Source organism: Mercenaria mercenaria, chromosome 12 (assembly GCF_021730395.1).
Source record: "Mercenaria mercenaria strain notata chromosome 12, MADL_Memer_1, whole genome shotgun sequence".
Classification (NCBI taxonomy): Eukaryota; Metazoa; Mollusca; class Bivalvia; order Venerida; family Veneridae; genus Mercenaria; species Mercenaria mercenaria.
Window position 1 is genome coordinate 54,282,572 of NC_069372.1, and position 113,364 is coordinate 54,395,935.

General features: G+C 36.1%; 3 protein-coding genes across 6 annotated transcripts; 2 read left to right on the forward strand and 1 right to left on the reverse strand.

Moving 5' to 3' along the window:
• Positions 1-3,676: 3,676 nt before the first annotated feature.
• Positions 3,677-12,656, reverse strand: LOC123533367 (coiled-coil domain-containing protein 86-like). The gene is made up of 4 exons (XM_053520098.1): positions 12,486-12,656; positions 6,419-6,548; positions 6,047-6,121; positions 3,677-4,674 (listed from the first exon to the last, which is right to left on the reverse strand). The coding sequence occupies exons 1-4, from the start codon at positions 12,554-12,556 to the stop codon at positions 4,609-4,611; spliced, it is 342 nt and encodes a 113-aa protein (XP_053376073.1). The 5' UTR covers positions 12,557-12,656; the 3' UTR covers positions 3,677-4,608.
• On the forward strand, positions 12,651-40,406 carry LOC123534183 (INO80 complex subunit E-like). 3 transcript variants are annotated; one of them, XM_045316301.2, is made up of 8 exons: positions 12,651-12,750; positions 15,962-16,035; positions 16,426-16,496; positions 18,258-18,380; positions 20,580-20,655; positions 27,683-27,728; positions 28,887-29,034; positions 39,249-40,406. In XM_045316301.2, exons 2-8 carry the CDS (start codon positions 15,967-15,969, stop codon positions 39,310-39,312), a joined length of 597 nt encoding a protein of 198 aa, XP_045172236.1. In that variant the 5' UTR covers positions 12,651-12,750; positions 15,962-15,966; the 3' UTR covers positions 39,313-40,406. The 3 variants fall into 3 exon arrangements, with proteins under 3 accessions (XP_045172236.1, XP_045172235.1, XP_045172237.1); XM_045316300.2 differs by having other exon boundaries at positions 12,664-12,829; XM_045316302.2 differs by having other exon boundaries at positions 12,664-12,829; positions 28,887-29,009.
• An 8,404-nt stretch (positions 40,407-48,810) lies between these two features.
• Positions 48,811-107,034, forward strand: LOC123534181 (uncharacterized). Of its 2 annotated transcripts, XM_045316293.2 has the most exons (12): positions 48,811-48,970; positions 57,487-57,653; positions 65,038-65,136; positions 72,402-72,509; positions 73,219-73,368; positions 79,841-80,164; positions 92,540-92,732; positions 93,509-93,699; positions 94,528-94,633; positions 98,921-99,090; positions 101,783-101,926; positions 106,341-107,034. In XM_045316293.2, exons 1-12 carry the CDS (start codon positions 48,850-48,852, stop codon positions 106,935-106,937), a joined length of 2,370 nt encoding a protein of 789 aa, XP_045172228.2. In that variant the 5' UTR covers positions 48,811-48,849; the 3' UTR covers positions 106,938-107,034. The 2 variants fall into 2 exon arrangements, with proteins under 2 accessions (XP_045172228.2, XP_045172229.2); XM_045316294.2 differs by lacking the exon at positions 65,038-65,136.
• The last annotated feature ends 6,330 nt before the right edge of the window (positions 107,035-113,364 follow it).

A 113,364-nucleotide genomic window follows, 5' to 3' on the forward strand; every position in this document is an offset into this window, starting at 1 on the left:
AATAAATATCACTGTGGCGTTCATCAAACTATTTTTTGAGCATCATCAGACTGTTGCAATCCCCTTAAAAGCTTGTTGAAATACTGGTATTGGCAGCTACAGTTCCAACACCTGAGCCTACGGTTAAAAAAGTTTAGTTTGCAGACCAGTCTAAAACCTTCAGCATCTGATTGGCTGTGAGCTCAGCAGTCTTGAAATTGACCAATGGCATGCTGGTATTTTGAGACTGGTCTCCAACATACTTTAAAAGACTTAAATACAGGCATTTTGAGCTTTTGTTTGGATAAACAAACTTACTGCTCCATTTGATTTTTCTGTACTTTTTATTATCTGATATCATCAGAGTGTTGACTTTTATATCATTTTTATACATTCCTGTTTTCTTTTGACTTTTATATGATATTTATACAACATATTTAAGACTTTAAACTTGTAGAATACGTCATACTATTTTAAATATGTGGGAAAAAAAAGTTTATTTCTATCTGATACACAGTAGATTTTCCTAAAAGTACTTTATGACAAATTTGTGTAATGCAAAATGAGGCAATAAAAATTATATAAACAAATAAAAATGAGATTGCAAAAATCATACAACTCTAACTTATGACAGTTGAGTAACAAAAAAAAACAAAAAACTATTCAGATAAAGAGATGTAACATCTTACCTGTAATACCATTAAAATAGACATATGTGACAATAATCTGTTAAGTTGTTGAAACATTTTCATACCTTATTGTAATTACTGAAGCAAACAGAATCACTATCTACTAAACTTTTTTTTTTCAAATATAAATTAATTTCATTTCTAGCAGCAAGGACTGAAATGGACTTAATTAAACATATTATTTCAGTGCATGTCAATAGAAACGTGTTTTTGGCATCAATACCAAAAGAAAAACAAATGTTCACACCAGCTAACATTCTGCTAATATCTAATTTAAAATAGAAGTATTTTGATGAATCTAGAAAATAAAGTTTAACATGAAATATTTTCTCCCTTTCTGTGTGAATTGTCAAGGAAATGTATGACTGGAACAGTTTTTCTACATTTCACAGCTTGTAAAAACCCAACATCAGAAGAATTTCCGGAAAATTTATAAATTTTCAAATGCAACATGTCAAAACTGTAAATAACTCGGTTTGTCATAGGCAATAAAATTCCCACTGTTGTCACTCATAAAATATCAAAACTAGATATTGTATAAAGTGAAATATTAAATGTATTTATATCTTAGGGTGAAAATGTCTTTGCAAAGTAGCAACAGATATGAAAAGATGTGAGGGATTTTTTGTCCTAATGCAAAAATGAGAGGATGTTGCATTAAATGTTTACATTTGATCCCTAACGATCCTGTTTTATGCAAATATCAAATGTTGCCGACTGGGATGAGTTACCGTGTTTAATTACCACATTACCTTGCCTCCATCTACTTACCCTACAATAGGTTTAAACACCTCTGAACTTACTACAACATAAATTACTGCATTTTTCAATTTGTAATGATAAAGTACAACATAAATATTACAACAGTCAATTGTGGTTTTGATCCGCTCTTCCTTACATTTCACAGCCGTTCATCATCTTAATGGTGGTATATTAAAGGCTGGCGTAGGGTTACAGAATAACTCATAACAATAGGTAACCATCTCCACGGGTACGTGAATAAATATCATAAATTAAAACAAATATCTATATCATATCCACCTGTATGAACCTTTTGAGTGTTATATGCTTGTTAGACCAATACTAAATGGACCAATATTTACTATGTACCACTATAAAGAGGCTGACTTCACATAAATAATATATGACGTTTAATCATACGTTATTTGCAAAATGTAACAAGCTACTAAATTAGGTCAGGAACTGATTTCAAAAGCATCTTTCAAGGCTGAGAAAGACAATTGTCAGCACATCATTATAAAGGATATAGAAGGGGAAACAACTGCTGTAATAAAATCTGAAGTAAAGTCAGAAATACTAAATGCACACTGATATATTTCAGTAATAATTTATTGCAAAACCGTGTTTTAACTCTTATTTATTTATACATAATGGGTGGTTATATGTTGGGCATAATAATTTCACCAGTGCACAGCCTGAGTCAAATTATTTTGAATGACGTATAACTGCCCGAGTGCATAAATAGTGTTCAAATGCAGTTTTGCTATAAAATATCGTTGTGATGTTTTAAGCATTGACTTTTATTATACCTCACATAAATGCCCAATGCAAATTTACCATTATATAGTTAAACTTGAATAATATATCACATTCCCCAGTGATTTAATATCATGTCATAAGCATTAGCACTATTTTAGTTTTTTTGCGCATGTGATATTGTTTATCATATCTCCTCTTTGGTGATATGATATGTTTGCAATGATAAGAAGTTTTGATGAGGCGCTTATAGGATTAAATCAATTTTCTAGTGTTTTCTAGTGTTTATGCATGTGTAAACCCTGTCGATTTTTGTCTTTTTGATTTTTTCATCAAATTTTAAATCAAAGCAGTTTCTATGATCATCTGACAGGAAATAGTCCAACTAAGAAAATGAGAGGTTGCACTTATAGGATTCTTTTAGAAATAAGAAAGTTATCGCTGTTTTACGAATGTTACTGCTGTCTGTTTCAGCATATATCTAACACTGAAATATGTGCATGAATATAGGGGTTTACAATATGTAAACGTCTCTGCTAAACCAGTCACATCGCTTGTAAAAAAGTGTTACAGCAAATTAACCACAATTTTGGAGTGCTCTCTAGTAAAAACTCCTACTGTCTTTACTTTATCGGCTGTTAATAATCTACTTTTTAATGATTATTTCAATAAAACATTTAAATCATTATGTTGATTTTCCATTAAAAGTTTTGACCATTATATACTTTTGGTGTAATTAAATAACTATTGCATTTCCCGAGGTGATACCAAAAATGTTCACCCCAAGAAATACGAATAAAGACCTCAGCTGATGCCTTGGTCAATATTCATTTATCTTGTAGTGACCATTTTTCATATCATACTCTCAGGAATGCAATATGTATGTATTACACATGGTGTGCTTTGATGCCAGTGAAGCAAAGAAGGAGGTCAAGCTATGATTATTCTGCACTAAAAAACAGGTGACGCTCAGAACAGTAAGACAGCATTATGATGTCAATTATGTTGTCAAATTGCCGCATGACGTTCAGGGTATTTTTACTTACACAAATGAAGTCCAGCATAATTTTCTATATAAATATTTCAATAAGCATGCAAGAATGAATCAAGACTTCTTGTGTTTTATTGCCTAATTCATCACAGTTCTTCATTCAAATGTTTGGATATTTTCCCATTCAGGCTAATGCCTTCAATGTTTCAATTCTTGTGCATCTAAACTTGGAATCATGACAAATCACACATAGCCCATAGCCCCCCCCCCCCCCCCCCGCCTCACCCATTGTTACGTAAGCTGTGATTAACAGCTGAATAATTCCAAAATAACATGCCATAACATACCAGAAAACAACATCCCACAGAAATTTCCGATTGTCATAACAGATCCATTACCTTTATAATGCAACATTCAGGCAGCCTCTCCAGAGTCTTAAATCTCTAAAAACACTTCTCAGAAATGCTCAGCTAAATCAGTCCAACAGTAATTGCAATAAGTTTGGATAAAAAACCTAAAATTATTCGTTTTAACAGTTTTTATATAGCAGTAACATTGTAAACATTTTGGAACAAAACATATATTAAACATGATAAAACCGGCAATGAATTGATGTGCAGAAAAAACTAGTCTGACACGTTATTCATAATCATAATTATTTGGGTTTTTGAACAGAAAGATAAAAATAAAGCATTAATTTTCTGGCTATATATCTTACGTAACTTTCAGCTGGGTACATAAATCTTGACAGATTTGCAAGTTCTACTGTTCTTAGACCCTGATTAAGCTGTGTTTACTAAATTCCTCTTGATTTCTAGCTTCGACAATACCGGTATTTAATATTAATTTGAATATCTGTCCAGCAGGTTGCACTTTTATTCTGACCTCACGTACGGCTTTTGTTACTTATCTGGAACATTTTTGTAAACTATTATATAAAGTGACCCAGTAACATTCAAAATGTAATCTTCACATGACTATATTCAGCATGTTTCAAAAGCAAAATAAAGAACAATGTGAGACGTGAACACTTTCTAACTTCCCATTGCCGTTAAGTCCTGAAGCTAGACCTTAACCACTTCTGTCAAATATCACATGATGATGATAGTCCCATGATTGCAAAGAAATTCAAATATTATTTTCATTTCACTTTTCAGCCTATATCCTACTTCAGCCTTATTTCTATAGCAAATTTACAAAACAATTTCAAAATCTAAAATCAAACAATGAAAGTACTGATTCCTTAAAATTCTTCTAAATTGTTCATGACAGCAGAGGTCTCATACTGTAGTGTACAGAGTAGCTAGGAGACTGCTATCAACCAACTTGAATAGCTGTGATTAGTTCATTTTAACTCTGTTAAGAGCATATTGCTGTGTTGAATCCTTTTCCCTCAAATGAATGTTTTTAATTCCTCCCTATTTAACAAAAAATATATCACAAGTCTTTTCATCATCTCTTCTGAACTTGTCTCAGCTGCTTCTTTTTCATTCTCTTTATTTTTGCTGTATTCTTGATCTGTAAAAGAAAAATTATACACTATAAATGCCAGTAAGCGCAAATTTTCAACTATAAACTCAACAATTATGAATTCTAGGATAGTCTTAGTGAAAAACAAGAGCTGTCTCCATAGGATGACACATGCCCCTGATGGCACTTTAAATGAATAGTTATGGCCGATGTTCGAGTTTAGGACCTTTGACCTACGGAGCTGGGTCTTGCGCACGACACGTCGTCTTACTGTGTCACACATTTATGCGTAGTTATTTTAAAATCCATGCATGAATGACAAAGATATGGACCGGACACGCCCATCAATGCACTATCATGAAAAAAGACCTTTAACATCTAAGTGTGACCTTGACCTTTGAGCTACTGACCTGAGTCTTGCGCATGACACGTCGTCTTACTGTGGTACACATTCATGCCAAGTTATTTGAAAATCCATCCATCGATGACAAAGATATGGACCGGACACGCCCATCAATGCACTATCCCTTAATGTCTAAGTGTGACCTTGACCTTTGAGGTACGGATCTGGGTCTTGCGCGTGACACGTCGTCTTACTGTGGTACACATTCATGCCAAGTTATTTGAAAATCCATCCATAGATGACAAAGATATGGACCGGACACGCCCATCAATGCAATAACCTTTAATGTCTAAGTGTGACCTTGACCTTTGAGCTACGGACCTGGGTCTTGCGCGCGACACGTCGTCTTACTGTGGTACACATTCATGCCAAGTTATTTGAAAATCCATCTATCGATGACAAAGATATGGACCGGACACGAAAAATGCGGACAGACCGACAGTTCAAAAACTATATGCCTCCCTTCGGCGGCATAAAAACAGATCAGACTCAGTATGTTGTCTTTAAATCAGCTCCTAACTGTAGGTTATATAGCAGTCATTCGGTAAAAAAATATGCTTTTGCAGTGTAGTAAATAAAAAAGTGCTTCATTTTTCCAGTTTCAGTGAATTTACATAAACCACGGACCAAAAGAGCATTATTTCACCCATAGAATGTATTTTACATAAAGTAAGACTATTCATATTTTTGAGACATTTACTTGAAAACGAATGCAACATGAGTGTACCTGACAATTTGCATTTTACTGCATACTATCAAAACCTTTTTTTCTTTTCTTGTTTGTAAGTCGTAAGGGAAATAGGTCTATGACTGCAAGAAAATCTAGAAACCATATTAAAATGGATTTGAACTGATTGGATGTTATATCAAACAATGAGCAATTTCCTTAACTCGTATATAACCTAAATTTTCTGCTTACATGTATCTCTTCTTATATCATTATAGACAGCTATTTAAAAAGTAATGAAATATAATTTTAAGGTTTTCAAAGAGGAATGGATTGTAAGAAGTACTTACTGGCTGCACAACTTCATTTTTCCGTTCATTTTCTAACCGTCTCTTCTTGTTTTCTTCTTGCCTCTTGCGCTTCTCCTGAGAAAAAACAACAGGACTAATAAATCATTGTTTTCTAAAAGCTCATGCACTTGTAGCTTCTGGATTCCAAACAACTTGTTCTTCGTCAGCTTTTTTATTACTTTATCAATAAAATTTTACTCAAAACCTTTAGCCTGCTGGCGGCAACTGATTGTCAGTAAATTTTCAGTGAACACCCCTTTGATAAACAAGTGGTACTGCTCAAATTGAATGATGGACCATTCCATTTTAGAAATTTAGCAGGGTAAAGATTAAAAAGAAGCCATAAAGCAATAACAAAATGTAAAGTCAAACCTCTAACTGCCTATTTCTGTCTTCTTTAAGTTGCTTTTCAAATGATTTGATTGACTTCTTCTCGGCCTTTAACTGCATTTTCTTGGCCCAACTGGTTTTTAGTGTCTTGTCTAACCGCTTCTCTGAGAACCTTGAAAATAATGTAAAATGCAGCGTACATTTATTCTGATCTAAGAAGATAAAGATCTTCAACAGGTTATTTTTTTGTATTTACATTTAAACATCATAACATTGGATTAAAAACATATAGAAGCAAAAGGTTAGTGTAGCATTGGACTTAAATCATGGTGTAACAGCCTTCTGGCATGATTCTTGGATAGATTTCAATACAGGGTTTGTTTCAGCTCAGAGGTCAATAACAGTATAGAAACCTCTCTGAAACTGATTCTTCTAGCCGTGTCTTTCATGTCTGTACTCTAAACTAAAAAGAAAACTGCACTTATTTAACCCTTACCATGCTAAATTTCTATAATGAACTTGTCCATCTTTCAATTTGGACAGCACCATTAACTGTTAAAAGGGGTGATTAACAAAAATATACTGACTGAATAGCGAAAAGTGCAGATCATGATCAGCCTGCACATCCGTACACTGGTCGCAAAGGCAGAATCAATCGTGTCCAGCATGATAAGGGTTAAGAATGAAAGGTGGAAACTCAAAGTAAAATGAGCCGTGCCATGAGAAAACCAACATAGTGGGTATGCGACCAGCATGGATCCAGACCAGCCTGCGCATCCGCGCAGTCTGGTCAGGCTCCATGCTGTTCGCTTTTAAAGCCTATTGGAATTGGAGAAACTGTTAGCGAACAGCATGGATCCTGACCAGACTGCGCAGATGCGCAGGCTGGTCTGGATCCATGCTGGTCGCATACCCACTATGTTGGTTTTCCCATGGCATGGCTCAAATACTCTTTAGATACCCGTGACACAAACTTTTAGGACACTTAACATACATTTTCTGACTAAGTCAAGGGCCACAACTCTGGTCCAGAAGAGTGGAAACAAAATGCCATGTTCACTAACTAACATCCTATAATATTTTATGACTTTTAGTGATACCTGATTATCTATAAGACGGAAATATTTAAAACATTACATGTACCGCTATTTCTAAGTATGTTAAGGACCATAAGTGGCATAACTCTGGTCTAGCTTAGTGAAATCTGCAAAAGAACACCTGAGGTACACAACTTCACATGCTTTCAGGGCTTTAGTTCAAATAAGTCTTGAAGTAGGTGCAACACAAAAGTTTGGACCTTTCATGCATATTTTTGACTAAGTCAAGGGCCATAACTCTAGGATGGCTAAACAGAAATTCCAGACAGACAACCAGGTGCAAGACTTCAAATACTGATTTATATTCCTATAAGGTTTAATGACACCAGGTCAAATACTTTTTGATCAAGACGCAAAATCTTAGTACACTTTATGCATGATTTTGACTAGATTTAAACAGCCAAAAATAACTCTGATTGGAATAACTCCAAACAAGACTCGATGTGCATAACTTCACACACTGAATAGTGTTCCTATAATTTTGGAAGTGGCTACGTTTTTTCGTAAATACATGTATGTTATTTAAGAAATAATATATCCCAAACAGTGATTTGTCATTGAATAAAATCATTGTTTGGAGTTTAGATGCCAAGGAATTATATCAAGAGGGCGCAGCCCGAGTGATATAATACTACGCATCTAAATGACAAACAATGATTTTATTCATGAGCAAATCACTGTTTGAGATATATTATTTCGATTCCAACACATTATCAAGGGTCATTATGTACGTCCTTGACAATATCCATCAAATATTCTTTTCCAGCACGCCGCTATGCCGTCTAATGCCATGACGTAATAATTGTGACGTCAGAAAAATGAATTGTTGAATAATAACACACAGTTTTCAGCCTTGTTTGTTTAATACGAAAACAAATCGGGTCCTGTTAGAATTATAATTAGCTCTCACTCCGGTTCGAGTCATATTGAATATGAAATTCTAACAGCGATTTCCAGTAAGAGGGTCATGCAAAACAGTTCTGTCATTGGGTTCGGATTTCTTAAGTGCTATTTTTTATCAAAACTGCCTAATTTTTCTCTTTTTCAGGTAACATGCTAAAAAAATTATTTTTGTGTCAAAAAATGAATACAAATAAGGGGGATATGCCTTTAGGGCATCAGTAAGTTGATTTCTAACAACAATGACCATGTTTAAAGCATGAAAAGTGCAGTTTTGCAACTTTTTGTTAAAAAGTTGAAAAAATATTCTCCAAGGCATTAATTTTAGGGTCGGGCCAAAAATTTAGAGTAGGTCGGGATACCAGAAATATTTTTTTTTACACCTAACCTTTTTACCCTATCACGAAAAGCAGATAAATAGTCTTCTTTTGGGACACTGATAAATGGCACTGCCAAGAGAACTTCTGGACTTATATTTCTTTCCAGAAAGCATTTTCTTAAGCCATGGAAATAAATAAAAGACACAGGGACTCAGGTCAGGTATATAAGGTGGATGATTTACAACTTCCACCTTTTCAAAAGCCAAAAAAGACGTAACAACATCGTACTTGTGAGAAGAGGCATTGTCGTACACGTATAAGATGGACTCCTGACCATCCTTTGCTTGAACGTTTCTTATTGTAAAGCTTTTTCATTTTCTTCAGTACAGAGTTCTTGTAGAATTGTCTGGTGACTGTATGACTAGACTGATAAGGCACATGGAAGACTGTCCCACTAGAACTGAAGAAAATTGCGCACAACATCTTTTTCGAACTTATGGTTCTCTTGGCAATACAGGTGCGTTTTTGATCTTTCCGCTTCCATTGCTTTATAATCACGCAGCCCTTCTCTGTGGCTCATACATGTGCACCCAGGTTTCGTCACCTGTTAGCAAATGAGAAATAACCTCACTATCACAGCCTTTGCATGTTTTCAAAAGTTCCCGGGCATTGAGGCGTTGTTTCTTTTGCTCCTCAGTGAGCAAAATGAGGTACCCACCTAGCGCAAATCTTTCTCAGGTCCAAATGCTTTTTTCAGAATTGTTTGCACACTGCCTTCTGATATGCCAGTACAACTGGCTATATCTTTCACCGGCAATCACACATCCTGTTCGACCACAGCTTTTACAGCAGCGATGTCTGCTTTGGCAACAGAGGTTTTAGGCCTACCAGAATGGGTATCATCTTCAGCAAATAATTTCCCAGCTTTAAAAGCTTTATGGCCTTAGGTCCATCTATACCACACAATTCATCAAATATCTGCTTTGAATCTATATCAAGTCTAATACTGCATTTAATACAGCTATGAATTTCAGTCTTTTTGTCCATTTTACAATGTGACAAGTAAAGTGGTCAATGTAATAAGACTGCATGTATACTGTATTTCAATTTGAAAGTAAGTAGCTTGACTGACAACAGACAAAGGCTGATCATGTAAGGTATAGACAGTATTTACTGGTTTTCTGGATCTAGAAAAGTACATAATATGACATTTGCTCACGTTTAAATTAAGGTCTAAACAGTACAGCAAATAAAACCCTGCAAAAATAACATTCTGTTGTATTTTGGTGAGAAAATCATCTATCCAGTGTAGGACTCGAACCTACAACCCCCTGCTTGCAAGTCTGGTGCTCTACCAACTGAGCTAACCGGGCTCCTGATTAACCAGAAGCCTCGAATCTCTACACTCCTCCTCACTTTAATGCTTAAACCTTATTGTGGAACCTCAGAGCGAGGCATCAACTGTTTAGCTTCCAACAGAGTATAGCCTCTGCAAATACCGCATGCTCTATATAACTGGCCATGTAGCCTTCCTTTACAGTGGAATTGCAGAGCAGGACATCAACTGTTCAACTTCACACAGAGTATAGCTCCTGCAAACCGCATGCTCTACATAAACTGGCTATTGTAGCCTGCACTTTCCAACTTACCTCGTCGCCAATGTTGTATTTTGGTGAGAAAATCATCTATCCAGTGTAGGACTCGAACCTATGACCTTCTGCTTGCAAGTCAGATGCTCTACCAACTGAGCTAATCGGACAACCGATATCATAGACAAATTATATACATTATATAAACATTGCTACATTCCTCCCTCCTTTTTTTCAAAGACAAACTCAGATTCTTTTGACTAACCCAGCCATTGTTTCACCCTAGCTCTAGGATTCCAAGGCTAGTCACCACACTCACGGCACCAGTGTAATAGGAGCGGAAAAATGTGCAGCCCGATACAGGACTCGAACCTACGAACCCTGCTTGCAAGTCAGGTGCTCTACCAACTGAGCTAACCGGGCTCCTGATTAACCAGAAGCCTCGAATCACTACAATCCTATCAGGTATGACCACTACCTACATTTTGTCTACCTTTTGTCTTCTGGGGACACTCCATAGCCCTTTAGCTAAAATAAGTCCCCTTGAAATATGTCATAAAAACTGTTCTCTGCCTCCGGTCTAGACTAAACCTAATATACTTGAGAAACATCATATTGTTTAGATATCCAGTATTTGTCCAGTTTTGATTTGAATGAAGTTACAGTGTCACTGTTGACTAATTCCTCTGGTAAGTTATTCTATACTGTTAAAGTGCGATGTCCAAAGGAGTTTAACCGTAATGATTTTTTGGCTTTTGGTTCGTAGAGTTTCAAATTATGACCTCTTGTACCGCTATTTCAAGCAAAACTGAAGAAAGTGTTCATGTTTACATCATCTATCTTGTTTATTATTTTAAATACCTGGATCATATCAAATGTATTTCTACGATAGTCTAAAGAAGGAAGATTTAATTCCTTTAACCTCTCACAATAAGAAAGATGTCGAATTTCAGGAACTAGTGCTGTTGCCCGTCTTTGTAGATATTCAACCAGCTGTTAACATTTTTTCGTAACTGGATAATACACTTAGTTACCATGATCAATATGGGAGTGAACTAATGCCTTATACAATGTCAAAAACAATGATTTATCCATGTACGTAAATTTCCTTTTCATAAGAGTCAGACCAAGTATTTTATTCCCTTTATTCACTAAACTGCTTATATGTTGCTCAAAGTTCAGTTTACTAGTAAACAATACTCCGAAATCCTTCTCAGAGTTATCTCTTGTCAGTTTATGCTCTGCTCCAGTTGCATCAGGCATAGTATAGTCATTTTCGGATTTTTACATTTCCGTATGAAACAACTTTACATTTTTGTATATTGAACTTTAACAACCAGTCCTTACTCCAGTCACATAAATGTGCAAAATCATCTTGCAGGTCTAGCTGATCTTGCCTTGATGTGATGTTACGATATAATTTACAGTCATCAGCATCTTGCATGCATAATCCAATAGTTGAACTACATCTGGCAGATCATTCACAAAAATAATAAACAAAATTGGCCCTAATATGGATCCCTGAGGAATACCAGATACTGAGTTCCAATTTGATTTATGTCCATTTAATACTACTCGTTGTCTTCAACCATTTAAAAAACTTTTAAGCCTGTTCAAAATGTTACCAGTTATACCATAAGCTTCCACCTTTTTAAGTAAACGATGATGGGGAACACTAGCTGTCAAAAGCCTTTCAAACTTTTTGATTTTTGCACGACACAAATTCAGATGGACAGACGGACGGGATTATCTATTTACGATGTAAATCAATGAGAAAATCAATACCGGTATCCAGTCGACAAGAGTGTCTGGCCAGTCAATCTTGTATCGCGGAAACGAATGTCAGATGGTTTGACCCCTTGACCCCTTAAAATTTTCCACCAAAGATGACACCTTGACCCCTTAGTGACACTTTGACCCCTATTTTCAGTGACAACTTGACCCCAAATTTTTTTAATATGACACTTTGACCCCTTAGATTTTTTTGTGGTTAGGGGCATATTTTTCTGCAGATTTCACATCGAAATTTTTCACTAAAACCAAGCAAATGAAAAAATATATATTAGGGGTCAAAGTGTCACTATGAAAAAAATGAAAATAGGGGACAAGGTGTCAAGGGGTCATTTTATTTTGGTAGGGGTAAAGGTGTCAAGGGGTTAAACCGTCTTGCTACCGCGGAAACACATTACAATATCAGACTTACCTGCTTTTCTCAGATTTCCAAACCCGACCAGATTTCGGTTTCCCTTTAGGTATGTTTTTTAAAAGTTCCATTGCCCTGTATTTTGTTTTGAACCTGCAAAGTCTCCGGGATTCGCTTATTTCACTAAAACGTGCGTGTTTACAAATTACCGGAAATACGGCCTCTGCTAATCGCCGTGCCATTTACCGTACTATTCCCTGCGCTGAGAAAAGAACAAAAAATGCGTTAGATCTATCAATTTTATTGATTTAATTGATTGCAGTTGGTAAATACTTCTTATATTTAACTTGAATTCACCATCATGACTTGCTAGAACTGATTACCAACCACGAAAATCATTACAGGTGACAATAAATCGAAGAAATAAGCAATATTGTGTTAGAGTATTCGGATAAGTCAATTTGGATATATGTTTAACAGGCTGGTAACATTGCCCGATCGGGCTTATGACACAAAAAGTAATATTTCTTGACAAATAATGAAGATATTTCTTTCAAACTTGGTCCATTTATTAAGCATTACATATAATGCTTATCAAGATAGAAATAACTTTGTTGGTTAGAATTACTTCCCTTTTTCAGATTTTTATGATGCATAATTTTTGAAGTCCAAAAATATTATGTTTTAATGCAATGTTTAAAACAGAAAAGGGTTCAATGGCTTTCTAGTGCTCCAAACTTGTGCGCCAATACCTTTATTCTATATATTTAGGGTAAATACTTTGTTTCTAGTGCAGATTTATGAGCAATTTGTTTAGGACTAACATTTCTCTATAATGTTGTAAGTGAAAGCAGAGTAAAATGCTTACATTCATGTACTAGCGCAATAATTTAGAGCATTAGAAAGCCATTTAACCCTTTTTTGTTTTAAACTTAGCATTAGAACATTGTTTTTTTGGACTTCAAAGATTATGCGTCATAAAAATCTGAAAAGGGGAAATAATTCTACCAAAACTGAAGGCAACAAAGTTATTTTAATTCTAATTTGTATCATTTGTTATGCTTAACAAATGGACCAAGTTTGGAAGAAATATCTTCATTATTTTTCAAGAAATATTACTTTTTGTGTCATAAGCCCGATCGGGCAATGTTACCAGCCTGTTTAAATCATTGTTTAACATTCAGTAGATAGAATTTCGTTAGAGTACTTAGATAAGTGTGTGAATGCAAATATGTATGATAACATTAGACATACCTCATAAAGTCGTAAATATATTTTTAAAGTAAATTTGAAGTATAACTTCCTGTATAGGAGAGATCATGTATACAAATCTGTTGTATTTTCTATTTTTACAACAGATAAGACAGCGATCGGTTGGGCAGATGCCTAACGTCCATGTTTTTTGTAAACAGTGATGTTTTTCTAACGGTCTAAACTTTCTTAAAACGCAAATTATATCAATAATTTTTTGATCAGTGGAAAGTTTATAAAACATGCAATTTATTGATTACTTTTAATTATTATTTCGAAATAAAATGGATTAATTATGAACGCTCAACTTACAGTGTTTTTCTAAAAGTTTTGAACATCATTATGCTGCTATTAAAATTATGTGTCATTTAAAATGGTTATTCATTTAGAAAATGTATTTGAATACGAAAATATGAAAATTGTAAGTGTTTCATAACTTTTTGAATTTTGAAAATCCATAAATGAGCGAAAAAGTTATTAAGAATTAAAAGTTCTGATCCCATACACAAACAATGTAAAAACATTTGTTTTGCCCACCACCAGATAAACAGATGTAAATGCGTGACATCATGGCGATCTCTCCAATAATTTTCTATTTGTTCTTGGTAAATCTTCACTGACATAGAGACTTATACGTAAATTTATATTATAAAATAATCTGAATCATTGTATAAACAATTGTTTGGGAAACTAATATTTGTCTTTTTGACATGCTGGTATGTAGCTATATGTCGGTCAATAGCTATATATAGCTATACATAGGTAAAGTTGTCTGTAACACCGACTTTAAATAGAATTTATATATATAATGTATCTTAATAATTCAGTTTTTTTCCCACTATTTTGGGAACTGGGTCAGGGCCTTTACAGTTTTGGGGAAATGTATCGTAAAACACCAAAATTGGAATTTTTTATTTCAGGATTAATGAACTAACAATATTTTTTAAGCAAGCTTTATCATGTTTATGGTAAAAGATAGTACATTTGTATCAATATTTATTGATTAGAAACAAAAATTTTATTATACAAGCAGACATGTATCCCTGAGAGGGTCCCATAGAAGATTAGCTTAGCTAAATTATGGGTTACCCTCTATAAATAAAGAATTTACTTACTGACTCAGACAGAGCTTGCAATACATAAACATTATCACTAAGATCGTTGTTTGAATCTGTCATGCAGATTTATAATCAATTATTTTCAGTTGGATGATTAATCATATTTAGATCGTTTTGGCTAAAGTAATCATAATCACATGAGGATTACAGTCAGTTACTCACTTTTAATCAATTGAAATCTTCTGCGAAATTTCCTCTATACATAGCATTATGTTCGTTCACAAATACAAAATAATATACTAGTTTCATCAAACTAACACAATTGCACAGTTTACTTTTACATCTATGATAACTCAATTGTTTTTTGCTCGACTATTCGAAGAATAAGTAGAGCTAGCCTATCCTACTCACCACGGAGTCGGTGTCAGTGTCGGCGTCACACATTGGTTAAGTTTTTCGTACCGGTCCATATTTTGACAAAGTCTTTTGAGATAACGCTTTGAAACTTTCAACACTTGTTTACCATCACCATGACCAGTTATAGGCAAGAGCACATAACTCCATCTAGGATTTTGGCTGAATTATGGCCCCTTTTGACTTAAAAATCATGGTTAAGTTTTTCGTACCAGTTCATATTTTGACAAAGTCTTTTGAGATAAAGCTTTGAAACTTCCAACACTTGTTTACCATCACCATGACCAGTTATAGGCAAAAGTACATAACTCCATCATGGATTTTGGCTGAATTATAGCCCCTTTCGACTTAAATAAATAAAAAAGGGAAGTGCTGGACATTTGCTCCCCCACTGCCAGGGTATTTGCCCCCCCCTCTCCACAATAAAAAAGAGAAGTGCTGGATATTTGTGCCCCCCAGGGCATTCCCCCTCCCCCACCCCCAAATAAAAAAGGAAAGTGATGGATATTTTCACCCCTTTCAAATGGTTGATAGGACATTTGCCCCCTCAGTGCTATTTCTGAAATGGACATTTGCCTGTTATATTTTTGTTCCCAAATGCTTGTTTAAGAATTGTATCATACTGCAGATATTTTGTTCCCAAATGCTTGTTTAAGAATTGTATCATACTGCAGATAAGAATATCACTCATGGAAATATTGCATCTCACCAGGCATTCACATGTGAAAGATATTTCAATCTTACACTTAAACAAATTTCCTCTATATTCATTTTATCTGTTGCTAGTTTGATTGCATACTTGTTTGTTTTCAGAAATAATGGATAGCCAAATAGACTACAAACAGAAGTATAAAGTTTTAAAGAAGAAACTGAAGTTTCTTGTTTATGTAAGTTATGTTCTGCTTAACACTGTCTTGTATGATTGACTGATTCAGTACGCACGAAGTGGCCATTTTGGGTGACTGGGTGAACGTAGATATCCCTGTAAAAATTACACTGTGAAATCTTATTCACCAGTCAGTTTACACATTTTCTTTAATTTAATTTATAATCTTTCTGACATCAGTTGAAGACAAAAGTTTCACAACATACCATACATGTTAACTATACTTATTGACTGCTCCTGTAACTGCTGACCAGTATACCAACCTTAAACCTTTACCCTGCTAAATTTCTATAAAGAACTTGTCCATCTTTCAATTTGGACAGTACCATTAACTGTTGAAAGGGGTGCTCACCAAAAAGATACTGACTGATACTGCTGTTGTTTTCTGTAGGAACAAGAATGTTTTCTAGAGGAGTTGAGAAAAGCTCAGAGAAGATTGTTAAAAGTTTCCAGAGATAGAAGGTATTTGTTAATTAATTTTGATGTGATACTCACTGTACTCTGTTTGAGAAGAACATCCTTGTTACACCATTTGTAAACAATAGTGAAAATTTCAACAGTTTAGTTTACACTAGCTAGCTAGCTAATTTATTTCTACTTCAATTTTGAAGAAAGCTTGCAGTTTATTTGAATCATTCTCAAGCTTGCTTCCTGTGACAAGCAAGTATTGATGTCTTGAGGTAGAGGTATGACCCGAAAAGGGATAGAACTGATGACCTAAAGATTTATAAGCTCACAGCTATGAGGTCTGATATGATATGATAATCTGTCAGTTTCTAGCTCACCTGAGCAAGGAATGCTTATGGTTAGCTATAAGTATCGTTAGATGTCCGTTGTCCTTCTGTGGTACATCCGTCATCCATCACTCGCTTTCAATCAAAGTTCATAGGAATGCTCCTTTGGTGATTCCCATTTCATATTCTTTCAAATCTAGGTCAAATTCTTGCAGAAGTCTGGATGCCATGGCAACCAAAAGGAAAACCTTTCAAAATCTTTTCCTAAGAAAGTGCTGACCAGATTTGAAAAATGTTCCTTTGGTGATCCTCTGTGGGGCGGTGCTAGTTTCCATAATTACATGATTGTTCGAAAATTTTGAAAATCTTTTCCTCTGTAACTTCTTAACTAATTTCAAAATAATTCCACAGCAATGTTCTATGGTGACCCTGTAATAAATTGCTTCAAGTCTTTCTGTTTTGTTAAAAATATGACTGCAAGGGGCAGGGCTAGTTTCTGCTATATAATAACTCTTTGAAAATCTACCTCTCTGAAATTTCAAAATAATTTCACAGCAGTCTTTCATGAATAATATTCTGCCAAATTCTTTCAGATCATTTTGTTTCGTTTAAAAGCAAGGCCTCCAGGGGCCAGTGTAGTTTTCCCTTTATGCTTTTGTAGAAAAGTTTTAAAATCTCCTCCTATCAAACCACTTGCCCAATTGTAAAAAAAAGTTTCACAGTAGTGTTCCTGAAGTGACCCATTACCAAATTCCAACAAACCATTCTATTTGGTTAAAAATCTTGCCTGCCATTGGATGCGTCTAGTTTTCTCCATATTTCTACATAAAAATCTTTAAAAATCCACTTCTCTTAAACCACTGGTCCAGTTTCTAAATAATTTGACTGCAATGTTCCTTGGATGACCCTCTACCAAATTCCTGCAAATTGTTTTGTTTTATTCAGTATCATGGCTACCTTGGGACTGGGCTAGTTTTCTCTCATTAATAAGTGTCTACATGGAAAGCATTAAAAATCTCCTCTGATGGTCTGAAGTTAAATAATTTCAAATAGATCTTCCTTGGTTACCCCACTAACAACATTCTAACTTCCCTCAAGCTGCTGCCACATGATCACCAATTCCCTCTTGCCTTGGACTCTTGTGTTTCTCAATATTGTCAGTTAGTATAACGTTATCCCAACTGCCTGGATTATCAACTCCTCCTTCCCTCCGCAACACATGTTACCCACATGTATCTGTTTAGTAAAAACATCAAAAATCATTTTGTCAGAAAACACTTACATTGACCTTATTTCAAAACAATTTCACAGGTATTTTCCATGTAAGCCCCTCTACCAGAACTATTCAAGCAAGCTCTAAAACACAGGTGAGCAGTCTAGGGGTATCATGGTCCTCTTGTTACAAGGTAGTACAATTTGAATAGTGTTTTGAAGATAAAAATTCATACTAAAGTTGGAGTTAAATGTAGTTATTAATTTTTTTCATTAGTTTTCTGCTGGATCGTTTATTACAATATGAAAAGCTAGAGGAATCGTCTGGTGACTCAGATCTTACAGCTTCTAGTGACAGTGAGCCAGAGAGTCTTCGACCGGAAGGCACCTCTGTTAAAAGGTACACTTTGATTTATTCAACTTTTATAACATACCTTACTTTATTTACAGTTTATGGCATGTCTTGTAGTGAATTATTGAAATGTTAGAGTGAAATACATCTGGTGATTTCACAGTGAAAAAATACTTGTCACTGTGTGATAAGGAGCTTTTAAATGGATAGATTTGAGAAAGCGTGAAATAAAAAGTTTGTTTTTGCATGTTAGATCGAAATATTATTTTCTTATGAACACTTACAATTTCACTTATGAAAATACTACATGTGAAGTTCTTTTGGTACATTAAGTTAATCCTGGACAGGAACAAACAATTTGCGAAGCATAAACTTTTCAAAATTTCTTTTATTCATTTTAGTTACATATGAGATAGAAAAGGTACAAAGAGCTGCAGCCAGATATGTTATGAATAACTACTCATACCAAAGCAGCATAACATCAATGCTTGAAATTCTTAAATGGCAGACATTAGAACAAAGAAGAATACATGCATCTTTAATAATGTTGTATAAAATATCACACAACCTCGTCTCGGTAGATCATAATCACCTGACAACCTCTAGAAATTTAAACTTTATCATTCCATCTTCAAGAACACATTTTCCCCGCACAATCAGATACTGGAACGCCTTACCTTATAACATCAAGGACAGTGTGAACCTCCAGTGCTTCACATCTGACCTAGATTCGTATATGTACTAATGTCATCATCCTGTTTTTATTTTTAACAAGCTGTATATATAATACTGCTCTTAATCTCTTAACAACATGAATATCATGTATCATGTAACATAGCAACATGCTTTTAACAACTGCCCCGACCTCCCAGTTATGATCAGAAATTGATTGTTGTGAGTATCTCCGTAGATGTAGACATTTGTATTTACAAATCTATCATTTCCAAACAATAACTTAGTGGCTTTAAAAAGCAGTTGCAAAAAATCTTTTGCATGCTTACAATGTTATTTATTGAATCTAAAATTTATGTCCAGTTTTTACTTTTTGAAAGAAAAATGTTTCCTTTTTCATAAACCGAAATTTAATTTTTAGCTCACCAGAGCCAAAGGCTCTGGGTGAGCTATTCTGATCACTCACCGTCCGGCGTCAGTTGTCCATCGTCCGTTGTCTGTTGTCCGTTCGTAAACTTTTACTTTAAACAACATCTCCTCATAAACCGCTAGGCCAGTTTCATCCAAACTTCACAGGAATGTTCCTTGGATGAAGCTCTACAAAAATTGTTCAAAGAATTGAATTCTATGCAGAACTCTGGTTGCCATGGCAACCGAAAGGAAAAACTTAAAAAATCTTCTTCTCAAAAACCAGAAGCCCTAGAGCTTAGATATTTGGTGTAAAGCATTGCCTAGTGGACCTCTACCAGTTTTGTTCAAATCATGACCCTGGGGTCAAAATTGACCAGCCCCAGGGGTCACTTGATTTTACATAGGAAAATCTTAAAAATCTTCTCAAAAACCAGAAGCTCTAGAGCTTAGATATTTGACATGTAGCATTGCCTAGTGGACCTCTACTTAAATTGTTCAAATCATGACCCCGGGACTAAAATTGACCCCGCCCCAGGGGTCACTTGATTTTACATAGGAAAATCTTCAAAAATTTTCTAAAAATAAACCAGAAGGCTTAGAGCTTAGATATTTCACATGTAGCATTGCCGAGTAGACCTCTACAAAATTTGTTCAAATCATGACCCCCGGGGTCAAAATCGACCCCGCCCGAGGGGTCACTTGATTTTACATAGGAAAATCTTCAAAAATTTTCTAAAAATAAACCAGAAGGCATAGAGCTTAGATATTTGACATGTAGCATTGCCTTAGTGGACCTCTACAAAATTTGTTCAAATCTTGACCGCCCAAGGGGTTACTTGATTGTACATAGGGAAATCTTCGTAAATTTGCTAAAAATAAATCAGAAGGCCTAAATCTTAGATATTTGATATGTAACATTGCCTAGTAAACTTCTACAAACTGTGTTTAAATCATGACCCCCAAGATAAAATTGGCCCAGCCCCAGGGGTTACTTGATTGTACATCGGAAAATCTTCCAAAAATTTTTAAAATCATCAGTTTCACATTTGAAACATGTAGCTCATATTACTCATGTGAGCGATCCAGGGTCATCATGACCCTCTTGTTATGTAATTAACATTTCTTTACCAACCCATGTATTAAGTTCATTGTTAATGTTTAAAGGAAGAAAGGGGCCCTTCCTGCAGGTTTTGACCCTTCAGCAGTACTAGGAGGAATGGGGTTCACAGCAATTTCACAGGTAATACAGTTACCTTTTGTTTCTCCTTTTGTCATTATCAGTGTGCCCATACCACGTGACTTTGACGTCATTTTATGGCTAAGACGGCAAGCCAAATTCCGTCGATTCGATTCTTCAAAGAGGCGTAAGTTCTTTATTTTTTTATCAAATATGACCAAATAAAGCGCAGGCTAAGGAAAAAAGTGAGTACTTCACTCACAAGTAAACGGTTTTATCAACAGATGAACAGTTTTGGCCTGAAAACGGGAAAACTGTTTTGTTTAGAGAAAATGAGCATGGTAAGACGGCAAGCAAGAGCCCTTTTTGACAGAAAAACAGATGATTGTACACATCAGAGATGTCGCACGTATTACCGATTCACAGGTATTTAATGTCGGCTCTGTGGGAGGCCTTAATTGACAAAAATGTAGCATAATTATTTAAAAACTTTTAAAAAATCCAAAATATGCTAAGACGGCAAGTCCGCTAAGCCGGCAAGTCATTTTTAGCCCACCATCATCAGATGGTGGGCTATTCAAATCACTCTGCGTCCGTGGTCCGGCGTCCTTACGTCCGTCCGTCCGTCCTTCCATTAACAATTTCTCGTTATCGCATCTCCTCAGAAACTACCAGGGGGATTTTGACCAAACTTTGTCAGAATGATGTATTGGTACCCTAGTTGTGTCCCCCTGAAAATCAGAATGGTTCAACAAATTTTTAGTAAGTTATGGCCCTTTGTTTATTTCTATAATTTACATAGATTTATATAGGGAAAAACTTTGAAAACTTTCTTGGCCAAAACCACAGAGCCTAGGGCTTTGATATTTGGTATGAAGCATCATCTAGTGGTCCTCTACCAAGATGATTGAAATTATTTCCCTGGGGTCTAATATGGCCCCACCCGGGGGTCACATGGTTTATATAGACTTATATAGGGAAAAACTTTGAAAAACCTCTTGTCCAAAACCACAGGGCCTAGGGCTTTGATATTTTGTATGTGACATCATCTAGTGGTCTTCTACTAAGATTGTTCAAATTATCCCCCTAGGGTCAAATATGGCCCCGCCCCGAGGGTCACATGGTTTACATAGACTTATATAGGGAAAAACTTTGAAAATCTTCTTGTCCAAACCACAAAGCCTAGGGCTTTGATATTGTAATGTAGCATCGCCTGGTGGTTCTCTACCAAGTTTGTTAAAATTATCCCCCTAGGGTCAAATATGGCCCCGCCCTGGGGTCACATGGTTCATATAGACTTATATAGGGAAAAGCTTTTAAAAACTTCTTGTCAATAACCTACAACATTCAAATTTGGACCACATGTATGGTTTTGAGTGGCAAGATGAACCTTGACATGAGTTGACCTTGATTTTGACCTTGTGACCTACTTTCACATTTCTGTAGCTACAACCTTCAAATTTGGACCACATGCATAGTTTTGTGCACTGATATAAACTTTGACTTTGACATTGACCTAGTGACCTACTTTCACATTTTTGAAGGTACAGGCTTCAAATTTGGACCACATGCATAATTTCGTGTTCCGAAATGAAATTTGACATTGATTTTGACCCAGTGACCTACTTTCACATTTCTCAAGCTACAGCCTTCAAATTTGGACCACATGCATGGTTTTATGTACCGAAACAAACTTTAACCTTTACATTGACCTAGTGACCTACTTTCACATTTTTGAAGGTACAGGCTTCAAATTTGGACCACATGCATAGTTCTGTATTCCAAAATAAAATTTGACCTTGATTTTGACCTAGTGACCTACTTTCACATTTCTCAAGCTACAGCCTTCAAATTTGGACCACTTGCATAGTTTTGTGTACCGAAATGAACTTTGACCTTAAGATTGACCTAGTGACCTACTTTCACATTTCTGTAGCTACAGGCTTCAAATTTAGACCACATGCATGGTTTTGTGTACCGAAACAAACTTTGACCTTTACATTGACCTAGTGACCTACTTTCACATTTCTCAAGCTACAGGCTTCAAATTTGGACCACTTGCGTAGTTTTGTGTACCGAAATGAACTTTGACCTTAAGATTGACCTAGTGACCTACTTTCACATTTCTGTAGCTACAGGCTTCAAATTTAGACCACATGAATAGGATTGTGTACCAAAACAAACTTTGACCTTAAGATTGACCTAGTGACCTACTTTCACATTTTTGAAGGTACAGGCTTCAATTTTGGACTACATGCATAGATTTGTTTCTGAAGTGAAATTTGACCTTGATTTTGACTTACTGACCTACTTTCACATTTCTCAAGCTACAGCCTTCAAATTTGGACCACTTGCATAGTTTTGTGTACCGAATTAAACTTTGACCTTAAGATTGATCTAGTGACCTACTTTCACATTTCTCAAGCTACAGCTTTCGAATTTGGACCACATGCACAGTGTTGTGTACGGAAATGAAATTTGACCTTGAGCTAGTCAGTAAGTCTTGAAATTTGGAACACTCAAAAATGGCACATTGGTGGGCGCCAAGATCACTCTGTGATCTCTTGTTATTAGATATATCTGGTTGCACCAACTTACGTAATTCAACACGTCCGTGGTTACAGGCTATCCATCCTTCTATCGATCCGTCCGTCAGTAACATTTTTACTATGTTTCATCAATGCTTGTGAAATAAAATAGAGAAAAGTGGAAACTTTACAGATCACCCAACACGACAAAAACAAAAATGTTGCAGGCTCGGTTTGATTAAGCCTATTCATGGACGGTAGTGGAAATGCATGCTACCGCCCACGCCCTCTAGCCCCAGGTTGAGCAGAACTCAACATCTACACATGCTAAAAGTACAATAGGCAATTTAGAGACATCCACAGGTGTATTCAAACGTCAATGAACATGGAACCTTCAATAAACACTTACATAAAAGTTCAGTGACATTCATTGACCATCTTTCATTTTCTCCTTGAATCACTAGTGCTGGGCAAAAGAGATATGAACGGTTTATCCTCACTGTTTTCTCATTAAGTCAAAACAATTATTTTAACTTTGGACCATACACCGTTTTTGGTGGAATTACACATTATCATTGAAGCTACCGTATGCATCGCCGAATGAATACATCATCAGATCTTGCTAAATTGATTTTTAGGTTGAAACCACGAAGTGGTTGAGACTAACAATTACCGTATTCCAGAGCATGCAAAAATATCAGACTAACCATTTTCACTGAAAAACAGATTAATCCGCTGTAAGGTTTTTGCCCGTTTTTTTTTTTCTCGGGCTAATCGACAGATATTCTTATTGATGTTTTCTGAACATTGTTCTACAGTCGGTTGATATTTTCGTACATATGTAAATACAATAAGGTTAAAGAATGCGTCATTTCGTATTAAAATTATGTTTTCAAGTCTGTTGATCCATCGAGCATGACTAAGTTGAAAAGCGAACGTGTATTTCTTTAAAACAATTCAGAAAATCGAAGCGCATGAAAATATGCCGTGAAAAAAAATAGTTCAAAACGTATAAGGAAGACTTCCCTAGTTTAGCCTTAAATTAATACATAATGCACCCGACACTAAACAAAAAGCATATGATCTGAATCATGTTTTCTAGTTGTATAGGATATAGATATGCATGCGATTCTTTCTACCTGTCCTGATTCGAATGACAAGGGAGATCACTCTATAGGAGTAAGCTAAATGATAAACTGCGTTATTTAATTTAAAAACAGATTTTTTTTTGTACAGCTTTTATAACGACCGATTCATATTATTTATTATTTAACATTTTACTTTATCGTTTTAATATCTCTGTAAGGCTGATACAAAACTGAATCAAAATATTTGTTTAAGATTTCCTTTTTATAAATAATTATATCTGTAGTATATTAATTGCCACAGTGCTCCACTGTAACATAGGAAGCTACACGTTACAGGTTAAAGCCCTGCATCGCGGCTATTAAAATTCTTTTGTGTGTATGCAACTCATGATTACAATAGGTAACAGTTAACGGCCATGTGCCAACCTTTAGCACGCAAAACCACAGGTATTTCATATAGAATTTCATATACAATAGACTCTATTTTGACAGATGTCACTGTTCATAGTCAAGATTTTCATGCTTTTTCAGTGACAATCCAAGCTTTAAGGAAAATGGGCGTGCTGCAAGTACACGTCTAGTTAACTTAACTATTTGTTTCGATATTAAATGAAATAACCTATATTAATACTTACAAGATAAATAATTGACATTCCTTGCAAATCCTGAATACATTTATATGTTAGGGATACTTTACTATGATTTTTAACAACATTACATCAGTTCCGGATTATGATAATTGTTATTGAATTGAAAAATTTACATGAAAGTTGTCATTTTGATAAACGTTAATAAAACAGAGTAAAAGCTACAGAGTTTTTTTTTAATAGATTATGAAGCAAAATAGAATCAAAACAGTACATAACGAGAATTTATAGTCGGTTAAAAATCTCATCAGAGCTAATGTTACTTGTAATTTGACTTTCCGACTCAATTAATAAATCTTATCTTAGTATATCAAATGTTGGTGTTTGCCTGATGTGAAGTTTCTATGTATGTGTGCCCGATAAATGAAACTGTTTGATTTCTTTTAAGCAAAATTGAATCAAAGCATATCAACGGAGCATTTGCGTCTTCTCCCGATGGTTTTCATGTGTATGGTTCTTTTTGTTATCTCAAAACTGCACGGAAGTCGAAACAGCAGGATCTTGTGGTAGATACAGGTCTAGTTTCCAGTTTGGCGGACCCCACTGACATCTAATGTTGTTGTAGCATTTAATGTTTTGGTGTCACGATTACTTAAGTCGTGACATCAGTTCATTTTATTTCTAGGCTCGGCTAAACAAGAAGTTGATTTTGCAGAAATGTGTAGAATTATACAACCCTTTCTCCAAGAATTGTGAAAGTTGGTGTATTTGTGGATGGTTCCAATACTCCCGCTTTCATAGCCTTGGGTATTGTTTAATTACCCCTTGGATATGGTGCCTGCTTTTTAATTTTGTCTTTTGACTGTTCTTGTGATACACAAGCTCCATAACCTCAGATCCCCTTCCTAAATTCCAGTTTGTTTAGTTCTGCCCATTGTTTTCTCATTTGGGGCAAACCCTTTATTTTATCTGGGGACCAAAGGCTGCTCTTCATGGAATTACACACCTCAACTCGTGTATCATAGAAGGTTCCATGTTCATCATCGTTTGAATACATCTGCGGATGTCTCTAAATTGCTTTTTGTACTTTAGCATGTGTAAATGTTGAGTTCTGCTCAACCCGGGGCTAGAGGGCGTGGACGGTAACATGCATTTCCACTACCATCCATGAACAGGCTCAATCAAACCGAGCCTGCAACATTTTCGTTTTTGTTTTGTTGAGCGACCTTTGGAGTTTCCTCTATTTCTAATTTAATATGTGATATCGTGTTAAATTTTGGGGAAAAATAAGATGTTTCTATTCTACTCAATACTTTGAACACAGCTACAAAGAAATACTTTTTAAAGCATGTCTTCTAGCTTATAGACTGAGTTAAGAAAATGATTCTTATTTGTCAAAACATTATTCTATATATCTGAAAATTGTGTTTTTGATTTGTGGAAGTCGACAAAATGGCTCTTCTTAATAAGTAGCGTTATTTTTAATACATAACGATTTGTCAAGAAAACATTCACTCAAACATTATATGTACAACAGAGTTGTGAACATATAAAATAGTACTGATTAGGTCAAAAATGTGTATTATTTGTTGTTGCCTGCTGCCAACTGTATATTTGTTCTTCAGAATTCGAAACGCTATAACATACTTTAATCCAAAGACCGACACGCAGAGGTACATCCAAGATGGTATACATTCTTAATCTTTCTAGAACAGTGCTCACTTATATGCCAATCCTGCTAGAGCAAATCATAATTCTCATTTAATTTATCTATTAAGCCTCACAATTTAGCAACTGTACCAAAAACAAAAGCATATAAGGTAGTTCAAAACATCATATGACTTCACATATATAACGGTTCTATGATGTTTTCCTATAGTTTTGACAAGAAGTAGAATAATCTACTATTGGTAAACACCCAATGACTGCTTGTAGAGAAGTGCGACTCCATAGACGATATTACTATAAAAAATGACTTGCCGTCTTAGCGGACTTGCCGTCTTAGCGTATTTTGGATTTTTAAAAAGTGTTTAAATAATTCTGCTATATTTTTGTAAATTAAGGCCTCACAAAGAGCCGGCATTAAATTCCTGTGAATCGGTAATACGTGCGACACCTCTAATGTGTACAATCATCCGTTTTTCTGTCAAAAAGGGCTCTTGCTTGCCGTCTTACCATGCTCATTTTCTCTAAACAAAACAGTTTTCCCGTTTTCAGGCCAAAACTGTTCATCTGTTGATAAAACCGTTTACTTGTGAGTGAAGTACTCACTTTTTTCCTTAGCCTGCACTTTATTTGGTCATATTTGATAAAAAAATAAAGAACTTACGCCACTTTGAAGAATTGAATCGACGGAATTTGGCTTGCCGTCTTAGCAATAAAATGACATCAAAGTCACGTGGTATGGGCACACTGATTATGTCATTGTTTTATCAATTAGTTTTGCATGAGTTAAATTTGGAAGGGTGACTTCTAATAGCTTTTAAAGAAATTGGAAGCTTGAAGTCATTGATTATTCCTTGACAGACATTCTGTAGTTTTGAAGAATTTATGGTTTAAATTGCAAGTATAAGAAAGCCTAATATAACATACGTTTCTTGAAAAGGCAAATTTCTTTGAAAATCATCCTCTTGGCACTGTTTAGTCTTAAAGTGGCGCTTTTTCTAAAAAACTAAGCTAAGTTATGAATGAAGCCTTTAATTTCAATATTTTTCCATACTGGCAGTTACATTTCGTATCACTTCTGTGCTACATTTTTGAGATCATTTTATGTGTGACATGTTAAAAAAATTGATTAACAGCCTTCAGTTTTAAATTCAAAGGTTTAGATTGATTATGCAGGTAAATTGTTACAGATATTTGCAGATGCATTTTTGTTTTGCTTCAGGGACCACCTAAGAAGAAAGCCAAAACAAATGTAAAGAAGAAAGCTGGTAAGCCTTCATTAAAGTTAACTTTATTAAAATTGTTATAGTACAGATGTAAAGTCATCAATTTAAACAGTGTAAATTTTAGTATTTCTTGAAGCCATAAAGATTTTGTATTATTTAACCCTTATAATGCTGGGTTGTTAGATTCTGCCTTTGCAGCCAGTGAAGATCATGACCAGCCTGCACATCTGTGTAGTCTGATCATGATCTGCACTGTTTGCCATTCAGTTAGTATTGTTTTGGTAAATGCCCCTTTTAGCAGTTGTGTAGTCCAAATTGAAAGATAGACCAGTCCATTTTAGAAATTTAGCAGGGTAAAGGTTGAACTGTTTTCGTGTAAATCAGCTTTATATCTGACAACAGACAGCGATTCTACTGAATTATGTTGGAATGGCCTGTACCATAGCTGCAAATGAGTCTCTATGTTTGTAAATTTTACCTTATATTCTTGATTAAAGACCTCTTGTTCAGACTTTGTCAGTGAAATTGTTCTAAACAATGTTCTAAAAACTGTGCGTGTTGTTTGTTGCACTTCTAAAAGGTAGACTTTGTATAATTATCTTTTATAACTATTGCCCTTAAAAATGTATAATGAACCAAATGACAAAACATGTATTATTTTGAGACTAACATTCTTTTTAGCTCATCTGATTTTTGGAGAAAAAAATGATAAGTTATTGTCATCACTTGATTGGCGTCAGCGTTGCCTGGTTAAGTTTTATGTTTAGGTCAGTTTTTCTCCTAAACTATCAAAGTTATTGCTTTAAAACTTGCAACTCTTGTTCACCATCATAAGCTGACACTGTACAGCAAGAAACATAACTCCATCCTGCTTTTTGCAAGATTCATGGCCCCTTTTGGACTTAGAAAATATCAGATTTCTTGGTAAAGTTTTATGTTTAGGTCAACTTTTTCTCTTAAACTATCAAAGCTATTGCTTTAAAACTTGCAACAGTTTTTCAGCATCATTAGCAGATGCTGTACATCAAGAAACGTAACTCTATCCTGCCTTTTGCAAGAATGATGGCTCTTTTTAGACTTAGAAAATCATGGGTAAGACAATATTTCTATTATAAAAAATTAATCAGATCAGCGTCAGCACCCGCAAAGCGGTGCTCTTGTTTGAAATTTCATTGCACTTACTTTTCATTTGCTTTTCAGTTACAAAGAAACAAACTCCAACAAATCCCATGTCAAGGGCGGAACTGGAACGCCATCTGGAATCAAAACAAGAAATATTTGGAATAGAAAAGACACCAGCTTTTCTTCCATCAGAAATTTTTAGTAATGATAATTCTAATTTAGACAGGTAAATTGTGACTCATAGAAGTATGTTATGCTGTTGCCATTTACTTCATAGCAGAATACCAGGCCTAGTAATGTCAGGAAGTCAGTTGCATCTGCATGGTGCATCTGTTATCAATACTTTCCTTGGAGACACATCACCTCTGAAATCATTTGGTGGATTTTGGAGAAACTTACCTTGCACATTTCTTTGAGGTGCACTGTCTTGTTTGTTTAAATACATGTATTTCCAGTTATTCTCAGAGCTTAAAATAGAAAACTCTGTTCAAACACAGTTCTTCCTGAAATAATGGTCCATTTTTTAAGTACCGTGAAACTATAAATATTCATAGAGGACTTATTTTCTTGGATTTCATGATCAAGTCGATATAAGAAATTTACTCCCAATAAACAAGTAAAATTCCCATTCATTTTCTGTTCAAAACATTCCTCTCAAAATACAGTTTTGGCCAAAACTACAAAATTTCTTGCATACAAGGTTAAATGATTCCATACTGATTTGAAATAAAATATCTTTATAAATAGGACTGCTAGATGAGAATCCATTTTTTCCCCAAATATAGCTTTAGGGAAAACCTTTAGTACAGCAGGCCAGTTTTTAAAGTAATTTGGCAGAAACTTTTCTTGACATATAATTATACCCCCACCAAACATGTTTGAGGGGGGTATATAGGAGTCAGTTTTGTCGCGTCCCGTCGCGTCTCGTCCCGTCCCGTCGCGTCCCGAAATCTATTATCTCAGTTATTACCAAATGGATTTGATTCAAACTTAAAATACATGTTCCACCTTATCACCCACATCATGTGACACAAGGTGCATAACTCTTGACACCAAGTTTTCATGAATTATGTCCCCTTTTACTTAGAATTTAAGGTTAATTTTGCTGTATTTTCACTCTGTCTCAGTTATTACTAAATGGATTTGATTCAAACTTAAAATAGATGTTCCACCTCATCACCCACATCATGTGACATAAGGTGCATAACTCTGACACCAATTTTTTTTATGAATTATGCCCCTTTTTACTTAGAATTTAAGGTTGATTTTGATGTATTTTCACTATATCTCAGTTACTACTGAATGGATTTGATTCAAACTTAAAATAGATGTTCCACCTCATCACCCACATCATGTGCCCACATCATGTGACACAAGGTGCATAACTCTGACACCAAGTTTTCATGAATTATGTCCCCTTTTACTTAGAATTTAAGGTTAACTTTGTTGTATTTTCACTATATCTCAGTTATTACTAAATGGATTTGATTCAAACTTAAAATAGTTGTTCCACCACACCACCTACATCATGTGACATAAGGTGCTTAACTCTGACATAAATTTTTTATGAATTATGTCCCCTTTTACTTTAAATTTAAGGTTGATTTTAATGTATTTTCACTATATCTCAGTTATTACAAAATGGATTTGATTCAAACTTAAAATAGATGTTCCACCTCATCACCCACATCATGTGACACAAGGTGCATAACTCTGACACCAATTTTTCATGAATTATGCCCCTTTTTACTTAGAATTTAAGGTTAATTTTTATGTATTTTCACTATATCTCAGTTACTACTGAATGGATTTGATTCAGACTTAAAATAGATGTTCCACCTCATCACCCACATCATGTGACACAAGGTGCATAACTCTGACACTAATTTTTCTTGAATTGTGTCCCCTTTTACCTAGAATTTAAGGTTAATTTTGATGTATTTTCACTATATCTCATTCTGATTGGCTTAGAGTCAGTTTTGTCGCGTCCCGTCGCGTCCCGTCCCGTCGCGTCCCGAAATCTATTATCTCAGTTATTACTAAATGGATTTGATTCAAACTTAAAATACATGTTCCACCTTATCACCCACTCATGTGACACAAGGTGCATAATCTTGAACCAAGTTTTCATGAATTATGTCCCCTTTTACTTAGAATTTAAGGTTAATTTTGCTGTATTTTCACTCTATCTCAGTTATTAAATAAATGGATTTGATTCAAACTTAAAATAGATAATCCACCTCATCACCCACATCATGTGACATAAGGTGCATAACTCTGACACCAATTTTTTTTATGAATTATGCCCCTTTTTACTTAGAATTTAAGGTTGATTTGATGTATTTTCACTATATCTCAGTTACTACTGAATGGATTTGATTCAAACTTAAAATAGATGTTCCACCTCATCACCCACATCATGTGACACAAGGTGCATAACTCTGACACCAAGTTTTCATGAATTATGTCCCTTTTACTTAGAATTTAAGGTTAATTTGTTGTATTTTCACTATATCTCAGTTATTACTAAATGGATTTGATTCAAACTTAAAATAGTTGTTCCACCACACCACCTACATCATGTGACATAAGGTGCTTAACTCTGACATAAATTTTTTATGAATTATGTCCCCTTTTACTTTAAATTTAAGGTTGATTTTATGTATTTTCTCTATATCTCAGTTATTACAAAATGGATTTGATTCAAACTTAAAATAGATGTTCCACCTCATCACCCACATCATGTGACACAAGGTGCATAACTCTGACACCAATTTTTCATGAATTATGCCCCTTTTTACTTAGAATTTAAGGTTAATTTTTATGTATTTTCACTATATCTCAGTTACTAATGAATGGATTTGATTCAGACTTAAAATAGATGTTCCACCTCATCACCCACATCATGTGACACAAGGTGCATAACTCTGACACTAATTTTTCTTGAATTGTGTCCCCTTTTACCTAGAATTTGAGGTTAATTTTGATGTATTTTCACTATATCTCATTCTGATTGGCTTAGAGCCAAAGGGAAATAACCTTTTTTAACTTTTGTATGGAGTTTCTTTCACCTTAAATTCCAGGAATTAGTCTTTTTTAGAAATCCTATTTTTAGATTTTCAATATTTTAGGTATTTTTCTAACTTTTTTATTATAAGTCCTATGTAAAAAGTAAATACATTTTTCTGTGGTAACATGGGTCGGTAAGACACTTTTTTGTATTCACTTTTAGTGTATCTCTAATATTAGATATTTAATATATTTACTAGTATTACTATACTAGTATTATACTAGTATTACTTACATGTGGAAGCCCAGGATGATGTACTCCAAAAACTAAGTATTTTTAAGATTTCTTATGGTTGCCATTCTTCTGTGACAAGACCGTATGGTGGGGGTATGAGTCACTCCTGTGACAGTTCTAGTTATGTTTGAGCTGTGAATCTCTGATGAGTGATATAAAGTCAGTATGACCAGCTTTGTTTTTAAAAAGTGTGAATTTGGCAATTTTTGCTCTAAGCGATAATAAAATGAAATTGTCCAGACATTTTTGTATAAACTGACATGTATATCACTTGCATGCTCCATAAATAGATGGTGTGTGATGTGTTGAAACATCCGCATTTTAGCTGCCTGAAAAAGACTTCAAATTGAACTCTGTTCCACTGTTGAAGATGCACTCACCTTCACCCAGAGGCGAGGCTACTGCTTGTACAGCCTGGTTTCCACCCAAAACATTTGATACTTTTATATTAAAATAAGGATTTACTATTTTTGTCGTGAGAAATACGCACAAGGTTTGCAGCACAAAAATTACTCAAATTCAGATCACTCTGCATCTGTGGTCCATCGTCCTTCCGTCAGTTAACAATTCCTTGTTTTCTCATCTACTCAGAATCTACTAGGGGGATTTTGACTAAACTTTGTCAGAATGATGTATTGGTGCCCTAGTTGTGTCCCTCTGAAAATCAGACTGGTTCAACAATTTTTGAGTGAGTTATGGCCCTTTGTTTTTATCATTTACATAGATTTATATAGGGAAAAACTTTGAAAGTCTTCTTGTCCAAAACCACAGGGCCTAGGACTTCGATATTCGGTATGTAGCATCATCTTGTGGTCCTCTACAAAAAATTTTCAAACTATTTCCCTAGGGTCAAATTTGGCCCATCCCTGGTTTACATAGACTTATATTGGGAAAAACTTTGAAAACCTTCTTGTCCAAAACCACAAAGCATAGGGCTTTTATTATCCCCCGCCGATGAAATCTGGAGGTGGGTATTGAAATGGCGTTGTCCGTCCGTCTGTCTGCAGCCATTTCTCAGTAACTACTTTGTAGAATTTCATGAAACTTGAAATAAACATGAACCAACATACTGCGATGATGCCCGTCCACTTTTTTTTTTTTTATTGGTCAATTTCCCTAAGAGTTATTGCCCTTGATTTAATGAAAAATGTCCCTCCACAGCCATTTCTCAGTAACTAGCATGTAGAATTTCATCAAACTTGAAATAGACATGAACCAAGATACTGTGATGATGCCGTTCAAGTTTTTTTTTTTTCGATTAGTCAATTTCCCTTAGAGTTATTTCCCTTGATTTAATGAAAATGCACAAAAATGTCTGTCCGCAGCCATTTCTCAGTAACTAGCAGGTAGAATTTCATCAAACTTTAAATAAACATGAGTCAGCATACTGCAATGATGCCCGTCAAGTTTTTTTGTTTTTGATTGGTCAATTTCCCATAGAGTTATTGCCCTTGATTTAATAAAAAATACATGTCTGCAGCCATTTCTCAGTAACAAGTTTGTAGAATTTCATGAAACTTGAAATAGATATGAACCAACATACTTTGGTGATGCCCGTCATTTTTAGCTCACCTGTCACGAAGTGACAAGGTGAGCTATTGTGACCACTTGATGTCCGTCGTCAGTCGTGCATCGTCTGTCGTGTGTCGTGCGTCAACAATTTGTAAAAAAATCTTCTTCTGGAAAACCACTGGGTAGAATTACACCAAACTTCACAGGAATGGTCCGTGGGTAGCCCCCTTTCAAATTTGTTCAAAGAATTGAATTCCATGCAGAACTCTGGTTGCCATGGCAGCCTAAAGGAAAAACATTAAAAATCTTCTTCTCAAAAACCAGAAGCCCTAGAGCTTAGATATTTGGTGTGTAGCATTACCTAGTGGACTTCTACCAAGTTTGTTCAAATCATGACCCGGGGTCAAAATTGACCCCGCCCCAGGGGTCACTTGATTTTACATAGGAAAATCCTAAAAAATCTTCTTCTCAAAAACCAGAAGCCCTAAAGCTTAGGTAGTCGACATGTAGCATTGCCTAGTGGACCTCTACTAAAGTTGTTCAAATCATGACCCCGGGGTCAAAATTGGCCCTGCCCTAGGGGTCACTTAATTTTACATAAGAAAATCTTCAAAAGTTTTCTAAAAATAAACCAGAAGGCCTAGAGCTTAGATATTTGACATGTAGCATTGCCTAGTGGACCTCTACAACATTTGTTCAAATCATGACCCAAAGAGGTCAAAATTGACCCTGCCCCAGTGGTCACTGGATTTTACATAAGAAAATCTTCAGAAAATTTCTAAAAATAAAGCAGAAGGCCTAGAGCTTAGATATTTCACTTGTAACATTGCCTAGTGGACCTTTACAAAATTTGTTCAAATCATGTCCCCCAGGGTCAAAATAGACGCTGCCCTAGGGGTCACTTGATTTTGCATAGGAAAATCTTCAACAATTTTCTAAAATAAACCAGAAGGCATAGATCTTAGATATTTGACATGTAGCATTGCCTAGTAAACTTTTACAAAATTTGTTCAAATCATGACCCCCGGGGTCAAATTGACCCCGCCCCATGGGGTTACTTGATTGTACATAGAAAAATCTTCAAAATTTTCTAAAAATAAACCAGAAGGCCTAGATCTTAGATATTTGACATGTAGCATTGCCTAGTGGACCTCTACAAAATGTATTCAAATCTTAAACCCCTCCCCCCCCCCCCCCCCCCCCCCCAGGGTCAAATTGACCCAGCCCCAGGGGTCACTTGATTGTACATCGGAAAATCTTTCAAAAATTTCTAAAAATCATCAGTTTGACATTTGAAACATGTAGCTCATATTACTCAGGTGAGAGATCCAGGGTCATCATGACCCTCTTGTGACATATCTGTGAATTAAAGAAAATTTCAGCTATATTTTCTCATGATTCTTTGGATGATTTTTTAGCTCATCTGATTTTTTGAAAAAAAAATGATGAGTTATTGTCATCACTTGAGCCGGTCAGCATCGGCGTCGGCGTTGCCTGGTTAAGTTTTATGTTTAGGTCAGCTTTTCTCCTAAACTATCAAAGCTATTGCTTTGAAACTTGGAATACTTGTTCACCATCATAAGCTGACCCTGTATAGCAAGAAACATAACTCCATCTTGCTTTTTGCAAGATTTATGGCCCCTTTTGTACTTAGAAAATATCAGATTTCTTGGTTAAGTTTTATGTTTAGGTCAGCTTTTCTCCTAAACTATCAAAGCTATTGCTTCGAAACTTGGAATACTTGTTCACCATCATAAGCAGACCCTGTACATCAAGAAACATAACTAGAGTCTTGCTTTTTGCAAGATTTATTGCCCCTTTTGGACTTAGAAAATCAGTTTTCTTGGTTAAGTTTTATGTTTAGGTCAGCTTTTATCCTAAACTATCAAAGCTATTGCTTTAAAACTTGCAACACTTGTTCACCATCATAAGCTGACCCTGTACAGCAAGAAACATAACTCCATCCTGCTTTTTGCAAGATTTATGGCCCCTTTTGGACTTAGAAAATATCAGATTTCTTGGTTAAGTTTTATGTTTAGGTCAACTTTTTCTCTTAAACTATCAAAGCTATTGCTTTGAAACTTGCAACACTTGTTCACCATCATAAGCTGACCCTGTACAGCAAGCAACATGACTCCATCCTACTTTTTGCAATAATTATTGCCCCTTTTGGACTTAGAAAATCATTTTCTTGGTTGAGTATTATGTTTAAGTCAACTTTTCTCATAAACTATCAAAGCCATTGCTTTAAAACTTGCAACAGTTTTTCACCATCATAAGTGGACACAGTACATCAAAAACATAACTCTATCCTGCTTTTTGCAAGAATGATGGCCCTTTTTAGACTAAGAAAATCATGGGTAGGACAATATTTCTATTACACAAAAAAAATCAGATGAGCGTCAGCACCCGCACGGCGGTGCTCTTGTTTACCATCTTGTCCTTAAGTGCAGTGATAACAGGTGAGCGATATAGGGCCATTATGGCCCTCTTGTCTTTTTTTATTGGTCAATTTTCCATACAGTTATTGCCCTTTAATTGTTTAAAAATCCACAGATTTATACATACATACACCTGGGGTCGCCACCTTGCCCCCCCCCCCCCCCCCCCCCCCCCCCCCCCCCCCCCCCCCCCCCCCCCCGGAAAAAAAGGCATTCATTTTCTGTTAATTTGATTTTGACTAATGAAATTATTTGCTTCTTTGTAACATTCTTTTTGCTGGTGTTTTTTTTTGCCGTTCTTCACCACAGACCCTTTTGGCGGGGGATACCAATTCATCGAATTTGCTTGTATTTGTAATGTAGCATCATCTAATGGTTCTCTACTAAGTTTATTCAAATTATCCCCCTTTGGTCAAATATGGCCCTGCCCCAGGGGGTCACATGGTTTATATAGACTCATATAGGGAAAAGTTTAAAAACTTCCTGTCCATTCAAATTCTTTGGACCACATGTATAGTTTTGAGTGGCTAGATGAACCTTGACATGAGTTGACCTTGATCTTGACCTAGTGACCTACTTTCGCATTTCTGTAGCTACGGCCTTCAAATTTGGACCTCATGCATAGGTTTGTGTACCGAAATAAACTTTGACCTTGGCACTGACCAGGTGACCTATTTTCACACTTCTGAAGGTACAGGCTTCAAATTTGGACCATATGTATAGTTTTGTGTTCCGAAATGAAATTTGACTTGATTTTGTCCTAGTGACCTACTACCACATTTCTCAAGCTACAGCCTTCATATTTGGACCACATGCATAGTTTTGTGTTCTGAATTGAAATTTGACCTTGATTTTTACCAAGTACCTACTTTCTCATTTCTCAAGCTACAGCCTTCAAATTTAAAGCACATGCATAGTTTTGTTTGCAGAAATGAACTTTGACCTTGAAATTGATCAAGTGACCTACTTTCACATTTCTCAAGCTACAACTTCAAAATCTGGACCACATGCATGCGCCACATGCACAGTTTTGTGTACCGAAATGAATTTTGACCTCGATTTTGAACTTGAGCTAGTCTTTAAATTTGGAACATTCAGAAATGGCTCAAACTGGGCACCAAGATCACCCTGTGATCTCTTGTTCCTATATAGAGCAGTTGCATATTTCTTGATGTAAAGCTGATAATCTTTTTCTTGCCATCATTGGTCTCACACCTGATATGAAATTTGCATGTCAGTAGGGAAAATTATTACAGACTCATTTAACCCATACCCTGATAAATTTCTGAAATAGACTGGTCCATCATTCAATTTGGGCAGTACCATTCATTATTCCAAGGGGTGTTTACTGAAAATTTACTGACTGAATAGTGAGCAGTGCAGACCATGATCAGACTGCACGGATGTGCAGGCTGATCTTGGTCTGCACTGGTCACAAAGGCAAAATCATTTGCCGGCAGCAGGCTAAAGGTTAATAACTCTGTAAAGTTTCAATTGAATCTGAAATGTCAATGTTTTTCCATATTGACATTCAAATTTCATATCAGGTGTGCTACATCACTTGTGATGTCAGTTTCATGTATGTTATCACATTTGAAAGTTTTTATGCCCTCGAAGGGAGGCATATAGTTTTTGAACCGTCTGTCCGTCCGTCGGTCTGTCGGTCTGTCAGTCTGTCAGTCTGTCCGCAATTTTCGTGTCCGGTCCATATCTTTGTCATCGATGGATGGATTTTCAAATAACTTGGCATGAATGTGTACCACAGTAAGATGACGTGTCGCGCGCAAGACCCAGGTCCGTAGCTCAAAGGTCAAGGTCACACTTAGACATTAAAGGATAGTGCATTGATGGGCGTGTCCGGTCCATATCTTTGTCATCGAAGGATGGATTTTCAAATAACTTGGCATGAATGTGTACCACAGTAAGACGACGTGTTGCGCGCAAGACCCAGGTCCGTAGCTCAAAGGTCAAGGTCACACTTAGACATTAAAGGATAGTGCATTGATGGGCGTGTCCGGTCCATATCTTTGTCATCGATGGATGGATTTTCAAATAACTTGGCATGAATGTGTACCACAGTAAGACGACGTGTCGCGCGCAAGACCCAGGTCCGTAGCTCAAAGGTCAAGGTCACACTTAGACATTAAATGATAGTGCATTGATAGGCGTGTCCGGTCCATATCTTTGTCATCGATGGATGGATTTTCAAATAACTTGGCATGAATGTGTACCACAGTAAGACGACGTGTCGTGCGCAAGACCCAGGTCCGTAGCTCGAAGGTCAAGGTCACACTTAGACGTTAAAGGTCATTTTTCATAATAGTGCATTGATGGGCGTGTCCGGTCCATATCTTTGTCATTCATGCATGGATTTTAAAATAACTACGCATGAATGTGTAACACAGTAAGTCGATGTGTCGCGCGCAAGACCCAGGTCCGTAGCTCAAAGGTCAAGGTCACACTTAGACATTAAAGGATAGTGCATTGATGGGCGTGTCCGGTCCATATCTTTGTCATCGATGGATGGATTTTCAAATAACTTGGCATGAATGTGTACCACAGTAAGACGACCTGTCGCGCGCAAGACCCAGGTCCGTAGCTCAAAGGTCAAGGTCACACTTAGACATTAAAGGATAGTGCATTGATGGGCGTGTCTGGTCCATATCTTTGTCATCGATGGATGGATTTTCAAATAACTTGGCATGAATGTGTAACACAGTAAGACGACGTGTGGTGCGCAAGACCCAGGTCCGTAGCTCGAAGGTCAAGGTCACACTTAGACGTTAAAGGTCATTTTACATGATAGTGCATTGATGGGCGTGTCCGGTCCATATCTTTGTCATTCATGCATGGATTTTAAAATAACTACGCATGAATGTGTGACACAGTAAGTCGACGTGTCGCCCGCAAGACCCAGCTCCGTAGGTCAAAGGTCCTAAACTCTAACATCGACCATAACTATTCATTCAAAGTGCCATCGGGGGCATGTGTCATCCTATGGAGACAGCTCTTGTTTAATGATAGTATTTTCAATTTTACACTGACTCAAGTCCTATTGTAACACAGAGGAGATTAAAGAAATATGTAATATGAGCAGAAGCTGACATATAGTATTCAGTTGTATGTTAACTGTTGTAGATAACACTAGGCTCAGTTGTTAGCAAATATTGTTTACTTTTTCAGTGATGTGATGATGGACATCAAGGAAGAGGAGGATGATGATTTAATTATAGATGCACCACAATGATAGACATTGCCGAAACAGTATTGGATATTGTGTCTTTATATAGTCCAGATGACTTGACAGTGTAAATTATGGCTGAATGGCAGCTTACATTGAATTGCCATCTGAAAAATGAATGGCTAGGATTCTGGCAGGGATACCTGTGCTATGTAACATAAAGCAGTGTTGGAGAAAGAGAAGTGAAAAGCTACAGTGACAGTGAAAGCAAGTTATTGTGTCTAGATCAGATGAAATGAGATTAATATGTAGGTTAAAGTTTCAGTACTGAACCTTAAAGTTTCAGTATTTGAACACATACATGTGGTACATTCTTACAAAAAATAAAAAGTGTATACTAAACATTGTCTTTTTAATTCAATCAATTTGATAACTGCTTGTAAATCTACAATGTCAGTCTATGTTTAAAACATCAGATTTAGGTTTTACAAGTATGTTTTGAATATGTATTGCTGAATTGTGTGAAAACTTTTAAAAATTCAGAAGTTTTTCAGATCAGATGCATATGGAGAAAAAGAACAAAATCATAACTATACAGGAATGAAATCACAATCTCACCTTTATATACATGTAATACTATAAATTGCACCAGATTCTTCAGTTTTCACTCATTTTAATGTTATCATTTCCTAATTTTCTCATGGTGAATTGTATACATAGCCAGAACTTTATAAATTTAGTCATGATACTAAATGGGTAAAACTGACAGAGGAGATTTTCAACTCTTGCTAAAAAAAAGATTTCTTTGTCAGTAGTTATATTGTATTGATAAGTATATATTTTAATTCCTTTTCTCTGTTAAAACACTCTTACGCTAGAATGATGTCTTGTTAATGTGTGGTGACGTCAATGCTTTTGTTGCGACCGAGAAAGCGCGCTACTATATTTTATCAACTGTTTTAGATTAAGGGCATATTAGAATTGAAATAATTTATACCAAAACCGTGTTTTATCACTATTTATGCACTCGAGCAGTAATACTTCGTACACATAATTAAACTCTGGCTGCGCCTCCATGAAATTATTACACCCGATGTATAACCACCCATCATGTATTAATAGTGTTAAAACACTCTTTGCTATGTATTTTAGTATTTTAGTTTGATATATTAAGCCTAAAAGTGCTAATACACTGAAATTTGATTGTAAAAAATTAAAACCAGCAATTTTACATGCTGTCCTCTCTTTCAGAGGTACACTACATTATTTGCCTGAGAATGCCTTCGTTTGAATGTTTTCAACAATTAGGCCTTAAATTTAGTTTACATGCACAATGTAGTTACTTATTAGAAAAATGTTTAGACTTTGTGTGCAACTTTTAGACCTTTAGCCCGCTGTGTTTGGGACCAGTGCAGACCAAGATCAGATATTGTTTTGCATTGTTCGCAGTTCAGTCTGTAATTTCTCAGTGAACACCCTTTAGAATAATAAATAGTACTGCCCAAATTAGAATATAGACAAGTCCATTTCAGAAATATTGCAGGGAAAAGGTAAAATTACAATCATGTTATCAATTATTTAACTAGAGAAAAATCTCCTAGCTGTAATTATGTGCACTTTGCATGCAACTGACAAGAAAATGTCGGTGTACATATACCAGTGTCATTATACATGTAGAACAAACATTTGGATCTGAAATGTTTATGTGCGTATCACTGTATATATTTTCTGTCAAGTTAATCCTCTGACATATGAGAAAATTCTTTACCTTGGATAAATGTAATATGAAGTAAAATTTGATATGATTGTTATTTGATGTATGTTAGTTTGTATAGTAATTAAAGAAATGCGCTGATAAGCCTTGTTGGTATTATAAATAACTAAAGGCAAATAAAATGTTTGAGCACATCATTTCATTGACCCACGGAGCATATTCATTAATGAGGCATATAAATCACATATAACATGAGCTTCAGAGATCTTGTGCGACAAACTAGGTATCTGGTCACAGACACTACTTATTTCAAGTGCAACCCTTTAAGTACTGAGAAAGAAGCAAGGGAGCTACCAAATCATTTTACTGTTGCATGTTGGACTGTTGCTAAATGATCTCTGCTCTCTTACCTTGGGAATCAGAATGGGCAATGAAATCTAATACAGATAAATGTAAGGTGCTGAGGATCGCCCCCCCTCCCCACCCACCCCCACCACCAAACCAAACAAAAAAAGAAGAAAATTATCTACTGTACCCTTACATCCTCCATGGTACTGAACTAAAAACAACTGACATGGTAAAATATCTTGATATAACAATCGCAAAAGTAGATGATTTGACATGCAGAGTTAATGACCCCTATTCGTTTTAGAGACACTATTAACCCTTTCGCTGCTGAGGACCTGATTACATTATGTACACTGTATTTGCCAAGGCACATTCCTGGAAATCACCTTAGTATTGACATAATAGTTTAGAGACTTTATTGTTCGTAGAAAGTATACAAACCTGTAACTTTAGAAAGAAAAATAATAAATGCACACAAATGAACAGATTTATTCTAAAAAATAATCTTAATTTAGTTTGAAATATGCTGACGTAAATGCGAGACCGGTATACCCATCATACATTCAGGGCTAAATGGGGGAAGAATCACCGTAAACAGCTATAAATTTTTAGCTCGACTATTCAAAGAATAGTCTAGCTATTCTACTCACCCTGGCGTTGGCGTCACCCCTTGGTTAAGTTTTTCATGCAAGTACATACAGCTAACATTTAAAGGCATATAGCTTTGAAACTTATTCATTCTTTTTCTAGGTTAATAACTAACCTCACTGGGTAAAGTTCCATAACTCTAACATGTATTTTGAGCAAATTATGCCCCCTTCTGGACTTCTGAAAATTCTGGTTAAAGTTTTACATGCAAGTTACTATCTCCAAAACTAATGCAGATTTTGAACTGAAACTTTACGTGTCTTCGGGATTTAAAACTAGTTGATAGCATCAGGTCCCATAACTCCGACCTTCATTTTGGCCAAATTATGCCCCCTTTTGGACTTAGAAAATCCTGGTTCAAGTTTTGCGTGCAAGTACATACAGCTATTACCAAAAGGCATATAGATTTAAAATTTAATTTGTCCTTTTCTAGATCAATTACATACCTCACTTGGTCAAGTCCCATAACTCTGACATGTATTTTGAGCAAATAATGCCCCCTTTTAGACTTAGAAAATCCTGGTTAAAGTTTTACATGCAAGTTACTATCTCCTAAACTAATGCAGATATTGAATTGAAACTCAACATGTGTCTTTGGGGTTATAAAACTAGTTGATAGCATCAAATTCCATAACTCCGACCTGCCATTTAGCCAAATTACGCCCCCTTTTGGACTTAGAAAATCCTGCTTAAAGTTTTGCATGCAAGTACATACAGCTATTACCAAAATGCATATAGATTTGAAATTTAATTTGTCTTTATCTAGATCAATTACCTACCTCACTTGTTCAAGGCCCATAACTCTGACATGTATTTTGAGCAAATTATGCCCCCATTTGGACTTAGAAAATCCTGGTTAAAGTTTTACATGCAAGTTACTATCTCCTAAACTAATGCAGATATTGAATTGAAACTCAACATGTTTCTTCGGGGTTATAAAACTAGTTGATAGCATCAAGTCCCATAACTCTGACCTGCATTTTAGCCAAATTATGCCCCCTTTTGGACTTAGAAAATCCTGGTTAAAGTTTTGCGTGCAAGTACATTCAGCTATTACTTAAAGGCATACAGATTTGAAACTTACTTTTTCATTTACTAGATCAATTATCAACCTCACTGGGTCAAGTCACATAACTCTGACATGTATTTTTGGCAAATTTTGCCCCTTTTTGGACTTAGAAAATTCTGGTTAAAGTTTTACATGCAAGTTACTATCTCTAAAACTAATGCAGATATGGAATTGAAACTTAACATGTTTCTTTGGGATTATAAAAGTAGTTGACAGCATCAAGTCCCATAAGTCTGATATGCATTTTGGTCGAATTATGTCCCCTTTCGAACTAAAAACTCTTTTGATATTTAACATTTTGGGTAATATTTTCCTGCTTCTGTGACAATATTTCGAATAGTCGAGCTTGGCCGTCTTACGGACAGCTGTTGTTTTGTCTACTTTACCCCGCAGTTGAATCGCCGTCCAACATTTTGAAATGTGGAAATTTACCAGGTCACTTAGGTCATTATGGGCTTTTCTGTGCACACTATTCTAAAAATACAATAGCAAACACAGATGGAAAACATTTTAATATGACTGGTTGCTCTGGGATAAATTCATGTGATGTCATTCGCGTTGTTTATAGGTTGGAATGTCAGGAAATCCGAAGACGGGCAGATAGGCTGAAGTAGAAATGGGACAGGTATACCCATCTTGTAGGCAGTGAAAGTATTAAAGGTCTAGGTCACTGTGGATAGAACATGGAAATCTATTTTTGGTCAATGTCTTCTTATCTTTGTGTACCTTGTAACACTAGCAACAAATGGTAACAGCCTATATGCTTCTGTTAAAAAAAGGGCACAACTGGTAACACAAAGTAACATCCACTATGGTTATAAAACTAAAATACACTTTCATTTATGGACCTTTGTTACTGGTAACAAAATACTACTGTAACTGACTAAATATTGGTAAATTTTAGGTGTCAGGGGTGAGTTTGGGTATATTTTGCAGTAACAGTGTGTGATTTGAGTACAGTTTATAGTAAGTTTATGGTAAAACTTGATGAAATATGGCAAAAAATAAGCCCCAGCAAGGAAAAGTGGTCATAAATGATGCTGCAACAGCTATTTTCAGGGAAATTTTGAGCGTTAGCATACGTTACTGAAAAAGCCATAAAACCTTGAAATTTTATTGTATCGTACTGAAATCCCATTTCATAGGATGATTGGTCATGCAGAGTTAATGACCCCTATTGTTTTTGAGGTCACTCGGTTAAAGGTCAAGGTCACAGGGGCCTGAACGTTGATAACCATTTCCGATCAATAACTTGAGAACCACTTGACCCAGAATGTTGAAACTTCATAGGATGATTGAACATGCAGAGTAGATGACCCCTATTGGTTTTTGGGTTAGTCTATTAAAGGTCAAGATCACAGGGGTCTGGTCATGTAAAATAATTTCTGGAAAATAACTTGAGAACCACTTGACCTAGAATGTTGAAACTGGGTCATATGATCAAAGGTCAAGGTCACAGGAGCCTGAACAGTGACTTGAGAACCACTAGGCCAAGAGTGTTGAAACTTATTTAAATATGTTGAAAAAAATATTCTCCAAGGCCATAAAAACATTTAGGGTCAGGCCAAAAATTTAGGGTATGTCGGGATACCGGAAACAAACAATTTTTTACGCCTTACTGCTAAAATTTAAGTGAAAATAACACTTTTTGAATATAGAAATTTTCCTTTAAGGACAGATTACATCAAATCAGAAGTGACTACTCAGTGTTACTTGTGATGTATTCCAAAATGTAGTTCCATGCTATGAATGAAATGACATGAGAAGGTGACAGTTAAATTTTTGGCTTATTTTTATTGTTTATTGTATTGAGAAAAGATCTAGACCATATTCATTGAGAATTTCCTGGAAAAAGTTTTATTCTTTGCGAAAAATGTCTACCTACACGTAGTTGCTAAATGGCTGTTTTCATGTGGGCATTTTTAGAGGGTGATAACCTGTCAATATTTTCTATTTTTGATTAGAAGACATGTCATACTAAATGACCATATATGGTTTTCATATCATTGAAATGCTCTAAAAGTGTTGAAAATGAGATCTGAATGTTTTGTTGTTAATATGAAATAAATAAGGAATTGAATTGGTAGAATGTAACCTATAGGCATACAGACACTAAATAGAAAAATGGTGTAAAATAAAATGGTAGTTGCATAATGGCAGATACAAATAGTCGACAGTTTTTTTGCTCTGTATAGCTATTTTCCTTATTTTCTTTTTTTTTTTTTTTTTTTTGCTAAAATCACATGACAGATCTATTCTTGACATGTAGGTAGCATTTTCATAATGAAATAACAACATTAGAGAATTTTTCTTGAAAACTTAGATCATACACCACCCATATAATTTTGGGTCTTATTTTTTAGCCGATTATGCAGGTTGTGTGTTTGACTGAAAATGTTTTTCTTGCTTCAAACATGATCCCCACTTTTCTTGTGATTTTAATAGCACTGACAATATTCTTCAAGAAATTGTAAGTTACAGACATTTAAAATTGTCCTGATGTGTGCTGTGGTCATTGGAAATAGGTAACTTTTATTTAAACTAAAGAAGAAATGCAGCTATTTAGTGTGTTATAACCTATAAGATGACATTGGTGAAAATTGAAATCTGGTCAGATGAATGTGAAAATGGGCTATTTTGATTAAAATTTGATAGAAAATTACATATTTATTGCAATTTCTTTGTAAATGAGGATAAAACCCAAAATATCACATTTTTACTGTTTTTTAGTGTATTTTTTTTCTCAAAAATTGCATATTCATAGCCTACTGATTGCTATTTTTTGTCACTTGATCAAAGGTCAAGGTCACAGGAGCCTGAACAGTGACTTGAGAACCACTAGGCCAAGAGTGTTGAAACTTATTTAAATATGTTGAAAAAAATATTCTCCAAGGCCATAAAAACATTTAGGGTCAGGCCAAAAATTTAGGGTATGTCGGGATACCGGAAACAAACAATTTTTTTATGCCTTACTGCTAAAATTTAAGTGAAAATAAAACTTTTTGAGTATAGAATTTTTTCCTTTAAGGACAGATTACATCAAATCAGAAGTGACTACTCAGTGTTACTTGTGATGTATTCCAAAATGTAGTTCCATGCTATGAATGAAATGACATGAGAAGGTGACAGTTAAATTTTTGGCTTATTTTTATTGCTTATTGTATTGAGAAAAGATCTAGACCATATTCATTGAGAATTTTCTGGAAAAAGTTTTATTCTTTGCGAAAAATGTCTACCTACACGTAGTTGCTAAATGGCTGTTTTCATGTGGGCATTTTTAGAGGGTGATAACCTGTCAATATTTTCTATTTTTGATTAGAAGACATGTCATACTAAATGACCATAGGTATATGGTTTTCATATCATTGAAATGCGCTAAAAGTGTTGAAAATGAGATCTGAATGTTTTGTTGTTAATATGAAATAAATAAGGAATTGAATTGGTAGAATGTAACCTGTAGGCATACAGACACTAAATAGAAAAATGGTGTAAAAAAAAAAAATGGTAGTCGCATAATGGCAGATACAAATAGTCCACAGTTTTTTTGCTCTGTATAGCTATTTTCCTTATTTTCTTTTTTTTTTTTTTTTTTTTGCTAAAATCACATGACAGATCTATTCTTGACATGTAGGTAGCATTTTTATAATGAAATAACAACATTAGAGAATTTTTCTTGAAAACTTAGATCATACACCACCCCTATAATTTTGGGTCTCATTTTTAGCCGATTATGCAGGTCGTGTGTTTGACTGAAAATGTTTTTCTTGCTTCAAACATGATCCCCACTTTTCTTGTGATTTTAATAGCACTGACAATATTCTTCAAGAAATTATAAGTTACAGACATTTAAAATTGTCCTGATGTGTGCTGCGGTCATTGGAAATAGGTAAGTTTTATTTAGATTAAAGAAGAAATGCAGCTATTTAGTGTATTATAACCTATAAGATGACATTGGTGAAAATTGAAATCTGGCCAGATGAATGTGAAAATGGGCTATTTTGATTAAAATTTGATAGAAAATTACATATTTATTGCAATTTCATTGTAAATAAGGATAAAACCCAAAATATCACATTTTTACTGTTTTGAGTGTATTTTTTTCTCAAAAATTGCATATTCATAGTCTACTGATTGCTATTTTCTGGCAATCAGAGGTAAAAGTGAACATATTTAACACTTTAAATGTGTAATTTGTATGCAGATCAGAGTAGAAAATGACAAAATAGGGCTAAACAAGGCTATATTTAGGGTAAATGCATGAAAATGATGTCGCGACAGCTATTATTGATAAAATCTGATGGGGTGTCTTACATTACTGAAAATGCCATAGAACCTTAGACACTGTTGATATCAAGCTAAAACATTGTTATTTTCATGCATGTAGGTTTCTTCTACAGAACAGAACAGAACAGAACTTTATTGAAGAAGCACAGATTACAAATTAACATTTTGCAATAACATGTGCGCAAAACATATATACAAGAAATTCATTGGTGATATATACATTTTATGTTTGTTGGGAAAGTGGTTAATCTTTTTCTTTTGTTTTGTCTAAATTTAATATATTGCAGAAATACATAAAACGGACGACAAGAGTGCTTGTAGTTTGTATATACGGGCAGGTGCAGTAATCGCCGATTGTCACAGCCATTTATGTTTGTTTGTTTTCTTAATAAAAACAACATTAACAACTACAAAAACATATAAAAATGGATTTTACATAGATAGATACTGTAACTATAAATTTAAGCTTATGGACGGACATAGACGAGTATATACTGTTACAGTACCTTTAAAATGGACTTAGGTGAATACTGTAACTTTAAATTTTAAAATTGTGAACGGACATTGATGAATACTGTAACTATAAAACGGCAATAGATGAATACTAAAACTAAAAAATTAAAGTTGTGAAAAGGCATAGATGAATAGTCTGTAAATATAGAATTAAACTTGTAAACGGGCATACTTGAATACTGGAGCTATAAATTAAAACATGTGAACGGACATAGATGAGTACTGTATCTATAAACCGAACAAAGATGAATTCTAAGTTAAAAACATTAAAGTTGTACTGTAACTCTAAGTTTAAAATTGTGAACGGGCATAGATTAATACTATAACTGTAAATTTATTATACTTGTGAACGGACCTAGATGAATACTGTAAGTATAAAACGAACATAGATGAATACTGAAACAAAGAAACGAAAAGAAAGCTGTGAACGGACATAGATCAATACTGTAACTACATTTCAAATGAAACTGGCAGTGTCAGAGAAAAAAGCTTTCCTTATAGGCATACAGACACTAAATAGAAAAATGGGGCAATAAAATGGTAGTCGCATCATGATAGATACAAGTAGTTCTCAGTTTGTTTTTTTTGCTCTAAAAAGCTATTTTCCTTATTTTCTTTGCAATTTCTTGGCTAAAATCAAATGACAATTCTATGTTTGACATGTAGGTAGCATTTTCATAATGAAATAACAACATTAGAGAATTTTTAATGAAAACTTAAATCATACACCACCATTATAATTTTGGGTCAAATTTTTTAACCGATTTTGCAGGTTGTGTATTTGACTGAAAATATTTTCCTGCACCAAACATGATTCCCACTTTTCTTGTGATTTTTATTTATCACTGACAATATTCTTCAAGAAATTGTAAGTTACATACATTTAAAATGGGTCATGATGTGTGCTGCGGTCATTGGAAATAGGTAAATTTTATATAGCATAAAGAACAGATATTTAGTGTGTTGTAACCTATCAGAACTTTTTTTTCGAATTGGTGGTCTCTGACCATCTGGCAAGGGATTGAAAATGGGGGTAATGGCAGAATGCAAAACTGTTGAACAAGCGCACCAAATGTTAAGGACCTATGAGCTGAAAACTAACAGTAGATACGCTAGTTATAAAGCTACAAAGAACTTTGGGAGAAACGGTTCATACAATTTATTTTTCTGTTTTCCATCCATTCCTGTCTAAACAAATTATAATAGCCGTCGGACAGAACCGATTGCCAGATAAATTCGACACTAGTTTGTGTTGTGTTTTAACTTTTTAACCATTAAAACTGTAATTTGCCATTCCAGATAGTATCGGAACACCCACCCCGCTATTTATCACTATTTTTGCCCAAGTAAGCAAGTTGTCCAGGGGTATCTGTCCATTCCAGGGAAATGCTAGACGGTTTGACCCCTTGACATCTTGACCCCTTAATTTTTTTTACCAAAGATGACACCTTGACCCCTTAGTGACACTTTGACCCCTATTTCCAGTGACACCTTGACCCCTACTTTTTTTTTATTTGACACTTTGACCCCTTACATTTTTTTTGTGGCTAGGGGTATATTTTTCTGCAGTTTAATTTCTTAATGTGCATGCAAGTCATTGATAAAAGCTGTATTGATGGACTTGTACAACTTCTAGACTATGAGTAGGTGACAAAGTATGGTTTATGTGTGTTGTTTACTCATGTTGGTATTATTAAAAATGATGTTTCACAAACGTTTGCAATTATCTAAGAAATTATTTAGATGAAATTACTAATCAAGTTAGTAATTATAGATATAAATAACCTTATTGACTAATTGAAATAATAAAATAACTCTCTGCTCGAAACTTCACATTTATTGGTATAGTATACTACTTTATTTATAAATGTACAGTTTTATAAATAAATACAATAACGCTAAAACTAAATACTTTTCTCTTCATTCATTATTTCTTTCACTCATTCATTTCTCTTTTCATTCTCATATTTCTTTCATACAGTTAAATAGTTCAGTAAGAAAATACATTACATAAAACATAATATACATTTAATGAGTACACTTTGTACACTATTTACATGAAACAGACAATATAAATATAAAACATTATACAAAACACAACAGACAGAAATAAGAAAAATGCATCACATAAAACATAATACACTTTGTACACTTTTTACATGATGAGCACTGGTCAGTCTATTATAAAGTCCTGGCACTGTTCTTTCAATTTGGTTGAGTTTTAGATTTACATACGGCCGTAAATCTCACTAACACGGGCTAGAATGTCTTAACACATGATGTCATGGTCACCGTACTTGTCCCATTGCTCACCAATAAGATTGTCCATTGACACGTACACCTGAAGACGGTTCCTGCTCACTGCCTGCTGAGAGACAAGAGCAACAGTGATTGATACCAACTTTCTTCCTGGAGAAGAAGCGTAACTAGCACATAGAAGGGGAGTATGCTGCGTCCAGTTTTCTGGTTGAGGCCCCGGTGCCAACCCTCACAGTCGTTGTTTGTGCGTACAGGCTGCCTGTACACACTCCACTCGTCAATTGTCCACAAACTTGAGCCCAACAACTGATCCTAGACGTATTGGAAGAGATCCCGCACTGGATGCAAGCTGGTCATGGCACGTTCTCTCAGACGTTGGAACGCTCTCGATGTCCCGACCCGGTAGAAACGGAAGAGCAAGTAGCTTGCTTATCAGCTGATGAACGGTTCTCCTGTCCTGGTAGGTTTTGGCGAGACCGTGCTCCTTCACGTGACGAATGATGGACTGCGCCCAGTGGAAAGCACAACCATGTAGATCTGTACCTGGGAAGACCTGCCGAAGAGCCTGCAACAAACCTGAAATTGATCTAATAAATTAGGCATAACTTTGATACATATGTTTACGTTTAAACCATTTTCAGTGTAAACCAACTCTTTTAATATTCAACTTAGATAAAAGTTAATTATTTTGATTTTAAGGAATTTTCATAAAATATTAGCCTGATATCCTTTAACACCATACATTTCAATTAATATATGTTACCTACTTATTGCATGTTGTGAAGGTGAGACCCCATTTGGTAACACTTAAAGGACACAAGTTTATTGTATTGTACCAAGATTAGAGTAATTAGGGGCACACTTCAGTTTATAGTGCAGTGTAACCCATTTTCACACCTCAGTTAGTTTTTAATCCAATCACCACCCTATTGATGGAGTTCAAGTATGCCTTTAAACAATAAATTAAATGATAGATAAAATTGATAATCTGTTTAAAGAATAGTTGTAATTTATGTTATTTTTGAAGAATTTTATATCTGAAATTAATTTAATATTGAAATATCAATTTTATGAAAATACATTGAAAAAATTGATAAACGTGAAATAAAATGCTATTATAATAAGTGTTATTCATTCATAGACTTTAATTGTTCAAATCTTAATAGTGAAATTTTCACTCCACAAAATATATATTCATTTACATTAATTAATCAACAAACACATCCTTGATATCTATCTATTCTGATTGCAATAACTACAATACTATTATACTTAGTAAATTTTATAAAATCATTTTGCATATTTATCATTGACATTTTTTAATGCAACAAAACATGTTATAATGTACAATTATGTAAACACTCGTTTGTGTTGATAAAATATGTCCTTGAGTTTTCCAACAACTCTTATAATATTTATAGCTCAGTGGAAAATAATTGCATTCATTCAACATCTTATCAAACATAGCCAAATATGTGTAATTCAGAAACTTATTCAGCAATTAAGCATTTATAAAATGCTTCTAACCTAAACAGAGTTGACATGTAGTTGACATGTAGTGAGACTTATTTAATATTTGATATAATAATACAGATACTGAGAGAAGCTTTTCATTATTATCATTATTACATCCAGAACATTCTAACATACAATAACTATGTTAAATGGAAAATGGTGTTGCTTCAAAAATGAAACTAACTTTCAATATCTTGTAGAGATTCAGTAATTCCTTTCTATTTTCGGTAGACATCAGATTATCAAATTTATTTAGAGTGGGCCATCTACAGTAATATGGTTTTAAATATTTTCTTCGTAATTCTTTATATTTATATAACGGACATACAAGAAGAAAGTGACAATCATTTTCTAAAGAATTAAGATTACAAAATTTACATTTTCTATCATTTTGATCCATGTTGTTATATCTACCTCTTTCTGTTTCCAAATTATGTGATGATAATCTAAATCTACTAAGAGCAATTCGAAACTTTTTATCTTCAATTATATTTAAGTACTTTCCAAAATTAAATGAATGTTTAAATCTACTATAAGAGAGTAATCGTTGAGATATTCAAAGTCATTATATTTTAATACAGCATTTATACTTACCATATCATTATCAATAATTCAAAAAAAAAAAAAAAAAAAAAAAATGTTCTTCTTTATGCTATGTCACGTGTAAAAGCATGCTTTGTTTAATTGTATTATGCATTGTACACTCTTGTGTTACTGTAATAAGTAACTAGAGTTAATAAAGTGATGTTCTGTTCTGTTCTGTTCTGTTCTATACTTACCATATCATTATCGCCTTTTTACATATTCTTTGATGTGTCTTGTGATGTCAAAATCTTCAAATTTGATTAAAATTTGATTAAAATTGTATTATTTTCTGATGTCTGTTCCTTTCAAAAAAGTAAAATAATGTGAAATATTTGAGCCAAAACCTTTGTCAATATTCAACAAAAACACTAAAAACTAACTATAAATACTGAACATCGACATATATAACATGTAAATTTTTCACTTAAACCAAGCAAAATAAAAAAAAGATAAATTAGGGGTCAAAGTGTCACTATGAAAAAATGGACAATAGGGGACAAAGTGTCTAGGGGTCAAGGTGTCATCTTATTTTATTAGGGGTCAAGGTGTCAAGGGGTCAAAACATCTTGCTATCCAGGGAAACAGGCTGATTCGGACCATGGCTGATTCGGACCAAATATAAAATTTTTGGCTGATTCGGACAATATACTTTGAATAAAAGTAGATAATGACCATATATTTTGGCTGATTCAGACCACAAACTTTTATTTAACAGTCAATAATGACCATAAATTTTGGATGGTTCAGCAATTTTCAGAAAATAATGTTGATTATAGCTTATACACTAGGCAGTGGCTAGAGAACCGGAATCGGTTCCCTAGACAGCAAACTTATTCGTCCGGAACCGGTTCTCTAACCAAAATATCGTACATAGGCTAGGGAACCGGAATTTTATAACACTGCTGAAATTCATTCTGTTTCTATAAGTAGATCTAAGTATCATGCATATTATTATCTTAATTAATTTTACCATTCCCTTCCATTTTTCTGCGTTTACTGTCTCAAAAAAGTGTACTCGCCGCATTCCGTGTCCGCCATATTAATTGGAATGATGTAAACTAGTACGAAATGAATGCGTGAAAACTACTTTGTCGTTTTTAAATGTTATTTGTTTTAAACATGTACAATGTTTAAATTACTTTTTTGAATAGTATTAATTTGTATTTGCGTCATTACAGGTTTATAGATGTACAAACAAATTTAATTGCCATTAAAACTTCTTGCAGATTATCTGATCACTTTATATACTGGCTTGTAACACCTCGGCATTACACATTCAAAAATATGTGAGCAATATATTTACAAATTGACAGAAATTACTTAGTTTGTTTTAATTGTTTCTTTTATTGTTTTGTACCTTTTAAGTTTATTTCAAGTTTATTTCAGCTTCCGCATTCATTCGTACAAGTTTATCTTCCAATATGGCGGACAGTATGCAGCGAGTACACTTTTGGAGCCATAGTAAACACAGATAAATGAAAGGGCATAGATCTATATCTAGCTTGCTGAAATGGTGAAAAAAATTAAGATAATAACATGCATGACACTTTCCAAAAGAAACAAAGTGAATTTCGACAGCTTTATGCAGAGAAATAAAATTCCGGTTCCCTAGCCTATGCACAGTAATTTGGCTAGAGAACCGGTTCCGGACGAATAAGTTCGCTGTCTAGGGAACCGATTCCGGTTCTCTAGCCACTGCCTATACACTACATGAAACTTATATTGAGGGTTACTTGAAGTAAGAACATAAAATATGCACAGTACAAGCAGGTAAGAAGTTTTGACAAATTAAAATGCATTTAATAAGGACTTTAATTATTCTTTGCATCTATCTATCTATCTATCTATCTATAAATACTGCATGACACCCTTGTGAGTATTTTATGCAGGTGCGCGTCAGTGCATAAGAGTTTAAAAGCAGGAATGTACAGGAGAAATAAAGTGATACATAAAGTATTTGTGAGAATTAGAGACATTAAACTTAATACTCATAAATTTTATTTTCACTCATGACATTAGTGTCAGGAAAACTTAAACAATTTGGGCCGAAAAAGCCAAGTAAACTTGGTCCGAATCAGCCATGGTCCAAGTCGGTCTGTATTCTCCATTGGGTGTGTGGGGGGGGGGGGGACATGCTTCCCAACCTTTTTTGACCGTCGAGGGGTTTTCATGATAACTAAGTGGGATATTTGGAGTTTCAAGTGGGAGGTTTTCCTTGGCACAATTTTTTGTGGTGCATACCATAAAATTATGATTTTTGACCTTAGTTTACCAGGCTGATAACATTGCCCGATCGGGCTTTAGACATAAAAAATCATGTTTCTTGAAAAATAATGAAGATGTCTAAAGCCGGATCGGGCAATGTTACCAGCCTGGAGACTAACATCTAGGGATTGTAACTTAGCAGCAAACTTGGTCCATTTATTAAGCATTTCATATGACACAAATTAAAATAAAAATAACTTGGTTGCCTTCAGTTTTGGTAGAACTATTTCCCCTTTTCAGATTTTTATGACGCAATATTTCTGAAGTCTGACATGCTCATTGATATATTTTAATAGATATTATATTGGACTTCATTTATGCAAGGAGTAATATATCGGACGTCATGCGGCAATATGACGTCATAATTGACGTCATAATGCTCTCTTACCGGTTCGCGCGTCAACCGTTGTTTATCGCAGAATATATAGAGCTTGATTTTCTTCTTTGTTTAACTGGAAATCAAATCGAGCCATGTTAGAATGCTAATTTACAGACAGTCTCTATCAAACATGATGCTTCACACTAGTCTCACACTTCAAACACTTCTGGCTGTCAATCATCAAGAGTTAAACTTAAACCACTTTGATTAGTTATGGGGCGGAGCTAATTATGTCTCCCATCACACAGTGAACATCAAATAATTTTGACTAGCAAATAAAACAATAAAACCAAGATAATATTACAGCATAGATCTAATAAAAATGTCTGTTTCAGATCATATCTTATATTGTAAAACATCACCTGACCTCTGTTTATGGTTTATTCAACACTTTTACATAATGCACATTAACAGATTAGAACAAGCTGTAACAGTAATGTAAAAATTATAAAGCAATCAGAATAATACAAAATTTTGTTTGTTAAAAAGTATAGTGGATTGATGGTCAATACTGGTCGATTCAGTTTTGGTCCTTGGCAATGTGTCCTGGTCTGGCTCAGTTCTGGACAATATACTTAGATTGGTCAGTGGTCAATACTAGTTTATTAAATGCTTTTATCACTTTAAAGTATAGCCTTTATTTTGAATTAATTAAAAGAATTATTACTATAAATTACACTCATTGAAATGGACAGTACTGGTCATTTCAAATTTTGGTCCTTCACAGGATCCCTGATCAACACATATTGTGGTCAATACTGGTCATTTGAATACTTTGAATTGCATAACTAATTTTTTTTAGATAAAGTTACATGTACCATGTTCAAGCACCTCATTGATACAGTGGGATTATTGATCATGGCAGCTAATAAGTGACTAGATAGACAGGCCTGCAACATATAATCTATTGTATATTGTAAGACATGGTGTCAATTAGGCAATGTGACACTTGCTATCAAAACACAATTAAACCACTTCAATGAAAGGGTCCAGTTGTAGGCAGCAATTTTTCATTGAATTAAATACCAGTAAAAATAATTAGATTTATCACTTGTGAATCAAACACTTGACTGCTACAGTTTATGAAATACTTTCTACAAATGAAGTTCAGTTAAATTAGCAATATAATGACCAGTATGAACCAGTGCTGACAAATTGACCACTTCTGACTAATTTGGGAGTATTAATTTGGTTGCTTGAACTAAATATAATGCACGCAAATACCTTCATCAAACCCCAAATGCTCTTAACAGTCATTATTTAAATTGTTCATAAACTCTGCAAAATATCTTAACAGTCAGTATTGACTAATTGACCAGTATTGACCAATTGAACAGTATTGAGCGGTATTGACCAATTTGACTTCGTTCTGGACTTAGATTGCTTTGTATCGACAAGGATGCTACCGGGGGCATCAAGCGTTTATTGAACGCAGCTTCTTGTTATTACTGGCTGAAGGGAAAATTGAGACCACTTCTCTGTGGTACAACATGCATATTAGATATAATTTTTAGGTGTTTTTTTAGCTATCTGTACCTGGTAAAGAGGTTTTTGTGGACTCGTATAGATTTTTAGCTCGACTATTCATAGAATAGTAGAGCTATTGCACTCGCCCATGCGTCGGCGGCGTCCGCGTCCCGATTTTGGTTAAGGTTTTGTATGTAAGCTGGTATCTCAGTAACCACTTGTGGGAATGGATTGAAACTTCACACACTTATTCACTGTGACAAACTGACTTACACTGCACAGGTTCCATAACTCTATTTTGCTTTTTTACAAAATTATGCCCCTTTTTCGACTTAGAAATTTTTGGTTAAGGTTTTGTATGTAAGCTGGTATCTCAGTAACCACTTGTGGGAATGGATTGAAACTTCACACACTTATTCACTGTGATGAACTGACCTACATTGCACAGGTTCCATAACTCTATTTTGCTTTTTTACAAAATTATGCCCCTTTTTCGACTTAGAAATTTTTGGTTAAGGTTTTGTATGTAAGCTGGTATCTCAGTACTTACTAATGGGAATGGATTGAAACTTCACATACTTGTTCACTGTCATGATCTGACATGCACTAAGCAAGTCCCATAACTCTACTCTTTTTTTTCTCAAAATTATGCCCCTTTTTCGACTTAGCAGTTTTTGGTTAAATTTTTGTATGTAATCTGATATCTCAGTATCCACTAATTGGAATGGATGGAAACTTCACACACTTGTTCACTGTCATGATATGACATGCAGTACAGAGGTTCAATACCTCTACTTTGCATTTTACAAAATTATGCCCCTTTTTCAACTTTTGTATTCATTCAATTGACAAGGCTGTTGAATAGTCGAGCGTTGCTGTCCTCCGACAGCTCTTGTTTTTCTTTTTTTGTAGGTTTAATTTCCCTTAGTTGTAACTATTAATAACTTATATGATATCCTTTTTATAATAGGCCAAAATTATTCTATTTGTAGGTTTTTATACTTGTATCTGCTAATTTTAATTTTTGTTTTAACATGTTTTATATACAGTAAAATATTATTTATACATTATTTACAGATATCATTTCATTATGTTATACAGCAGTATAGAAAATAATATGCTGTCTAGTAGGAGACTTTGTACTGCATGACAATATTTCATTCACTTGGTAATAAATTATTTCTTTATTTAAAGATTTGAGGAATGCTAAGAAAGTGTTTTGGGAAGACATGCCTTCAGCTTTGTATGGAAAAATAGCTTTCAATGGAACACCATTTGTAATACTTGGAAATAAAATGTTTGACTGCCAGTTTGGTAAAGACAGGAAAGAGAAACGTAAAGCCAAAATGCAGATGGAAAAGGTAATAGTTGTGTGTCCTTTTAAGGGTGAGCTATTAGTATGGGGTGGATGGTCTGATGTCCACATTTTTAGCTCACCTGTCACAAAGTGACAAGGTGAGCTTTTGTGATCGCGCGGTGTCCGTCGTCCGTCCGTGCGTCCGTAAACTTTTGCTTGTGACCACTCTAGAGGTCACATTTTTCATGGGATCTTTATGAAAGTTGGTCAGAATGTTCATCTTGATGATATCTAGGTCAAGTTCGAAACTGGGTCACGTGCCATCAAAAACTAGGTCAGTAGGTCTAAAAATAGAAAAACCTTGTGACCTCTCTAGAGGCCATATATTTCACAAGATCTTCATGAAAATTGGTCAGAATGTTCACCTTGATGATATCTAGGTCAAGTTCGAAACTGGGTCACGTGGGGTCAAAAACTAGGTCAGTAGGTCTAAAAATAGAAAAACCTTGTGACCTCTCTAGAGGCCATATTTTTCATGAGATCTTCATGAATATTGGTCAGAATGTTTATCTTGATGATATCTAGGTCAAGTTCGAAACTGGGTCAGGTAGGGTCAAAAACTAGGTCATTAGGTCTAAAAATAGAAAAACCTTGTGACCTCTCTAGAGGCCATATTTCTCAATGCATCTTCATGAAAATTGGTCAGAATGTTCATCTTGATGATATCTAGGTCAAGTTCGAAACTGGGTCACGTGGGGTTAAAAACTAGGTCAGTAGATCTAAAAATAGAAAAACCTTATGACCTCTCTAGAGGCCATATTTTTCATGAGATCTTCATGAATATTGGTCAGAATGTTCACCTTGATGATATCTAGGTCAAGTTCGAAACTGGGTCATGTGGGGTCAAAAACTAGGTCAGTAGATCTAAAAATAGGAAAACCTTGTGACCTCTCTAGTGGCCATATTTCTCAATGGATCTTCATGAAAGTTGGTCAGAATGTTTATCTTGATGATATCTAGGTCAAGTTCGAAACTGGGTCATGTGCGATCAAAAACTAGGTCAGTAGGTCTAAAAATATGAAAACCTTGTGACCTCTCTAGAGGCGATATTTTTCAATGGATCTTCATGAAAATTGGTCAGAATGTTTACCTTGAAGATATCTAGGTCAAGTTCGAAACTGGGTCACGTGGGGTTAAAAACTAGGTCAGTAGATCTAAAAATAGAAAAACCTTGTGACCTCTCTAGAGGCGATATTTTTCAATGGATCTTCATGAAAATTGGTCAGAATGTTTACCTTGAAGATATCTAGGTCAAGTTCGAAACTGGGTCACGTGGGGTTAAAAACTAGGTCAGTAGATCTAAAAATAGAAAAACCTTGTGACCTCTCTAGAGGCCATATTTTTCATGAGATCTTCATGAATATTGGTCAGAATGTTCATCTTGATGATATCTAAGTCAGATTCGAAACTGGGTCACGTGGGGTCAAAAACCAGGTCAGTAGGTCTAAAAATAGAAAAAACCTTGTGACCTCTCTAGAGGCCATATTTCTCAATGGATCTTCATGAAAATTGGCGAGAATGTTCAGCTTGATGATATCTAGGTCAGGTTCGTAACTGGGTCATGTGCGGTCAAAAACTAGGTCAGTAGGTTGAAAAATAGAAAAACCTTGTGACCTCTCTAGAGGCCATATTTTTCACGAGATCTTCATGAAAATTGGTGAGAATGTTCACCTTGATGATATCTAGGTCAAGTTTAAAAGTGGGTCACGTGCCTTCAAAAACTAGGTCATTAGGTCAAATAATAGAAAAACCTTGTGACCTCTCTAGAGGCCATATTTTTCAATGGATCTTCATGAAAATTGGTGAGAATTTTTTATCTTGATGATATCTAGGTCACATGTGCTCAAAAACTAGGTCACTATGTCAAATAATAGAAATAACGATGTCATACTCAGTTGAACACTGGGTCATGTGGAGATAGGTGAGCGATTCAGGACCATCATGGTCCTCTTGTTACTTAAACATCTTCTGCTCTGAAACTACTGGATCTTCATCAAACTTGGTCTGTAGTATCATTATAGGGTTCTTCCCAAAATTTATCAAATGGGGCACTTGGTCCCTTTAATGGGCCACTAGAGCTAAAAGAAGAAATACCTTTATACGTCTTCTTATGAACTGCTTGATGGATCTTTATCAAACTTGGTCTTTAGCATCATTATATGGTCGTCTCCCAAATTTGTTAAAATGGGGTACTGCTATGGCCCCTTTCAGGAGCTGCTAGGGCTTAAAAGTAGAAATACCTTTAAGAGCTATTAGTATGGGGTGGATGGTCCGATGTCCACATTTTTACTTAAACATCTTCTGCTCTGAAACTACTGGTCAGAATAACACCAGGGTCTGTACCATCCTGGTGAGGTCCCCTATCAGTTTTGTTCAAACGGGGGCACTTGGTCCCTTTTAGGGGCTGCTAGAACTGAAAATAGAAACACTTCTCATGAACTGCTCAATGGATCTTCATCAAACTTGGTCTGTTGCATCATTATATGGTTCGCCCCCAAATTTGTTTAAATGGGGGTGCTTGGCCCCTTTTGTGCTTGGCCCCTTTTAGGGGTCGCTAGAGCTTAAAACAGAAATACCTTTAAACAACTTCTTATCATGAACTGCTTGATGAATCTTCATCAAATGTGGCCTGTAGCATCGCTACAAGATCCTATCCCAAGTTTGTTTAAATTGGGGTGCTTAGCCCTTTTAAGGGGTTGCTAAAGTTAAAAATAGAAATACCTTTGAACAACTTCTTCTCATGAATTGCTTGATGGATCTTCATCAAACTTGGTCTGTAGTATCATTATAGGGTTCTTCCCAAAATTTATCAAATGGGGCACTTGGTCCCTTTAATGGGCCACTAGAGCTAAAAGAAGAAATACCTTTATACGTCTTCTTATGAACTGCTTGATGGATCTTTATCAAACTTGGTCTTTAGCATCATTATATGGTCGTCTCCCAAATTTGTTTAAATGGGGTACTTCTATGGCCCCTTTCAGGAGCTGCTGAACTGCTTGATGGATCTCTGTCAAACTTAGTCTTTGGCATCATTATATGGTCCTCTTAGAAGTTTGTTCTAATCAGGGTACTTTGCCCCTTTTAGGGGCTGCTAGAGCTAAAAATAGAAATACCTTTAAATATCTTATTACAAACCACTTGATTGATCTTCATCAAACTTGGTCTGTAGCATCATTATATGGTCCATTTCAAAGTTTGTTCAAATTGGGGCACTTGGCCTCTTTTAGGGGCTGGAAGAGCTATTAAACGACTTCATTTTCATGCACCGCTTGATGAATATCATTATAACTTGGTTTGTAGCATCATTATATGATCCTCTCCCAAATTTGTTCAAATCGGGGCACTTGGCTCCTTCTAGGGGCCACTAAAGCTAAAGAAATTTCTTATTATAAACCGCTTGATTGATCTTCATCAAACTTGATTTGTAGCAATATTACATAGTCTTCTCCCAAATTCGTTCAAATGGGGGCACTTGGCCCCTTTTAACGGCCGCTAGAGCTAAAAATAAAACACCTTTAAAAAGTTTCTTGATATTAATTTTTTTTTGGATAAATTTAACACTGTCAGAAGCAAGATCTAATTAAGCCAAGTCTGCCTCAGGTGAGCGACTTCGTCCCATTTGTGCCTCTTGTTGATAAAAAAAAAAAGGTACAAATTTCTTAGAGTCTGTGCACAATTACAAAATTTTATGACTATAAATAAAATATTTATAAACTGGTAGCAATGTTCTTGCACAAGTATATTAGAATCATACAGTCAGTTTTTGTTTTTGCATTTGAATGTCAGATAGCAAGAAATAGAAGTAACTGTCATGAAGTAGTTTGTGTTGTTATACCCCCACCAAACATGTTTGCGGGGATGCGCTATATAGGAGTCAGTTTTGTCACGACATGTCACATCATGTCCTGTCCCGTCCCAAAATCTGTATCTCAGTTATTACTTAATGGATTTGATTCAGACTTAAAATAGATGTTCCACCTTATCACCCACATCGTGTGACCAGTTTTTCATGAATTATGCCCCCCTTTTACTTAGAATTTAAGGTTAATTTTGATGCATTTTCATTCTATCTCAGTTATTAGGGAATGTATTTGTTTCAGACTTTAACTTAAGTAATTGTTCCACATCATCACCCTTATTATATGACATAAGATGCATAACTCTTGCACCAGTATTTCCTGAATTATGTCCCCATTTTGCTTAGAATTATACTTAATATATAGTGTTTTGGTATACTTTATCTATGCCTCTCTTATTTGATATTTTTATGCCCCCCTTCGAAGAAGGAGGGGTATATTGTTTTGCAGATGTCGGTATGTCTGTCTGTCGGTTGGTCTGTCTGTCGGTCGGTCGGTCTGTATGTAGACCAATCCGTTTCCGGATGATAACTCAAGAACGCTTGGGCCTAGGATCATGAAAGTTAATAGAAAGGTTGATCATCACCTGCAGATGACCCCTATTGATTTTGAGATCTGTATGTGAAAGGTCAAGGTCACAGTGACCCTTAACAGTTCAATGGTTTCCGGATGATAACTCAAGAACTCTTGGGCCTAGGATCATGAAAGTTGATAGAAGATTGATCATGATCAGCAGATGGCCCCTATTGATTTTGAGGTCAGTATGTCAAAGTTCAAGGTCACAGTGACCCGGAACAGTTAAACGGTTTCCGGATGATAACTCAAGATTGCTTGGGCCTAGGATCGTGAAAGTTGATAGGGAGGTTGGTCATGACCAGCAGATGACCCCTATTGATTCTGAGGTCAAAAGGTCAAAGTTCAAGGTCATAGTGACCAGGAACAGTAAAACGGTTTCTAGGCAATAACTAAAGAATGCTTGGGCCTAGGATCAGGAAAATTGATAGGGAGATTGATCATGACCAGGAGATGACCCCTATTGATTTTGAGGTCATTTGGTCAAAGTGCAAGGTCAGATTGGCCAGGAACAGTTTAACGGTTTCTGGACGATAACTTGAGAACGTTTGGGCCAAGGGTCATGAAAGATGATAGAGAGGTTCATCATGACCAGCAGATGACCCCTATTGATTTTAAGGTCAGTAGGTCAAAGGTCAAGGTTACAGTGACCCACAACATTTTAACGATTTCCTGACAATAACTTGAGAACGCTTTGGCCTAGGATCATGAAACTTGATAGGGAGGTTGGTCATGACCTGTGGATGACCCCTATAGATTTTGAGATCTGTAGGCTAAGGATCAAGGTCACATTGACCCAGAACAGTTAAACCCTTTCCAGACGATACCTTAAGAATGCTTGGGCCTAGGATCACTAAACTTAATAGGGAGGTTGATCATGTCCAGCAGATGACCCCTTTTGATTTTGAGGTCAATAGGTCAAAGGTCAATGTCACATTGAACCAGAACAGTAGAACTTTTGTTTACAGTGAGCAAATAATTTCTGTTCCTTGTGCAATTACTGAATGCATCAAGGGGGGCATTTCGTGTTCGACGAGCTCTTGTTTAACACAGATTCAAGCTATTGTGCAATATTCATCCACCATTGGAGTTATTTAACACTCTTTTGACCGTTCTTGAGAGATTTATATGTTTTTGGTACACAGGTGTCGCCAACATCATTCGACTTTGGCTACAAACCATCAATTTTAGATGTACATTTTTAGCTCACCTGTCACATAGTGACAAGGTGAGCTTTTGTGATCACCTTTCGTCTGTCGTCAGTCCGTCCGTCCGTGCGTCAACAATTTCTTGTCTGCACGATAGTGGTTTCATTTATGATTTTATTTTAACCAAACTTGCACACAACTTGTATCACCATAAGACCTCGGTTCCTTTCTTGAACTGGCCAGATCCCATTATGGGTTCCAGAGTTATGGCCCCTGAAAGGGCCAAAATTAGCTATTTTGACCTTGTCTGCACAATAGCAGCTTCATTTATGATTTTATTTTAACCTCTTGCACAAAACTTGTATCACCATAAGATCTTGGTTCCTTTCTTCAACTGGTAAAATTTCATTATAGGTTCTAGAGGTATGGCCCATGAGAGGGCAAGAATTAGCTATTTTGACCTTTTCTACACAATAGCAGCTTAATTTATGATTTGAATTTAATCAAACTTGCACAAAACTTGTGTCACCATAAGATCTCGGTTACTTTTTTAAACCGGCCAGATCCCTTTATGGGTTCCAGAGTTATAGCCCCTGAAAGGGCCAAAATTAGCTATTTTGACCTTGTCTGCACAATAGCAGCTTCATTTATGATTTGATTTTAACCAAACTTGCACACAACTTGTATTACCACAAGATCTTGGTTCCTTTCTTGAACTGGCCAGATTCCATCATGGGTTCCAGAGTTATAGCCCCTTAAAGGTCCAAAATTGGCTATTTTGGCTTTTGCAGCCATATAGATACTACATTTATGGTTTTATTTAATACAAACTTCCAAAATATCTTCAACAACAATAAATCTTGGATTCCATGACAAATCAGATCCAATCGTAGGTTCCAGAGTTATTTTATATCTGATTACCTCCCCTGATTGTAATCAAAATGGATTTACATCAGTAAGTACTTATAGGACTTATTTGAAATTTCATTATTAACATTAGTTGGACTGAGCCAATCAGGGTAGATAACTATGGACTGATTTTATGTCAAATTACCTCCCTTTATTTCAAATTAAAATGGGTATATCTCAATAACTAATGAATATACTGATCTGAAAATTCATTTATGTCGACAGATTTATTTGCCAGATCCTTCTTTTGTTCACTTACAATAATTTTTTTTTAATTACTTCCCTTTTACGTTACTATAAATAGCTTATTTTTAGTAACTTTTTTATTATTGGCTGTAGGGAAAAACCGAGACCACTTTTCTGTGATACAACATGGATGGTACCTCCAATTTTTAGGTGTATTTTGACATATCTGTACCTGGTAAGAATTTTTTTTTTCTTTTTGGTTAAATTTCTTCCCTTTGTTGTTCCTGTCCTTTGGACTTTGATATTTTTTCTGAGGACCTTCTTGTCCTCAAGTGCAATGATAACAGGTGAGCGATATAGGGCCATAATGGCCCTCTTGTTGTAGTTATGTCCCCTTTCCAACTTAAAGTTTGTCAAACTCATGGTTGCTGGACAATAACTTACAAAAGGCTCGGCAGATTTAAATAAATTTTGGTACACATGTATAACATCATAAAATACAGGTCAAGTTTGATTTGAATTGCACCTTCTTGTGGCCATGTCTTTCTTTTGGTTGCCATTCTTCTGTGACAAGACAGTATTGTGGGGGTATTCATCACTCCTGTGACAGTTCTAGTTTATTTTGAATCTTAAAAAAAACCATAGAGAAATGAAGACCAATTTAGTCACTCCTGTGACAGTTCTAGTTTATTTTGAATCTTAAAAAAAAACATAGAGAAATGAAGACCAATTTAGAGACCTGTTAGGCAGGAGTGAATTAGACAGCCAGCTTCAAAGTGGTACAAACCAGAAAGCGAAAAGTAAAACCAAAAAGGTAATTATTAGGTAATACTATGTCCTTTTTTAGTTAAAAATAAAAGCAGCAAATTCCGGAGAATGTATTTGCACATTTGTTAAATGTTACATCAGTATATGAGCCGTGCCATGAGAAAACCAACATAATGGCTTTGCGACCAGCGTGGATCCAGACCAGCCTGCGCATCCACGCAGTCTGGTCAGGATCCATGCTGTTCGCTAATGGTTTCTCTAATTACAGTAGGCTTTAAAAGCGAACAGCATGGATCCTGACCAGACTGCGCAGATGCGTAGGCTGGTCTGGATTCATGCTGGTCGCAAACCCACTATGTTGGTTTTCTCATGGCACGGCTCATATAAGTTTTTATTTGATTTGACATACAGAATATAACTGAATATATTTGTAAACTGGTAGAAATGCCCTACCTTCCTAACACTGATCCTTATTATGTTCACTGAAGAGGGAGCATAGTTTCCACTGTGTCCATCTGTCCATCCATCAAACTTCTTGTCTTGAAAAGTGATAAAGGTACCAGGTTATAACATTTAACACCATAATAGAGCTGCAGTGACAATGAACCATAACTGTGGGTGGTTCCAGTTTTAGGGGAGTATGCAGATGAGCTGTTGTGACTGGTAATTGCCTGGTGTCAATTGTGCATCTTACGTCATTAAATGCCTTGTGAACACTAGAGGTCACAGTTGTGACCCAATATTTATGAAACATAGTCAGCAGAATGTTTGTCTTGACGATCTCAAGTTCAAAACTGTGTCATGTGGGGTCAGAAACTAGGTCAGGAGGTCAGACCAAAGGAAAAGCTTGTGTACGCTCCTGAGGCCACAGTTGCGTCTTAGTAACCACTTATGGGAATGGATTGAAACTTTACACACCTATTCACTGTGATAAACTGACTTACATTGCACAGGTTCCATAAATCTATTTTGCTTTTTATGCCCCTACTTTTGGGGGGGCGCATATAGATTTGCCCTTGTCCGTCTGTCCGTCCTTCCGAGAATATTGTGTCGCGCGTAGCTCCAAAAGTATCTGACATAGAGTCACAAAACTTTACAAGAATGTTGATCAGCATGTGTAGTTGTGCACCTGGGGTTTCGCGTCTGGATTCATTTAGTTGTGTAGGAGTTATGGCCCCTGACTTTGTAAAAATTGGTCATTTAAATGTTATGTCGCGCCTAGCTCCAAAAGTATTTGTCCTAGAGTCACAAAACTTTACCGGAATGTTGGTCAGCATGTGTAGTTGTGCACCTTGGGTTTTCCGTCCAGATTCATTCAGTTATGTAGTAGTTATGGCCCCTGACTTAGTAAAAAAATTGGTTATTTTAATGTTGAGCGCACGTTGCTCCAAAAGTATTTGACCTAGAGTCACAAAAGTTTACAGGAATGTTGGACATGTGCAGTTATGCACCTGGGGTTTCGCGTCTGGATTCACTCAGTTGTGTAGGAGTTATGGCCCTATACTTAGTTAAAAATTGATCATTTTAATGTTGTGTCGCGCGTAGCTCCAAAAGAATTTGACCTAGAGTCACCAAAGTTTACAGGAATGTTGGTCAGCATGTGTAGTTGTGCACCTGGGGTTTCGCGTCCGGATTCATTCAGTCATGTAGGAGTTATGTCCCCTGACTTAGTTAAAAATTGGTCATTTAAATGTTGTGTCGCACATAGCTCCAAAAGTTTTTGACCTAGAGTCACTAAAGTTTAAAGGAATGTTGGTCAGCATTTGCGGTTGTGCACCTGGGGTTTCGCGTCTGGATTCATTCGGCATTTTAGGAGTTATGGCCCCTGACCTAGGAAAAAATTTCAAATTTCAATTACAAAAATTGCAGAGTTTTGGGACTTTGTTTCTTGTTAACATACTATGTACATACTGTCTGCATATGCAGTCTTGTGCGCGCCTAATCTTCCGAACCCTTGCACACAATCTAATTAAACTTCACACAAGTGATCAGTACCAACCCTAGTTGTGCATGGTGCATGTTACGTTCTTTTAGATAAATATTCTGCATAGTTATGGGACTTTGTTTTTTGTGACTATACTGTATACATACAGTCTATATACATACAGTCCACATAATTATGCAATCTTGTGTGCGTCAAATTGGAATGTACTGTGTCAGTGCATGCGGGGGGTACATTCATCACCTTTAGTGATAGCTCTAGTTTGGTTAATGTTTTGTATGTAATTGTGTCCCTTTTTAGCTCGACTATTCGAAGAATAAGTAGAGCTATCCTACTCACCATGGCGTCGTTGCCGGCGTTGGCGTCACACTTTGGTTAAGTTTTTTGTACCAGACGAAGTCTTTTGAGATAAAGCTTAGAAACTTTCAACACTTGTTTACCATCACCATGTCCAGTTTTAGGCAAGAGTACATAACTCTGTCAAGGATTTTGGCTGAATTATGGCCCCTTTTAACTTAGAAATCTTGGTTTTTCGTACCAGTTCACATTTTTTGTAAAGTGTTTGACATATGGATTTGAAACTTTTATCACTTGTTGATTAAAACAGTCTCAATCTGTAAGCAAGAGTACATAACTATGTCAACTATTTTGACTGAATTATGGCCCTTTTTGGACTTGGAAATTGGTACAATTTGTGTACAAGTCCATGTTTTGACAAAACTATTTGACATGTGGCGTTGAAAGTTTAAACAGTTGTTCATCATCATGATTTATATCTGTAGGCATGAGTACATAACTGTGTCAACAATTTTGGCTGAATAATGACCCTTTTTAGACTTGGAAAGTGGTTCAGTTTTTGTACAAGTCCATGTTTTGTCAAAACTATTTGACATGTGTCTTTGAAACTTTAAACACATGTTTATCATCATGATTTCGATCTGTAAGTAAGAGTACATAACTCTGTCAACTATTTTGGCTGAATTATTGCCCTTTTTGGACTTGGAAATTGGTTTAGTTTTCATACAAGTCAACGTTTTGTCGAAGCTATTTGACATGTGGCTTTGAAACTTTAATACTTGTTTATCACCATGATTCCCATTCTGTAGGCAAGAGTACATAACTCTTTTTTTTTGGCTAAATTATGGCCCTTTTGGACTTGGAAATCAGTGAAGTTTTTTCGTACCAGTCTATATTATGCCTAACTTGTTTGTCATATGGCTTTGAAACTTTGACCACTTGTTTACCTTCATAGTCTCCTTACCTAGGACAAGGACTTGAGCTTGGTTATGGCCCTTCTCTGGACATAGAAATTAGTTAGGTTTCGCATACCATTTGATATTTTGTCTATCAACTGTTTGATATATGGCTTTGACACTTTGAACACTTGCTTACCAACATGGTCACACATTGCATTAATCTGCAAAACTTATCCAAATCCACAGATGCAGGTACATTGTTTGTCTTATGTCGTCTTTTGTCTGAAAATCTCCCAGGTATTATTTTGACCCTATACTTCTATCGATGCTTCGAATAGTCAAGCGCGCTGTCAACGGACAGCTCTTGTTTGACTTAGTAGTTTGTATGTACCGGTACTAACATACACAATCTTAGTACCCAATAATGGGAATAGATTGAAATTTCACACAATTGTCCGCTGTCATGAACTGATATGCATTTTACATATTCCATAACCCTGTTTTGAATTTTTTACAAAGTTATTCCCCTTTTTCAACTTTTATTTTCATTCAACTGATAGGGCTGTTGAATAGTTTAGCATTGCTACCGACAGCTTTTGTTTGAAAACCTTGTCAGGCGTGTTGCTTGAATACTATATAAGTTATTGACTTCATTCTTTTCATATTGATAGAGGTCAGTGGGAGGGAGTTCAAGGAATGATATCTCTGGATGGTCCAATTTTCAAATTATCTTCTATTTAAGCTCGACTTTGGGAAGTTTATGGAGAGCTATCCTACTCACCCTGGCGTCAGTGTCCTTCTACACCCACAACTTTGTTAAAGTTTTTATGCACTTTCTCTTTTTTCTCTTTATCTCTGTAATTATTTGATGGACTTGCTTCAAACTTAAAACAGTTTTTCCTCATCATGACACAGGGATCGGAACTCTTGCACCATTATTTAATAAGTTATCACCTTTTTACTTAGAGTTTTAGGTTAAGTCTGGTGCACTTTCACTCAGTCTTAGTAATTATGTCTCCCACCACACTGTGGTGTGGGAGACATATTGATTTACTCCAGTCTGTGTGTCTGTCACAAAGCTTGTCCGCACTCTAAGTCGAACATTTCTCATCAGATTTTCACCCAAACTTGAACAAAATGTGTTTGACCATTAGACCTCGGCCAAGTTCGATAACTAGCCAGATCGGTCTTGGAGTTATGGCCCTTGAATTACCAAAAATTGTCCGCACTCTAATTCGAATATTTCTCATCCAATCTTCACCAAACTTAAACAAAGTGTGTTTGACCATGAGACCTCTGCCAAGTTTTGATAACTAGCCAAATCGGTCCAGGCATTTTGGAGTTACGGCCCTTGAATTATCGAAAAATTGGCCTTTTTACTCATGTCCGCACTCGTAATCAAACATTTCTCATCTGATCTTCACCAAACTTGAACAAAATGTGTTTGACCATGAGACCTCGGCCAAGTTCGATAACTAGCCAGATCGGTCCAGGCATTTTAGAGTTACGGCCCCTGAATTACCGAAAAAATCCGTCTGTTCACTCTTGTCCGCTCTCTAAGTCGAACATTTCTCATCAGATCTTCACCAAACTTGAACAAAATGTGTTTGGCCATAAGACCTTACCCAAGTTTGATAAATAGCCAAATCCACCCAGGCACTTTTGATTTATGGCCCTTGAATTACTGATTGGATCCACTCATCCAGACCATCTAATTGGATCCACTCGTCTAAAACATCTAGAGAAACTAACATTTTTCATAGGGGCAGTTGTGGGAGACATGCGCTTTTCTCAAAAGCATCTCTAGTTGATAGATTGATTTGATTCAAACTAAAAATATATACATATTCCACATCATCACTTTCATCATATGACATAAGGTCCATTACTCTGGCACTAAGTTTTCATGAATTATGCCCCCTTTCACTTGCAACTTCAGGTTTAATTTTGATGCATTTTCATTATATCTCTCTTATTACAGTAGATATTTGATTCAGACTGAAAACAATCGTTTCACATCATCACCCACATCACTTAACTAAAGAGACATAACTCTGGAACAAATATTTCGTGAATTCTGCCCTCTTTTATGTAAAATTAATTTTTATGTTTATGTTTTGATGTGCTTTAACTTGTACTTGTTTTTACCAAACAGATTTGATTGAAACTTAAGTAGTTGTACCACATCATCATTCACATCATTTTGCATGTAGGCCATAACACTTGCACCAATATTTCATGAATTATGTCCCCTTTTTATTAGCTCACCTGAGCACAAAGTGCTCAAAGGTGAGCTTTTGTGATCGCCCTGTGTCCATCATCCGTCGGTGGTGGCGGCAACAATTTGACTGTTAACACTCTGGAGGTCACAAATTTGAGCCAATCTTAATGAAACTTGGTCAGAATCTTACCCTCAATTAAATCTTGGATGAGTTCGATATTGGGTCATCTTGGATCAAAAACTAGGTCACCAGGTCAAATTAAAGGAAAAGCTTGTTAACACTCCAAAGGTCACAGTTTTGGCCCAATCTTAATGAAACTTGGTCAGAGTGTTACTCTCAATAAAATCTTGGACGACTTTGATATTGGGTCATCTAGGGTTAAAAACTAGGTCACCAGGTCAAATCAAAGGAAAAGCTTGTTAACACTCTAGAAGATACATTTTTGGCCCAGTCTTAATAAAACTTGGTCAGAATGTAACCTTCGATAAAATCTTGGACGAGTTCGGTATTGGGTCATCAGGGGTCAAAAACTAGGTCACCAGGTCAAATCAAAGAAAAAGCTTGTTAACACTCTAGAGGTCACAATTTGGGGACAATATTAATGAAACTTGGTCAGAATGTTACCCTCAATAAAGTCTTGGACAAGTTTGATATTGGGTCATCTGGGTCAAAAACTAGGTCACCAGGTCAAATCAAAGAAAAAGCTTGTTAACACTGTAGAGGCCACATTTATGACTGTATCTTCATGAAACTTGGTCAGAATGTTAATCTTGATGATCTCAAGGTTCAGTTTGAATCTGGGTCATGTGGGATCAAAAACTAGGTCACCAGGTCAGATCAAAGGAAAAGCTAGTTTACACCATAGAGGCCACATTTATGACCATATCTTAATGAAACTTGGTCAGAATGTTAGTCTTGAGGCTGTATAGGTCAAGTTTGAATCTGGGTCAGGTGGGGTCAAAAACTAATTCACTAGATCAAATCAAAGGAAAAGCTTGTTAACACTCTAGAGGTGACATTTATTGCTATATCTTTATGAAACTTTGTCAGAATGTTAATCTTGATAATCTTTAGGTCAAGTTCGAACCTGGATCATGTCAGGTCAAAAACTAGGTCACCCAGTCAAATCAAAGGTAAAGCTTGTTAACACTGTAGAGGCCACATTTATGACTATATCTTTATGAAACTTGGTCAAAATGGTAATCTTGATATTCTCAAGGTCCAGTTTGAATCTGGGTCATGTAGGGTCAAAAACTAGGTCACCAGGTCAAATCAAAGGAAAAGCTAGTTTACACTGTAGAGGCCACATTTATGACCATATCTTAATGAAACTAGGTCAAAATGTTAAACTTGGTGATCTATAGGTCAAATTCAAATCTGGGTCAGGTGGGGTCAGAAACTAGGTCACAAGGTCAGATCAAAGGAAAAGCTTGTTAACACTGTAGAGGCCACATTTATGACTGTATCTTCATGAAACTTGGTCAGAATGGTAATCTTAATGATTTCAAGGTCCAGTTTGAATCCGGTTCATGTCGGGTAAAAAAATAGGTCACTAGGTCAAATTAAAAGGAAAGCTAGTTTACACTTTAGAGGCCACATTTATACCATATCTTAATGAAACTAGGTCAGAATGTTAATCTTGATGGTCTTTAGGTCAATAGGTCAGGTGAGTGATACAGGGCCTTCATGGCCCTCTTGTCTAGAATTTCAGGTTAATGTTGGTGCCCTTTCACTATATCTTTGTTATTACTTAATGAATTTGATTTAAACTTAAAATAGTTCTTCCACAACACTCCAGTGACAGCTCCAGCTTTCTCTCATGTGCCCAGTTTCTCGATCCAGCATTGAAATAGTTGAGCACACTGTTTCTTGACAGCTCTTGTTTTAAAACCTTGCCCGGGGCAAAACTCAAATAATATCTAAGGTATTAAATTGTTTTACATATACATAGAGGTCAGTGGGAGAAAGTGCAGTGACAAGAAAGATGCATGACACTAAGAAGATTGATTGCCCTGCGAGATGCATATTCAGGGAAATATGCAGGTTCCCAACATATAAGGTAAATTTGATATTATATATAGTAGCTGTAAAAAAATTACTGTGAAATCATTAATATTTGTGGGGGACAAATTTTTGTGGTTGAGTCAATCCACAAAATTTTATCCCAACAAACAAGTAAAATTCACATTTATTTTATGTTTAAAAGTTGAAATCCATGAATTCATATCCCCACGAAAGTGCCTTTTTTGACCAAAACCACAAAATTTCATGCCCGGTGCCAGTATAATGTGACTGGATGGGGTCTCATGCCACGTGTCTACAGTGTAATATCCCATTGAGGCAGCACTGTAAGTTGGGCATTGTGCTCACTGCTACATTTATTTGTTTATGTGACTGAAAAATTGTAAAAAAAAAAGACGTTAAACCCGAACACACACACACACAGGATCGTGAAACTTAATAGGGAGGTTCATCATGACCAGCAGATGACTCCTATTAATTTTGAGGTCAGTATTCAAAGGTCAAGTTCACATTGACCCAAAAACAGTAGAACTTTTGTTTACATTGACCAAATAATTTTTGTTCATTGTGCAATTACTGAATGCTACAAAGGGGGTGGAGTGGAGGCGGTGGGGGGAGGGGGGGGGGGGGAGAGCATTTCATGTTCTATGAGCTCCTATTTACTTTTCTGTATTAAAGCGGCACCTTGTGGCTGTTAATCCCATTTAGTTATAACATAGTTTGCATATATTAATATATTTTAACAGATAAAGAACACTACACCACCATTTGAAAGAGGAAAGATTGCAGCAGATATACAAAATAAAATTCGTGCAGGAGAAAAGATTGTTTATGAGCGGGTGATTATAACATATATTGCTAGCATTGAGGAGCACACCTGCCATACTTTAGGAGAGGTATGTTTAAACATGATCAGATTATTATTATTCATTCGATGTTCAGTATGTCTCTCCCTCTACATATTGTTTTTGCCCGTTTGTCTGTCCGTCTGTACGTCACACTTCATTTCCAATCAGTAACTGGAGAACCATTTGATCTAGAACCTTCAAACTTAATAGGGTTTTAGGGCTGCTAGAGAAGATGACCCCTATTGTTTTTGGGGTCACTCCTCCAAAGGTCAAGGTCACAGGGGCCTGAACATTGAAAACCATTTCCGATCAATAACTTGAGAACCACTTGACTCAGAATGTTGAAACTTCATAGAATGATTGGTCATGTAGGGTAGATGATCCCTATTGTTTTGGGGGTCACTCGGTCAAAGGTCAAGGTCACAGGGGCCTGAACATTGAAAACCATTTCCGATTAATAACTTGAGTACCACTTGACCCAGAATGTTGAAACTTCATAGGATGATTGGACATGCAGAGTAGATGACCCCTATTGATTTTGGGGTCACTCAGTTAAAGGTCAATGTCACAGGGGCCTGAACATTGAAAATCGTTTCTGGTCAGTAACTTGAGAACCGCTTGACCCAGAATGTTGAAACTTAGTAGGATGATTGATCATGCAGAGTAGATAACCTCTATCGATTTTGGGGTCAGTTTGTTAAAGGTCAAGGTCACAGGGGCCTGAACATTTATAACCATTTCCGATCAATAACTTAAGAACCTCTTGATCCAGAATGTTGAAACTTCATAGGATGATTGGACATGCAGAGTAGATGACCCCTATTGATTTTGGGGTCACTCAGTTAAAGGTCAAGGTCACAGGGGCCTGAACATAGAAAATCGTTTCCGGTCAGTAACTTGAGAACCACTTGACCCAGAATGTTGAAACTTAATAGGATGATTGGTCATGCAGAGTATATGACCTCTATTTATTTTGAGGTCACTTGATCAAAGGTCAGGGTCACAGGAGCCTGAACAGTGACTTGAGAACTACTAGGCCAAGAGTGTTGAAACTTAGCGGGATGACTGGACATGCCAAGTAGATGATCCCTATTGCAGCCAACCATCAGTGTCTCTTGACTTTTGCTCCTGACCCCTATTGACTTCTTGCCTATAGGACTTTGCATTGGGGGAGACATGCGCTTTTTTACAAAAGCAATTTCTAGTTTAAATTGTTTGCAATTTTAAAAAGGCTCAGAAGGGGCATTCAAAAAATAAACAGGAAAAAAGCAAATAGGAAAAGCAACTTCGACAAATTCAGTCACCCTTACTTTGATAGTGTATTAGTTTTATTTTAAGTTGGACTGTTTGAAAGCATATATCCCCGAAGATTGTCTGTCCATGTGTGCGTGTGTCCTTCCGGTTAATTCTTGTCCGGACTATAACTCTTCCATCTGTAAATGGATTTTGAAATAACTTGGCATAAATATTCACTTAAAGAGAAGGTGTGTTATATGCAAGACCTAGACTCTAGCTCCAAGGTCAAGGTCACACTCAGAGGTCAAAGCTTATCTTGGTCTGTTTCGTGTCCAGTACATAACTGCCATCCATGAAGGGATTTTCAAATAACTTGGCGTAAATGTTTACCATAATGAGACGATATGTCATGCGCAAGATCCAGACCTGTAGCTCCAAGGTCAAAGTCACACTTAAAAGTCAAAGGTTAACAGGGTCTGCTTCATGTACAGTCCATAATTCTGCCATTCATCAAGGGATTTTGAAACCACTTGGCATAAATGTTCCTCATAATTAGACGACGTGTCTTGCATAAGATCCAGACCCCAAGCTGAAAGATCATGGTCACACTTAGAGATTAAAGGTTAACATGGTCTGTTTCTTGTACAATCCATAACTCTGACATTGGTGAAGGGATTTTGAAATTACTGAACATAAATGTTCCCTATAATGAGATGAGGTGTCATTTTTAAGACACAGACTCTAGCTCCAAAGTCAAGGTTGCACTGAGAAGTCAAATGTTGTTCTTGTCTGGTTCATAACTCTGCCATTTATCAGGGGATTTGAAAATAATTTGAAACAAATGTTAACCATATTGAGAATGTGCGTCACGCTTATGACCCAGGGGTCTTCGATCAAGGTCATGAATTGATGTGTGATTTTTTTATGCATACAGCGTAGCATTCTTAGGCACGCTTCAGGGGCATTTGTTACCAATAGTGACAGCCTTTGTTCTTTTTCTAGGTCAGTTACCAACCTTACTTGGTCAAGTCCCATAACTCTGATATGTATTTTTAGCAAATTATGCCCCCTTTTGGACCTAGAAAATCTTGGTTAAAGTTTTACATGTAAGGTACTATCTTTAAAACTAATGCAGATATTGAATTGAAACTTCACGTGTTTTCGGGGTTATAAGATAGTATCAAGTCCCATAACTCTGCCATGCATTTTGGCCAAATCATGCCCCCTTTTGGACTTAGAAAATCTTGGTTAAAGTTTTGTGTGCATGTACAAACAGCTGTTACTAAAAGGCATATAGATTTGAAACTTATTTTTTCTTTTTCCAGATCAATTACCAAACTCACTGGGTCAAGTCCCATAACTCTGACATGTATTTTTGGCAAATTATGCCCCTTTTGGACTTAGAAAATCCTTGTTAAAGTTTTACATGCAAGTTACTTTCTCCAAAACTAAAGCAGTTATAGAATTGAAACTTCAAATGTCTCTTTGTGGTTATAAAACTAGTTGATAGCATCAAGTCCCATAACTCTGCCATGCATTTTGCCCAAATTATGCCCCCTTTTGGACTTAGAAAATCCTGGTTAAAGTTTTGCGTGCAAGTACATACAGCTATAACTTAAAGGCATATAGGCATGCAGAATAAATGCAGATATTAAATTGAAACCTCACCTGTGTCTTCGGGGTTATAAAACTAGTTGATAGGCTCAAGTGCCATAACTCTGACCTGCATTTTGGCCAAATTATGCCCTCGTTTTGGACTTAGAAAATCCTGGTTAAATGCAGGACAAATGCAGATATTAGATGGAAACTTCACATGTGCTTTTGTGGTCATAGAACTAGTTGATTGCATTAAGTGTCATAACTCTGACATGCAGTTCAGTCAAATTATGTCCCCTTCTGAACTTAAAACTTCTGGTTAAAGTTTTGCATGCAAGTTATTATCTCCAAAATTAATGCAGATACTGGATTGAAACTCTATAGATATTTTAACATTTAGGGTAATATTTTCCTGCTTTTGGGACAGTAATTCGAATAGTCAAGCATTGACTGTCTTAACGGAAAGCTCTTGTTAGCTTGACTATTCTACTCACCCAGATGTCATCAACAGCAGCACATCTTTGTTCAACTTTAACTTCCAAGTTTCTACACATATTTTACACATTTTAACACTAGTCATCTAATGTACTGGAAGTGAGATACATATAAAATTATTTTGTATTTAATTCAAATAATTGCCCTTTTTACAAGTTATATACAATTTGTTTTAAGAAATCTATAACAAGAAGAATAGAATGCACCTTAGCAAAATAATAGCAGTTAGTTTGATAGAGTCTGTTCATGAGGGATAATGAGCAAAATAGTAGCAGTTGCTTTGATAGAGTCTGTTCATGAGAGATAATGAGCAAACTAATAGCAGTTGGTTTGATAGAGTCTGTTCATGAGAGATAATGAAACATTTAATACCACTCAATGCCCCCTAGCATTGGCAAAAGTTTCTGACAACTGTATAATGAGTATCAGCTGTGTATATTAGAATGAAACTTCGCACAATGTTTTCCGGTGGTCAAACCGTCTGAAATAATCAAATTAGATAACCTTGTTTAAATTCAAATAAAATTATAGCCCTTTTTGGACTCTTAAAATCCATGTTTATTTGGTTATAGCTTTGCCTGCAACTAACTATCATTATGTTTATCTCTGTAAACAATCAAGGTATTAGAGTGAAACGTCTCACAATCCTTCATTGTCATCAGACCTACTGAAATAAAAAAAAGTTAAATAACTCCTGTTGGAATGAAACTGAAATAATTACCCTTTTCTATTTAAAACATTTAGTTAAAGTTTTGCATTTATATATTTATCAAGCTGTATGATGGTAACAACTTGTATGTTTTTGATTGAAACTTTACAGAATGTTTCATAAGATCAGACTTGGTAAAATAGTCAAGTTAGATAAATCTTCATTCATTTGTTTTTTATACAAATTATGGCCATTTTTCAAGTTAGAAAATTTGTTTAAAGTTCTATTGGCAAGAAAAATTCGAGCCACGCCATGAGAAAACCAACATAGTGGGTTTGCGACCAGCATGGATCCAGACCAGCCTGCGCATCCGTGCAGTCTGTTCAGTATCCATGCTGTTCGCTAACAGTTTCTCTAATTGCTTTAGAGTTTGAAAGCAAACAGCATGGATCCTGACCAGACTGCGCAGATGCGCAGTCTGGTCTGGATCCATGCTGGTCGCAAACCCATTATGTTGGTTTTCTCATGGCACAGCTCAAAATTTTGTTTAAAGTTTTATTTGCAACTGTGCTGCCATATATCTCAGTAACAGCTATACATCTATACACAATGGTTCCTGGTCCTACTGAATAAAAACAAGTAAGATAATGCAATTAATTAGTTAGTTTAATTTGATTTAAATTATGGCCCTTTTTCGACTTAAAATGTTAGAATAAAGCTTTTTATGCAAAGAACTATAAAGCTGTATCTCAAATGCAAGTTTGTATATGAAGTGTTATACACAGGTGAGCACTTTAGGGTCAGTGACCCTCTTGTTGTATAAAACTGTTTGCCCAATTTTAGCTCACCCGAGCACATAGTGCTCATGGTGAGCTATTGTGATCATGCTGTGTCTGTCGTGCATCTGTGCGTGCATGCGTCCGTTTGTCAAGTTGTTCATCCATAGTCAACATTTGTGTTTAAATGACATCTCCTCCAAAATCAATGAATGGATTTTGATGAAATTTGGCCATTATGTTCCTAGGGTGATCCTCTGCCAAAGTTGTTCAGATGGTTCCGTTTGGTTGTACATAGGGGCTACCAGAGCTAAAAATATAAAAGAAAATTAAAAAAAAACAAAATACGATGGTCTGATTTTGAAATAATTTCACAAAAATGGTCCTTACATCACTCTCTACCAAGATTATTCAAATTATACAAATTTGTCAAAAAACATGGCTGCTAGAGGGTGTGATCACTTTACCCTATATGCATATAAAGTGGAAAATTTAAAAAATCTTCCTGTATGAAACTGCTTGCCCCATTTTAGAAAATTTGTACACAAATAGTCCTGGTGTGACCCTCTACCAAGATTGTTCAAATTATTTTGATTCATCAAAAAACATGGTCGCCAGAGGGCATGGTCACTTTTCCCTATTATGTGTATAAAGTGAAAACTTTAAAAATCTTCTTGTGTGAAAATGCTTGCCAGATTTTAGAATAAATTTATACAGATGTTCTTTGCATGACCCTCTAACAAGATTGTTCAAAATATTTTGATTTGTCAAAAACATGGCTGCTAGAGGGCATGGTCACTTTTCCCTATATGCACATGTATATAGTAGAAATTTTAAAAATCTTCTTTTGTGAAATTGTTGACTGGATTTTAAAATAATTTTACACAAATGGTCCTGGTGTCACCCTCTACCAAGATTATTCAAATTATTTTGATTCGTCAAAAAAACGGCGTGGTCACCTTTCCCTATATGTATATAGTGGAAACCTTAAAAATTTTGTTTGAAACTGCAAGCTCGATTTGAAAATAATTTTACACAAATGGTTCTTGTGTGTCCTGCTACCAAGATTGTTTAAATTATTCCGAATCATCATTGCCCCAGTGGGCATGGTCACTTTTCTTCTCTGAATCAATAATAGCTAGTCTTGATATTTGCCATGTGATATCAGGTTCGAAATGTCTACCATAATTTTTCAAATTATTGCTCTAGGTTCAGAAGTGTGTGTGACATGTATATAATATAGACTAAAGTAGAAGAAACCTAACTCTGTACCTATACGAACACACTTGAAGCCTTGTATAAAGGTGAGCGCTTTAGGGTCAGTGACCCTCTTGTAAAATAATTTCACACAAATGTTGGTTGTGGGACTTTCTACAAATATTGTTCAAATTTATTTGATTCATTGGCCGCCAGAGAGTGTGGTCACTTTCCATCCACAGTTCCTTTAAACAACATCTCCAAAACTACAGATTTTGATGAAACTTTACACAAGAGATGTCTTGGTAGTTCTCTTTCAAAATTTTTCAAATGGTTCCAGTTCATTGAACATATGCTTCTTTTTGATAAGAAATAGGTTTCAGCTATCAGACTTCAAATATCTTTTTCTCTAGAGCTTTGATATTTGGCATGTGATATAAAGGTGTGACTCTCTACCACAATTGTCCAAATTATTGCCCTGAGGTCAAAAATAGCCATGCCCCTGTGTGTTACATGTACTTACTATAGCTTATATATAAGAAATGGTTGACCAGTTCCAATCTTTTGGCAGACTATACAACAACCGATAGATCCTAGATTAGCACAGAAAATTAAAGATTTGTGCCAACTTGGAGTGAGCAGTGTAGATGCGGTGAGAAGTCTGCTAAACAGCTATGTCCAAGATATTTGCAAACCATTGCCGCATCCATCCAATACAAGGTTCTACCCAAGTAACAAGTGTATATCAAACCACATTTACAAAGCTAAAATCAAGGAGAAAAAAGAAGACATGTACAAACCTAATAACAGGGAGAAAAAAGAGGACATGTACAAACCTAAAACCAGGGAGAAAAAAACAGACCAGCAAGCAGGTGCAGACTTGATTGATGAGCATGTAAGTATATTTGAAGAACACTGTATGCAAAAAATTGAGCAAAAAAAAACAACCTGCCACAGGACGTAATTGTGGATCATATGGAAATATCAGGCACTAACGCTTTTTTAGCTCACCTGTCACAAAGTGACAAGGTGAGCTTTTGTGATCGCATGGTGTCTGTCGTCCATGCATGCGTATGTCCGTAAACTTTCGCTTGTGACCACTCTAAAGGTCACATTTTTCATGGGATCTTTATGAAAGTTTGTCAGAATGTTCATCTTGATGATATCTAGGTCAGTTTCGAAACTGGGTCAAGTGCGGTCCAAAACTAGGTCAGTAGGTCTAAAAATAGAAAAACCTTGTGACCTCCCTAGAGGCCATATTTTTCAATGGATCTTCATGAAAATTGGTCAGAATGTTCACTTTGATGATATCTACGTCAGATTCAAAACTGGGTCAACTGTGGTCAAAAACTAGGTCAGTAGGTCTATAAAAAGAAAAACCTTGTGACCTCCCTAGAGGCCATATTTTTCAATGGATCTTCATGAAAATTGGTCAGAATGTTCACCTTGATGATATCTAGGTCAAGTTCCAACTGGGTCATCTGTGGTCAAAAACTAGGTCAGTAGGTCTGAAAATGGAAAAACGTTGTGACCTCTCTAGAGGCGATATTTTTCATGGATCTTCTATGAAATTAGGTCAATGTTCATCTTGATGATATCTAGTCAAGTTCGAACTGGTCACTGCGCATAAAAACTAGGTCAATAGGTAGTCGATTATGGTAAACTTTTGCTTGTGACCACTCTAGAGCGCTTGAAATTCATGGATCTGTAAGATTGTCTGAATATTCATCTTGGTGATATCTAGGTCAAGTTCGAAACTTGGTCAACTGCGGTAAAAAACTAGGTCAGTAGGTCTACGTCGTCTATGTGTCCATGCGTAAACTTTTGCTTGTGACCACTCTAGTTTAAGATTCAGCCTTGAAATTTGGATGACATGTACAGTTTTGCACACCAATCTTAGATGATTAAGCAGTTATGGGAAACATTTGTTTTCCTCAAAAACAGCTCTAGTTTTCTCTAAGCAAACTGAATGGCTTCATCACATTAAGAATTATATGCCCTGAGCGGAGCTCTAACCAAATATCATTGAAGGGCAAGTGATTGGAAGTCAGCAACCTTAACCACTTGGATACAGAGGCCCCTATAAGGACAGTGTTTTGCAGATATTGGTTGGTTGGTCGGTCTGTTAGTATATAGACCAATTGGTTTCCGGATGATAACTCAAGAGTGCTTGAGTCTAGGATCATGAAAGTAGATATGGAGGTTGTTCATGACTAGCAGATGACCCCTATTGATTTTGAAGTTGGTCAAAGGTCAAGGTCACAGTGACCTTGAATAGTTCAGCAGTTTCCGGATGGTAACTCGAGAACGCTTGAGCATAGGATCATGAAAGTTGATAGGGAGGTTGATCATGACCAGCAGATAACCCCTATTGATTTTGGAAGTCAGTTGGTCAAAGGTAAAGGTCACAGTGACCTTGAACAGTTAAACAGTTTCCGGATAATATCTCAAGAACGCTTGAGCCTAGGATCATGAAAGTTGATAGGGAGGTTGGCCATGACCAGCAGATGACCCCTATTGATTTTAAGGTCAAAGTGACCTTGAACAGTTAAACGGTTTCCAGATGATGACCCCTATTGATTTCGAGGTCAGTAAGTCAAAGGTGAAGGTCAAAGTGAGCCAGAACAGTTAAACCATTTCAGGACGATACTGTAAGTGTATTAATATTAGCGGTGTACTAATTTTCGCACTATTAGCAGGATCGGGCATGCGCTAATTCATGTCTAGTGCTAATATTACACTGAAATGAAAGGCTTTCCTTAAAAAAGTGATATTTATAGTATTGAAAATACTGTAATTACAATGCAACAGAATACAGAGAAATATATATTTATTGCGTAATTATGACAATAACTGCATTCCTAACTAATATTCTGCAGAAAGTTTTTAATAGACTAATTCAGCCTGTTTGAATATTAGACCAAAAGTCATATAGTAACTATACTTTTGCAAATAAAGTTGCATTTTTTTTATCTTCGCCGTTGTCCGTAAACATTGTATACAACACCTTCAGAGTAGATCGCCAGTTTGTCTGGTCACGCTAATTTCGAATGTCACCATAACATTTCACTGCTTTGAAAACCAAGTGTAAATTTAAAAACAAACAGTTATCACCATTCTGCACTTTATACTATACAAGTACAAATTTACAGTATACAGATTAACACTGATCTAAACGAATGTAGATTTTATGTCATACTGTAGACCTATGCAGGTTTATTTGCGTACCTGCTCGATTTCATTATGAATACCATTTAGCGCTGGTGATACTGTGCTAAGAAAAGTACGCGCTAATAAGTCAAAACTACTCAATTTAAAGTGTTTGTGCTAATACAAGTACACTTACAGTAACTTGAGAATGCTTAATCTTAGGATCACGAAACTTAATAGGGAGGTTGATCATGAACAGCAGATTACCCCTATTGATTTTGAGGTCAGTAGGTCAATGGTCAACGTCACATTGACCCAGAATAGTACACTCGAAACCCGTTATAACTCTACTCGACATACCGCGGTAGGCTCTTGGACCCGGAATTTTCGGGGGTAAAAAAAAAACAAGTCCGCTGATGTTATTTAATTTGATCATAACCAGCGTTAAAACTACATGTACCTTTGTACTTTAACACCTTTGCCATGACAGCTGTGACAAAAATCAATAATTGTCTGCTAGCTTACTTGTTTGCGTATCGCCTTTGTTAAAGTTTGAATACATGTAGACATGTGACAATTAGGCAATCAGTACCGTGTCAAAATTAGATTGTTTGCATAACAAGCGTGTAAGCGGTCAGTCAACTATCAAACTGTTTAAGTTTGCACCAATTAAGCGGATGACATGAACACTTGAGTGAATAAAAATCGAAGAACAGGCCCAGCTTTGTAATAAAATGCAGCCATTTTTCGTAGTCATCACACTCAGTTCATCGGTATTAACGAAGATTCGACACACTGAAAGCCATATTGAGAACGTTCTCCCTTACATGATAACATTATGGGATGCACGGCCTTCCATATATCTAAACATGTATCTAATTACATGTTTTTTTGCACCCTCCATAAATTGGTAGGTGGGGAATATAGTGTTATCCCTGTTTGTGTGTGTGTGTTTGGTTGTTTGTGTGTAAGGGAAAGGGTGGAGTTCATGTCCAGGCCGTGACTGATGTGCATGGTCCAATTTCAGAACAATTGACACAAATGATAAGCATGGACAGACGATGTTTTATGCGCAAAAACCATTTCACTAGCTCAAAGGACACAGTTCTTGTTTGAACTTAACCAGTTTTCACTAAATATACACATGGTTGAACTTAGCCAATTTTCACTACATATACACATTACTAAATTTTCTGGTTTTCCTACAAAGCCTAGGGTCCTTCTTTTAGTTTGTGTGCAGTACCGTGCCTTTGACCTTTCTCATGTTGTGGGGACATCTGTGTCTTTGACACATTTTAGCTCGACTATTCGAAGAATAGTCTAGCTATTCTACTCACCCTGGCGTCGGCGTCACACCTTGGTTAAGTTTTTGCATGCAAGTACATACAGCCATCAATTAAAGGCATATAGATTTAAAATTTATTTTTTCTTTTTCTAGGTCAATTACCAACCTCTCTGGGTCAAGTCCCATAACTCTGACATGAATTTTGAGCAAATTATGCCCCCTTTTGGACTTAGAAAATTTTGGTTAAAGTTTTACATGCAAGTTACTATCTCCAAAACTAATGCAGATATTGATTTGAAACTTCACATGTGTCTTTGGGGTTATAAAACTAGTTGATAGCAGCAAGTCCCATAACTCTGACTTTCATTTTGGCCAAATTATGCCCCCTTTTGGACTTAGAAAATTCTGGTTAAAGTTTTACGTGCAAGTATATACAGCTATTTCTAAAAGGCATATAGATTTGAAACTTACTTTTTATGCCCCCGAAGGGAGGCATATAGTTTTTGAACCGTCTGTCGGTCTGTCAGTCTGTCTGTCAGTCTGTCCGCAATTTTCGTGTCCGGTCCATATCTTTGTCATCGATGGATGGATTTTCAAATAACTTGGCATGAATGTGTACCACAGTAAGACGACGTGTCGCGCGCAAGACCCAGGTCCGTAGCTCAAAGGTCAAGGTCACACTTAGACATTAAAGGATAGTGCATTGATGGGCGTGTCCGGTCCATATCTTTGTCATCGATGGATGGATTTTCAAATAACTTGGCATGAATGTGAACCACAGTAAGACGACGTGTCGCGCGCAAGACCCAGGTCCGTAGCTCAAAGGTCAAGGTCACACTTAGACGTTAAAGGTCATTTTTCATGATAGTGCATTGATAGGCGTGTCCGGTCCATATCTTTGTCATTCATGCATGGATTTTAAAATATCTACGCATGAATGTGTGACACATTAAGACGACGTGTCGCGCGCAAGACCCAGTTCCGTAGGTCAAAGGTCCTAAACTCTAACATCGGCCATAATTATATATTCATTCAAAGTGCCATCGGGGGCATGTGTCATCCTATGGAGACTGCTCTTGTTCTTTTTCTAGATCAATTACCAACCTCACTGGGTCAAGACCCATAACTCTGACATGTATTTTGAGCAAATTATGCCCCCTTTTAGACTTGGAAAATTTTGGTTAAAGTTTTACATGCAAGTTACTATCTCCAAAACTAATGCAGATATTGATTTGAAACTTCATTATGTGTCTTCGGGGTTATAAATCTAGTTGATAGCAGCAAGTCCCATAACTCTGACCTTCATTTTGGCCAAATTATGCCCCTTTTGGACTTAAAAAATTCTGGTTAAAGTTTTGTGTGCAAGTACATACAGCTATTTCTAAAAGGCATATAGATTTGAAACTTATTTTTTCTTTTTATACGCCCGTTTGAAAAACGGGACGTATTATGGGAACGCCTCTGGCGGGCGGGCGGGCGGCGTCCACAGACCTTGTCCGGAGCATATCTTCTACATGCATGGAGGGATTTTGATGAAACTTGGCACAGTTGTTCACCATCATGTGACGGAGTGTCATGCGCAAGAACCAGGTCCCTAGGTCTAAGGTCAAGGTCACACTTAGAGGTCAAAGGTCAAATTCAAGTATGACTTTGTCCGGAGCATATCTTCTTCATGCATAGAGGGATTTTGATGAAAGTTGGCACAATTGTTCATTATCATGAGATGGAGTGTCATGCGCAAGAACCAGGTCCCTAGGTCTAAGGTCAAGGTCACACTTAGAGGTCAAAGGATACAAGAATGAAAACTTTGTCCAGAGCATATCTTCTTCATGCATAGAGGGATTTTGATGAAAGTTGGCACAATTGTTTATCATCATGAGACGGAGTGTCATGCGCAAGAACCAGGTCCCTAGGTCTAAGGTCAAGGTCACACTTAGAGGTCAAAGGATACAAGAATGAAAACTTTGTCCGGAGCATTTCTTCTTCATGCATGGAGGGATTTTGATATAACTTGGCACAAATGTTCACCACCACAAGACGGAGTGTCATGCACAAGAACCAGGTCCCTAGGTCTAAGGTCAAGGTCACACTTAGAGGCCAAAGGTCAGATACAAGAATGACTGTCCGAAGCATTTCTTCTTCATGCATAGAGGGATTTTGATGTAACTTGGCACAATTATACACCATGAGACGAAGTGTCATGCGCAGTTCCCTTCTTTAGAATTACTTCCTTTGTTGTTACTATAAATAGCTTATATTTTAACTTTTTCATTACTAGACGTAGGGAAAAATCGAGACCACTTTTCTGAAGTACAACATGCATGTTACATCCAATTTTGAGGTGTATTATTTTGACCAATCTCTACCTGGTAAGGATTTTTGTGTGGACTTACAATTTTTTTTTTTTTTTTTTAAGATTAACTTCCCTTAGTTGTTACTATAAATAACTTATATTGTAACTTTTTTATAATTGACCGTAGGGAAAAACCAAGACCACTTTTCTGTGGTACAACATAGTTGTTACTTTCTAATTTTAGGTGTATTTTAAGGTATCTCTACCTGGTAAGGAGTTTTTTTGTGGACTTAGAAAAACAAAAGAATTACAATGATTACTAAACAACCATAAAATTAAAATTACATCTGCAAATACAGGTGCTAGAGTAAAGAAATTTGCTGTGACGGGCGTATATTGTGACATTCTGGCACTCTTGTTCTAGATCAATTACCAACCTCACTGGGTCAAGTCCCATAACTCTGACATGTTTTTTGAGCAAATTATGTCCCCTTTTAGACTTAGAAAATTTTGGTTAAAGTTTTACATGCAAGTTATCTCCAAAACTAATGCAGATATTGATTTTAAATTTCACATGTGTCTTCGGGTTATAAAACTAGTTGATAGCAGCAAGTCCCATAACTCTGACCTTCATTTTGGCCAAATTATGTCCCCTTTTGGACTTAGCAAATTCTGGTTAAAGTTTTGCGTGCAAGTACATACAGCCATTACTAAAAGGCATATAGATTTGAAACTTATTTTTTCTTTTTCTAGATCAATTACTAACCTCACTGGATCAAGTCCCATAACTCTGACATGTATTTTTGGCAAATTATGCCCCTGTTTGGACTTTGAAAATTCTGGTTAAAGTTTTACTTGCAAGTTTCTAACTCCAAAACTAATGCAGATATTGAATTGAAACTTCGCATGTGCCTTCGGGGTTATAAAACTAGTTGATAGCAGCAAGTCCCATAACTGATGTGCATTTTGGTAAAATTATTTCCCCTTTTGAACTTAGAACTCTTTTGATATTTAACCTTTTGGGGTAATATTTTCCTGCTTTTGGGACAATATTTTGAATAGTCGAGCTTGGCTGTCTTACGGACAGCTCTTGTTAATCCCCCGCCACAAGTGGTGGGGGGTTATAGGAATGGCCTCCGTCCATCCGTCCGTCTGTCTGTCCATAATAATTTCGGGTCCGCTCCATATCTCCTATACCCCTTGAAGGATTTTTATGAAACTTTGGTCAAATTATCACCTTATCAAGACCATGTGCAGAACTCACTAGTCAGCCATGTTGCCTCAAGGTCAAGGTCACAACTCAAGGTCAAAGGTTTGTGCCTTCAATTTTGTGTTTACTCTGTATGTCCTAAAACCCTTCAAGGATTTTCATCAAACTTGGGTCTCATGATCACCTCATCAAGAACTCGTGAGTCAGCCATGTCAACTCAAGGTCAAGGTCACAACTCAAGGTCAAAGGTTTGAGCTCTGTATCTTCTAAACCCCTTGAAGGATTTTCATGAAACTTGGGTCAAATGATCACCTCATCAAGACCATGTGCAGAACTCACTAGTCAGCCATGTTGCCACAAGGGCAAGGTCACAACTCAAGGTCAAAGGTTTGTGCCTACAATTTTGTGTCTACTCTGTATGTCCTAAAACCCTTCAAGGATTTTCATCAAACTTGGGTCTCATGATCACCTCATCAAGAACTCAGCCATGTCAACTCAAGGTCAAGGTCACAACTCAAGGTCAAAGGGTTGAGCTCTGTATCCTATAAACCCTGCGAAGGATTTTCATGAAACTTGGGTCAAATGATCACCTCATCAAGACCATGTGCAGAACTCACTAGTCAGCCATGTTGCCTCAAGGTCAAGGTCACAACTCAAAGTCAAAGGTTTGTACCTTCAATTTTGTGTCCACTCTGTATGTCCTAAAAGCCTTCAAGGATTTTCAACAGACTTTGGTCTCATGATCACCTCATCAAGAACTCATGAGTCAGCCATGTCAACTCAAGGTCAAGATCACAACTCAAGGTCAAAGGTTTGTATCTTCCAAACCCATTGAAGAATTTTCATGAAACTTTGGTCAAATAATCACCTCATCAAGAGGATGTGCATCAGCCATATCAGTTCAAGGTCACAGCTCAGGGCCAAAGGTTTACCATTTAACCATCAATAACAGTGGTGGGGGATTTAGCTGTCTTTCAGACTGACTTGTTAGTTTCAAGAACTATCTTTGTTCTGTCAAAATATTGGACTAAAGGCATATGAATAAAGATACTTTATTTAAGTGATTTTTGTGTGAATGACATGACCTCCTGTTTACATGGTTGGCATGGTGGGAGAAAATCATTTGATAAAACTTTTCTATATATATAAAATGTAGCAAATTTCATTCAAATGTATGATAAAATACTGTAAATGCAGTAGAAAATCATAGTTTTGAAAAAAAAGAATCACTTCCTTCATTTGTTAAAATGACTGACGAATCAACACACAGATATTACCTTATTCTTAGGTATACACTTACCTCATTCCCAGTAAGTTTTACCTGTACTTTTTTTAATTGATGGCCATTGACCTATAGATGAATGTTTCGTATGACATTTTCCAGTTTTCAGCGATATTGTCAAACATGATCCAAAATTAATTATTTTACAAAGTTTCATCAAGAAATGTTCAGTTTTAAGAAAGATATGGACAGTTTACTGAGGTCACGCCCTGTCGATTTATATGCGGCCAGATTTAGACACTGATGCCAGCTGATTGTAATTTTTTTGTGAAAGTTAAGTTATCCATACTGGATTTGGCTTGGAATCTAAAATATGATTCATGCTGTAAAAAATAGAAATAAAGTCTTGTCTATTTTGATCATTCTCTGACTTTACAGAGATAAAAACCACCCTTTTGGGTCCAAAAGCATAGATAAAAATGCAGCCAAAATTAAATAAATATTCAAATTTTACGCTTATTTTTGCAAGAACATGTCTGTCTACATCATTAACAACAGATTTGAAACAATTAACATTACCCCAGATGGTTTCTGACAAAATGTATGATAAATTTTAGATGCAGTAAAAAATCTCAGTTTTGAAAAGAAAATCATTTCTTGGGTATGTATACATGACACAGAGACGTTACCTTATTTCCAGGTATACACTTGCCTCATTCCCAGAAAATTCCATGTACTTCTTTGAATTGATGTTCTCTGACCTATTGGAGGCAGTAAACAGTTTTCTGAGCTTCTAGGCCTAGAGTCGCCTACCCAACTTTCAAAACCTCACACAAACGTCTGTAACCACACACCTGAAATAAAGATATTGCAACATTAACATCACTGTATGTCTATCGTTACAAACCATCTGCAATACATTTCTAATATCTAGTTTTCTGTTTACAAGACCTGAATTTTGTGCTCTCCCGGTCGCAGAAACTGATGACAAAAAAAGCTAAATTTGCCAATTTTCAAATCGCTGTAGAAAATTCCCTGCAAATGATAGCCCCAACTGCTACACTGTTCCATACTCCAGTAACACTGTAAAATCTGAAAATAAGCTCAAATATATGTGCCATCCGTACTGTTTTTTTCACTATTCGAGTTTCCCTGAGGTCCCTGTTAAAATGACAACCCCACTTTAAGCTAGCTCAGAGGAAGCATGTATATGCGCCTGCAAGTCATTATGTCATACTATCAAGATCAAGGCTACTCAACTGATTTTCTTTAAATAAGTGAAACTCAATTCTAGCCGCTGAAACTTCAATTCTAGCAATCATTATTATTTTAAACCTCAAATATCCACTTCAATCCGTAAATTGCCTTTTATTTGTAAATTTGACTAAACAGCTCAAAACCGGCATAAAGATGGTACGGAAAAGGACGGATTTTAGATCTTTTATCAACGACCTTGACCTGCACATATTTCTGCCATTTTGAGACTAAAATTGATGACGTTTTCACAAACGAGTAAATTTATGAACGGACAGATTTCATTGAATGCTCTTTATTGTCCTTGAAGTTTACTGACATATGCTGCAAATATGAATAATACATTTGTGGTATGCGTCTTTCATTTTTAAAAGCGATATGCAATGTAAATATTCCGTAATAAAAACTTGAGCTCGGTTTCACCTGTTTGTCCAAGTGGGTGGGGAACCAGGTAAAGAGAGTATTCAGCTTGTTTTTTTTTTTTGCTACAGTTTTAATTTAAGTAAGGTTGCATCGGACTATGGTCCACAGTTTGTGTGAAATGTCAAAATTCTATGAAGAGTTGTGTCATGCAGGAATGTCAAATTGTCTTGTTAAACAAAAGGTTAACAGCAATGACCAAGTTTTCCAGTGGCTATCTATCTTGCTTATAATACTATCTAACCATTTACAGGGATATAGACGCTATTGTGCGCATCAAACCACAAAGATTATGTATGGACTGACTGGAGCATTGTCTTTCAGTATAACACTGAGTTAGTTGCCGACCAGTCATAATCGGAAATCGATTGTTGGTTGTACCGATGTAGATGTAGATGTATCCCAAATAATTTTTAAATGAAATTTTCATCGCTGCTGAGGCTTTACATGCTATAGGCTTAAATGCCGATTGTTTCACGAGTTTTCTGGTGATTTAAACCTATATGTACTGTACACATTTAACATTTACAGTGTCTACATGCCAATATGTATGCGCAAACGATACTGTGATATCCTTCCTCCTTAAATTGTCCATCACAGATATAAAACAATCTTAACGTCAGATTGTTTTGACTAGACTCTCCCCAGTCTCAATCACTAAGACATAGATGTCTAAAACCCTGAAAAAAATGTGACATTCACAGGCATTTCTTAATATCCCCAGTCCTACAAGACCCCTGATACAACCCAGAAAACGATCCCAACTATCAAAACAGGTAGTTGTTACAAGGTATAAAGCAGTCTTGTAGTAATTCTAATGCTAATGCATTAGTAATGCATGATTTTTTTAGCTCAACTATACGAAGCATAATTAGAGCTATCCTACTCGCCCTGGCGTCAGCGTCTTTCCGCGTCCCCACCTTGGTTAAAGTTTTTTTTACACTTTCTCTTTTTGTGCCCCCGCACCCCCACCCCAATGCATGAGTGGTGGGGGCATATGGATTTGCTCTTGTCCGTCCATCCGAAGTTCATGACATGCCTAGCTCAAAAAGTATTTGATATAAATTGTTCCACATGACGTCATCAATGTTATTGCTTGTAAACATTATACCCCTGATGAAGGCATTGAAAGCCGAAACTAGTTGGAAATAAATTAAAAACCAGTCTGAAGTGGTTCTTCCATTTTCAATTGTAATATAAATAAATGAAACCTTGCATGAGTCTTTATCATGATATGAACTTGCGCACCTATTTTTCGTCTGGCTCCGCCCCCTAATTTTATAGTTATGGCCCCTGAAATAGTCAAAAATGCACATTTTTACCTTGTGACACGCCTAGCTCAAAAAGTATTTGATATAGATTCATGAAACCTTGCATGAGTCTTAATCATGATATGGACTTGCGCACCTGCTATTTTTCATCTGGGTCCACCCCCTATTTCTAGAGTTATGGCCCCTGAAATAGTCAAAAATGCACATTTTCACCTTGTGACACGCCTAGCTCAAAAAGTAATTGATATAAATTGATGAAACCTTGCATGAGTCTTTATCATGGTATGAACTTGCGCACCTTCTATTTTTGGTCTGGCACCGCCCCCTATTTTTAGAGTTATGGCCCCTGAAATAGTAAAAAAATGCACATTTTCACCTAATTATGTGCCTCACTCACTTAAAATAGGATGCAAGGTGCATAACTCTTGCACCAATTTTTCATTAATTATTCCCCCTTTTTACTTAGAATTTTAGGCTGAAGTTTTGATGCACTTTCACTCTGTCTCTGTTATTACTGAATGGATTTGATTCAGACTTAAAATAGTTGTTCAGCATCATCACCCACACACCATATGACACAAGGTGCATAACTCTGGCACCAATATTTAATGAATTATGCCCCTTTTTGCTTAGATATACTTATATAGTGTTTTGATACATTTTATCTTTACCTCTCTTATTACTTTAAGTTGATATTTTTGACATAGACTCAGGCTATTGTGCAATACCTTAATCCACAATTGGAGTCATTAAACACTCCAGTGACAGCTCTAGTTTCCTCAGATGTTCCCAGTTTCACTATCCAGCATTGAAATAGACGAGCGCGCTGTCTCCTGTGACAGCTCTAAGCCTCTTGTTATGCTATAAAGTCTGCTATATTTCTGTTTGCCAAACAATGGAAGTTACATAGGATATTGTTGTTCCGGTGACTCATACGATTCTGACAGCACATTGCCACACCTATCATTTATTTAAATAAAAAGGTCTGCAGTTTCACAGTTTACCTAATTCAGATCCAATAGACGACTATATTCTAGCAAAATATTTCTCTTTACCATATTTTGAGTTGTTGGAAGCTGTCTGGAAACTGAAACATGCATCCAATCACATCGCGAGTTACAAATAGAATCTATTTATCATAGAACTACATGTTTCTTGTCTGCAGACTCATCCAAGTGTACGGATCAAGGGGACAGAGACAAACTACATCCCTGTCCAGTGCTTTGACCCAGTATGTGCAGACAAGGCTCCACACATGCACTGTCCTTTCTGCGTGAAGACTGACACATACACTGATCCTGTCATCTTAAAAGCCCATTACAGAGTGAAACATGTTGATAAAGGCATTGAATTTGCAGGTAAATGAATGTATTACATGAAGCAATCATTGTGTAAGTTAATGTCTTCAAATTAAATATGATAGGTAAATTTTTTTTACATGGCATTCACTTACCTCAAAAGATGCAGCTTCTGCTTTTTCTTAGGGCCATGCTTCTGTATGAGTAATTGTATAATCTGTATGAAAACTGCATCTTGAAAAAAGGTCATCAAAGTTAACACGTTATTCTTGATATTTGGTGACATTTTTTCTCGAAAGTAATTCAGTTACATAGGTTTGGTAATTTTTCTAAGACCTTACCAGTGCAACAGCAAATATCACACCAGTGCCCTGACCAGTATCTGCTTTTCACGATTCATCATTGAAATGTCAAAAGGTCTGACACAGTATAATGAGTATTCCTTTAAAATTGAAAGAAGAAGGCCATGTACTTTAATGTGCTGCTTCGTAAGCTTTTTTTCTTTGTTGTAGGTGAGTCATTTTCATACTGTTAACCCTTAGCCTGCTAAATTTCTAAAATGGACTGGTCCATCATTCAGTTTGGGCAATACCATTTATTTGAAGGGGTGTTCACTGAAAATTTATTGACTGAATAGCGAACAGTGCAGACCATGATCAGCCTGCACGGATGTGCAGGCTGATCTTGGTCTGCACTGGTCGCAAAGGCAAAACAAATTGCCGCCAGCAGGCTAAGGGTTAAAATTTGATCCAAACAAAAATACATTTCAGTTTGATATAATTGTTCGACATTGCTTGTTCATTTAACACAATAATTATAATGTGTTCTGCATACAGGGTTGAAAGTTCTACGTTGTTGTGACCGATGTGACATTGTTGGTGTCATAAAGGGAGAGAAAAAATTCAAGGGAGCTCACTGGCACTGTTACAAATGTCGGAATGGATTTAACAGAAGGGATGAGGCCATTAAACATTACAAAACACATTTCAGAAATCCACAGACAACATTTCAGATTCAGATTGCACAGGTATATTGTTAATTTCCAAGATATGATTAAATATAAACATATGATAAGAAACAAATAATAATATAATGTTCTGTCATTTTAGAATTTACAATTTATCACATTGAAAAGTAATATTGTATGGAAACAACTACAAATAAAATTTACCATTAGGTGATGCAAAATGGCTTCTTTTTCATAGTTTATGAATCTGAATGTATAACTTTATCAAAACTGCCATTTTATCGGTCATCAGTTCTTGATGTAAAATTTGGAAATGGTAAAATGAGCCGTGCCATGAGAAAACCAACATAGTGGGTTTGCGACCAGCAAGGATCCAGACCAGCCTGCGCATCCGCGCAGTCTGGTCAGGATCCATGCTGTTTGCTAACAGTTTCTCCAATTCCAGTAGGCTTTAAAAGCAAACAGCATGGAGCCTGACCAGACTGCCCGGATGCGCAGGCTGGTCTGGATCCATGCTGGTCGCAAACCCACTATGTTGGTTTTCTCATGGCACAGCTCAAATGTTTTTCCTTATTAGATTTCACTAACAACAGCTTTCTTAAAGCCCTGCTCTGCGGCTATTCAAATTCTATTGTGTGTATGCAACCCTTGATTACAATAGGTAACAGTTAAAGGCCATGCGCTACACTTTAGCATGCAAAACCACAGGTATTTTATATAGAATTTTATATATTCTTATTTTGACAGGCGTCACTGTTCATAGTCAGGATTTTCATGCTTTTTCAGTGACAATTCAAGGTTAAAAGGTAGGACTGGAGCAGGTTTTTAAACTTTAAAGACATTTCACTAACAACATCTTTCTTGAACTTTGACAATATTTTACAACAGGATATAAACCAGCCAGTAACCCAGGCATTTGAAACAGAAGAAGCTGCTGCATGTATCCCAACAGACAGTTTCTCTGTACATGCTAGTCTGACAGAGGGCGTCCCAGGTGTGTATCCAAGTGATGTCCTGCTTCTTACAAGTTTGCAGCTCCACTATTCGGAAACTAGGGGGGGCTATTCTACTCGCCCCAGTGTCGGCGTGACCCTTCATGGTTAAAGTTTTTTGGCAACCTTTGTTTTTCTGTCATATCTTTGTTACTATTGCTTATATCTTACTGTAACTTCACATAAACATTGTCCAGTATACAAACAATGTATGTGCAGGGGCTGAGCCCATTATACTTAAGGTCAAGGTCACCAAGGTGTTATACTTGGGTTATTTTTAAGGTTAAAGTTTTTAGGCAACCTTTGTTTTTGTCATATCTTTGTCACTATTGCTTACATCTTACTGTAACTTCACATAAATATTTTCCAGTATACATTTAGTATGCTAGGAGCTTAGCCCATTATACCCAAGGTCAAGGTCACCAAGGTGTTATACTTGGGTTATTTTTAAGGTTAAAATTTTTTCGGCAACCTTTGTTTTTAGCTCCACTATTCGGAGAATAGGGGGGGCTATACTACTCGCCCCGGCGTCGGCGTGACCCTTCTTGGTTAAAGTTTTTTGGCAACCTTTGTTTTTCTGTCATATCTTTCTTACTATTGCTTATATCTTACTGTAACTTCACATAAACATTGTCCTGTATACAAACAATATATGTGTAGGGGCTGAGCCCATTATACCCAAGGTCAGGGTCACCAAGCTGTTACACTTAGGTTATTTTTAAGGTTAAAGTTTTTCGGCAACCTTTGTTTTTCTGTCATATCTTTGTTAATATTGCTTATATCTTACTGTAACTTCACATAAACATTGTCCAGTATGCAAACAAAATATGTGTAGGGACTGGGTCCATTATACCCAAGGTCAAGGTCACCAAGGTGTTATACTTAGGTTATTTTTAAGGTTAAAGTTTTTCGGCAACCTTTGTTTTTCTGTCATATCTTTGTTACTATTGCTTATATCTTACTGTAACTTCACATAAACATTGTCCAGTGTGCAAACAAAGTATGTACAGGGACTGGGCCCATTTTATCCAAGGTCAAGGTCACCAAGGTCTTATACTTTGGTTATTTTTAAGGTTAAAGTTTTTCGGCAATCTTTGTTTTTCTGTCATAACTTTAATACTTTTGCTTATATCTTACTGTAAGTTCTCATAAACATTGTCCAGCATACAAACATAGTATATGCAGGGGCTGGGCCCATTATACTTAAGGTCAAGGTCACAAAGGAGTTATACTTGGAATTATTTTCATGTTTAATTTTTTCGAAAGCTTTATTAATAGAGATATCTTTAGTACTTTAAAAGATAATGACTTGAAATTAAAAACATTTGTTTATAATCATCATCTGCATGTGTGGTTACATACCCCATAACTCTAATTGTATTTTTGACAGACTTATGCCCCTTTTGTACTTAAACTTTTTTTGCAATCTTCGCTTTCTGGATATTACTTTAATGCAATATAAGATAAAGACTTGAAACTTAAAATGTATCTTTATCACCATCATCTGCATGTGTGGTAACAATCCCCATAACTCTGATTTGTATTTTTGACCAAATTATGCCCCTTTCATAGTTAAAATTTTTTAACAAACTTCGTTTTCTGGACACAGCTTTGGTACTATGTAAGATAATAACTTGAAACTCAAAATATATCTTTACCGTTATCATCTGCATGTGTGGCAACAATCCCAATAACTCTTATTTGTATTCTTGACAGAATTATGCCCCTTGGTGTCTCTTCCTTTTAAAGTAGAGGTCTCTTATTGAGACCTATATTCATTTTACTGTCAAATACCCGAATAGTGGAGCGCGCTGTCTTATGGACAGCTGTTGTATCAGTTTACATCTCGTAGAAAAGATATGCTTTGTCATAGCTGATTCTTTTTAAAGTATTACTCCATGTCATTCTTACATACCAGATAAGCTTTTCTACCACATAAACAGTCTCCTGTGAGCTGCATAGTCACACCTACATAACTAGTGAAAGATTTACTTCTTATCTATACTGTAGTGATTTTAATATTAGAATGATATTGTGGATAGGTGTAAGCAATTTATTATAAGGTTTTCTGTATTTGGTTGTATACATAATGTCACCTTAGATAAAACAATCTGCTTATTTCATATACAGTCTAACCCGTACTAACGGTCACCTATGTCCAGCGGTCATTTTATGACGCCCGAAATTTTCCGATGTTATGTGTAATGAAAACAGCTTTGGGGCATTGTTATGATGTGATAGATTGCATTTCAAAACAAGCCAGATCAGTCTATGTCCGCGGGACATATTCTTTGTATTGTACCGTCGATTATAGTGGCTTTGATCAACAGGCCGACACTTGGGTGCATCAACCATGAGTGACCCTGATTAAGAACTGACAGGATTTAGCAATCAATTACTGTTTTATGATACTTTAATTGGGAATGATAGAAGAAAATTTGTCGTTTTAAGCACGTCGGCAGTGAAGCTACATGTTGCCTTTCATGGAAGAGATGATTGAAAACGGCCAATTAAACGATAATTAATTTAAAAGGTTGTAATCATTTAAAATGTAGATTGATTATCGCACATTTTCGACGCGCTCATTAGACCTTTAGCAATTAAAATATTGAATACATGTTTGCCCTTTGCCGATCGCCGACCAACCCTTGAAAATTGACCAGACTCGAAATACTTTATATCAGTTTTATCTACAAGATTTGTTTTATTCCTTTACTGATTCCATTTATAAAAATAATGAGATAAACTTGAGAATGATACCAAATTCAGTAAAATCAATTTATAATTACGAAGTCATACTATCCAAGCACATGACGCGCCGATGCAGAAGTCGCCGCCATCTTAAAAATTTAAAAACAGATTCTACATCCGTATGAATGTAATTGATAGCTAAGCAATAAAGTTATAAACACTTATTGAGATTTAAATGAATAAACAAAACATGCAATGCCACAGTTTTGTGTTCTTAGATGATTTGTCAAAACGTTCTTACAAGGCCGAAATTTAAGTTGAAAGTGCACGGTCGCGTCAAGTAAGCCAAATTCCGAGTTATTACTTGCAATGAACCATTGGCATCCACACTAATGTTTATATTACTGAATACTGTATGACTGGATGGAGAAACAGATTCATAATCAGTTATTTTTTGTGTATTTACCACAGAAACTTCTGAGCAAAGAGGGGAAGATAAAAATAGTGGCAGACGATCTAATCTAGCAAATTTCACAGCATGTACTTATTACGTTGCATTCTACTTTCGTTTTCGCATGCCCAAAACACTAGAAAAATAAAACTTTCTATGTCGATTCGTCATCTTAAATCTTACTGACAACGAAGAACAATGGGTTTAATCAGCGATATAGGTACAAAGTTATTGATTACATGTAGATTTGACGAATTGCCTATGCTCTTAACATAAATCAATTGTGAAATGATACGTGATGATTGACAAAATAAACTTGCTCATTGATACTGTAGTTGTTCGATAAAACTTGTTGCTTATTAGTTATCAGCTGATATTTGTCTCTGAAAATGCAAGCCAACACCATGAGTGTAAGGAAACAGAATAAGAATGTTTGAAAGTATGAATCATCAGTGTCATCTTTAAACAAAAGAAACGAGAGCTCTTTTACAGCATAGACTGTATGATAAATGATAAACTGTATACAGTTATGATTTGATTATTTTGATGAACACATTAAAGATAAAACTGCTGTATTTGGTTATAAATCCTATTTATCTAGTAAACCAAGGTCAAAAACCATCAAAGTAAAGTAAAAAAAAAACATCAATTCTATAGTATGCGCCGCAAAAAATTGTGCCGCGAAAAACCTGCCACTTGAGACTCCAAATATCCCACTTAGAAATCATGAAAACCCCTCCTGAGTGTCAAAAAAGGTTGGGAAGCATGAAATTGTCTGTAACAATTTTTGTTGTAAAAAAACACACACACCAGAGTTGTAGATTGCTAAGAAGACCATTCATATTGTGAGGGCAATTGCACGTCAATGTATCCTGGTAAAATAATAATAGAAAAACAAACAAGGAATGGGCCTAAAGGCTAAAGTCATGATTGAACACTGGTCAGAAGTCTGAAAAATACATATACTGGCTGCATCTCCAATCAGCGGTCACCTGGTTTAAGCGGCCAACTTGTCTGCTTCCCCTGGCTAGCTGCTTAAGACAGGTTAGACTGTAAAAATATTTATACATGTATATAGTAGCCATAATTTTGCACTAAGGGACAGAAATTTTCAAATGTGTTATGTCTGATTTGTTTTCTTGTTTAGCTCACTCCAGTGGTATATCAATGTTGCCCCGAGGTTTAGAGGGGATGGTAGCAATGCCAGGTGTAGGGGCTGTGGAGACAGTGGGAGTCTCGGACACACAGACCATCATGATAATACAAGATGATGGACAGGGAAATCTCTCAGCAATGCAAGAATTTTGCACTACACAGGTAAACTCAGAGGCTTATATCTACATCCCCACACTGCCAAGCAGGGGATATATATTGTGTCCAATGGACCATCTTTTTATCAGTCTTAATCTCACAGAAAATACCTGAATATTTGAAAGGCACTGCTGAAGACATTAGAAAATGAGTGTACCTGTTTCTTGTTTAAGTGGCTGAGTGGTGAATGGTGCAAACCCTGCAGATGTAATATATTTCAAGATATGAAGCCTTCCAGCTGACTTGTGGAAGATAAGTGGTTCTACTGTAATATCCACCTGTCCCTTTGATAATGCACAGAAAGGCACCTATTGTTAAAGATCTGATATAATTGCTAATACACCACACAGAATAGTTTTGTTTTTTGGAAGTAGAATATCTGTCCAGGAAGTCTCCAGATCTGGGTTGTCAAGGTCATCCCTTTGGTTGAAAGCTATGCTGCTTTGAACATACATACACCTTCACCATGACGGTCGCGATCTTTCCGCCTTACAACATAATTGTCGATATGAATCTCTGAATCTGGCATGGTGGAATCTAACCATGTCTCGGAAATACATAAACAAGCTGGATTACACTCCCTTGCAAATAAGCGAATTTCATTGATCTTAGGAATCAAACTGCGCACATTCAAATTTACATAATGAAGACCATGACATAAGTTCATATTTGTAATTGATCGTAGCACTAGAACTAGTACATGTAGTGTCTGAATCACAACTGGCTGGACTAGGTAGAGGGTGCACGTCCCCACAGAGTAGAAGCCACACCCAGACGGTGTTTTTAGTATTACTGCATCTTACAACATGTTTAGATTTCTTATTCACGTGTGAATAACTTATGACAAAGTTCTGGTAAAAAAAAAACATTTATTGTCACTGTAACCTCGGATGCCTGTACAAAAAAGTGGGTGGGGTACTGTTTCTACACATTTCCCTTGAATAAAAGTCACTTGTTCGCTTGTAGACAAAGAATAGCAGTATAAATAAGCATTATAGTTGATCCATCTCTGATGTATACAGTAGTTAAATGTAAAAACAGTTGATGTAAAAGGTGTTAGAATTGTTCCCAAAATTTTCAAAACATAAACAAAAAACATGACTTAGGTGTCACACCACCAAATCTCTAGACATCAAGGTAATTGGACTGAATTTAATTCCACTCAATAACTGAAGATGCCTTAGGTCTTTATTCAAACTTTTTCGCCTGTGGTCAGTAGAACATACTATGATTTAAGAGATTTTCTATCACAGATTGCATACTAATATTGAATACAATTATGATGGACACCCAGGTATAAAACTTTATTTTGTTAAAGCTTTTAATCACCATCGAGTTTAAAGGTGCAAAATAAAGACAAATGAATAGACATAAATCTTAAAAAAAAACTACACATTTTGAAATATAGTACTAAACATTACGATAGCCGTGCAATATTCCCTTGAAATCAACACATGTACAGAGAAACAAATGATTGTTTCTGTATTTTCTTAGACTGACATGGGGGGTCATTTTGTCCTACTTTCCTGTTTATCGCTTTTTCCGTAATCGGTCGGAAATTCTTCGGGATCACGTGATTTTAAAATTGTTTCAAACGAATATCCATTTAAGATGCGCAACAAAATAACTGTATTTCCATAATGGTAATTATGCACGACTTGCATGAAAAATATGAGATGTACAAAATTTAAATTTAAAATTGACAGTGACATATATTATGCCAAGACAATGTGTTTAATGTCTAAAAAATTTTTAATTTAATGTAGCCATGTGTACATAAATAAGTGTATTTAGGTAAATTTCAATCACACTTTGTTTCTGCAGTGTAAGACAGTTACTCATTTATATTCTTAAAATTATACTGAAAAGAGATTAACTGAAAAAGTTTACAGACGAAGTTGTAAAAGCACTTTTATTCGGGAAGGGCCTGAATTGTCCTTATGAAAACTTGTAGTATAGCTGTATATTACCTGTATTATAAGAATGATTTTCATGAAGTTTTTGTGAGGTACAAAATTGTTGCATTCCATGTGCTAAGTTTGTAAAAATCACACAATTATTGTTTGGGCATATGATATATTTTGCATCTATTTATAAATTATACAACCCGCCCGCTTAGCTCAGTAGGTAAGAGCGTTGGTCTACGGATCGTGGGATCATGAGATTGATCCTCGGGCGGGGCGTATGTTCTCTGTGACTATTTGATAAACGACATTGTGTCTGAAATCATTAGTCCTCCACCTCTGATTCATGTGGGGAAGTTGGCAGTTACTTGCGGAGTACAGGTTTGTACTGGTACAGAATCCAGGAACGCTGGTTAGGTTAACTGCCCGCCGTTACATGACTGAAATACTGTTGAAAAATGGCGTTAAACCCAAAACAAACAAACAAACAATAAATTATAGCCTCGTTTCGGAGGATTCTTACGAAAAAGTCCGAAGATGCTCGACAGGTTCGTAAGCAGTCGGAAAGCATACTTTCAGTTTGACATAGGCAACATTTTTTGTTTATTTGTTAGTTTTTCTTGAACATATTCATGACTATTTGGTCAGAACCGATGCAGTGGGCCATATTTTCAGTAAATAGGAAGTCTCAGCTACAAACTCTGGTTTTTTCATATAATACTCGTTCGGGTTTTAGTAATGGACCTTTAAATAAATTGGTATATAATGCTAAGAAATTTTAACATAACTTACAGGACTCGGATCCTCCTGACCTTACTATATCTGATGAAATAGATGATACCAGTCAAGACACTGTGCAGGAACTGAGAGACAAGATTGCACAACTTGAGAAAGAGAAGGCTGAACAAAAAGCTCACATTGCTTTACTCAGTAAAAAGGTAGGCGCCTCTTAGTAATGAAAATTGTTCTAGTATATTTTAACTACTTAAGAAAGATAGAAATTTAGCTCACCTGTGTCTAAAAGCATGAACTGCTCTGAAATCATTTCATTTTGTGTGCATAAAACTTTGTGATACCAGCTATTTTTGTGGGGATATGAATTCAATGAACTCAAATTTAAGAGTAGAAGATAAAATGAATGAAAATAATAATATGTGATTTTTATGCCCCCGAAGGGAGGCATATAGTTTTTGAACCGTCTGTCGGTCTGTCAGTCTGTCTGTCAGTCTGTCCTGTCCGCAATATTCGTGTCCGGACCATATCTTCGTCATCAATGGATGGATTTTCAAATAACTTGGCATGAATGTGTACCACAGTAAGAAGACGTGTCGCGCGCAAGACCCAGCTCGGTAGCTCAAAGGTCAAGGTCACACTTAGACGTTAAAAGATAGTGCATTGATGGGCGTGTCCGGTCCATATCTTTGTCATCGATGGATGGATTTTCAAATAACTTGGCATGAATGTGTACCACAGTAAGAGGACGTGTCGCGCGCAAGACCCAGGTCCGTAGCTCAAAGGTCAAGGTCACACTTAGACATTTAAGGTCATTTTTCATGATAGTGCATTGATGGGCGTGTCCGGTCCATATCATTGTCATTCATGCATGGATTTTAAAATAACTACGCATGAATACATGTGTGACACAGTAAGACAACGTGTCGCGCGCAAGACCCAGCTCCGTAGGTCAAAGGTCCTAAACTCTAACATCGGCCATAACTATTCATTCAAAGTGCCATCGGGGGCATGTGTCATCCTATGGAGACAGCTCTTGTTGGGTTTTTATTTTATGGATTGTCAGTGATGCTACCATGAAAACTAATCCCCCACAAACATTAATGATTTCTCAGTATAATGAGCAATTTTGACCTGCAACATCTATACTTTACATCAGTATGATCATATTTATTATGCCCCCCTTCGAAGAAGGAGGGGTATATTGTTTTGCAGATGTCGGTCGGTAGGTCGGTCGGAATGTAGACCAATCCATTTCCGGGTGATAACTCAAGAACGCTTGGGCCTAGGATCATGAAAGTTGATAGGGAGGTTGGTCATCACCAGCAGAAGACCCCTATTGATTTTGAGGTCTGTATGTCAAAGGTCAAGATTACAGTGACCCTGAATAGTAAAACGGTTTCCGGATGATAACCCAAGAACACTTGGGCCTAGGATCATGAAAGTTGATAGGGAGGTTGGTAATGACCAGCAGATGACCCCTATTGATTTTGAGGTCAGTATGTTAAAGGTCAAGGTCACAGTGACCCTGAACAGTAAAACAGTTTCCGGATGATAACTCAATAACTCTTAGGCCTAGGGTCACGAAAGTTTATAGGGAGGTTGGTCATGACCAGCAGATGACCCCTATTGATTTTGTGGTCAGTATGTCAAAGGTCAAGGCCACAGTGACCGGGAACAGTAAAATGGTTTCCAGGCAATAACTCAAGAACACTTGGGTCTAGTTTCAGGAAAATTGATAGTTAGGTTGGCCATGACCAGCAGATGACCCCTATTGATTTTGAGGTCATTAGGTCAAGGTCAAGGTCACATTGGCCAGGAACAATTAAACGGTTTCTGATCTTCTTGTCCAAAACCATAGGGCCTAGGGCTTTAATATTTGGTATGAAGCAGTTTCTTTGGTCCTCTACTAAGATTGTTTAGATTATTTCCCTGGGGTCAAATATGGCCCCACCCCGGGGGTCATATGGTTTATATAGACCTATATAGGAAAAAACTTTGAAAAACCTCTTGTCCAAAACCACAGGGCCTAGGGCTTTGATATTTTGTATATGACATCATCTAGTGGTCCTCTATTAAGATTGTTCAAAATATTCCCCAAGGGTCAAATATGGCTCCGTCCTGGGGGTCACATTGTTTACATAGACTTATATAGGGAAAAACTTTGAAAATCTTCTTGTCCAAACCACAAATCATATGGCTTTGATATTTTGTAATGTAGCATCATTTAGTGGTTCTCTACCAAGTTTGTTCAAATTATCCCTCTAGGGTCAAATATGGCCCCACCCCAGGGGTCATATGGTTCATATAGACTTATATAGGGAAAAACTTAGAATCTTCATGTCCATATTTTACATCATTCAAATTTGGACCACATGTATAGTTTTGAATGGCAAGATGAACCTTGACATGAGTTGACCTTGATCTTGACCTACTGACCTACTTTCACATTTCTGTAGCTACAGCCTTCAAATTTAAACCACATGCATAGGTTTGTGTACCGAAATAAACTTTGACCTTGTTATTGACCTAGTGACCTACTTTCACATTTTTGAAGGTACAGGCTTCAAATTTGGACCACTTGCATAGTTTTTTGTTCAAAAATAAAATTTGACCTTGATTTTGACCTAGTGACTTACTTTCACATTTCTCAAGCTACAGCCTTCAAATTTGAACCACATGCATAGTTTTGTGTACCGAAATGAACTTTGATCTTGAGATTGACCTAGTGACCTACTTTCACATTTCTGAAGCTACAGGCTTCAAATTTGGACCACATGCACATTTTTGTGTTCTGAATTGAAATTTGACATTGATTTTTACCTATTACCTACTTTCACATTTCTCAAGCTACAGCCTCCAAATTTGAAGCACATGCATAGTTCTGTCTACCGAAATGAACTTTGACCTTGAAACTGATCTAGTGACATGCTTTCACATTTCTCAAGCTACAGCTTTCAAATTTGGACCACATACACATTGTTTTGTACCAAAATGAAATTTGACCTTGATTTTGACCTTGAGCTAGTCTTGAATTTGGAACATTCAAAAATGGCTCAGTGGATGGTGCCAAGATCACTCTAATCTCTTGTTAGGTTAAAGGTCAAGGTCAGATTAAACCAGAATGGTAGAACTTTTGTTTACAGTGAGCATATAATTTCTGTTCCTTGTGCAATTACTGAATGCATCAAGGGGGGCATTTCGTGTTTGACGAGCTCTTGTTTGCAGAAAAAGTTTGGTTGTATCATTGTTGCCCTTGTCAAAGATTTTATTGTGCCCTAGTTTGCCATCTTTCAAGTTCTGTAACATGAAAATAATGACCAAAATTTATATAAATGTTTTTACATGTGTATTGGATAAAATACTAATTATAAGTATGTTCTTGCAGGGGGTGAAAATTATTTTTATATACCGTATAATTCCGTATTAACGCCCCCCCCCCCCACGTTAATTGGGGAAAATAAAAAAAATCTTACCTTCAAAAATTGGTCCTAGATCCAACACGAATAATATCCAGATAATAACAATTCCATAACAATACAAATGAATTTCAAAAAAAACACACTTTATTAACACAAACTTTTAAACACGTCAACAGGCATGGCACAAATAAATCTACTGTGTGTATTAAAGTACTGAATATGCCACGCTATAAACGCTACAGTATTGATCGAATTTAACTCGGGTGATGTCACTCAGTGCGCGACTTTACACAGATTCCCAGTACGATTACATATCGGGTTATGTCAGTGCATGAATTGGGATGAATATTACTGACATTGTTCGGATCAAATTTTTCGTAAAATGCATCGCCCCGGGGGCGTTTAAACGGGGTTATACGGTATGTCCATCTTGGAAAGAGCAGGGCGTATTATGTGAACATCTGTGGCGGCGAGTGGGCAGTCAGCGTCCAAAAGCATGTCCACTCTAAGTCAAACAGTTCTCAGCCAATACTCACCAAACTTGCTGACAATGTTTGTGGGCATAATATCTCTGCAAAATTCGATAACCAGCCAAATCACCACAAGCACTCTTGAATTATGGCCCTTGAGTTACTCAAAATCTGCAGATTTAGCATTGTTCGTTCTCTGAAGTTGAACAGCTTTCATCAGATCTTCACCAAACTTGCTGATAATAATTGTGGGCATAATATCTTGGCCAAGTTCGATAAACAGCCAAATTGCCCTAGGTTCTCTTGGATTATGGCCCCTGAATTATGCAAAAAACTGAATTTAGCATTGTCTGCTCGCTAAGTCAATCAGTTTTCATCCGATACTCACCAAAGTTTGTGGGCATAATATCTCGGGGCCAAGTCCAATAATAGCCAAATCGCTGAGGCATTCTTGGATTATGGCCCTTGAATTACTCAAAATCTGCTAATTTAGGCTTGTTTGCCATTTTAAGTCGAACAGTTTCATCCAATCTTCATTAAACTTGGTGACAATGTTTGTGGGCATAATATCTCAGCCAAGTTCAATAACCACCCAAATCGCCCTAGGCACACTTGGCTAATGGCCCTTGAATTACTCAAAATCTTTCTATGATACGTAGCTGAATATTTAGATGGGTGTATTTTGAGACAGTCTGGCACTCTTGTTAAAAATTGGTTATATTTAACAGATTGAAGAGCAGTCTCAGCAAATAGAAGCATATAAATTGAGGGAACAAAGTTTGTTGGAACAGATGCAAGAGTTACAGCAGGGCATGTCAGTACCGCAGGACAGAGTCATTCAAGATCTATGCAGTCAACTAGAAACTCAGCATAAAGAACTTATACGTAAACAGATTACACAACTCAAACATTCCCTTGTTCAAACCAGTGTACCACAACCAAAAATGATCGTGTTAAACACAAACGCATTACGTACGCAATTAGGTCAAACAGTTAATTTACAGGCATTCGATACAAACAGTAATAACGCTACACAAGTAGCTGTTTCACTAGATTTTAACCCTTCTGCTGGTCTTAATGAAGTGAATTCTGGTTCTTTACAAACTGAAATGACTGAAGTAGACACTAATGATTCTGTTGAAGAAGGAAAAGTGACAGATGAAACTGAACAGTCTAAAGAGGAACACTATGCAAAAGAAACTGATTATCCAGAAATTCTCGTACATAATTTACCGCACGAGTTAGATGGAGAAAATCCTATCATTGAAAATGATGGTAACATTTGTGATGAGCCAGAAGCAAAAAAAAGAAGAAAAGAAAAATAGTGTGGTCGAAAATTTTATAGTGTAATATTTCATCATGTTCAGAAGGTTAAATTTATATAAACTGCCAGTTTGTTAAAAATAAATTTCATGAAAAATCTTACCGAATATTTCATAATTGTGCCCTCTCCCGACAAATGTGTATATTGTTTCTTGATGTATTAGGTACGTCTATCCATCTTAAGAACATCTAGATATCTTACCACTAACTTTAAAGTGTGGCTTTCAATCTTCACTGGATGATTATCTGCATTCAGTAGTTGAGTTCTATCATTATCGGTGCCGGAAGGCGACATCGAGAGTGAAATTTGTTTTTAGTCAGTAGCTGGAGAGTGCTTGGCTGTCAAACTTGCATTCTGTTCTTTGAACGGATCTTCTCAAAAAATTTATTAACTGTCCTAACAGCAATCTTTAAAGATGTGACTGATAGATATAATGATAAGCTATAATTGAAGTAAAAGTTTTCAAGATAGCACTTTATGTTATCTAGAAAATATATATTAAATCAAAAAGAACAAACAAGATGTCCACGGGCAACATGTCGACCGTGTCAAAAGGACAGAGTTGCACACGACACTGTCTCATTGAGGCAAAATTTTATGCCAAATAAAAACAAGAGCTGTCTGATGACAGCGCACTCGACTATTCGAAGAATTGATTGAAGAATGGGGTCAAAATATTACCACAGATTTTCAGACAAAAGGAAAAAATAGATTAGACAAAAAATGTTCCTGTATTTGTGGGTTTCGATAAGTCTTGCACAAAATGGCAATGTGTGACCCTGATTGCAATGAAGTGTTCAAAGTTTCAAAGTCACATATCAAATAGTTTAAAGAAAATATGGAATGGTATGAGAAGCTTAACTTATTTCTATGTCAAAAAAGGGCTAAACTGAGTTAAAGTTCTTGGCCTAGTTATGAAGTCTTGCCTTGGTAAACAAGACTTAGTGTTGAAAGTTTCAAAGCTTTATCTCAAAAGACTTTGTCAAAATGTGGACTGGTACGAAAAACTTAACCAAGATTTCTAAGTCAAAAGGGGCCATAATTCAGCCCAAATCTTTGATGGAGTTACGTTCTCTTGCCTATAACTGGACATGGTGATGGTAAACAAGTGTTGAAAGTGGTACGAAAAACTTAACCAAGATTTCTAAGTCAAAAGGGGCCATAATTCAGCCAAAATCCTTGATGGAGTAATGTACTCTTGCCTATAACTGGACATGGTGATGGTAAACAAGTGTTGAAAGTTTCAAAGCTTTATCTCAAAAGACTTTGTCAAAATGTGGACTGGTACGAAAAACTTAACCAAGGTGTGACACCGACGCCGTGGTGAGTAGGATAGCTCTACTTATTCTTCGAATAGTCGAGCTAAAAAGGATTGCAAAAAGTTACAATAAAAGTTATTTATAGTAACAACAAAGGCACTCGTCTCACTGAGGTTAACATTCATGCCAAATAAAAACAAGATTGCTCCATGCATGTCAAAGTTCTGGTCCGGACAAACAAATCCGGACGGATGCAAGCACTCACATACACCGTACAACCATTTGGGCAACTGTCTTCGCTTCCGCAAGCAGGCTCAACAAAAATTTCAAAATCCACCAGTTTTTAGCTCACCTGAGCACAAAGTGCTCAAGGTGAGCTTTTGTGATCGTCCGTCCATCGTCAACAATTTGACTGCTAACACTCTAGAGGTCACAATTTTGGCCTAATCTTAATGAAACTTGGTCAGAATGTTACCCTCATAAAAAATCTTGGACGAGTTCGATATTGGGTCATCTGGGGTCAAAAACTAGGTCACCAGGTCAAATCAAAGGAAAAGCTTGTTAATATTCTAGAGGTCACAATTTTGGCCCAATCTTAATGAAACTTGGTCAGAATGTTACCTTAATAAAATCTTGGATGAGTTCGATATTGGGTCATCTGGGGTCAAAAACTAGGTCACCAGGTCAAATCAAAGGAAAAGCTTGTTAACACTCTAGAGGTCACAGTTTTGGTCCAATCTTAATGAAACTTGGTCAGAATGTTACCCTCAATAAAATCTAGAATGAGTTCGATATTGGGTCATCTGGGGTTAAAAACTAGTGTCACCAGGTCAAATCAAAGGAAAAGCTTGTTAACACTGTAGAGGCCACATTTAAGACTGTATCTTCATGAAACTTGGTCAGAATGTTACTCTTGATGATCTCAAAGTCCAGTTAGAATCTGGGTCATGTAGGGTCAAAAACTAGGTTACTAGGTCAAATCAAAGGAAACTCTAGAGGCCACATTTATGACCATATCTTAATGAAACTTAGTCAGAATGTTAATCTTGATGATCTATAGGTCATTTTCAAATCTGGGTCAGGTTGGGTCAAAAACTAGGTCACTGGGTCAAATCAAAGGAAAAGCTTGTTAACACTAGAGGCCACATTTATGACTATGTCTTCATGAAACTTAGAATGTTAATCTTGATGATCTTTAGGTCAAGTTGGAATCTGAGTCATACGGGTTCAAAAACTAGGTCACCAGGTCAAATCAAAGGAAAAGTTAGTTAACTCTTTAGAGGCCATATTTATGACCATATCTTAATGAAACTATCTTGATGATCTTTAGGTCAGTAGGTCAGGTGAGCGATAAAGGGCCTTCATGGCCCTCTTGTTTTTTTAATAAATCTGTTAGATGCATGGTGACCCAAACTTTTTTTCTTTCCAGTTTGAAGCATTTTTGTGTGTCTTAAAGCTGCAAAATATTTTGAAAATATTCATTTTGTAGATCTAAATTGAAACAAAAGTGGGTGGGGTAATTATGTCAACATGTAAATTGAGAGATTTGTTGGTGACATTTATGCTTATATAATGCTGACATCACCTTGTATTCATATTAACCTGTACGACCTGAAATCCCTAAAACATTAAGTGGGATATTAAATGTTTTATAAAGTACCACCATTTTTTCAATTTTACAAAATTTCAGAAATGCTTATTCAGTGGGTGAAGAAAATGCCCTATAAAATTAAAATGAGTTCAGTGACCCATATTTTTGCTTCTTTTGTTTGTCTTGGAAACTAATGTTGTTCAAGCTCACAGAGTATGAAAATATTCTGAACGTTAGAAAAGATTTGTTCCTACATCCTTAAGAACGGCTGTAGAAAGTCTCCCAATACTTTGTGATGTTTTGGCCCTTTTGGATTCATGAAGAACATTTAATTTCATTATAATAGAATTCTGCTTAAGTTGGTGCTAGCGAGTGTGAGGGGTGTTGTACATTTGATTACCTCATGAAGGAAACTGGGTTGCGTTCTATGCTTCAAAAGGATCTTACAGATTTTGTTAAGTAGATGATTGCCAATGGTCAAAAGATGACTAGTATCGTTCTGGGGGTCAGTAGATCAGAGATCAAAATATCACTGACAATGGTTTTTGTCAACAACTGGAGAAGGTTTGGATCTATGACCAGCAGACTTCATTGGATTATTGCATGCTGTCAAAAAATGCTTTGTTTTTAGCTCACCTGAGCAATGGTCATGGTGAGCTATTGTGATCACGCTGTGTCCGTCTATCGTCAACAACTGTGTTTAAAAGAGATCTCCTCCAAAACCACTGAATGGATTTTGATGAAACTTGGCATGGATGTTCCTCTACCAAAATTGTTCAAAGGGTTCTGCTTGGCTGCACATAGGGGCCGCCAGAGCTAAAAATAGAAAAATCTTCAAACATCTCCTAAACCGATGGTCCGATTTTGAAATAATTTCACACAAAAGGTCCATATGTAACCCTCTAATAAGAATTTTCAAATTATAGCGATTCGTCGAAAAATATGGCCGCGAGGGGTGTAGTCACTTTTTCCTATATGTATATAGTGGAAACTACAAAAGTGTTCTTGTGTGAAACTGCTGGCCCAATTTTAAAATAATTTTACACAAATGGTTCTTGTGTGACCTACAAATTATGTTCAAATGTTTCTGATTCGTCAAAAAACATGGCCGCCAGAGGGCATGGTCACTTTTCAACAGCAATTTCTTAAAACAACATCTCCAAAACCACTGAATGGAAATGATCTCTGGGTAGACCTCTTTCAAAGTTATTCAAATGGTTCCATTTCATTGAACATACGGGTATTTTTGGTTGAAAATAGGTTATCAGCTATCACACTTTAAAAATATTTTTCTCTAGAGCTTTGGTATTAGGCATGTGATATAAGGGTTTGACTCTACCAGACTTGTCCGAATTATTGCCATAAGGTAAAAAAATGGCCATGCCCCTTTGTCTGACATGTCCTTACTAAACCTAACTCTCTACTTAAACAAACACACTTGAAGCCTTGTACACAGGTAAGCGCTTTAGAGTCGATGACCCTCTTTGTTTGGATCATTAGGTCATGGTCATATTTGAGACTGAAAATTATATTCCTAATAAATTACTAGAAAGCAGGCTATCATAAGGGCATTTGTGTTTAACAAACAGCAGTCATCTTTTGACCATTTAAGTCAAATAGGAATTCTTTTGTCTTGACAAAATTTAGAAAAGATGACTCCTTCAAATTACTTGTCTGTAACAGTTGGGACAATCTCAAACTCTCAGATAGTCTCTTAACAGGTTTGCTACAGGGACATTTCTAGTCAAGAAGCAAAGTCCCTCGATCAGATTTAGTGTAAAAAATTGCTAGTTCTATATACTTGGTATCAGACCAAATTCCATTTGTACCACGGGTTTATTCTGGTCTCAAATCTTCAAACTGACATATGTCATTCTGGGCCAAGCTGCCAGCCTTACTTTCAGAATTTTAAATGGAATAGAGTTGAGATTTCATACATGCCATAACTTTAATCAAATTACTCGATACAGGTAAATCTACATGTTAAAAACATGCGAGTTTGTGTTCCTGTCCAAGTATTACCGCTCTATTTTCAGTCAAAGAAATGCATTAGGCAGCTCAAAAATTGTCGTAGTGTATGACAAAGGATTCCATGATAAATACTACAGTGCAATTAACTTTTGGTCAAAATGCTATTGAAATGTCAAGAAAAAGACCTGCCATGTGATTACATTAGTTTAGGGAAATGCTCTGCAAGTCGGCATTATACCATGCAGAATTTGGCTATTCTGTGCTAACAAAGCACAACTACCTCGAGAGCACTCCTGAAACTTGTATTCGGGTAAGTTTTATCAGGATATTTAGAGATCTGTTCGCGTTGCCGGATACAAATACCCATTTAGGTCATTACACCATTGAAAAATAAACTAACTGATCAGTTTTTGCAATGACATAACAACAAATTGACCTTTCAATTTCAACATGCCAATGTAGGTGACACTTACGTAATTTAAAACATTCTTGTAACAGTGTCAAATGGGGAACCCTGCAGCCACTGCCTGTCCAGTATAATTTTGGTGACTTTTCAATACCGATATAACTGGCTGGTGTTTGATTTTTTTCCTAACCTTGGGTCTTCCTCCACCAACCAAAGCTTGAAGACAGCTAAATGAACTAACTTAAATTTGGGTAGGGGAAAAAAAAGACTGCTTAAAACAACTAAAATACAGTCGAAACTCGGTATCTCGAATTTCAAGGAACCGTGCTTTTTATTTCGAGATAACAGAAATTCGAGTTATGAGGAGTGACGCATATGGCCGAAATAAGTACACATTACGAAAAGATTTAATAAAAAGTAAGAATTGTTTCCTTGACGTCGTGTAATACATTACGCTGTCGGCACTTTACGCGTACACGATTCCGTACAGTTTGTGTTTATCAAAGTTTTCAGTTTTTCGAAGAATAAAAATGATATTAACCACAAATGTTTTTGAGTCGAGCTTCCTTTATGTACCCCGTTTCTCCCCCGGAGTATTGACAGCATTTCGATCTCACATACTGAACGAATGATGCTTTACCCCAAGAAGATCACCTCTAATTAATCCTTATTAAAGATTCCAACTGTTCAAACTAATTAATTCATTAGTTTAAATTAAAAGCAATTTTCATAACGTCTCAAAAACAAATGAAACGAGCTGTCTCTAATGGTGACAAATGCCCCCGCAGCACCTTGACCTTTGACCTGGTGACCTTGACCTATGACCTGTACTCAATAAGTACTATCAGCATGTGAAGTTTGAAGGTCCTGGGTGCAGTGGTTCGCGAGTAAAGTGCCTTCATGCAAAAAGTTAACGTTGTGACGAACGAACTAACTAACAAACGGACGGACAGTTGAAAACTAATATGCCTCCCTTTCGGGGGCATAAACAAAAACATGGACATATGTTAAAAACCAACCACATTCACAATGACATGTGTGAAATTTTATTGCATATTTTTCTCACTTTGACTTATCGAGTTCACAATGCACTTGAATTTTATTGACGGGACTTTCGACACATCCGGAGTCTCGGTAAATCAAATTTTGACGTAACCGAAGTTGAATTACATATATAAAGAAGGTAATTTGATGGGACTTG

Bases quoted from the DNA above. Each gene is read 5' to 3' on its own strand.
- LOC123533367 (XM_053520098.1), bottom strand. From the start codon at position 12,556: ATGGAACTTTTAAAAAACATACCTAAAGGGAAACCGAAATCTGGTCGG. The intron at 6,122-6,418 runs GTTTGACTTTAC...GTTTTTTCTCAG, and splicing joins ACAGAAATAGGCAGTTAGAG to GAGAAGCGCAAGAGGCAAGA. The intron at 4,675-6,046 runs GTAAGTACTTCT...TTTCTTTTACAG, and splicing joins AAAATGAAGTTGTGCAGCCA to ATCAAGAATACAGCAAAAAT.
- LOC123534183 (XM_045316301.2), top strand. From the start codon at position 15,967: ATGGATAGCCAAATAGACTACAAACAGAAGTATAAAGTTTTAAAGAAG. The intron at 20,656-27,682 runs GTAATACAGTTA...GTTTTGCTTCAG, and splicing joins GGTTCACAGCAATTTCACAG to GGACCACCTAAGAAGAAAGC. The intron at 27,729-28,886 runs GTAAGCCTTCAT...TTTGCTTTTCAG, and splicing joins AAATGTAAAGAAGAAAGCTG to TTACAAAGAAACAAACTCCA.
- LOC123534181 (XM_045316293.2), top strand. From the start codon at position 48,850: ATGGGGGTAATGGCAGAATGCAAAACTGTTGAACAAGCGCACCAAATG. The intron at 57,654-65,037 runs GTAATAGTTGTG...AAAAAAACATAG, and splicing joins CCAAAATGCAGATGGAAAAG to AGAAATGAAGACCAATTTAG. The intron at 73,369-79,840 runs GTATGTTTAAAC...ATCTTTTGGCAG, and splicing joins CCTGCCATACTTTAGGAGAG to ACTATACAACAACCGATAGA.